Source organism: Arvicanthis niloticus, chromosome 13 (assembly GCF_011762505.2).
Source record: "Arvicanthis niloticus isolate mArvNil1 chromosome 13, mArvNil1.pat.X, whole genome shotgun sequence".
In the NCBI taxonomy this organism is placed as follows: Eukaryota; Metazoa; Chordata; class Mammalia; order Rodentia; family Muridae; genus Arvicanthis; species Arvicanthis niloticus.
Genome location: NC_047670.1, coordinates 13,365,568 through 13,502,118, shown reverse-complemented (window position 1 = coordinate 13,502,118; position 136,551 = coordinate 13,365,568). Strand labels below are relative to the sequence as shown.

The 136,551-nt window shown below is 40.8% G+C and overlaps 1 protein-coding gene and 1 pseudogene across 5 annotated transcripts; both read right to left on the bottom strand.

Moving 5' to 3' along the window:
- Positions 1-22,376: 22,376 nt before the first annotated feature.
- LOC117719047 (non-histone chromosomal protein HMG-14 pseudogene) lies at positions 22,377-22,829 on the bottom strand (annotated as a pseudogene).
- Positions 22,830-44,409: 21,580 nt separating this feature from the next.
- Positions 44,410-99,399, bottom strand: Mtdh (metadherin). 5 transcript variants are annotated; one of them, XM_034516251.1, is made up of 13 exons: positions 98,664-99,399; positions 84,011-84,109; positions 72,099-72,183; positions 71,242-71,418; positions 69,742-69,807; positions 68,153-68,389; positions 65,025-65,114; positions 62,718-62,816; positions 55,743-55,867; positions 53,287-53,394; positions 50,999-51,139; positions 48,074-48,230; positions 44,410-47,370 (listed from the first exon to the last, which is right to left on the bottom strand). In XM_034516251.1, exons 1-13 carry the CDS (start codon positions 99,039-99,041, stop codon positions 47,300-47,302), a joined length of 1,833 nt encoding a protein of 610 aa, XP_034372142.1. In that variant the 5' UTR covers positions 99,042-99,399; the 3' UTR covers positions 44,410-47,299. The 5 variants fall into 5 exon arrangements, with proteins under 5 accessions (XP_034372142.1, XP_076767366.1, XP_034372143.1 ...); XM_076911251.1 differs by lacking the exon at positions 71,242-71,418 and having other exon boundaries at positions 98,664-99,391; XM_034516252.2 differs by lacking the exon at positions 65,025-65,114 and having other exon boundaries at positions 98,664-99,388.
- Positions 99,400-136,551: the final 37,152 nt, after the last annotated feature.

Below are 136,551 nucleotides of genomic sequence, written 5' to 3'. Positions count from 1 at the left end.
AATTTTATACTTCATTTGCAATGTTTTAGCATTAACATGAAAAGTCTTATGAAATTGGGTGGCCAGTGCTACTGGGGAATCAAGAATACTAGTAAAAATAAACTCTCTGCCTGTAGCCATATCAACTTCATTATTAGCAGCACTAACCGGCCCAGGCAAGCCTGTATGAGCTCTCACATTCTGCACAAAGAAAGAAAATTTACATTCCCATATCAATTTTTGCAATATTGTTAACAAATTATAAATAGGACTGTTTAATTTTGTCTTACCAGTAGCTTCTAACATCTTTAAAACATTTACCACAGACAGAGAATCTGATACTAAATTAATTTATCAAAAACTTCTATTACAATTTTAACTATAATTTGAGGAAAGGCAGGAGCAAATTGAATCACCACAGGATCATCAGTATTAAATTTATATGATCCACATCTACTTTTAGAACCATCAGTATATATAACAATAGCACCAATTAAAGGGCTACTTTTAGTCATTTTTGGAAAAACAATAGGATGGGATTTAAAAAATTGTATCAATGGATGCTGAGGATAATGATTATCAAATTCTTTAGCATATCCATATTTTAATATTGCCCAATCGTCTATGGTAGCACACAGAACCTGCAATTGATTACTATTAAAAGGTATTATAATTTTAGATAGCTCCATACCAAAATGTTGCAAACACTGTTGCATACCTTCCAAAGCTAATATTGCAACAGCTGCAGGATAATATTCAATAGTTCTTGTTATTGATATTTTAGGATGAATCCATTTTAATGTCCCATGCTGCCACAACACAGCAGTGGGTTGAAATTTTGTCTTAAAAATTATTAATAAAATAATATCCATGGGTTAACACCGCTGTAGGGATGACTTTGCCAGCTCCTTTTCTACTATCTTTAAGGCTTCTCACCCCTCAAGGGTTAACTCTCTGGGCAAAAAGACTCTCAGTTCTCCCCGCCTCCTCCTCCTCCAGGCTTGACTTACGGAGGAGGTGCAGGTAGCTGCAGCCAAGCAGGAGGGGTGATTGGGGGCAGAATTTTACACACCAAAAGTGTGACTGCCTCTTCCTTCTTCTTTCTCTTTTGAACTATTAGAGACTCCATTTTAAATAACAAAGCTTCCAAATTTTCTATTTATTATTTATTTATTATTATTATTAGTTATTATTTTTTGCTGATCTTTTCCCAATTTGTCCCAGCTTGCCAGTGTTTAACCTTTTTGTATTGTTCCTTTCCCCCAGAAACTTTCCCCGTCGCTTTATTGCTGATGGATAAATCTCTACTATACCGCGGACTTCCAAATCTCCGCTATACCTTGGACTTTTAGATTGCCACTTTACTGCAGTCTTTTAAATTGCCTCTTTACCGAGGGCTTTTGAATCTGCGGACTTTCGAATCCTCTCTTTCCGAGGACCTTTTCTTGTTATCCCATTTGACCTGGGAACTTACTGGTACTGCCACTTCTAGGGTGAAGAGTTCTGGAGCCGTGAGAATTTCTCCTTGGGTCCCCCCACCCCCATTCTCGGGTTTCTTCTTTTCCAGTTTTCTTCTTTCTTCTGTCCCGGGTTTCTTCTTCTTTCTTCTTTTTTCTTTCTTCTTTCTTCCTTTTTCTTTCTTCTTTTTTCTGTCCCGGGTTTCGGCACCACTTGTCGTGCCCCACTCGACCAGCAAGGAAGATGCGAACAACCGGATCCTTCTCAACAGCCTTTATTGCAGAAGCGCTCTTTTAGTTTTCAGGAGGAGACCCCGAATGCCCAGGGCGAGCTGCTTATATACCCTCAGCCCTGGGTGGGGGAAAGTGCATGGAGGTGCACGATTGGTCAGAATTGCAGTGCCTCATTAGCATACCACATTAGCATACCCTGCCTGGGAGGGGGTGATTGGTCAGGGTTGTGGTACCCCATTAGCATACCCTGTTCGATTGTGGTACCTCATTAGCATACCCCGTTTGGGAGGGGTTTGGCACCAAACTGAGTTGACACATGCGCAGTGCACTATTACTATTACAGAGTGAGTTCCAGGACAGCCAGGGCTACACAGAGAATTTCTGTCTCGAAAAACCAAGATAAATAAATAAATAAATAAATAAGTAAAATAATAAAAAATAAAAAAGACTAAGCTCCCGTTTGTCCTGTGTAGGTTACGGTTTCTGTTTGTAGTTAAGAAATACGTTCTTGTGTTGAGTCCTTGCAAGTTAAGGTTTTTACTTGTAACTAAGAAGCTCCTGTGTCTTAGATCCCATGTAAACCATGGAACACAGTTTTCAGCCTACACTAGCTTGTGACATACTCACATCATGTATAGCCTTACCTGTGCCCCTTCCCCTTCATTGTATTTTCACAAAACTCTTTATTGATTCTGTGAGGTTCACAGTAGACACTCCCATCCCACTCATTTCCTCAGCCTCAGATCGGCCTACTGTTCCTTTCTAACCATGTATAAACCTTCCCTCTGGCCTTTTGTGGGGCGCTGAGCTATGAGAGACAACCAGGCGTCTGGTCTAACGAGCTTCTGAACCCTGGAGACCCTTTGGGACGGCAGGAGTTCAGCTCTGTTCCTGGTCCCCTGGCCCTCTCAGCTTCTGCCCTTCACAGCCCCTCCCACAGAGAGAGGTTGAGAGGTAGGAATAGTGCCCCAGGCTCTCCTCACATACATATGAGGCATCCCCCAAAACCTCAGACTAAGCCAATGAGGTTACCTGCTGCTAAAACCTTCACCCACCCCAAACTGTATATATTGAGCTTAATTGAGAAGTAAAGCGCGTGCAAGAATCATCCTATTGTCGGAGAGCTTCTGTTGTGGACCCTCCCCTCTTTGCCAGCTAGCCGGCTCCAGAGCTGTTAACACTGGGCAAGGGATCTACCCTCTTTCCCTGCTACCTAGCCAGAACTTCCCGGCTTAGCAAAGAGCTGTAACACTTCAGAACCCGCTGGCTCTCCCAGAGTGTCCTCGGGGCTCTTCTCTCTCCACTACAGAGAGGGCTACAGGCAGAAGCAGACCTTCCCTACTGGCACTCTGCCCCAAAACACCCGAGGGCAGGGGCAGCTACAGTGACAGAGACAGCGGCTGTTTTGATCCTATCTCCTGTCAAGCCAGAGACTTTGTGGGATCCAGCTGAAGACGGGTCCGACAGCCTCTGTGTACTCCTTATCTCTCCTGTAAAAGGGACCTCAAGAGGCTGGCAGATATTGCTTTCTCAAATCCAAATTTGGGGTGAGGCAGCTGGCTGGTCAGTCCTGGGTGTACTCCAAAATACAGTTTGCTTTAACTGGCCTTATCCTCTCAAGATTCTCAGGTTTAACACTATGAAATCTGTTTCTCTAGATTTCACAGATGAGTTAAATCACATAGCATTTATCTTCCTTTGGTTGGCTTATTTCTCTTAATCGTCCCCAGTTCTATCTGTGTTGCCTCAAATATTGGACTTCATCCTTTCTGAAGGCTGAACTGTGGTGCATTGTGTATCTGGGGCACTTTTCCTTTATCTACTCATCCACTGGGGAACACTTAATTGGTTTCTTCCACCTTTCTCTATTGTGACTAGCACCACAGTAAACATATAAGCTCAATATTCTTAACATTATAGGGAGCCAGCACTACAGATAGAAGGGTCATTGGCTTGCCAGGAAGGTAGGAGCAAAGTCGGTGCACATCTTAGTGCCAGGTCAGGTAGATGCAAGTTCCTTAAGAAATGATCAGCATTTTGACATGAATCCATCTATTGGTGTGGATTTTGAGCTGTGAGTACCCAGGGATGGTATAGCTGTGAGAACTTTTATATTGATTTCTATAGTGACTATACTAATTTATATTTCTACCAGATGTGTCTTATCTTAGTCAGTGTTCTATTGCCTTGAAGAGACACCATGACCACGACAATCCTTAGAAAGAAAAGCATTTAACTGGGAGCTTGCTTTAGGTTTAAGAGGCTTAGACCATTACTGTCATGGCAGGGAGCATGGCAAGTAGGCTGGAGAAGTAGCTGAGATGTATATCCTGGTCAAGAGAGAGAGACTGGACCTGGCAGGGGCTTTAGAAGCCCCAAAGCACCCTCCAAGGGCACACTTACACCAACAAGGCCATGTCTCCTAATCCTTCTACTCCTTTCACTTCCTGGTGACTAAGTGGCAGCCTGACAACCTGAGCTTAATTCATGGGATCTACATGGTAGACAGAGAGAATTGATTCCTGTAGATTGTCCTCTGAGCCCTACAGATGTTCTTTGGTACATGCATCTTCTTTCACAGAAATTAAAAAAAAAAAAAATCAATGTGTGTCTTAGTTAGGATTCTACTGCTGTGAACAGACACCACAACCAAGGCAACTCTCATAAGGACAACACTGAATTGGGGCTGGCTTACAGGTTCAGAGGTTCAGTTCATTATCATCAAGATGAGAACAGGACAGCATCCAGGCAGGCTTGGTGTAGGTGGAGCTGAGAGTTCTTCATCTTCATCTGAAGGCTGCTAGCAGAATACTGGCTTCCAGGGAGCTAGGAAGAAGGTCTTAAAGCTCACCCCCACAGTGACGCACCTACTCCAACAAGGCCACACCTCCTAATAGTGCCACTTCCTGGGCCAAGCATATACAAACCATCACAGTGTGATAACATTTTTTTTAAGTTCTATAAAAGTTATGTGGGGTTGGAGAGATGGCTCAGTGGTTAACAGCACCAACTGCTCTTCCAAAGGTCCTGAGTTCAATTGCTGGCAGCCACATGGCGGCTCACAACCATCAGTAATGGAATCCAATGCTCTCTTTGGTATGTCTACAGACAGCAACAATGTGCTAACATACATAAAATAAACAAATAAATCTTAATTTTATTTTTAAAAAAAGTGTATTTGCCTGCTTGCCTGTATATACCACTTGAACTTGTGTGCTTTGGGAGGCCAGAAGATGACATTAGATCCCCTGGGGCTGGGGTTATGAGTAACTTCAAGCCATTTGACCTGGTGCTTGAAACCAGACTCAGGTCATCTGGAAGATGAGCAGATGTTCTTAACGTCTGAGTCACCTCTCTAGATCCCAATTTAAAAAGGTGACTTTTTTTTTTGAACTAGGGATGTAACTCAGTGATTGTTTCCCCTGTGCTATTGATTTTATTCATTGAGGTCTTCATTGTCAAAACTTATTTTTTTCCTGGAAATTCAATTCCTTTTTTTTGGGGGGAGGGGTGTGGCCGAGACAGGGTCTTATGGTGTAGCTCTGCTTATTGTTGAACTCACTATGTAGACCAGATTGGCCTCCAAATCAGAGACATATCTCCCCCAGCCTCCTAAGTGCTGGCATCTTGAAGACACGAACCACTGTGACTAGCTGATACCCAGCTCCTCTGCTATGTTGTCGGCTTTTCCATCTGCACTGGTAAGGTCCATCCCATTGGCTGCTTTCTTCCTCTGTGTTGATGGCTGCTTCTTTAGGTTCTGTATTGATTTTCATATTTTGTCCATCTCTGTGTTTGTGTTCCCTGTGAAGTTATCAATAGCTTTTGTGAGGTTTGGCATCTTCATCTGTGAATTCAGTAGGTGGTTAACCTCTTCCAAAGACATCAGGTTGCTTTGCTTTTTCATGTCTCACATCTTTGTGCTGTGACTTGTATATCTGTTGATTTCAGTATCTCTTCTACTTTTATGTAGCCGCCAGCAGCTACAGGAACCAGGTTCACCTGAGAGGAAGGCTGGGAATGAAAGGGGAATGGAGGTCAAGAGAAGCATGGGGCCAAGACAACCTTATTCTGATCAAGGCCCGAAGTTTAATATTTTGCTTTCACATATATAGGGGAAAGCCCCACCACCCAGAATCACCTTTTTGTTTCTGCCCAGCAGCTGGGTGAGGGGATAGCAGACCAGAGGGGTCAAGGCAAGCTCAGCAGGCAGCCCATTCTTCTAGCTGCTGTAGCAGACAGCAGGTCTGAAGGAGGCAATGCCTCCTAGGTCCTATTGTTTTGGTCTATTGTGGTAAACAGCTAGCAGGCCTGCTCAAGGCTGTGGGGGAGGGCACACTTTTATGGGGGGATTTCTTTTTTGTTTTTTGTTTTCTTTTGTTTTGTTTAGCTACCACATGGATTCTGGGGATCAAAACCCACCAGTGTTATTAACTACCATTTCTCCAAGTTCTTAAGTGCTTTTATCAGGTTTGTCTGTGGCCATGTCTTTGATGGATTGTCTTGTTAGTTGATGTAGTAAGATCAGATCATTATGAGTAGCACCATTTCCTAGTGAAGAATGAAAAATTATAAAAATCATTTTTATAGAATATATACATATATAGATGTCTTTTAAATTCTTTTAGGGACATGGAAAATTTTCTCTGAAACAAGCCAGGCCAGTTCCAGGAACTGGCTGTAAGGAGTGAAAGTCATTCAGGTGGTAAAAACACAATGACAGGGCTGTGGCTTTACAGCTGGAGCTAGTGAGAATAAATAGTTGATAAATGACAAGGTAGGGCAGTGACTTGGTGAAACCACATTTTTGAGAAAATGATTGTACTGGGTAATTTCCATGGCCATTAACCTTTTAGGGTGGGTTTCTTTGGAATGTATCACTATTCTTATGTTATGTATCCTTGGCAACCTCTCACCCCCTCTCCACTCCCCTGGTTTGTGGTTTTGCTCTTTAAAAGACCCCGTACCCATCACTCAGGGCCAAACCTTGCTTGCTTTTTTGAGAGAGCTTGCGGTTTGACCTCAGAATTTTGACAAAAGGCCAGCAAGCTGAGGGGTTTCTTTTATAGGGAGAGGGAGGAATTTTTGAGCACTTACACATGATTGGTTGTATTTTTGAGTGGCTACACATGATTGGTTGCTTTACAAAGTTTGAACATCAACAGGTTGTAACACTGGAAAGACCAAGGGGGGTGGGTAACCCAGAACAGTGGAACATTTCAGAGGAACCTACCCTAAACGATCATTACCAACTATTTCAGGTAAACTATTTTTCACTTCTTCTGGCTATAGCCCCACCTAGATGGCTTGTATTTTTTATGGTCAGGAATGTGTCTTCCTGCTTTGGGCTTTTCCCACCCACAGGTGGGCCTACTGCCTGAGGCTTGAGGAATGTAATCTAGCAAGTGTCCTCTGATTCAGGGATAATGTCCTCCACCCAGAATGTGCCCCGGGGCAGTGAAGGTGTGTGAAGAAATCTTATTTTCAGTTCCTTGTTCTGGAACCTGCACTTTTCCTGCTCAGGTCCAAGGCAAAAAAAAAGTCTACACATATTTCATAAAATGGTCTTTATAATTTTTCACTCTACATACTCTTTAAAAGATACACATTTATTTGGATGGAGGGTGCACACATGCATGCTAAAGCATGTATGTGGACGTTAGAGGACAATTTGTGGAGAAGGCTCTTTCTTACCACGTGGGTCACAACTATTGAACTTGGGTTGTCAGGCTTGATGGGAACTGCCTTTGTAGAGTGAAAAATTATAAAGGCCATTTTATGAAATATGTGTAGATTTTTTGCCTTACAGAACTGAAAATAAGATTTCAGGCCTTCACATTCCAGGTGAAGGACACTTGCTGGATTACATTCCTCAAGCCTCACCCAAGGCAGGAAGGCATTCCTGATTACAGATAAAGATGCTACCACCTAGGTGGGGCCCTAGCCCTATAGCCGGAAAAAGTAAAGATAGCAATCTGAAATGGCCGGATAGGGCACAATGGCATGGTAAAAACCACATTTTTGAGAAGAATGCAGGGCGATTTCCACATGACACTAATCATTTAGAGTGAATACCTCTGAATTGTTCCACTGTTTTCATGTTTTGTATCTTTAACAACCCCATCCCACTCCCCTGGTTTGTGGTTTTTCCCTTTAAAACCCTCCAAGGACTGGCCGAGGGGGTCGGACCTTGACTCCAGCGCGAGTACCTGGTCAGACCGCTGGCTGCCAGCTCTTTCCCTAATAAACCTCTGCTGATTGCATCCAGGTATGGTTTCTTGTGATTTTTGGGTGGTCGCGATTCCGGAGGCTTGAGGAAGGGTCTCCCAAGTATGGGGGTCTTCATTTGGGGGCTCGTCCGGGATATGCGACCACCTTAATCCAAGAACCACGCTGGAAGGTAAAGGGACACCGCGGTTTTTTCTGTCTGGTTGTTGTGTGACCTTTTGTCTAAATTGTCTGATTTCTCGTGTGCTAGGGTTGCCTAAATCGTGTGCTGTTTTGCCTAGGTTTGTTTAAGTTATTTGGTTTCTAAGTTGTTTGTGCCCGTCTGTCTGAATTATTTGGTTTCTGAAAAGTGCACTTCGGTTTGGACTGGCAGCTGTTTCTGTCTCGTGAGGGGCAGTAAACCATTTTTGTTTCGAGAGGAGACAAATGAGTGATTAGCAGACGTGCTGGAGAGTCACTAGCTGCTGCACCCCCAGAGACGTTTGGGGGTTCATCTAGGTGCCGGGGAGGACGTGGAATCCCTCTAGGCTGGCACAGGTTTGCATCTAGGTGCCGGAGAGGACGTGGAATCCCTCTTGGCTGGCACTGGCGATTGAGACGGGTTATTTGTTAGTCTTTTTGTGTGTTAACAATGAAACTAGAGAGAAAAGGTCAGAAATGGCCACCGTGGTTGTTATGCTCTCATGGCAGTGTGTCTATTTTTGGGTTGTTCATTGCTGGCATGTTAGAAATCTGGTAGACTTGGTCCAGCATAGGCTGACCAAGTTGTCTGAATCTGTTAAATCTGAATCTGTGAAGACTGACCGAGTTGTCTGGTTATTAGAGTCTTACTTGGAAGGCAAGAGGCCTCCCAGAAGGTCAGGAGATCTGACCGTTGGATTTCAGGGGGAAGGCGAGAGGCCTTCCAGAAGGTCAGGGGATCTGACCGTTGGATTTCAGGGGGAAGGGGAGAGGCCTTCCAGAAGGTCAGGGGATCTGACCGTCGGGTTTCAAGAGCCTGAGCGCTCCTACTTGGGGAGAAGACGCGGAATCCTTCTCCATCTGGGGTCGTGACCAAATGTAGTTAAGTGTTATTTGTGCCACCCGTGGCAGGGGTGAGCTATCTGTGTTTTATGTACCACCCGTGAGAGGGGTGAGCTATTTGTGTTGTTTTTTTATATGTGTGTGTCTTTTCTTGGCAAATCATCTGTGTGTTAGCTGTTAATCTACTGTGTTAAACATCTTGAGTTAAAAATAGGTAACATGATTGCCGGCAGAGAGAGGAATGAAGCCCACGGTACAAGAATACAGCTGCAGAAAGGCGGGCAGGTCCTTTAATAAGGGGCAGCTACCTCAGTTCATGCTCGTGGTTCGTGTTCCTACAGCCCGCCTACCGCATGTAGGGTATGCTTCAGGTAACAGCACATGGAGGGTGCCCTCACCCAGCCTGCACTTGGCGGGCGACAACTCGTGGTTCCCCAGCACAGCAACAGCATGCAACAGCTACCTAGTTTGGTATTCCTGGCTGTACTGGGTACCTTGAGGTCACTAGTGCAACAAATGGTGGTTTTCCACCTGCTGCCAATGAAGATAGATGAGAACCCAGGTGATAAAAAAGAAAAAAAACCTGGCAGTGGAGCCAGGACAGCTAGACAAACAGCCGCAGCAAGATTGTTCACCTGAGAGTTAATTATTATTATTATTTTTTTTTAAAGAGAGACAAGAACTGGTTAAAACTGCTTACTTAATTTAGTTTAAAACTTACTTGTGAGGCAGTCTTGATTTACACAAGAAAAACTGATAATTCGCCCTGCTCTGTGGCTAGGAGAAGGGCACCAGCAGAAAGCAGAAAAAAAGGGGGCCAGCAGTTTTTTAGCTTCTGTAATAAGGAAGTTGATAATGATTTTTCCCAGTTTTATAAGTAAAGGAGTGCTTTTTTCTAAAATTACAGCTTAAAAGTTATAGGCTGCCCTGAGTCATAAATATATATATATATATATATATATATATATATATATATATATATCTCCTTCAGTTTTGATAAATTTTCTAGCCATTACTGTTTGAGACAATTTCATTATTTATATGAGATTTTCATTAAGATTTGGTTCAAAGATGAGAGTTCTGACAAGATAAAATTGAAGAAGTGGTGAAGACTTGTGCTCTTATGTTAGACATAAAAATGTTTACTTTATTGTTCTTGTTGTAATCAGAAATAACTCTTTAAAAAGGTTTTTATAGAACTATGACCAAAGTTTCTATTTTGTTAAAAGTTAAATTCAAATAAGTGTCAAATGTAACTCAAGTTGCCTTTTAAAAATTGTTAATAACTGTATGAACCTTCAACATCTTAATAATCCTTGCTGTGAAATGCTATAGATAAGGCTATTCATTCTGATTTGGTTTCTTTCTTAGAGCTTCAGAGGTGAGCTCACATTACACCTGTGGACAAGGTACTGTTTGCAGACTGAATTAGGTTATGGTCTCTAGTGTGATGTGAACAGCAGTCATGCAGCCTCACAAATGCATCAGTCTACACAGAGTTCAAAGCAATAAATAAGGTAAAAGCCTTGCTTTCACAAGACCTTTGCAGGTTCTGGTCTTCAGATTGGGGACCCCATCAATTGATCAGGACGGGGTCAGCAGCGGGTCAATTCGGACCAGATGTGACTGAGACCTTCATGTGACAGAAGGTAAGGGACACCCAAAGGCCCACGCCAGATCCCGCTGATAGATCTTGAGAGAGAGGGTTACATGAGACCCCACTAATTTTGATCAGGACACATGAGGTTAAGCAGAGATCAGATAAGTTACCCACAGCCTTTCTAGACTAGCTCATAGAGACATTCTGTCAGTGTAGACAAGGCTTCAGAGGCTAGAGAGACTACAAAATGAGTCATTGAAAGATTTAGGAAGTATACTATACTATATCAGGGAAAAAGGAAAAGAGTAAAAGAAAAGAAAGATAAGATAGATGGGATCATAGACAGGGTTAAAATTATTGGTGGTAATAGCAAGTGAGAGAAGGTTAAGGAGTAGAGAGAAGTTGCTGGGAAAGTCTAAAAGAAAAGAATAGAGAAGAGATTAGAAGATAAAAGGTTTACTGTAAGTTGCTGTGAAAGTCTAGAGGAAAAGAGTGGAAAAGATAGAAAGTCTAGAGAGAGGAAGAAAGAGAAAGGTGACAGGAAAGAATTTACAGAAAGCAGAAAAAAGGGACTCCAATCAAAGAGAGATAAAACTCTTTGAAAAAGACCAGTGTGCGCATTGCAAGTAAAGGAGCCAGCTTCAGGGTCCAAGAGGGCCCTAACAAATAGAAGCCAGGGCCAAGAAATCCCAGGCCTTGAAAAACATCCCAGATGGTGAAGATACTAGCTCTGTGTGAAGACAGTGATTAAGATAGACAGGGTCCTCCTCCAGGCCAATGGGCCAAAATATATTCATGGACTACCCGAAAATGGTGGACTAAGAGATGGGCTGGGTATCCCATTCATTTATGGTCATCCTTGACTGTTCCTACCCTCTGTCGGGTTGAGACTTACTCCCCAGGATTGGGGCCCAGACAGGCTGCAACTAACTGACAAGAACTCACGGGTAGAGGAAAGGCTCCTCCTACTGACTCCATCCGGGAGCCGAGGTAACGTGCTTTACAGACGGGAGCAGTTTTCTCCATGCTGGTCAGAGACAAGCCAGCGCTACTGTGGTGGACACATGCCATCTGGACTGACTCCCCACCCCTGAGATCATCGGTGCAGAGAACAACCTTGGAACTTGGGGCTGACAAGAAAGCCAACATCTGCATGGACAACAGGTATGCTTTTGCCACAGTCCATGCCTGCAAGGCTATATGCCAAGAGAGGAAACCCTGATGAAACCGGAAGCTGTAAATATTTGTTGCCCAGGATACCAAAAAGGGAGGAGACTCCAGCCTGAGGCAATAACCGGACAGATCAAGTGGCTTGATACAGGAGCCCTCCCAGGTTTGGGGCCTAAAATAGACAATGGCGCACACAAGAAGGGAGAACTATACTCCCCAGAAAGCAAAGGATTTACCAGGCTAAATACACAGATGGACTCTTAAGATATGAGTGCAACCAAGCAACTAAGAGACTTAAAGCGTATAAGGGACCTTAGGTTCTAAGCCAGAGAAATAATAAGACTTAGAGTAGATAAGAAATACCTAGGAGAAAACAGCCTAGAATAGGGACCTTCCCGAGGTTTCAAGTGTCCTAGGTAATTAGATCAAAGAGCAGTTTTAAGGTAAGTCAGGAATTGAAGATCCACTGTTTATATTGTCTCCGAAGCTCAGGACAGGTAGAGAGAATATACAGGACCCTAAAATTAAACTACCCTTGGGAACTGGCGCTGGCTAGAGTGTCCCTTGTTCTTGCTCCATACCCAGAATGCCCATTTTGTGTGAGAAATGATTTTTCAGGCTACTAAAAGACTGTTCCTGGTGCTGTGGACCATCCGACCTCCTTGAAGTTCACCATCACCACCTGTGACTGATGCCAACTGGAGAAGATCCAGATGCCTGAACAACCCCCTACTCTTTGGCTCCAGGTCTTCTGCTATTCTACAAGGCTAAAGAAGCAGCAGGCCTTGACTGCTGAGACCACCCCAGAGGCACAGGGAAAATGCTGCCTTGGAGGGTGGGACTTAGTGTGTGTACACCCAAGGTTAAATGACAGCTTGTGATTACAAGATTGAAGTTGAAATGTGAATCTAGAGTTATATAGATTTGTTCCTTTTGCAATTTCTCTTTATTATATATGTGATTTTATGTATATGTAGACAGCTATGTGCCACAAAATGTGGAAAAGTCAGAAGACAACTTTGAAAGTGTGCTACAAAGAAAAGGAAATGTTTTGAAACCCCTAGTCAATAGAATAGAGCCCAAGAGCCCCTGCTAACAGATACCTAGTGCCTAAAATTGATAAATGGTAGACTTACAGCTCCGGGTTAACACCATGTGTTTCCACTGCTATCTTTGATGAAAACAAAGATTATTGTGTACTTGTCCAGCTAGATCCCGCAGGTACTCTTGAACTGAGTTTGAGATACACCCTAGATGATTCTGCAGAGAGCCTATTTTCCTTGACTCTAGCTGTTACATTGTGACTAGGAGTGGCCATAGGTATAGAGACAGGTGTAACTACATTGATACAGACACCTCATTACTTTCATCAGCTGAGAGCTGCCACTGATGTGGATTTGAGAGCCCTAGAACAGTCAGTAACAAAGTTAAGTTGTTACTAGACTTGCTGTTTCTTAAAGGAGAAAGTCTGTGTGCTGCTCTAAGAAAAAATGTTACTATTATGTAGACCATTCAAGAGTGACCAGAGAGTAAATTCAGAAAAAAAGTTAGACCAGAGACAAGATAGAGAGGCACAGCAACGTTGATTCGAGAGTTGGTTCAATCCTCCCTTGCTGGACCCCTTGTGATTTTACTTTTGCTCTTAACCATAGGCCCCTACATTTAAAATAGATTAGTAACTTTTGTTAGAGAAAGGATAAATGCTGTTCAGCTTTTTGTGTTGCGCCACCAATATAAGACTTTGGGTCAAGAAAATGGTAATTATGATGACACTGGAGTTTAAACTTTTCTAAAGATCCTAATCGGAAAAAGTGGGGTGAGAATAGACTTATTAATAATTGAGTTTTTATGATTAAAAACATAGCCAAATCGGAAAAAGTGAGGAATGTAGAGTGAAAAATTATAAAGGCCATTTTATGAAATATGTGTAGATTTTTTGCCTTACAGAACTGAAAATAAGATTTCAGGCCTTCACATTCCAGGTGAAGGACACTTGCTGGATTACATTCCTCAAGCCTCACCCAAGGCAGGAAGGCATTCCTGATTACAGATAAAGATGCTACCACCTAGGTGGGGCCCTAGCCCTATAGCCGGAAAAAGTAAAGATAGCAATCTGAAATGGCCGGATAGGGCACAATGGCATGGTAAAAACCACATTTTTGAGAAGAATGCAGGGCGATTTCCACATGACACTAATCATTTAGAGTGAATACCTCTGAATTGTTCCACTGTTTTCATGTTTTGTATCTTTAACAACCCCATCCCACTCCCCTGGTTTGTGGTTTTTCCCTTTAAAACCCTCCAAGGACTGGCCGAGGGGGTCGGACCTTGACTCCAGCGCGAGTACCTGGTCAGACCGCTGGCTGCCAGCTCTTTCCCTAATAAACCTCTGCTGATTGCATCCAGGTATGGTTTCTTGTGATTTTTGGGTGGTTGTGATTCCGGAGGCTTGAGGAAGGGTCTCCCGAGTATGGGGGTCTTCACCTTTACCCACTGAGCATCTCACTGACTCGTCTCTGGGCTCTTAACAGTGGAAATGATGGGCTTATCCGATTGACACATGGACATTGCCTCAGTGATGGACTGAAATCCGAAACTAAGTCAGAAGAACCCTTCCTTCCTCTGAGTTGCCTTCGACCAGGGTGTTTGGGTTGTTTGTTTTGTTTTGTTTTGATACAGGGTCTTTCTGTGTATCCCTGGCTGCCCTGGAATTTGCTCTGTAAATCAGGCTGGCCTCAATTCACAGAGATCCATTGTCATGAAAGGTGTGTGCTGCCATTGTCTGGCTTGGCCAGGGTGGGGTTTTTTTTTTTTTTTTTTTTTCCACAGCAACAAAAATGAAACTAGAACGAGAGATAAATTTAAGATTAATTAAAGCCCACTTGTATATCTACAACTGAAATCTAATAGAAAATAGGAAATTTACTTAGTGTAATTGGCAAATAGTAAATGTGTTATGTGAAGGAAGAATCTGGAAAAGGAAAATAGAGGAGAGGGAGGGTTAATTAATGGAGGGGAGTTGGGAAGAATGGAGAGGGAGGGGCAAAAGAGCAACAGATTAGAGAAACCGAGGAAGAAAATAGAAAGGGGAGAAAAAAAAAAGCAAGCAAACAAAAAAACCTCTCAACCAGAAAACCTGCAATCAAATATAAGACAGAAAACAACAAACAAAATCATACAAATCTTTAAAAATCCAAAAATATAAAATCAAAATACGCTCTTATACCTGCTGGGCACTGGGAATGGAGGCACACTGGCTTCCTCCTGTCTGTGCTTCTTACTCTCTTTCTCTAAACCTTCTGGATGTACATTGCTTCTTTTTTGAATTTTCTAAGCTCTCTCTCCTCCTTGTATAAGAGATTGCTGTTTTCACTTCTCTTTACTTCACTAGGTCACACAGAGGTTACTGTCTGCCATCTTGCCCCAAAGTCCTTGCACTGAGTTGTTCTCATTTTTATGTTTTACTTTCCTTTTCTCTTTGCAGCCCTGGTATCCTGTCTAGCCCTCCCCCTCCCCCATCCTGTCCTCCCCAACCCCAGTGCTGGGAATCCAGGCAAGCACCAACAGACTCAGCTGCGCACAGTCTTCTACCCAGCCAGAGCTGTTTGAATTTCTGGCCCATCTGAGCCTTGCTGGGACCACCTCCCTTTCTCCTGCAGGACAGTCTTTATTCTGCTCACTTTATAAAAGTACTCAGTAAATCTCAAGGGAGCTGCAGGTGACACCAGGAGACAGAGCAGGAGGCTTTAAATATCTTCATTATCATTCCAATTTCCTCTTTTTTAAACTGTCACGTGGTCATTCTTGCCTTTTAAGTTTTATAGATCCAGAGAAATAAATAGTAGAATAATATGAGTTGGTATAAATTTGAATTACCTTCTCAGGAACATTGTTTAGTATTTCCCTTTGAATTTGGGGAAGTGTAGAAATGCATACAGAAGAGGTTTCCAGAAGCAGCTGAGCAGCTCAACATCACACAATGTCACTGTTCCTGAACCCGAGTTCTCACCTCGAAGGTCTAGCACGGCATGCCTATCTACCATTATGATTTATGCATAAATGTTTCAAAAACTTTAATTCCCTAAGTGTGATTCCTGATAAAGTGAATTGCTTTTCTAATTATCCATTGGGATGAAAATGTTTTTTGTAGTCTTGTCATATATGCATTAATCTTATTCTCAGCACACTTGCTTTTCTAATGAAGATTTATAAAAATAAATTTAAAAATGTACAGATCAGAAGCCACTTGAGGATTTTACTGTCAATGGAACCTGGTGCAAGATGCAATGGGTTTCCTAGACACACAGCCATTCTGGTCAATCTGGGTCATCACGGTAAGGTCAAAGCACAGATACCTCATTGATTTTCTGCAGAAGTGCCTTTTTCTGTTTCTTGGATGTTTCTTGGATGACTTCCAGTCATTCTCCCCTGGGCTAGGCTATATCCTTAGGGATCTGGAAATAGAGGGCTTCCATTTTTCTCTCACCCCTTGAAGTAAGGTGGGACTTCTGTCTTTTATACTCCACCATCTCTGACGTGTTATGACAACCAGGCAGACGGCAGACGAGTCCTTCCCTCGCTTGAGGGCTTTTTTTTTTTTTTTTTTTTTTTTTTTTATCTTGGAGACTGTGGTGATGAATTTTAAGTATCAACTAGGTTGTGATATCCACTTTGTTTGGGCAAGATCATACTGTGTATGATAGAAGCCCATAATACCAACACTGGGGAGGTAGAGGCAGGAGAATCACAAGTTCAAGATCATTCTCAGCTACATGACAAGCTTAGCCAGCAGGGGCTACATCACACTCTGTCCAAAAACAATAAACAAACAAACAAATAAGAAAAAAGGAAAGTCTCAAACAATCAAACCAACCACCGTAGTCCAGATGTTACTATGAAAGTATCTTCTATGTATCATGAACAATGGAGTCAACAGACTGAGAGAAGTGGAGGTGTGGGGTTACCAGTCTGCTGTAGTGCCTCAAAGGAAAGCCTGATAGCCCTGGAGAGAGAGGCTTCTGTCTCTAGCCTGGACCATTGACTCCTGCAGGCTCGCCTACTTCCTGATTTCAGACATGCCAGTCCTCCTCATGACTTTGACTCATGTCTGTAGCCTCAATACTCCTACAACACAGTGAAAATCTGAGACAGGAGGATCCCCCAAAGCCTGTGGGCTAGCACTCTGCCCAGATCAGTGGTAGATAACAAGAGACTCTGTCTAAAACAACATGAAAGACAAAGAGCTACATCCAAGATTGTCCTCTGACCTCCACATACAGGTCATGACATACACACAATATATACTCTCACACACACATACACACACTGTCTATCATACATGAATATTTACACATAAACAGGTACACACACATATCATACACATTACATACATGCACACATAAAATGCTACCTTATGTCTTATATGGTTAAAAATGTATATAAAATGTGTATAAAATGTCTAGATTAGGGCTAGAGAGGTGGCTCAGCAGGTAAAGATCCTGGCCCCCAAGGTTGACGACTTCAGTTCAATTCTTGAGAACCATGTGGTAGAGAGAACTGACTCTTGAAAGTTGTCCTCTGATGTGCACCTGTGTGCCCCCTAACCATCAAACAAACAAATAAAGAAATGTAGTAAGTAACAATTTTTTTTCAAAATGTTGATCACATACACTATTACACAGTGAATATTCAAAGGCTGAAATAGAATGCATTAGAAAGAGTCAGAACTGACTATAGTTTGCACTGTTAATGTCTTTAACGTTGCCTAACCTATAATTTTGCTCTTACCTACACCATGAACATAATGTCTTGATCAGGGTTCTGTCTTCCAAAAGACCAACATCAGAGAACAACTCTCTCACTACTGTTAGATTTGCATTCTCTGGCAATAATCATTGATCTGTTTCATTTCTTTTTAATTTTAAATTTTCACTTTTCATCCTTATCTTAGTCAGTGTTCTATTAATGTGAGGAGACACCATGACCAAGGCAACTCTTATAAAGGAAAGCATTTCATTGGGGCTGGCTTACAGTTCAGAGGTTCAGTCCATTATCATCATGGTGAGAAGCATGGAGGCATGTAAACAGGCATTGTGCTGGAGAAGTAATGAATAGTTTCACATCTGGATTCACAGGCAGCAGGGAGAGAAAGACACATGCACGGACTTGGGCTTTTGAAGTCCCAAACAACCCCCCAGTGACACACTTCTTCCAACAACATTATACCTCCTCACCCCTCTCAATACTGTCACTCTCTCATTCAAATCTATGAGACTATTGGGGGCCTTCTGATTCAAATGCCACATTCCTATTAAAATTAATACTTTATTTTTTTTAAAAAAAGATCTATTATTTATTTTATGTATGTGAATATACTGTCTTAGACACACCCAAAGAGGGCACTGGATCCCATTACAGATGATTGTGAGCCACCATATGGTTGCTGGGGACTGAACTCAGGACCTTTGGAAGAGCAGTTAGTGCTCTGAACCTCTGAGCCATCTCTCCAGCTCCAGAACTAATACTTTAATAGCTAAATTTACCCTTCTTGGTCCAGTATGGTGGTGTATGCCTTTAATTCTAGCACTTGGGAGGATGAGGCAGGTGGATCTCTGAGTTTGAGGTTATCATGATCTACAGAGTGAGTTCCAGGACAGCCCAGGCTACACAGAGGAACCCTGTCTCAAAACAATAGCAGCAACAACAAACCAAAAAACAAAACAAACAAACCAAAAAACTGCAAACAAACAAAGAAACCAAACAGTAAACCAAACCAAGACAAAACAAATAACCTTCCATAAGCCCTTATCAGAGTGGACGTGATGGCTCATGGCTCATCTTTTAAGTGCATATACTGCTCTTGCAGAGGACCCAAGTTTGGTTCCCTGCAAGTTTGGTGGCAAGCAGCTCCAGAGTTCCAATGCTTTCTGGTCTCCTTAGATACCTACACTCACAGATGCATACCCACATAGACATAGAGACAAAGACATACTTTAAAAATGAAAGATAATGTTTTAAGGGAAGAATTTGTCTTTTTCCATCTACCCCAATTGTAGAGTAAAAAAAAAATATAAAGACCATTTTGTGAAAAATATGCAGGCTTTTTCTTTGCCCTTAGACCTGAGCAGAAAGAGTGCAAGTTCCAGAACTCGGAACTGAAAATAAAATTTCAGGCCTTGGCTGCCCCGGGACACATTCCGGGTGGAGGACATTATCCCTGAATCAGAGGACACTTACTGGATTACATTTCTCAAGCCTCAGGGAATAGACCCAACTGTGGGTGGGAAAAGCCCAAAAGCAAGAAGACACATTCCTGACCACAAAAAGGATACAAGTCATCTAGGTGGGGCTGTGACTGGAGAAAGTGAGAAATATGTAACCTGAAATAGTTGGTAATGACAGGGTAGGGCACAGTGACATGGTAAAACTACATTTTTGAGAAGAATGAGTATGCAGAGTAATTTTCACGTGGCTCTAAATCATTTAGGTGGATTCCTCTGAAATGTTCCACTATTCTTGGTTACCCCCTCCCCCGAGGTTTTCCCAGTGTTACAGCCTGCTGATGTTCAAAAATTGTAAAACAACCAATCATGTGTAACCGCATGAAAATTCCTTCCTTTCCCCACCCCATGCTATAAAAAACCCCCTCAGCTTGCTGGCCTTTTGTCAAAATTCTGTTCCTGCGTGGACGAGCAGTTTTGACCGTTGGCTAGCCAACTCTCCCTAATAAACCTCTGCTGATTGCATCCAGGTATGGTTTCTTGTGATTTTTGGGTGGTCGTGATTTCCCGAGACTTGAGGAAGGGTCTCCCGAGTTTGGGGGGGTCCTTCAGAATCAACATACATTCTTCTACGTAGTTCTTACTATTCCCTTTTCTTATTGTTCTTGAAGTTAGCATACAATAAAACAGATTTCATTATGACATTTTCATGTATGCATACCATGTGCTTTGTATATTGCTGAAGTCTATTTCTCTAACATGGTTCCCTGGCATTACTTCTTAGAAGTAACTATAGCCATTTTGCTTCATGTCTGCCAGTCATTCCATATTAATAATACTAAGAAAGAAAGAAAAAAAGCAACCTAACTGTAAGACAAAAAAAAAAAATAATTTGGCTCAGAGCAAGTTCAAATTGACCATAGATATGCTACACTCAGACGTGTTATATTTTGAGAACTGCTCTCCTTGGAAAATTCCCCAGCTGCAGCCTTCACTCAGGGCCAAGCAGGATAGGGGTCAGCTTGAACTGCTATGTCTAATTTTCTAAAGAAATGTGGAAAAAAGGTGACCACCCTGAAGCCTCGCCCCTCTCATCTGCTTATGAGCGCAACATATTTTTCCCTATATAACCTGACCCTGAATAATGTACAGGTGAGAAGCTTTCTGCTCCTGAGTCTGAAGATGTTGCCCTGATTGATCAATCTTTAGATGTGTGTTCAATAAACTATCCTTGTCTGACTGAGATTGGTGTTCATGTGGTTTGTGGGGCGACTTCTGAACCCCAACAATATTTACCTCCAACTGGTCTGTCCTCTCCTGTCCTTTCTGGTAGTTTCTGTCTTTCTTCCTCAGAGAGTTTCCCTTCTGTTTTCACCTTTCTCTGCCTGCCTGCTTGCCTCCCTGTCTGCCTATCTCTGTCTCTGTCTCTGTCTGTCTCTCTCTCATACACACACACACACACACACACACACACGACTGTATATACATATATGAATGCATGTGTTCACACATAATGTTGGGAGCACAGCAGAGATAGTCCTTGCACCCATAGATTTCCAGAGAAACCAGGAAACATTAAGCACACAGGTCTTCCATTCAGAAAGCTGAGAATTGAAAATGATTAACTGCCTGGTGACCTGCATTATCTGTTGGGCCAGGCCATGTTAAGCTCCTACAACCAGGACCAGAGGTGGCTAATAGCCCAAACGACCTCTATGCTATGTGTGATCAGGATAGACCCTCAGACCCTTAAGTGCAGGTGGCATAAGTCTAGAAACAATTTTCTTTGAAGAAGTGACGCTACCCTGAATTGAGTTTTTAATGTAATTACATTCCTTTGTGCACCAGGGATTATATTATACCAGGAAAGCTTTTTGGCTTTACTGAGCTGAAAACAAACCATCTGTTATTAGGCCTCCTGAAGTCTGATCCAGGTTGAAGAATAAAAACCAAATCTGGGTTTTTATTCCATTCTCTCCCTGAAGCTTGCTTCCCTGTATAACACTGCAGGGATCCCCTTAACATAAGGCTCCTTTTAAATTTCTTCTTTCCTCTCCCCTCCCCCACAACCCTCTTGCTCCTCTTTCTTTCTTTTTCTTTTTGGAGATAGAGTCCTCTACACAGCCCTGGAGTTCACTATGTAGACTAGGCCAGCCTGGAACTCACAGGCATCCACTGGCCTCGGTGTGTGTCACTATGCCTAGCCCAATACAAGGTTTCTCTGTGTAGACGGGGCTGTCCTGGAATTCACTTTATAGACCAGGCTGGCCTCGAACTCAAGTGTTGAGATCAAAGGTGTGTGCCACCACCACCCAGCCCAATACTGATTTCTTAGGGAAATTTTAATTGTATTCTATGTGTGTGGATGTCTTGCCTGCATGTCTCTGTGTGCACTGTGTCCATACCTGCCTCTCTGTAAGAGCAACAAGTCCCTCCAGCCCCTTTAATACTGATTTTCATTGGATTGTTTAAAAGAATTTAGGATTTAAAATAAGAAGAGTCAACAGCACTGTTTCACTGTAAAAATATTGATTACTTTAAAAATTAAAAAAATATATCCCAAACTAGGATAGGGATATAGCCTGCTGGCCTCACTCCAATTTTTACCAGCTTATCTGAGACAATGACTATTCCAAACTATTTATGACATGCTCAAGCTTCAGGTGGTGACCAAGTCAACTGCCCCCAAATGGATTTTGGGGGTGGCGGCAGCAGATTTTAGCATTTCGGAGCTTTTCTTAGTCTTAAGCACATTAATTTTAATAAAACATTTAATTTTCAACAGGAGTTAGATGTATTTTCAAGTTACTTTTATTTTGAAAGTCTTGTGTATGTAGAACGTATCCTGGGGCAGTGAAGGCCTAAAATCTTATATTCAGTTCTGCTTTCTTGGAGGAACTAGTGAACCTGCATTCTTTTGGTCAGGTCTAAGGGTCATAAAACTTTCTATATTTTTCATAAGTTTTCTTTTTTTTTTTTTCTTTGAACTTATTCCAGTGATGTTCCAGCCTCAAACTTGGCAAGCTTCCCTAAGACCTCGCATAACAACCAAATGCTCAGAATTCTCCTTCCCACGAAGTCACAATTTTATGCCACACACAGAACACACTCAAAGCTTCTATCTTTCACGGCGTATTATCACAACTGTTAGGAAAATGGACTGCCATAACCACAGACATCACAGTTCTGACAGGGCAAGGACCAAAGACTGGCTTTCTTACGAAATGGTTCTACTAGAAACACGGGACCAGATATAACTGAAAATATTCCAGACACCAATGCACGACTGAGACTCCAAACTGCCACTTAGCATGCTTTGTATTGTAGGATATAAAACTAGCCCCTCAACGGAATGTTATGGTGACCCCCGAGACAGTCACAGCCTCTCCCGATTCAGTATCCCGCTATTTCTGGTTGTACCAAAAAATCAACAACCGGCAAATGAAAACCTCTTAAGAAAAAAAAACCATTTACACTTAAAAAAAATGGGATGAGGTGGGATTCCCTCACCTTTTAAAAATGTTTCTAGAGCTACTAAAAAGCTCGCATTTACAAAATAGTTGATAAAAATATTCCTCTGGATTGTACAAGAAGGGCGGCAGGGACCGCTGACAGACGTGATGGATGCTTAGTCGGACTTGGCTTCTTTCTTTTCTTCAGAGGCTGGACTCTGGTTTTCCATTTCTCCATTTTCTGCAGGCAGATCTGTAGTTTGCTGGTCAGCCACTTCGGCCTGTTTGCCCTTCGCTCCCCTCTTCCCTTTTAGCTGCACTTTCTTGTCTGCTGCTTTATCCTTTCCTGTGGCTTTTTTTGGCTTCATGTCCACCTTGTCAGTGGCGGGCTGGCCGACAGCCTCACAGAGCGGCACTTGGGCTCCACTTTCACAGCTCCGTCTGCACTAACCTTTCTCTTGGGCATCGTGGCAGTGCTGGGGTAAGACACCAGATCTGTCACGGAGCTGCACTGCCTAGCCGCCACCAGACGAACTTTTGCGACCCATCCATAAGTTTTCTATACCTTTCAATAGGTCATCCACTGCAGGAACAGATCATGAAACTAGGCCATAAGCCATCTGCTCCAGTGGCAGACCTCAAAGTCCAGAAACAAGACAGTCAAGCTCCCTATCCGAGGAACAGTCTCAAGAGAACCACATGAATGGGAGATACCTTTTTTGTTTTTAAAGATTTTATTTATTTTATGTATATGCATACACTGTAGCTGTTTCCAGACACACCAGAAGGCATCAGATCCCAATACAGATGGTTGTGAGCCACCATGTGGTTGCTGGGACCTCAGGACCTCAGGAAAAGAGTCAGTGCTGTTAACTGCTGAGCCATTTCTCCTGTACTGGAATGGGAGATATCTTATGCCAGGATAAGCCATCTGAGTTGGGTAGCCCATCTGGTAGTTAATTATTCACAAAGCAGGAATGCAGTCCATTTGGGACATCTCAGCACCCATCAGTAGGTTTTAGATCATCTAACCCTAATATAGTAGCCAATCAAAATTGTACTAATGTCAGGGCTTTGGCCCCTACCAATCACATTAGAGATTACATAATCCTTCTAGAGAGTTCCCCCTGGTTCCCTATAAGAAGGCCTGTGCACCTTTGTCTGGGGTTGTCGCCATTTTGATGGGGTGGTGACCCCAGCATGCTGGTTATTTCTGCAGATTAAATGCTCTTTGTTCTTGCATACTATTTGAGTCTGGGGTGTCCCTTCAGCATCTCCCAAAACCAAACATTTGGGGGAAGTCTGGAATTGCTGGGGTTGCCCTCGACTCAATAGTAGAACATTTTGGGGGAACAATTGACTTCCTACCAATCAGTGAATCAGGTGAGCCTTTGTGTGTTGTGCGTACTTATCTTCATCTTGTTCTGAGTTACCTTTTGTCTTGTTTGGTGTGTGGTGAATGTCTTTCCGTTTGTCTAGACATCCTGGAGGCCAATGGAGGCAGGGCAGGCATGCCGACAACTCCCTACTGGCCAGGTAGTTCTGAAGATGTTCCAGACTACCTTCAGTTGGTGATAGAAGGCTCCAGTCTAACCTAGGCAGATTGCTCCCAACCCGTGGCAGGGATAGGCTGCCTACCACCTCTAGACTCCCTTCAGCTGGAGCCAGAGAGCACCAGTCTGATATAGGTTTTGGTAGAGACTGGCAGGACACTCCTGACTGGTGGAGCCTATTTCTGGGATAGGCCACCATCAACTTCATATTACTTTCTTTTCTGGACCCATATAGGTTTCTTTTTTGTGGTTTTGTGTTTGTATTTTACTTGTTCTTTTTATTTTTCTTGAGAAGCACTATGGGGCAGACAACCAGCTCCACCCCACTGGACCTAGTCCAGTCCCACTTTAAGGAGAGTTTGAGACTAAATGTACAGTTGAGGGACCCTAAGGGCTTTTTCCAGTCCCACACCCTCCTTATAACTTTTCCCTCCCACCTGGGGTCAAGGCTAGGCCAAGTTCCATTCTCCACTCACAGAATCATTCTTGAGTAAAAAATTCTCAGAATGTACTGATAGTCACCTAACCCTCTGGAAAGCCCCAGATAGAGTTCAAATGCGTGTCATGCTTAGTAGCCAATAGATTTAAAGGTCAATATACTTAGTCAATAAGTTTGAACTATAACTTTGCTGATGCAACTATTGCCCCTAAAAAGTATAAAAACTGCTTGTGATAGCCATTCAGGGTCATCTTCTCGTCACGTGCCTCGAGGGACTGATGGAGAGTTAATCCCAACATACTGGAAAATAAACCTTTTGCTTTTGCATTGATCTGTGTTGCGTCTCGGGTGTCGCACTCGGGAGCATCTCGAAGTGAGTACCACTGACCAAGTGTTGGTGTGGGGGGTCTTACATTTGGGGGCTTGTCCAGGATTTGAGGAGACCCACACCCACCCAAGCGACCACTGACTAGACTGATCAGAGGGAAAAAGTCAGAGCTTTGCAACAGGTGCCTACTTACTTGTGTTTGTCCCTCTGTCTTTTGGGTTCACTTATGACTCTTGAGTGTTGAGAACCAAGCCGCTCTGCCCCACGCTTGGGGGCCAAAATGTCACGGACCACTCTATCAGTGTAGAAACCCACACTGCCAAAAGCCTTGGGGCCTAAACTGTTAGAGCCTGCACTGCCCCAAACTTCTCCGGTCTGGGGGTCAGGGTTCAGCAAGAGAGAGAGTGAGGATGAACTCGAAGAATGGAAATCAGACAGAGTGTGATTCAATCCCATTTATTCTTCAGGCTCTCTTCCTAGTCCAAGCCCCAAGTCTTGAGTTCCTAGTCCCTAGTTCCTAGTCCCTACTGCCTCCAAGTTCCAAGTTTCCAGTTCCAAGTTCTAGTCTCGAGTCTCATCCAAGTACTCTTCCAAGTACAGGTGAAAGGGTTAAAATTTTTCAAAAACTCGTAACAGGCAGAGCATAACCAAGAGTGCAGGTCGGCTTGGTCATGAGCTCGGTGTTTCAGGAACTTGGCTGACCACAAGATAGGTAGTTGATTACGAATAGGCTTTTAGAGAATAGCCTATACAAAATGTTCTCCATGACTGTTCCTTGGACCCTGTCACAAACTGAATAATGGGCTGGGATTTTCCACAGGTACTCTCCAATAACCCTCCTTCACTCCCCCTGGGTTGTGGTTTACCCCCCCTGAGTTGTGGTTTTTGGCTTTAAATTCTCTCTGTCTCCAAAGTCCTGGGGTCAGACCCCATTGCCCCTGCGTGGGCTATGGGTCTTGACCTCAACATGTTGATCGAAATATATCTCTTGCTGATTGCATCAAGTTCTGCGTCTTGTGAGTTACTGGGTGGCCGTGAATTCCTGAGGCTTGGGTGAGGTCCTCGCTTCGTGGGGGCCTTACATTTTTGGTTCCCTGACCAGCAAACTGCGACCACCCTAATCTCTAAAAACCCACTTGGAGGTAAGATTTCACCCTCGGTTTTCTGTCTGGTTGCTGTGTGGCTGGTCTGTCTAAATTGTTTGATTTCTCATGTGGCCGTCTGTTTAAATTGTTTGGTTTCTCATGTGGCTGTCTATGTAAATTGTTTGGTTTCTGAAAAGTGCACTTTGGTTTTGGTCTGTAGTTGTTTCTGTCTGAAGAGACAGTAAACCATTTTTTGTCTCTGGAGGAGATAAATGGGTGACCAGTAGACGTGCTGTGTGTGTGGGGGGGTCACTGACTGCTGTGCCCTGAGAGATGTCTCAGGAAGACAGGGACCCCAGAGACGTCTGGGAAGTTCCCACTGGGGACCGGAGAGGAAGTGGAATCCCTCCCGGCTGACATGGGGTGCCGGAGAAGACGTGGAATCCCTCCTGGCTGGCACCTGAGATTGAGACAGGTTTTTTGTTAGTCTCTCTGTGTGTTTGTTTTGTCTGGGTTTTATGTTATTTGTGACGATAAGACAGACTGTGACTAAAGTTTAACCTTAGACTAGTAAACTGAAGTTAAAACCAGAGCATGTAACTTATCAGTTGAGATCAAGAAAAGACTGTGACAGACTTTTTGTGCCTCAGAGTGGCCGACATTTGATGTTGACTGGGCGCCAGAGGAGACTTTTGACTTGACTATTATTTTTGAAGTTAAAGCTATTATTTTTCAGGAAGGACCGGGGTCACATCCTGATCAACAGCCATACATTACTCTATGGCAGGACCTGGTCCAAGATCCACCATCATGGGTGAGAAAGAGAAAGCCAGGCTCCTGAGCCCTGGCCCTCCCTGGAGCAAGGCACAGACCAAACTGGAAGATTAATCACCCTTTCTTTTCAGATAACTCTGCCAGTCTGACTGGACTGGAAGAGTCTTTAATGTTTTTCCACCAGCCTACCTGGGATGATTGCCAGCAGCTTTTATAGGTTCTCTTTACCACAGAAGAACGAGAAAAGATCCTGTTAGAAGCCCCTCTTAACTGACCAGACTGGGACACGGTTACAGGTAGGGAGCAGCTGACAGTTTACCCCACTGGGCTCTGGTGACAGGTAAGAAGTTTACAGCGTATAGAGGGATTACAGGATTATACCCTGCAAGATTAAGTTAAAGAGGCAGAAAAAGTATGTCACAAAAGAGAGAATGGAGACTAGAATACTGGCTGCAATTTTAGGAGATAGAGAGAGAGAAAGGGCAGGGTCTAGACAGACAGGGAACCTGGGAAACAGAAGACCAAGACCAAATGGGAGCAAAAAGATACAAGACATCTGCTAAAAAAAATCAGTGTGCCTACTGTAAAAAAAAAAAAAAAAAAAAAAAAAAAAAAGACACTGGACTCGAGACAGCCCAAAGAAGCAGGGAAGGACCCCTAAGGTCCTGGCTCTCAAGGAAGATGACTAGAGGGGACCCTGAGAGTAGAGAGGACCCCTATGGACTTTCTGGTGGATACTTGAACAAAATATTCAGTTCTGAAACAATCATTGAGAAAACAAAACAAAACAAAACAACCATAGTCATAGGAGCAACTGGGCAAAAACAATATTCTTAGACTACATCATGAACTGTTGATCTGGCAAAAAGATAAGTGTCTCAATCCGGTTATTCCTGAGTGCCCTATGGCCTTGTTGGGGAGAGACAAAGTTGAAGTTTACTCAGACAGGATCAGGGGTATCTTGAGAGAACCCCCACCTCTATGATATTGGTCTTAAAACTAGAAGATGAGTACCGGCTTCATGAGCTTCAAGAACAGCAGGAAGCCCCAACATTAATAAATGGTTAACAGAATTTCCAAAAGCTTGGACTAAAACCAGTGGCTCCTCTATTAGAGTGCGGCAGTACCCAAAGAGTCATGAAGCCAGAAAAAGAATTAGACCTCACATTCACAGACTGTTACAACAGGACATTCTGGTTCCTTGCCAGTCGCCATGCAACTCCCCCCTGCTACTGGTTAAAAAAAGCTAGGCACTACATTTGAGTACATCCACCACACTTAAAGGCCTACAAAGAACTAAGTCTTGTCTAAAAGCCATTGCTGCTGTGGCCTTGCTTGAATTACTCTGGGACTGCAGACTAACGCCCACATGAAAGGGTGATCTTTGCCCCATCTCCTGGCCATCCTGAACCCTTCCACCTTACTGCCTGAGACTGATGATTCCTCTCCCATCTCTCACTGTATTGACATTGTGGCAGAAGACTAACCTTGGCCAGGAAGTCAGAACTGGTATACGGATGGGAGCAGCTCTATGATTGAAGGTAAGCAGATGGCTAAGCGGATGTCGGGAGCAGCAGTGATAGAGAGAAAACAAGTGATTTGGGCCAGCAGCCTTCCAGAAAGAACACTGATAGCAGGTATGCTTTTGCCACTGCCCATATTCAAGGGACAATTTACAGACAGAGGGACTGCTGACTTCTGCAGGAAAAGACATTAAGAACAACAACAAAAAACTACTGAGCCTCCTCGAGGCCATCCATTTGCCTAAAAAAGTGGCCATAATTCATTGTCCTGGACATCAGAAAACTCAAGATGCTGTTGATAAAAGAAATCAGATGACAGATTTGCTAAAAAGGCTGCTCAAAGAGCTATGATCCTGACGGTTGAAAGTCCTAGAAAATATCTTGATGTCCATGTTTGTTGAGAGCCACTCTAGCCCACGTTTGGGGGCCAAAATGTCTCAGACCGCTCTGTCAATGTTTGAACCCACACTGCCAAAAGCCTTGGGGGCTAAACTGTTAGAGCCTGCACTGCCCCAAGTTGCTCCGGTCTGGGGGGGTCAGGGTTCAGCAAGAGAGAGAGCGTGAGAACGGACATGAAGAATGGAGACCAAACAGAGTGTGATTCAATCCCGTTTATTCTTCAGTCTCTCTTCTTCTCTCCAAGTCCCAAGTCTTCAGTTCCTCCAAGTTCCAAGTTCTTTCGCCAAGTGCCCAATAACTAATAATTCTTCTTTTGAGTTCTCTAGTCCAAGTGTCTTCTTCCTCAATGCCTAATTCCTATTCCAAGTTGTACTCTAAGTTGTACTCTCTAACCTAATTCCTAGTTCCAAGTTGTACTCCCGAGTGCCTAATAATCTGTTGCTTTCTTCTGTCTGCCTCTCGCCTTTTATATGTCCCACGCCTCTAAGTCATGCCTTTAAGTCATGCCCTTAGGCCTTGTCTCTAAATCTGATCTCTAAGTCACGCCCTTAAATCACACACCTTTAAGTCTCACACACCCAAGGGAAAATCCTGAGTATCTAAAGCAAGATGTTATCAGAGTGTGCTCAGCTGTTGTAGGCTAATGCAATCAAGTCTCTTGTCAGGGTATATGGCTCAAGATGGCTGCAAGGATGATAGCCACCTTCTTTCGGCTCCCCACACATGTTAAAAATAGTCTTTCCACAGAGAGAAGGATAAAGATATGTGACAAATTTACATTGTTTAGCTCACCTAGGAGCTAAACACCTGAAGAACTTGGTAATTTTATGTGTTGAACTTACTTGAAAAAACTGTGAGGCCTGTGCCCTGACTAATGCTGGATATTCAAGATGTCCCCCAGGAAGAAGACTTCAAAGAGACAAACCTGGGGCCTACTAAGAAGTGGACTTCACAGAAGTCAAACCTGCTAAATATGGTAACAAATACTTGTTAGTTTTTATAGATACTTTTTCAGGCTGGGTAAAAGCCTTTCCTACAAAGACTGAGACTGCCAACATGATGGCTAAGAAGATCTTAGAAGAGAACTTCCCCAGGTTTGAAATACCCAAGATAATTGGGTCTGACAATAGACCTGCCTTTGTTGCCCAGGTAAGTCAGGGACCGGCCACCTAGCTGGAGATTAATTAGAAATTACATTGTGCTTACAGACCCCAGAGCTCAGGACAGGTAAAAAAGATAAATAGAACTAAATTATCCTTGGAAACTGGTGGGGGATGACTGGACAGCCCTCCTTCCTTTTGCCTTGTTCTGGGTTATGATTTAAGCTAACACCTTATAAGATTTTATGTGTGTGTGGGTCTCCACCACTTACTGAGATAAGTAGAGTATATAGTCTCAAGTGCCTACTTATTTCTTCTGTCTGCCTCTTGCTTTTTATATGTTTCACATCTAAGTCACACCTTTGAGTCACACCTTTAATTCATGCCCTTAAGTCTGGCTCTAAATCATACTTTTAAGTCTCACACACCCAAGGGAAAATCCTGGGTATCTAAAGCAAGATGTTATCAGAGTGTGCTCAGCTGCTGTAGGCTGTTGTAAACAAGTCTCTTGTCAGGGTATATGGCTCAAGATGGCTGCAAGGATGACAGCTGCCTTCTGTCAGCTCCCCACACTTGAGCACGGTGTCAGCTGGAAAGCTTCTGTTCTGGTGTGGTCAATTGTGGTGGGTAGACATACCTTAATGTAGTGACTGTGGGGAGTCTGGAGTACGCTTCAGCCCCCCGCCCCCCACCCCGTGTGAGTCAGGAGAACTCTGCTCCTTTGGGAAATGGCAAGACATAGTATTGGCAGGAGCTGACAGTCTTGCTATAATCTGTTTTCTATGCCTGTGGGAGGGGCAAAACTGTCTGTATAACCTGGTTTTTGCACTTGTGGCAGAGGTGAACTGTCTGTGTGTTGATTGTCTTTCTCTGTGTTCTTGGACTTGGACTGACATTATTTTTGCTATTTTTGGACATAGGACAGACTGAGTCTACCCCATTAAACATCCCAGTTAACCAGTGGAGGGAAGTTAGGGAAAGAGAAGAAAACTTGTCAGTAGTAGTAAAGAAGGGACCCCATAGGGACCTTCAACTTGCAAGTGATCAAAGCAGTAAAGAGTCTTTAGGCCAGGATCCCTCGGGCACTCAGATCAAGTTATCTGGGAGAATCTAGTGGAGAGCCCTTCCCTCTCAAGGATAAAAGCCTTTCTTTCCCCAAGACCCACCTTGCAGGTTCTGGCTTTCAGGAAAGAGGAAACACAGGAAGAGGGATCTGGACCTGAGAAGAAGTCAATCCTCCAAGCCCCTTCAACAGTGGACCTGTTGCTCCAAAACCCTCTTCTTTCATATCCCCATACCCTTGCCCCCATGGCCCCACCAGTGCCAGCACCAGCCCCAGGATCCTCAGCCTACATGACTGGGACTATTGTACCCCTCTTTACCAGAGGGAGGAGCAGGAGGAGACCCTCAAGTTCCCAATTCCACCATGGGGACCCAAAGTCTGAGAGCCATGTCCTCTGATACCACAGTGGCTCTCCTAATGAGGTCATATGGGTCTCTAGATAAGGGCAATCAGGCTATGCAATACTGGCCCTTCTCTCTGGCCCAACAGTACCCCTTTTCAGATAATTCCATGGGGCTGATTAACCTCTTTGAGACTGTTTTATTTACTAATCAGCCCACCTGGGATGATATCCAACATCTCATGAGAGTGCTCTTCACAACCAAAGAGTGAGAGAGGATAATGCAGGAAGCCAGAAAGAGTGTCCCCTCAGATGAGGGGGCACCATCGATTGACCAGGCTGTCATCGACATCGGGTTTTTCCTGACTAGACCTGACTGGGACTTTAATATGCCAGAAGATAAGGGGCACCTGAAGGTCTACTGCCAGGCTCCATTGTCAGGTCTCAAGGAGGCCGCACAACAACACATAAATTTGATCAATGTATGGAGGTTAAGCAGAAACCAGATGAGTTGCCCACAGTCTTTCTAGAGCGACTCATGGAGGCATTCCATCAGTCTATACCCTATGACCCCAGCAGTGAGGAGCACAGAGCTACTGTGATTATGGCGTTTATAGACCAGGCTAGTAGAGATATCAGGAAAAAGCTTCAGTGGTTAGAGGGACAACAGGATAAGTTGTTGAGGGATTTAGTGTAGGTTGCTGAGAAAGTCTACCATAACAGGGAGACAGAGGAGGAGAAAGAGCAAAGAAGAAGGAAGATGATGAGAGGGAGATGAAAAAAGAAAAGCAACAGGAAAGCAATTTACAGAGAATCTTGGCTACAGTAGTTAGGGAAAGCAGAGAAAAGAGACTCCAACCAAAGAGACAGAAAACCCCTTGAAAAGGACCAGTGCACACATTGCCAGGAGAAGGGCCACTGGGCCTTAGAGTGCCCCAACAAATAGAAGCTGGGGGTGGGAAAATCCCCGACCGTGGGAAAAGCACCCCCAAACAGCAAAGGTGTTAGCCCTGGGTGAAGACAGTGATTAGGGTAGACAGGATTTGGACCCCATCCCAGAACCCAGGGTAACTCTGAGAGTGAAGGGGAAACCTACTCAGTTCTTGATGGACATAGAGGCCCAACACTCAGTCCTCCTCCAAGCAGATGGCCTTGTTTCCAAGACAAAAATCTTGGGTCTAAGGAGCCACTGGCACCAAAATGTATTCATGGACTACCCGAAGAACACTGGACCCATTCATTTATGGTCATCTCAGACTGTCCCTATCCTCTGTTGGGGTGAGACTTACTCTCCAAGATGGGGCCCAGATACACTTCCTGCCTAACAGGCTGCAACTAACTGGCCCAAAAGGAGAGCTCATACACATTCTGACTACCAGACTAAATGATGAGTATAAATTATTTGAAACCACCTTTACTCAGAACCAGGACTTGACTTGGTGGTTGGAAACATTCCTGTCACCTTGGGCAGAAGTGGCGGGGATGGACAAAGTAAAATGTCATCCCCCTGTGGTGGTAGAACTCAATGTGCAGGTTACCCCAGTGTCTCTCAAACAACACCCTATGTCTTGAGAGGCAAGAGAAGGAATTAAGCCACACATCTCCAGCCTCCTCCAGCTTGCGGTGTTGCATAAGTGCTGTTCAGCTTGAAACACACCACTCCTGCCAGTTAAGAAGCTAGGTACTAACGATTATCACCCAGTCCAGGAGGTAAACCACCAAGTGGCTGATATCCACCCTGCTGTGCCTAACCCCTACACTCTATTGAGTTCTTTGCTACCTTTCAGAATTTGGTAGATGGTCTTAGACTTAAAAGATGCTGTCCTCTGCCTGCCCTTGGCACCACAAAGTCAAGAATACTTTGCCTTTGAATGGAAAGTCCTCTCTGACCAACCCCTGCCAGGAGCCGAGGCTACCTGGTTTACAAATGGAGCAGTTTTCTCCATGAAGGTCAGAGATGAGCGGGTGCTGCTGTGGTAGATGACACAAATGTCATCTGGGCTGAACCTCTACCCTTCTGGCATGTTGGCACAGAAAGTGGAGCTAATTGCCCTCACCAAAGCCTTGTAACTTGGGGCCAGCAAGAAAATTAGCATCTACATGGATAGCAGGTATGCCTTTGTCACCAAGAGAGAGGACTGCTCACATCAGAGAGGAAAGGAATAAGCAAACAGGAAATCTTGGATTGCTTGGATGCTGTGATGAAGCCAGAAACTGTGAGTATTATTCATTGCCCAGGATTCATTAGGAAGAGACTCAGTGGCCCAGGGCAACAACCAGGCAGATTAAGTGGCTCAAGAAGTGGCTACACAGGGGCCTATCCCAGTTATGGGGCTGCAAGAGACATAGAAAAGAATGGGATTGGACTAAGGAATGGCCTCACTTAAAATATACAGAAGAAGAAAGGACTCAGATTGCTAGCAACCCTACCAACTATTATCTAGAGAAGGAAGGGCAATGGTGCACACAAGAAGGGAGAACTGTACTCCCCAGAAAGCAAGCAAAAGACTTACTAGGCCAGATGCACAGATGGACTCATTTAGGGGATGAAAAGCTTGTCCAAGCAGTTAAGGGATCTAAGGTATATATAACGGACCACAGGTTTGGGGCCAGAGAGATAATATAACAGTGTAAAGTATGCCAGCACGTGAATGCTTATGCGGCCAAGAATAAACAGGGCAAAAGACCGAGGGGAGAATGGCCTGGAGTATATTGGGAGGTCGATTTTACAGAAGTTAAACCAGGAAAATATGGTTATAAATACCTTCTAGTGTTTATGGATACTTTCTCTGGATGGGTTGAGGCTTTCTCCACCAAGCAGGAAACAGCTACTGTGGTAGCCGAGAAGATATTAGAGAAAATTTCCCAGAGGTTCGGAGTGCCCAAGGTAACTGGATTGAACAAAAACCGATCCTGCTTTTGGCTTTAATTAGTAAGTCAGGGATTGGCAGAGATATTGAGGACTAATTGGAAGTGCCATTGTACTATCACCCCCAGAGTTTAGGGCAGGTAGAAGAATGAAGAGAACCCTAAAAGAGACCTTAACTAAATTGTCTTTGTAGGCTGACACTGACTCGTGGTATTCCTTCCCCTGGCCCTGTTCCAAGCTTGGAACACCCCTACCATTTTAACCTGATCCCTTTTGAGATCCTGTATGGGATCCCCACTCCCCTGACCCCGGCTCTTGATGCCCTCCAGAGTGACTTTTCAGGCTGACAAGGATCTTATGGCTCAACTGAAAGTTTTCCAGATCAGCCATCAGGAATTGTGACCTACACTTAGTGCCCTGTATGACAAACAGAGTACTCCAGAGGTTCCACATGAGTACCAAGTTGAAGACTGGGTATATGTTAAGAGGCATTGTGCTGAAAACTTGGAAGCAAAGTGGAAAGGGCCATTCCTGGTGTTGTTGACCACCCTGACCTCTGTTAAAGTGAATGGAGTAACTGCCTGGCTTCACAAAACTCATGTCAGACCAGCACCTGCACCTAATGCCAACTGGAGAGCAGCAAGACACCTGAGCAAGCCCCTCAAGCTCAAGATCACCTGCCCTTCTGCAAGGCCAGAGAAACCATGAGATGGCTATGGTGTATCTTCCTTCCAGTGCTGAGCCTCAGCAACCCCACAACCCTACCAAAGTGATTTGGCAAATACTCTCAGCTCTGGGGATGTAGCTTGGTTCACTACAGAGGAACACCTGCTTTATACCTGGTAGCCAGACTCTGTCTTTAATCTCTGTAAGTTAGTGGTGGGCCTTGACTCCTGGGATATTCCTACCCTATAGACACAGAGGGAGGGATTACCCAAATGTGGGGGGATGAGGAACTTGTGATTCTAAATCATGCCTCAGAAGTGGCCTTGGAGGGTGGGGCTTAGGGTGTGGACACCCAAAGTTGAGTGTTCTTTGAGAAGCTCCCATATATGTGTGTCCCCGAGATGAAAGAAGCCAGCAAGAAAACTGCACTCCAATGACTACTGGCCAGTACAAGACTTAAGGGAAGTGAACAAGAGAATAGAAGACATTCACCCTACAGTCCTTATACCCTTCTGAGTAGTCTGTCTCCTGAACGAGATGTCTAACTGTATTAGATCTTAAGTATGGTTTCTTTAGTGCCACTAGCACCATCTAGTCAGTCTTTGTTCACTTTCAAATGGAGTGATCTGGAGTAGAGACTTAATGGACAGCTAACATGAACTAGGCTGCCGCCACAAGAACTCAAGAACTTGCCCACCATCTTCGATAAAGCACTGCATGAAGACCTGGGTGAGTATAGGCAGGCCTGCCCTCAAATAACTCTTTTGAAGTATGTTGATGACCTCCTTCTAGCTGCTCCTGATGAAGATACTTGCCATTTGATAACTGAGGCCTTGCTCAGAGAACTAGAGCAGATGGGATACCAGGTGTTGTAGCAGGATACTTACTCTGCTACATTGTATTTGCAGTGCAGCTTGGTGATTAGGCAGTAGAAGAGGAGGTGAAGCTGGGAGAGAAAAAGAGGAAGGGGAGGGGAGAAAAAGAGGAAGGGGAGAGGAGAAATAGAGAAAGGGGAGGAGAAGAAGGAGGCCATCAGCCATGGAGAATCATGGATGGGTCGAAAGTTGTCCTGGGTAGCAACTTCTACCAAAAGGTTAGATATTGGGTAACAATTCTAACTGTGTGGGCATCTTGTTAATTGAGCATTTCTAAATATATAAATCCTTTAGATAATCATTAATCTTTAAGAGTCTTATTTCTACCAGGTACTGTGAGAATAGCAGGTATTGTCTGGGGTTCAGCCGAGCTTTGTCGATGCAGTGTGGTGGATTGGCAGAGCTAACCCCCATGCTGGCGTCTTGTGGGTGCTACAGTCTGTGCATCTAGCTAGCCAGAGCTCAGGTCAGAGCCGAGGAGCAGTGGGAACATGGCGGCTGCCTGGGAACAAGCTGGACCGGGTGCTGTTTTCTAAATATAACCCCTATTGAGTGTCTATGAAGAAGGTACACCTCTGCCAAAGGGAGGTAACATACTTTGGGTACATACTCAAGGGAGGCCAACGCCTGCTATCCAGGCCAGAAAAGAGACAATCTTTAACATCTCTGTCTCCAAGACCTGGCATCAGATTCATGAGTTCTTAGGCTCAGCAGGTTCTGTAGACTCTGAGTACCTGGATTCATGGAAATTGCAAAGCCCCTATATGAGGCCACCAGGGGGCAGAAGAATACTTTGAACTGGACTCCTGAGATGGACAAAACTTTTCACAAACTCAAGGAGACACTCCTTGAGGCCCCAGCACTTGCCTTGTCAGACATTCATAAACCCTTCTACCTGTACATAGACAAGAACAAAGACATAACCAAAGAGGTATCAACTCAGACCCTGGGCCCTTGGAAAAGACCAGTGGCCTATCTGTCTAAAAGGCTGGACCCTGTAGCAAGGAATGTCCAGCTTGCCTACAAATCATGGCAGGCACTGCTTTGCTGGTCAAGGATGCAGATAAAATCGTGGAACAAGAACTGATTATAATCATCCCTCAAGCCATTGAGGGGGTTCTGAAAAACTCCTCAGAGTGCTGGATATTTAGTGCTTGCACAGTGCAAAATCGATCTCTGTTCCTAAACATGCCTTGAATTAGATACCACCCTCCTAAACTTGCCTCTGCTCCCGAACCTGGACCTGGATGTATGCACAACTGCCCAATAGCACTGAATCATGTCTAGAATCTGAGATCAGATCTACTGGACATTCTCTGGCCAGATGTGGAAGTGACTTATTTTATGGATGGGAGCAGCTTCATGCAAGGAGGAATCAGGTATGCAGGTGTGGTGGCAGCAGTGGCTCTTGACTCTATAATATGGGCTTTGGCCCTACTACCTGGGACTTTGGCTCAGAAAGCTGAATCAATCACCTTGATACAGGCCCTAAAATTGGTAAAAGGGAAAGTTGCTAACATCTACATGGACAGCTGATACACCTTCACTATGGCTCATGCTCATGGACTCATATATAAAGAACGGGGATTACTCTTTTTGACAGGGGGAAAAGACTGTCAAAAATAAAGATGAGATCCTGGCCTTGTTAGAGGCATTATGGCTGCCTTTCAAGGTAGCCATCGTTCACTGCCCAGGACATCAAAAGGGCACTGAAAAGAGGGCAAGAGGAAATAGACTACCTGATAGGCTGCAAAGGAGGCTGTGTCAAACTCCACAGCCAAAGCCATGGTAGCTCTGGTCCCTCCAGAGCTTCCCCAGACTATAAAGGTTGACGGGATAAAGACTTGGATCCACAATTTCTACGTCAAGCCTGCTGGGTGAGAAACAATTCACTAGCTGAAACACTGCAGGGAAAGGCTTCTAGAAGATCAAGCACCTGAGGCCAGCATCAAATGTAGGCTAGCTATCACCCATCTGCAGGATCTACTAAAGCTGAGTTCAAAAACTCTTGCCTCTTGAGTATCCCGCTGCACCCTAGACAATGAAGACTCCTAATAGATCTCCAAAGAGCTCCGTCTACCTGCTCTTCATACTCGCTCCACTTAGAAATCAGGCCATAGCAGGCAACCTCACCAAGATGTGACTACTAAATGGATACTTTGAAACCTCGAGAGACCTAGGGAGAGAGGTACAGACTTTGACCCTGACTGGTCCAGTGAGTACCACCTTTCCCGTTTTCAACCATTTGTACCCTAGCCAGAGACATATGGAAGGATCCAGGATCGAGAGGTAAACCTTGTTCATCATAACGGGACCTGCAAAATGCTAGGCCAACTTGTGGAAAGGACTGTCAAAAACAACAATTCACCATCCAAGTCTACATATGCCCAGGGACAAATGACTATGGGACATGTGGTGGCACTGAAAGCTTCTTTTGCTGTAAATGGAGCATGAGACTAATGCCCCATGGGTGCATGGTAATCAGGATCTTATCCAGATCCAGATATGCAGGGCAGTGAACCTAAAACCCAGAGGACTGGTAGGCTCAACATGGGAGAGAAACCCCATCTTTATCTCAATAACAGAAAGGGGACAGAAGAGTAAGAGGGTGGGAAGCTGGAAAAATTTGGGGCTTAATGTTATATCATGGGAAAAACAGGGGACTCCTTTTTCAGATCTAAAAACAGAAAGTCCCATCTGGACTTTCCCCTGTAGTAATAGGACCAGTGGCCCCAGTGATGCCAATACCTGTCCTAAGAACTGTGACTTCAGAGTCTCAGATCCCTCTTCCCTCATAAACTCAGTCCTGTCCCCAGTTATCACACTTCTCCCTAGGGTCTCATCTCTCCTGTTTGGACTGTTCAACTTTACCTTCAATTTTACTAACTATACTACTAACCTTATCAGAGAAGACTGTTGGCTATGCCTGGACCCCAGAACCCCATATTATACTGACTAGGCTACCACAGGAAATTTGTTAACACCACTAAAAAGCCCACCAACATATTCCTGGGGAACATCCTTGCCTTCACCCTTTGTGATGGTTTGTATATGCTTGGTCCAGGGAGTGGCACTATTAGAAGGTATGGCCTTGTTGGAGTAGGTGTGTCACTGTGGGCATGGGCTTTAATATTTAATACCCTTGTCCTACCTGCCTGAGAGCCAGTATTCTGCTAGCAGCCTTCAGATGAAGATGTAGAACTCTGAGCTCCTCCTGTATCATGCCTGCCTGGATGTTGCCATGTTCCTACCTTAATGATAATGGACTGAACCTCTGAACCTGTATGTCATCCACAATTCAATGTTGTCCTTATAAGAGTTGCCTTGGGGCTGGAGGGATGGCTCAGCAGTTAAGAGCACTGGCTGCTCTTCCAGAGGTCATGAGTTCAATTCTCAGCAACCATCTGGGAATTGAACCATATAGGTGGTGGCTCACAACCATCTATAATTAGATCTGATGCCATCTTCTGGTGTGTCAGAGGAGGTGTGCTCATATACATAAAATAAATAAAAATCTTAAAAAAAAAAAAAAAAAAGAATTGCCTTGGTCATGGTGTCTGTTCACAGCAGTAAAACCCTAAGACACCCTTCAAGCAGTGGCTGGAGAGGAACTGTATGTGATGGGCGAAGGGGGAAGACTATATAGCTTCCCTCATCCTAAGCATCTTTTCCATCATACCCTTGTCATAGAAGGTAGCAACTCCTGCCTCGTGACTTGGTTTGCATGCACCTGGGGCTTAACCCCTTATGTCCATCTCAGATACTCCAAAACTCCAGCTTGTGTGTTCTGGTTGCACTATTCCCTCAAGTTTACTACCTTCCTGTCAGCACCTATATGGAGATGGAGAAAAAAATGAGATTTTTGGGCCTCAGCAATCCTACTCTGGGTGCTTGTGGGGTCAGGCATAGCTGCAGGAATCAGCACTGGTGCTACAGCCGTAGTCAAAACTGATCAGACTCTTCAGGCCAGAACAACCTTATAGATTTAGATTTAGCTCACTTAGAAAAGCCTATCCATCACTTAGTAGCACTATAAAATAGAAGGGGATTAGATTAGATTTACTTTTTGGAGTGGGGAGGGCTCTGCCAGGCACTGGGGGAGCAGTGTTGCTTCTATACCAACATCCTGGGTATCATCAGAAATATTACAGGCAGGTTTATACTGAGAAGCTGCTCTCTGGTGACTTCACTGGGCCCAACAACCAAGGCCAAGGAAGTCAACATGGGAGGAGGGGCAGGGAGGGGAAATAGAATATATGTCTGTGCACATAGAGAGAAAAGAGAGGAGAGAGGAGAGAAGGGGAGAGAGGTAAGGATCGGGGTGAGAAGGAGCAATGAGACCAAAATGTCTGGATTATACAAGGAAGAGCCTCTGGATCTTCTGGGGGAGAGGCAGCCCAGCCCCTGTGCTGGAAAGATCAGGGTTGGGGCAGGGTATGCCAGATAGAGACTCAGGGATGCTAGGAGACCTTGGAGGCCAGGTCTGCTATGTAAAATATGTATCTTAGTCTCTTGCTCCGGGGTCTGAAACCAATCAGGAACAATTGTTGTTTTAAGGAACAGAAGAACAAGTTGGCTAGCTGTCTGGAAAGCTCCCCTAGAGTCTGGGATCTCAAACTTAATTTCATTTTATGATCAAAATGGAGTCTGAAAAGAAAACAGCAGTACTTATCGTAAGTCTCATATGATCCTGACATTGGTTCTTGCTTTAGCTGACTTGCCAGAGGCTTGTTGCCACACTTTCCCACCACGACGGACTCCTTCTGGAACTATAAACCAAACCAAACTCTTTTTTTTTTTCTTAAATTGCCTTGGTCATGGGTGTTTTATCACAACAGAAAGGTGACTAGTATGTCCAGTCCAGCCTGAAACTCTCTAGATATCCCATGCTATCCTTGAAACCATGGCACTTCTCTTGCTAGAGCCTCTTCAGTGCTAAACTTACAGGTGTGAAGCACTATCCCTGACTCCAGGAATTCTATGTGACACAAACTTGTGGGGGCATTCTAGCAAATTTTTCAGTTACAAATGTTTGTCATCTGCCTCATCAATTTCACAACCTAAGATTTTTATCTTCAGCTATACTTACACATGAGGTTTAAACAGGTAAGCAATTAATTATTGGCATAAACTTAAATTAAGTGTCTAACCTTAAATTCTTTCCATAGGTAGCTGGTTAGCTGATCTCCAACATATCTACACGGCACTATGACAAATAGAACTGATGTAAGTGTTCTTGGAACGAGGTGGAGATCTTTCTAAGACACCGTAAAATAGCCAAAGCAGCGTACATGCTGCTAGTTATGACATGCCAATATCTGTTTTAAAGGAGGGAGAACACGTACCTGGGCACTCCCATCTGTACATTAATTTACTCACATTTGAGTAAAAACATCTGTGTAAGAGTATATGTGAAATGAATGATAAACTTTGAACATCTGGTGGAAAGCTAGGAACTGAAAAAGAGACAATTTTACTCCATTCTTGGTATACTAAGTCGGAAGCACACGGAAACTGTGTTAAGTCAAAGTACATTAAAATATGCACTCGTGGCTGGGCTGTGGTGGCTCACATCTTTTAATCCCAGTGCTTGGGAGGCAAAGGTAGGTGAGTCTGAGTTCAAGGCCAGCCTGGTCTACACAGCAACTTCTAGGACAGCCAGGGCTATTACACAGAGACCATTTTGAAACAAACAAGCAAAAAATAAATATCCATTCATAGTGTGCCCAGTTGTATGTTTTCCTGCCAAGTGCCCTTTGCTCTACCTGAGGAGTCACTTGGTTCTGTAATCTTCCCTTTTTACATCTGAACTATTTTTTCTTACCTACATGACTACCGGTTGCTAGCCTATGGGCTTCCCTGGGAATCAAATTCCAGTCCTGGAATTTGTAAGGAAATTCTGGAAGAGCTGTAAGCGACCTCAACTGCTGAGCCATCACTCTACTTGGGGTTTGGTTGCTTTGTGTAGAAAAGCCCCGTGATGGGAGGGAAGATGCTGCATATATGAACTTTAGAATCTGGACTGATATATGTATTTGTCTCCCTTGCAGCAAGTCAGTGTGCTTGGTCCCATTTTACAGTTTTATGTACAGTGAGCTTATTTATGTGCTCAGGGAATACACTACAATACTCCAGCAAAGGAGTCCACAGATTGTTGGTATGTGTGTGAAATTCCTGTGACATCAATCCCCGGCCCCCACTCCTGTAGGGTTGGCAAAGCAGAGGGCCTTGTGATTACCAGGCAAGCATTTTACCACCTAGCTAAATTCCAACGTCACACTAACTGTTTTGATTCCAGGACTGACCAGTTAGCACTGTATCAGAAAAGTCTGTCCCAGAAAGTCTCTGTATTCTTTCTTCATCTCTCCAATCACCACGACACCTGTCATTGTTTGCATTGGTTTATTTATTTTTGACTGTGTCACATCTAATTTTCCTGTAGCTAAGTTGTATTTGTCAAAAGTTACATTAGGTTTAGGGTCATATGGAAATTTATACATTTTTTCTTTCATTTTTGTTTTCAGGCAGGACCTCACAGAGCCCATTCTCTATATAGCCAAAGATGACCATGGTATTGTCAGATCTTCTGCCAAACACACTTTATAGGAACCTCATTTTAAGCAGGGCACTTGCTGCTCCCCTAGAAGAGCTTTGTGGTTGGCTCTACCACATACAGCTGTGCTCTGACCTCCAGGGGGCATCATTTATATCTAGGCATTTTATCTACGCACATTTCTGAATCACTATCAGTTGTCTTCAGGGTGCCTTAGTCATCTCTTCCGAGGCAGGCATTCGAGAGTACCAAACAGTCAAGCTCACTCCTGATGTTCCTACACTGGCAATACTTCACTTAAGTACAGTGGTCGTTTTAGATGTGTGTTTATTATGCTCTAAAGTTTCTGGAAGTGCTGCACATATTAGATTTGAATATTTTGGTACATGTGAAAAGAAAACCACACAAACATAAAATGGCTGGACCAGTAAGATGATTCTGTGGGTAAAGTGCTTGCTCCCAAGCCTGGAGACCGGTTTGGTCCCTGGGACCCATAGGATGGAAGGAAAGAAGACTCTCCAGAAAGTTGTTCTCTTAACTTCCACATGAGTGCCATAGTACATTTGTGCCCACACACATGATAATGTAATAAAACACAAGCCAGGCAGTGGTGGCACACACCTTTAATTCCAGGCCTTGGGAGGCAGAGGCAGGTGGTTTTCTCTAAGTTTGAGGCCAGCCTGGTCTATAAAACAAAGTTCAAGGTCAGTCAAGGCTACACAAAAAAAAACCTTTTCAAAAAGCCAAACCAAACAAAAATAAGTCCTCCACCCAACAATAACAACAACAAAACCAACCTCAGAATGGCAAAACAGAAAACCACATGTATGCTAGAAGGTCCTGTTATAAATCACTGTCCTGTTACAAGTCTTTAAAAGGATAGAACAGTAGTAGTGTTTAGTTTTTCATGGTTTTGAATGGCTAGGCATATATTATAATTTATAGTCTGTACTTGCAGCATGCGGTGACAGACTCTTTTATCCTGTCCTGAGAGTTTTAACCAGTTATTTAGTGTGGTGGCACACACACATGTGCAGGCCAGAGTAGGACACTGGGACTCTTACTGAGCTTGCACTGCAGCTAGGCTGCCACCAGCGAGGCCCATGATCCTACAGTCTCTTTGTCTCGCCCTCATACCACAGTGCTGGGAGTCAGTCAGGCCTGTGCAGTAAGCACTTCAGCTAACTCCACTGCTATGAAGCTGTTACAGAGCAGCAGAAATTCTTTCTAGACTCTACTACACAGAAAATTGGGCCAACGGTAGTAGTTCACACCATTAATGGTGGTGGTGCATGCCTTTTACCCCAGCACTTAGAAAGTGGCCAGCCTGGTATCCAGAGTGAGTTTTAAGACAGCTGGAATTACATAGTAAGACTCTTGAGAAAAACAAAAGGGAAAAAGAAATTGAGATCGCCCAAGAGTGTTTAAACAAACTTCTGCATAGCTGGAAAAGATAAATCAACTTCATTTATGTGTTGGTGCAGCAGATAAGATTGAGACTAGCAGTGTTCAATACCAAGTCTCTTCCTCAGCAACAGAAATATGAATCTGGTCAACAGGGAGCTGGTGCCATTACTGCCCCACTCTTTATAGCTGATGGGACCAAGCAACTTTCACAAATTAAGTCTCCAGAGTGATGTCTATAAACATTCTCTGGGAAATGCTTTTTCCAAGTGGCTCAGGTGCTGACAGGAAAGTGAAAACCATCTGTCTTCAACCAGGAACCAACATAGAAGAATCCTCACTGCTGTTCTGTATACTAAGTCTAGGCTACTTCCCAACCATTTGTGAGTATATATTATGTTTGTGTGGGTATGTGTGTATGTAAACCAGAGACTAACACAGTTGTCCTCTTAGACAACTCTATACCTTTATAAAGGTAAGGTCTCTCTGAACCTGTAGCTCAACAATTTGATTAGACTAGTTGCCAGCAAGCCTCAGGGATGTTTCTGCCTCCCGAGTACAGGGATTACATGTTCACACTAACACACCCAGGTTTTTTCTACTCAGATTTTTATATGCAATAGAAACAAATGATCTTTACAGTCACTACTGTTTGGGAACACAGGCAATCTACCACATTTCAACGAATGCATGCCAAATTCTAGTTCAATTCCTTTAACCTAACAGATGACCTACGGCTGTTTCCCATGGAGGAGACTATTATAAATGCTCATTCTCTTCTTCTGAAGACCCATCATACCCCAGACAGGGTCTCACTATGTCCAGAACTCACTGTGTGAGTTTCAGAGATCTGCCTGTCCTGCCTCCTGAGTACTGGGATTAAAGTAGTGAACCACTATGCCCAGCTGCACACGCTCATTCTCAGAGGTTTTTAACTTCAAATATTTGATTTGTTGGTGGCGAAGCCTGGTCTTAACAAAAGGAAAAATAAAGCCCATGAACCAAAGGCGTGTTATCTTATTAGACTACAACATAAAAGGACAGAGTCCCTTCCCACAGAGAATGTAGCAAACAATTTAAACAAAACAAAAAGATATGTTTTATTTACAACACTCAGTGCATCTTACACATGACATATTTTCATTCCCCAAGTCTTATGAAAGCAATTCCAATTCCAGTTTGTGCAATGAGTTTACAGAAAAACTTTAAAATAGCCATGAGACCTTAAACTTAAATCCTAAATTTTGATTATTTCACACTACATTAATAGAGGACTGCTTTTAATTAAGAAAAACTAAACTCTGCAATTAATTACTACCCTCTGGGATCTTTAACTCAAATACAAACTGGATTATCCTATAAAATAACACCATTAGATTTGGATAAATTATTCCAACCTCCCCTCCCCAATAAAATGCATGCACAAATTAAACACGGTAAATTACATTAATGATATTTTATTTCAACGTCCTTTTTGGACTCTCTCAACTGTTTGTTTCTCAATTTAGGGTAAAATATAGGGACAATGCAGTTGGAGAATTCTAACATGCCCACGTCCTGCTCCACAACAGAAAGGCTTTTCAGAGAGCCTATTTCAGGGAAACAGGTGGCATCAGGGGCCCTCATTCCAGCCAGTACAGAACAGTAGGCCTTCTATATTGCCATTTTCCAACCACCATTACCTAGATTTCAGTTTTCTTAATGACAAAAACCAGTTCCTCTGTTCAGTGACAAAAAAAAAAAAAAAAAAAAAAATAACTGCCCTGCCACACAAAGATCTACACGGAGGCAAAGAGCAATGAACAAGTTTAAGAGAACTGGATTAATTTTCACTGACATACCTGCCTCCTTCTACAAAAAAAAAAAAAAAAAAAAAAAGCCTGGCTTGTAAGCCAGCGAGAAGGAAGGCACAGAGGCCACTTCCACACTGACCCACCCACCTACCCAGTGTATTACTGTGCTTCCACCTCCACGATACATTTCTCTTTAAAAAGATGGTATTCTTGCTACCTGGTGTAGGTGCCACCTCCTACAAGTGACTGCATCTGGAGACATTGAATCGAAAAATAAAGTTTCTTATTTGACCTAGCCCAGAGAATTATAAGGAAAAGGAACAGTGAGGTAGAGTTGAGAGAGTTCAATTAAACTTGTGAGCACTGACCTTTTGGCACACTCTGTAATTATAGACTCCCCATTAACTTCTCCTTGAGACATAGTGTGGCACCCCCTGAGGGAACATGAAGCTCACAGCAGCCATCTGAAGGCTCCATTCCTGGCACATCAGCTATTATTCACCCCAATAGTGAAGCAAATAAAAACAATGCTATCCATTTCTGAATTTATTTAAACAAGTAAATTAATTTAGAAATCCCATTCAATCAAACAAAACTTCTGACAACATGTAAACATACTGCCATGTTCCTGAAACAGATGTTAACACCCAATAAAAAAGTTGTTAATTACTTCTGAGGAAAGCTGTCCATTAATAAGGCCAGTCTTCAACAGAACAAAAACCACTTTACATCTTGTAGCTTTCCTAGCTGACAATACTATTAAACTACAGTCAAATATAAGGACAGTATTTAATGGATAGATCAGTACCATTGGTTATAGCTTTTAAACAGGTTCATTCCTGGCGCCACATGAAAACAAGCCACTCACATCAATAAATCATGGCTTTTTAAAAATCACAATTCACTAAAGTGATGTTAATTATGGTCCTTGTCAAACACGTTTGGTAAAGGCTATTTACAGTGTACATGGCCAAGCATGCACTATTAACAGTTACAGAGAGGCCTGCCACTTTCCTAAGGATCACACAGTGCCTGAAAATGGTGACAGAGCATACGTCATTTAAATCAACACAGTTTCAAGCAGAAAATGTTCCTTTTTTTTTTCTGACCACAATTGCAATAGATACATGAAAATTCTTATAAAAACATGAATCCCCTTCAAGAAATTGATGCATATTCTACGAACTACAGGAGGTTAAGGCAGTAAAAAAATGTATTCCTGATAACCGGAGGTCTCCACAATGTCAATTAAAGCTGTCTGACTACTTTTCCATTCTCCGTCATATGCTCAAAAATTGTAAATTACTTCATTTTTAAGGTAAAAAAATTACTAGCAACTAAGAGTTGACACTGAAAAAATTGCTAGGGAAAGAAAAAATATTAAGCTGGATTTTGCCTTAAAAGTTTTCAAATCATAAACAAGAGCATTGTTAGTCTCAGTCTTAATGTATCAAACAAATAATATATTCACTTTTCTTAATTTAAAATATACTGTTACTTTGAATAATTCAAGTAATGTAAGACTATCAAAAATAACTTTGTAAGCCATACAAGTGTCTGTCAATTGCATTTTCAATGTTTTAATTTAGAACTTTTAAAGAACTGTAAACTAAACCAAGACAGTTTAGTTAAATAAATCATAAATGACTTTTTATTTGCACTTGTGATTCTTTTAATACAAATTGCTACAACAAATACGTAAAGATATGGCAGATTATGCATTTGATCAAAGCACTTTGATTTAAGCATAAAACAGATTCAAATGGTCTAAGGTTGTGCATAAGATCCAAAGACTTGCCTACTGGCTTCTAGGCAACCTTCTCTCTAATCAGAATCCATTATTCCTCAGCTGCAGATGAGACAGGGCACAATCTGTTGTAAACAGGGAACTGTTGTAAAACCAGGATAATATTCTTAAATTATGATTATTCTCGTTCAATTGAAAAGACTCTCCCAAGTGTCTTCCAGCACTGTAGTATGTATTCTGTTGACCTCTTAATTTCATAAATTAACTTTCCTTTGATTCCATTTTATGGTGGTTGTGTTCAGTTTTGTTTTAAAAATTGGTTTAAATTTATATAAAACTCTGTACATGTTCAGAAATTATTGCATAAACAGCATAATCTTCAAGACAGTGTTTGTAAACACATGTCCAACTCAGGAAAAAAAAATTCACGTTTCCCGTCTGGCTTTTTTCTTCTTTTTTATTTGTTTTGGAGATTCCCAGTTAGTTTCAGACTTGGCTAAAAGGGAAAAAAAGGGGAGGAGGTGAGGAGAGAAAAATGTACAGAGTATAATCAGTACATAACAACAATATAAAAGTAACAACTACAGCGCCAGGTAGTGGTGATGCATGCCTTTACTCCCCATACTTGGGAGGCCAGCCTGGTCCACCAACCAAGTTCCAGGATAGACAAGGATACAAAGAGAGATCCTGTCTCAAAACAACAACAAATCAAAACAAAACAAAAACCAAAACATAAAACAAAACACTCACCCCCACCAACAAAAACCCCAAAAGTAATAACAATGAAAACTCTATTCATGTTCACATTTTATTGTTTAAGTCTTCCAAGTCTTGAATATTTCCAAGTTAGCGATTCTCTGCCTCCCTTCTTTTCCAACCCAGGGTATTAACTGTAACTGCTGATAGCAAACCGGAAAAAACTACGGAATCTGTTTTTCCTTCTTCTCCCCCTTGCCTCGTTTTGAGAGGGGGCACTATTATGCTGGCCCCTTGTGATAGACAGGTGCTGAAGGTGGGAAAGGAGTAACACAGAGAAAGCCCAAAAGACATGTGCAAAGAACCAATCGAGCAGGCATGCCACGCTGGCCCTCACAACTCAGGCCTGTGAAGTTTCAAGGAAGCACACATTTTTAGAAGGCAGCGCTGTTAAGATCTTACACTATGTGAGAAAAAAAATGCAAGACAAAGAACGTACTTACTCTGAGAGGGAGGCACACTGTTTTGCTTAGCATTTGACTTGGGTTTGTCTGAGTCTTGTAATATCGGTGGCACTTGGGAAGAGCTCTTGTCAGAGTCGCCTTTTGATAAGGTAACAGATGGCTCGGCAGAGATAGCAGGTGGAAGAGTCTTGATAGGCTATTTTGGAATAAAATTGTCTCAAAATTTTGTATAAATTTCATATAAGCAGTAAAGCAATATCCAGAGACTAGCAGCAAGCAAAACTAAAATGGCTTCTAATTAATTTATATGTAGCAGTATAATCCATTTCTGCCCTCTAGAGACAACTACACAAAACATCATCTATAGCACCTATGAATATAGTTCGAGATAAAATGATAAGCCGCTGGTGGTGGCAGATGCCTTCAATCCCAGTATTCCAGAGGCAGAGGCAGGGGATCTCTCTTTGAGTCCTAGGCCAGCCTGGCCCACAGACTCAGTTCCAGGACAGCCAATGCTTAAACATATACAGGTTAAGATTATGAAAATCTAATTTCAAGGAGGAAGCTTTTTTAAAAAAACAATCTCTACCAACTTGGGCTACCTGGCAGAATGAATAAGAGCACACATTCCATAGTGGGCTATCCAGTTAGTTTGGTTACTATGTTGCCTATATTGAAAAAAAAGTTAAAATAGTTACTGAATCTAAAGTAAGAGAGAATAATTCTACTTTTTCATTTACTTGATTCATCACAAAGTTTAATCAATGTTTACCAGATGTGAATTTATCAAAACTGCTAAAAGACAAACATATTTATCTATTTAGTTTTTTTTCCCCCTTTTTCTTTTGAGACTTTCAGTCTATTAGCCCAGCTGGCCTAGGCTGGCTTTGAATTTAGGACATCCATCTTGCTGGTACATCCTAACCAAGCTTGTGCATCCCACAAACAGACTATGGAAATGGTCCTACTGATTGAACTGACCTGTCTAAATCTTTAAAATATGGAATCTAATAATAAAAATAAAAAAGTTCAGGGTAGTGACTAGTCAGGGTAGGATTAAACATGCTTATTTGGAGTATCTTGGGGCTATGAGAGGTTTGAGTGGATCTTTTCACTGGCCAGCTTCACCTCTACCATCACTCAGAACACAACAAGGGGAAGTTGTGTTTCTTTTGCTCCTAACTCTTCCTGGCGCCATAGACCCAAGAAAAGTGATGTGAGCTCAGCATTCTTTCCTTCTTTAGAGGCACTGAATCTACCTTCAGGTTGCTCTGCAGATTACCTCATATCTACAGCTTTACTACATCTCCTCTCCCTTCTATTTTCTCACTGTACTTACATCAAGCCGTAGAAAGGCTCAACTGCATTTTTATAAAATGATCTCAAGCATAATTAGGTAGAACACTAACTAGCATGTCAAACTATTCTTTGCAGTAATAATCACCTTTTTACCTCAGAATACTTTTAGGGATTTAAATGCATCAAATCTATGTGTGAAGTATGACTGCCACTGTTCCTTCTTTTAGCAGCAGTGTTTGCCAAAGCCAGTCTACTAACAGTAGAGACTTCCTCAGACAGAGATGTTATGGCTTGTCCATTGCTGTAACCTAGGTTCCCCAAAGAGCAGGTGGCACATTAACCTAAAAAATAATTTCTGAATGTGTGAGTCAGGCAATTCAGTAGAAATGTTATTTTATTTAAATCTTTAAGATTTATTTTATGTGTGTTTTGCCTACAAATATGTTTGTGTTTCATGTGCTTGGTACCCAATTGGAGTTACACACAGTTGTGAGCCACCATGTGGGTGCTGGGAAACAAACCCTGGTCTGCAAGAGCAAAAGGTCTTCCCAACCACTGAGCCAACTTTCTAGCCTCCTTATTTAAATAAGGCTCAGTGTATTAGTAACTATCCTATTTTTGTTTAGAGACACCACAACCACGGCAACTCTTTTGGGAGCTTGCTTACAGTATCAGAGTTAGGCATTGTGGTGGGGAGCATGGTGGCAAGGATGGCATCAGAGCAGTAGTTGAGACTTACATCCTGATCTACATACAAAGAGAAACTGAATCTAGCATGGCATTTGAAACCTCAAAGCACATCTCTAATGACACACTTCCTTTAACAAGGCCACATCCCTTAATCCTTCTAATCCTTCAAAGAGTTTTATTCTCTCATGACTAAAACATTCAAATCTATGAGCCTTTGGGGGGCTTATTCAAAGTACCACATGCAGGTTATCCAATTAGAAACTATGCTATTTCATGTCACATTTCATAAATTAGTCTCTTCTGACTCATCAATATTTCCATAGAAGGCATGTGATTAAAAAAAATTTGTCACTGTCAGGTACAAAGGTAAAATCCCAGCAATTGGGATACGGAGACAGGAGGTTCAGGAATTTATGCCAGCTTTGGCTAGACAGTTGAGTTTAAGGTCAGCCAGAGCTATATGAAACCTTGTCTCTAACAATAATAACAAAGCAAAACCAAACTAAAAATTAAAAAAACTGAAACAAACAAACAAAAAAACCTTAAAAAATTATCAAAATTTTAAACAAATGCTACATTCTGGGAGACTGATCACATTAAGGTGTGTATGTTGGGTCAATCAATGTGGCTGGTAAAAGCACTTTCTCTTTGGTCCTCTATTCTTTAGGAGAAAGCATAATATGGAGATCCCCTTTAGCACTGGGGAAATCTGTTTCATGATGGGCAGTGGGTGCCTGAAACTGCAGGTAGTACTTGGAGCTTGTTTTGTAGACCAGGCTGCCTTTAAATTCAAGAGATCCACCTACCTCTGCCTCCTGAGTGCTGGGATGAAAAGGTGTGTGCCACCATGCCTGGCTTGTTCTATATTTCTCTTCAGGTTTTCTTTGTGATCATTTCATATGTTTAGCATAGTACTTTAATAAAATATTGATTACTGTATAATTATTAAGGCAACAAAACTTTACCACTCTTTACCTGGCTATTTTTGATAAGTACTTCAACTGGCTCACTAGTGCTCATGGTCTTCAGGGAAGAAGCTTTCTCCTGTTTTGGACGGGCTTTCGAGGTACTCACTGGAAGCTCTTCTCTAGTGTCCTTTTCTAGGTCTTCTGTGTCCTGCAGAAGAAAGCTGTTTGTTATATTAAATCTCTTGATGACTACAGCAATTGATTATAACAATCATTCTTTATTGCTTAAAATCTACTTTGTTTATGTTCCTGAAGACACCCTACGGTGTCTTCACTTAAAAAGGTGTCCAAGCCAGGTAGACTACTACAAGTTCAAGGCCAGCTTATGCTACAGAATGAAACCTTGTCACAAATCCTGCCCCTTTAAATTACATATACTAACACTCATCCAGAATGGAAACCTCTGTGGTCAGAGACCAACTCAAAGAGAATAAACTTAGTATTTAATTTATAAGAGAAAACAAGGCTTAGAAAACAGCATTTCATTTGGTGACTTCAAGGAGTAATGTTTGTATATACAAATTATAATTATATACAATTATAAAGAGTATATAGAGAACTTCAATTAGTCATAACATGACTTAAACCATTTGTCTTGGTTTCTTTGTTCTTTTATTTCCTTAGCTGTAAAAGTTTGCACAGGAAATTTCCAAGATCCCATCTAAGTTTTAATGTATTCCATGTCCACTACTTGTATTTTTAAAGTTTAACAAAATAATACCAAGTCACATTACACGCTTACATATATAAAGAACACAAAGAATATACTGCATGTCAACACATGCATATTCTAGTGGCTATTCTAACAATGGCCCAACATGACTGCAAAACTTTCCTTTCTGGGCAATGACAGTACTCACTTGCTTACCAGGCCAACAACTTGAATCCCCAGCACCCACATAGCAGAGAGCTGAACTGACTTCTCAGAAGCTGGCCTCTGACCTCCACAAACATTCTCATTCTCATTCTCTCTCTCTCTCTCTCTCTCTCTCTCTCTCTCTCTCTCTCTCTCTCTCTCACACTCTCTCTCTCACACACACACACACACACACACACACACACACACACACACACACACACAACCTTCCTTTCAATACTGCTATTCTATGAAATGTGAAAAGACAGTAGTGAGTTTGAATAGCAATTAAGAATTCTGATGTGAATTTAAGTTCAGGGTGTAGTTTTTTGCTTTTTGTTTTTCCTTCTCTAGACAGGGTCTCACAACCTTAATTAAACTCCTAAGAACTGGGATTAAAGGTATGGACTACCAAATCTAGCCAGCCACCTTTAATTGTTCTGAGACAGTGTTGCTCACTGAACCTGAAGCTCACCAATTTAGTGAGCTTGGCTGGACAGTTTCAGGGATTTGCCTCTCACTCTGCCTTTCCCTGCTGAGACTGTGATTACAGGCACACATCAAGATGTCCAGTATTTTCTGTGGGTTCTAGGGATTCAAACTCAGGTTTTTGTGTTTGTGTAGCAGGTCCTTCAACAAATCAGCCATCTCCCAACTTCCTATTTTCTTGATGAACTTAACCATTTCATTTATAAAGAAATGGTCCTCTAGGAAGTCAGAGACTAGGGAGGGGTTGGGGCTACAGGCAGAACTCGGCACGAAGAGTACATGGACCAGATTTCTTCAGGACCAAGGAGTCCAAAATTCTACCCTTCATCCAAGGCTTCTGTTTTCTACTGTCCTGGAAACTATTACTGGTTTTATAAATGTAGGAAACACTGAAACACTTGCACTTCACAATCAAGTGGCTAGTGGAAAAGGGTGGAGCTATATTATCCTTGATCCTACAGTAGCTCAGAGTCCCACAGATGCAAAGGGACAGGTGGCTGCTAGCAACCTCCATCTTGGTAGACGACTTCTGAAGTATACGGAAAGTCATGATTAGTTAACAGTATGAAGAGCCAACGGCTAGTTTGGAGGCAAGAAAGAGGTCTGTGGAATGTTAACATGAGAGAGGATGATTAGAAGGCAGGTGAAGAGGAAAATGGAAGTGGACTCAGGTCTGTTCCATCTACATGATGATCGTAATTTGTTTTGTCATGTATGACCTGGTGCTGCCTTTCCCACCTCACCATTTTATAATAAAACGTACATGTCCAACTTCATACTAGGACTCTTGTGGTACACATACACACATGCAGGCCAAACACTCAAACATTTTTATAGACTGCTCACATGCTGTTGTTTATCTCTACATATTCTTAGGGCTTATACACCATCCTTCCATACCACCCACAGTGAGAGCACCATAACAAATGCTCACTGTTCAGGTACGTTACCTGTGAGAGAGAGTTATCTTCACCTTGCTTCTTCTTCTTCTTCTTCTTCTTTTTAGATTTTCCAGTTGGAAGAGCTCCCTCTCCTTTTTCTTTATCATCATCTGAAACCTGTTTAAAAATAAAATACTTAAGTAAAACCAACTGGTTAAGCTTATATTACTCAGAACAATTGTGAAATAATTTCAGTCACCATCTTTAGCTTCAAAAATATAAATAATAAGCTAATTAACAAAAATTTAATAAAACTTTAAGATCTCACTGGCTCTGGCCCTCACCAGCTTCAGCACTTCGGAGAGCAAGCCCTGCACCTCACCTGGGCAACACAGTGGAGCTGGCACTGGAGGCATTGGTGTGGATGACAGTGGGAGAGCTGACACTGCTTCCTGCGATGGGCAGGCTAGCTGGGCAAAGCTAGAACACGCACTCTGGTGGTGCTAATGTGGGAGAGGATGTGCAGAGCCAGCAGGCTGACTCCCTCAGCTACTATCCAGGCTCAGCTCAAGGGCTGTGAGTTGGCCTACCCCAAAATCTACATCATCTGTGAACTGTTGGAGCTCGTGAAAGGGAATGTTCTGCTGATCCAAAGCTACAGGACTGCCATGACACAAGGAAACCACAGGTTAAGTGGGAGGAGTCTCGATGAGGATCCAATATTGATGATGTCACAGAAGATCTAGTACGAGACCAATGACTCATTGCAATGAACATTTACAAGTAGAAATGTGTGGACAGAGGGGTATCCTGTAGACAGACACACTATACACTTCCACGACAAGATGCTTTCTATGTTGTTTCTTTCTTTCTTTTTTTTTTTTTTTTTTAATTTTCTTTTGACATGATACTGCAAAGGCAGAGGGCAGATATGAGAGGACGGGAAGATAAGTGGGACTTGAGTGCAAGATGTGAAACTGAAAGAATCAATAAAAACATAGAAAAAACCCTCACTGGATGGAAACAGGAGGATCAGCACTTTAAAGCCAGCTTGGGCTAGATAAGGCTCTCTTGAAACTACCCCAAATCAGCATTACCAACAACTTTCAAACTCTTGATCTCAAGAGAGGACAATTACCTTGAAATTTTGTGTACATTCAATTTTTTTCTTGAGACTTGGATAAACATAAAATTTTATAGAAATATACAGTATCACTCACCTCTTGCTTACTGATCAGTGTACTTTCAAGTGTCTATTCATACTTCACTGACGATAGCTTTAATTCCTTTTCTTAGCAGTGTTAAGGATTAAACCCAGGGCTTTGCATACATACTAATCAAGGGATCCACCACTTCGCAGCTGCACACACACATCCACACCACTCTCCACATCTCAAACTTTATTCTTAACCTTTTTCATTTGCATGTACATAGCAAAGCAGTGGATGGCAAATTATAGTTTGTCTCAAGACTAACAATTTTTCCTTCCTGGTGTGTGTATACAGACAGATATGTCTGTGTATCTGTGTTTGTACGACTGTAGGCCCATTTATACCATGGCATGGGGTTCAAAGAGTCCTTTCATCTTAAGACAGAGTCTTTTTATTTAAGTGTTTAATGCTATGTATATCAGCCCTGTTGGCTCAGTGATTCCTAGGATTCTAGTCTCTACTTCCCATCTTGGTGAAAGACCACAGGGACTAAAGGTGTACGCTACCAATTGTGGCTTCATGTGAGTGCTGGACTTTCAACTCAGGTCCTCATGCTTGTATGGCCATCTGTTCAGCCCTTCCCACATCTGTTTATACAAGCAAATCTCATTTTTATATTGTCTAAACTCACCTGCAAAACACAGGGCTACATTAAGATTCTATGGCTCTTCAGTAGCTAGTCTGCCCACCTGCATTAAAATCTCTCCAGCATCCCCGACCCTTCCTCACACTGTGCATCACTGCCACCCACTGCCTCTCCTCCAGTTCTACTTTTTCCCCCAGAACCTTATTTGCCAATACTTCTTTTTAAAGAAATTTATTTTATGTGTATGAATGGGTATTTTGCCTGTTTGTGCAGCATTGCTGTGTATGAGGTGTTAGATACCTTGGGACTGGAGTTACAGATGGCTGTAGGCCACCATGTATGTGTTGGGAATCAAATCCAGTCCTCTCTAAGACCATCCAGTATTCTTAACCCTTGAGCTATCTTTGCAGACTCTAATACTAATCCCTTAACTACTGAACTTTATGAAATATGGCTTTAAGTCCAGGATTTTTTTTAATCTTTTTGATACTGAGGACTGAACTCAGGGCCTTGTACACGCTCAGCACATGCTCTTCCACAGAGCTACACCCTCAACCCTGATTCCAAAATTTGTAATGAAAATGCTCTAAATTACAAGTACAGTGACAATCTTGAGGCCTAATCACTGTTTCTTAAGTTGTTCAATACCACCTCCTTCCTGAGACTGTGCCCTAGAATTCTCCTGAGTCTCTTTAACAAATAATTACCTTTTAATTCCTTGTACTTACCTTTTGATCATTAGAAACCGGTTCCTGGGACTTCAGAAGTGAAACTCTATCTTCATCTACCCAGTTTCCCCACTCCTCTGCTGGTGCATTCCAGTCTGAGCTAGGATCAGCAGAAGACAAACCATCTAAAAGATAATAATTTGAATTAGCTATCTGTCATTCTGCTAGAAACTAAAATCCAAATACTAAAAATTCTTTATATGGAATCAAGCTATAATTTTAAACTATTTTTCTTTCCTCTGAGCATATTATAACAGCTAGGAAAAAACGGAAACATAGTAGTCTTTGTCCAAATGTTGCTACACACAAGATTTAGTTGAATTTTTAGACACACAAGACACACTTATTAGTTATTAATGTTACTCCCCTTTGTCAGTGTTCAACATCTTTACTTTTCCCTGTTTTTAACTTGGCCATATTTTTATAACCAATTTATTTTTTAAGGTACAGAATTAAGCTTTATTTAATAATAATACAAAATTATATACCCTCATAATACACTTGTCCCATCCCTGTAAGCTTTTCAGTATCAGGCTCTTCAGTTTTACCAAATCATGACAGACTATGTAAGCTCTTTCTTTCCCTTTCTAATACTTGCTGTCTCCTAACATTTGAGATGATTCAAGTGCCTCTTATCTGATGACTCTAAAAGCATCCAAGTGTCACCTGCAGGGCTTTCATCCCCCTAGTCCTAAATATATGTTTATCCTAGCATTCTGAATTCCTAGCATCAGTCCTTCACACTTTACTTAGGAAACTCACTGGTCGATGCTAGAGGGGAGCACAAGCCTTTGCTTCTCTTGAGCTAAGTGTTTCCCAGAGTTGACTCTTCCCTCTCCCACTGCAAACCATTCACTCCCACATGCATTCTTATGGTATCCACTTACAGTCAAGTTTTGTTTAAGATGGCAGAGATTAAACTTTACTTCCAAGTAGTCGGTAAGTCTTCCTAGCATCGTTTAAACGAAAGAAGCCCAACATTCCCCATCATTTCTTAATGCTACTAATACCAAATACTAAGTTTTCTTTTTTCCATATGCACTCTATTGCTTCTGGAATTTCTAAACCATTCCACTCATCTGTTCCTAGGGTAATGCCGAACATGACTTGGACATACATTTTAGTAGCAAGGAGGCGCATCTGCCTGTTTTATGCTTACTGTTACTTTCTGTCATTTTAATTTTCCCAGGTAAACTTTTTGTTTACAGAAGAGATACTCATAGATTTTCACAAAAGCTTTAATACACATTTGAGAAAACCAAAGAATGATCTGAGTGAGAGAGCGCTCACAGGAAAACAAACAAAAACCAAAATCTTCTGCACAGTATGTTCCCAAACTTATGTGAGGAAGGCACACATTAATAGTAAATATATTCTCTCCAGATTGCAAGTTCATCTCCTCATGTACCTGAGTAAGCTCTAACTATGTGGTAGAATTGAGTTAAGTTGGTCCAAGTTGTAAGACATGTGCAGAAGCCACTCTCACACGCAGCTAACAGTCTAACTACTCCATGGAGAGAGATATGGAAACATAATAAGAAAAGAATGACATATTTTACCACATGGGACTATGAAAATAAAAAGGGTGGGAAGTCCAAAAATAAGCAGAGCTTAATAGTTAAGAAAATGTGCAACAAGTGTGAAGTGTGCCACAAAAGACAGTCTTTTCTTCCACCTCAAAATTTATCATCCTGTATCATGAGTGGATGAATATTCAGTAAGTACTTTGGAGTATAAATATAGAGGTTAAGAACATGGGCCTCATTGTCAAACAAATGTTCATTAATAACCCTTTATCACTTAATGCAATACAACACTGCTTAATTTTTCTTCCTTCTTTCTTTTCAAGACGGGGGGTTTCTGTGTGAAGTCCTAGCTTTCCTAGAACTCAGATATCTGCCTGCCTCTGCCTCCAAGTGCACTACTAAGCCTGGTTTAGTACCCCCCCACCCCTTCCCGACTTATTTATTTTTAGGTGCACTGGTGTTTTGCTTGCATGTGTGTCTATGTGAAGATGCTAGTTCACTAGAACAGGAGTTAGAGACAGTTGTGAGCTACCACGTGCTGGGAATTGAACCTGGGTCCTGTAGAAGAGCAACCTGTGCTCTTAATTGATGGGCCATCTCTATAGCCCCCTGGCTAAGTTTCTTAATCTTAAGGGGCTTTATATCAACTTCATGGAATGCTAACAAGATGATATAAGATACATTTAAACCAGTAGTTTATAGCAATATAATAAGCGTTCAAGAAATGGCAGCTATTGTTTTTAATATCAATGATGACATTTGAAGAATCTCTGTGAGAGACATTTGTCTTTTGTTTTAAATACTAGGGATTCAATCCAGGGCCTTGCCCATTATAGCTACATCCTACTTTTGATATATTTGGTATGTATAGAAATGTAGAGTTGTTTTTATAAGCACAAATGGATCCTGTAGGTATTTCAGAGCTGCTCATCTTATACCAAACATTCGTCACTAATGTTGTTAGGGGACTTCAACTGTCTGAGCTTCACTGTGAGATTTAAATCTCATTGATGAAAAACTGAAAACTTTATCCATTAGTCTTGTCTCTAAGACTGATTGCCAGAAAGGAAACTATAAATATGCAGCATACTACTAACATATGATCCATTTCCTCAATGAATACTTTAGGGTGTATGGGAAGAAATAAAAATCTAGTTTAACACTTAGTGAATTACTTTTCAAAAAGCTTAGATGGCTTTCAAATCAGGGAAACAACTGTACTCTTTGGTTTAGTTTCTGTAAAAACATTAACAGAAGCAAAAATCTGTGGTGACTATATAAAACCCTATGCTATTTTTTGTTTACTGAGTAGAGATTAATTTTTTAATTAACTGGTATCAAACAAAAGCTACTTAACAGTTTAATAACCCAAATCCAAATATTACCCAGAGACTTTCCAAGATTCATAGGTTTACTGTGCTAATAAACGATGTCATTTTCGTGGTAAAAGTATTAAACACAGGGCTTTGTGTGTGTTAAGCAAGCACTCTACCAATGAGCTGTATCCCCATCACTCATGAACTTCTGCAACAGTTTTCTTGAAAATAAGTCATGCTGTGTAGCCACCCCACTTCCCACCCTGGACTGTGTAACAGCCGTGGCTGTCCTGGAACTTTCTCTGTAGACCAGGCTAGCCTTAAACTCAAACTACCTCTGCCTCTGGGATTAAAGGCATGCTCCATCACTGCCTGACTTCATAATGTACTTTTATCCATTTATTAAACAGTAATTTCCCTACTGCAATTTTTGTATATATGGGTAAGGAGTTTATCCCTTCATTTAATCTTGTGGAATAGTGTTTTAGGTTCAAGTACAGCATTGCTAGCTTCAACCTGGGGAACAACTACTTTTACCAGAACTCCTGTAAGCAGTAAGTTTTATGATTTAGTAAAACACAGCTATGTTTGAAAGACATTCTCTAGTGTTTAAATATAGTATCAACACTCTACTGAACAGTCTTTTGCTCACTTGACCTTCCCTCTCGTCACCAAGTTAACTTGTCTCGCTGCTGCCCCATTCGCTCACAGTATGTTTCCAAGCTTTCATCACAGACTAGAGACCAGAAGCTCTCTAGGAACATCCCAGGCTTCTAGTACCAGATTGGGGCTACTGAAACACCCTACTCTATGGACTAAGTGTTGCCCTACAATTAGAGGACTGTTGATTCTAATTTGTGGCAACCATAATACACTTATACTTCATTCTATAAATTCAGGAGTAACAATTAATGAGTGTAATAATTCAATGAGTTAAAAAAGACACATTAATGATATAAAAACATCAAAATAAAATTCAGACAAAGTAAGTTAAAAAAGAAATTTGTGGATGCAGAACACTGCCAATATGGCACAGAAAACACAAAGATGGTATTCTTGACATGTATTAAGTATAAAAATTTTCTTTCTTACAAGAGTTCTTGTTCAGGTTGGTTTTGAACTTGATACTGAACTGTAATCAAAAAAAGATGTTGAATACCTGATCCTTCTGTCTCTTCCAAGTGCTTCTACCTCCCAACTACTGGGATTTCAAAAAAAAAAAAAAAAAGAAAGAAAAAAAAAAGAAAAAGAAAATACACACACACACACACACACACACACACACACACACACACACACACACACACACACACACATATATATATTGGAGTCAGACAGGATTTCTGTGTAGCCCTGGCTGTCCTCGATATTAGAAATCCACCTGCCTCTCCTCCTGAGTGCTAGGATTAAGGGTGTGTACTACCATCGCCCAACAGTTTTCTATATTTTTATTTTACGTGTATGCATGTATGCCATGCCCATGGAGGCCAGAAGACGGTTTCAGATCCCATGGAGCTGGATTTTAAGATAGCTGTGAGTCGTTATGGATGTGCTGGGACTGAACTCAAGTCTCCAATATGAGCAGCAAGCGTTCTTAGCCCCCAAGCCACCTCTTTAGACCAACTAGGACCATCCTCTCCCAATAAGATTAATGTCTATTTACCAATTCATTTTTTGTGTATTCATGTTTAAGTATGTGGAAATGAGAGGACAACTTGTGGGAACCGGTTCTTTGCTATCATGTGGGTTTTGGAGCTCAAACTCAGGTTGTAAGGCTTAGAGGCAAGTGCCCTTACCCACTAAACTATCTTGCCAGACCACACCTAACTTTAAGCATCTAGAATCTTGTCAACACACTTTTATATGTAATTTTTCTTTCTTTTTCCAAACCATTTCTTTAGCACCAGTGATGGTTCTTCATACTTAAAAGTCTCATACAGGTAAGGTAAAACTATCCAGCAGGAAACCTATGGCTGCTCGTTCAGTGTTCTCATTAACTCTCAGCAGCTCAGACCCTTTAACTAGTGCTCTCTTATAATCACTCACTCCTTCTGTATTGTAGAGACAGTTATTTTTTCCTAAAGCAGTACAGATTATTTTGTCTTTACAACGCATGCTTTTGTATCCTTATACAACCTGATGCAATTTATAAAGTTTTCTTAAAATTATTCAAAATGCACAGAAAAAATTGTTTGTTCTATTTTACAGTTTAATATAGATACTCTATTCTAAACACAGGACTAAACTAAACTTTCCAAGCAAGTACCCTTAGTCAGGAATTGTGGTACTCACCTGTAATCCCAGAACTCAAGGATTGAAAACTTGATGCCAACTGGGCCACAAAGTGAGAAACATCAACACAACATGGCAAAACAAGACTCTTTTTTTCTGCTTGTTTTTGTTTTTCTAGACAGGGTTTCTCTGTGTAGTCCTGGAACTCACTTAGTAGACCAGACTAGCCTTGAACTCAGAGATCTTCCCACCTCTATCTCTAAAATGCTGGGATTAAAGGTGTGCACATCTTCCCCCAACACACACACAGAGTAAGACAGTCTTGATCCCATCTTTTTCATCTTTGGATATGGGTCTCTCTCATCATTTCTAACCCCATCTCAATCTTTAAGGACTGCTTTATTCACTGTGTTACAAGCTTGCCTTCATGATTACTATTACCTATTTTAATTTTATTTTTTCCATTTATATATTTTTATATATACTGGCATTTTGCCTATATGTATGTCTTGTGATTATTATTTTCACTGTGACTGTGTCAAGCAGGAGTTAATGAGAACAAGTGGTGCAAAGACCAGCAAAATTTCAATCTCCTCCTCTTCTATTTAACTAGCCTGTAGAATGTTACAGGGTTTTTTGTTTTGTTTTATTTTGCTTCCATTCCTTTATCTGAAAAGTGTGAGGAAAAACAGTATGTACTTAATACAACTGTTTGAAGTATTAAGTGAGATGCAGGAATCTGGGACCAGTTCTGGGCAAATGGTTTGTGCTTACTTTCATCAACATTACTGCTATTATGAAATCATTACTTTTATCATACATTACACTGAACATTCTACAAAAAACTGCACGCAATAGCTGGGGACTGTGCTGCTTGCTTTTCACTCCAATATTTGGGAAGCACAGTAGATAGATGGATCACTATGAGCTCTAGAGCAGCAAGGGGTATTTAGTTAGACCTTGTTCTCCCAAGTACTACACACATATATAAGAGTTACCAAGTTTTTCTTTCAGAAGGTTTCAACTCAAAAACAAAACAAAATCAAATCTATAAACCAAACCTATAAAATCAAAGAGGAAAAGAAAAATAACACCCAGAAGATAATTTTAAAAAATTTAGAAACTTTACACAAAACATTAAATCTATACTTTGTTTTCTAAAATAGGGACCAAAATGATGGAATACATATAAGGTAGGAAATAATGTGACATAAAAATTCAGAGGAAAGAATAAATTCTGAAATCTGGAGTTCTGGGGATTAGGGGAACCTTTTAAGTTTATAATTTTAAATGAAGATAATAAGCTTTTTCAATATGGAGATAATTTTCTTTTTTTACTTTTATTTTGAGACAAGGTCTCATATGCAGCCTTACTAGACTAGAACTTCTACACAGACTAGACTGGCCTTGAACTCACAGATCAACCTTGCCTTTGCTTCCTGGAACAATGGAGTGTCACAATGCCCAGGTTACACACACACACTCTCCCTTACACTCTCTCTCCTTTTTAAAATTCTTTCTTTTAAACATATGTTTCTATTGGAAATTGGGCTATGAAAAATGTGCATATACCACAATTAATTCAAAGCCACTGCTATAGTCTATTTCTTCTTTTATACTAAAACCATAGAAATAAAACTACTTAAAACAGAATAAACTAAAAAATTAGTCCTACAGAACTATGATAAAACTGAAACTGCCTTAGTCATTACGGAAAGTTAGTTTTAGTTCCATAAGTATTCAGAATCAAGTTCCAAGTAGTACATAGTTGGTGTTAAATTGTATTACTATGACCTTTAAAGGGGAGAAATTAGGATTAAAATTAAGACATAAAGCATGAATTCAGGGTGCTAAAAAGAAAATTCTGAGAGAAGTAACTGAAAAAATTTAAAAGGACATACTTAACCCAGACCATTCCTCATCGATATAAGGTTGATTACGGCTAACAGCCCACTGATAATCAGAAGTGGTAGACTGAGAAACTGGCTCAGCAGTAGATCCTTAAATGAAAAACGAATGCAATAAAATTAAAAATGGAACTTCCTAAGGATGTTTCATAACAAAAGTTCTAAACTTTCACATGGACTCTTTTTTATTTCTCCTAAAAGGAAAATTTAGACATAACAAGGGTTAAATTAAAAGGGAAAGTAAAATTGAGGGCAATTTAAAATCGAGTATGATAATAACTAGATCTAATTCAACACCACCACCATTCCATAACAATTAGAATCTGACTTGTTATCTGCAAATTTCAAAATGTTGAAAAAAGTTCCATTTTTCTTTTTAAAGGTTAAGCAGTAAAAAAAAAAAAAAAAAAAAATTAATGCTAGATGTTTCAGGGTTTGCATATATCCTTAAAACTCAGGAAAACCATTAGAAAATGTTTGAGTTAGCTCAACTTTTAGGCCACAGAAAGTTAAAGAAAGAAAATTAACCAGAGAGGTCAGACAGAGAAAAGTCAGAAAAACAAGAGTTGCTGGAAGTTTAGAGTTATGTTCAGATGCATTGAAAAGAAAAGGATAGCATTTTCTAAGTTTAGCTGTTGGAAAAGGTGGGATGAAAGTGGGGTTACATGGTTTCTTAGGAACCCAATGAAAGCAGTGGTGGTCCAATGTCCAAAACTTTTTACGGAAAAATCTGAAAATTGTTTTGGGACATAAAAGTCCATGAAAGTAAGGTCAAAACCCATTATTACTCTATGGCTACAAATTAAATTTTAGAATGCAAATTAAAGCATTCTATCAGGTGCATAGAGACACACACATATACATGCTAGACCTTCTGAATCCAAATTTCATGTGTGTTAAGAGTCCTTAGGTGACTCTGATAGTCACTTGGATTCAGAGCCACTGAAACGAAAAACCTATTAAAAAATATAGGTTCCTTGTTAGTATAAATAAAATTAACAATCACTTCATTCCCTCATTGTCTTGGCTAATTTTTACATTTCCACTTAATTACCTAGATGAGATTGCTAGCATTTCACTAATAATTACTGTCTATCTAAGTATATACTCAAAATAGTAAAATTTAGCACATCACCCTACAAATGAGGTAATATTTAGCATATTAGCCTCTTGGGTTGCAGAAACATAACCTCATTACTTCAGTGGCTCCTACTGCTTTCCCTGAATGTATATGTTGTATAGTCATCAAATGAAGGAAACAATGAACTTGCTCTCTGGAAATGAAATACGGTCAATAAGACGAGAGGGTAGCAAACTGCATCTTGTAAGTCAATTCCAACCATGACTGGCCCATTAACCAAGAAGAATTTCATATTTTTAAGTGGTTGAAGAAAAGGTCAAATTAATTGTGTTTTGAAGTCAATATACTCATTTATCTTTGATCTCCGATTGCTTCCTTGTTATCATGGCAGAGCTGAGTTGATAATTGTGGCAGTGACAGAATGGCCCACCAAACCTAAACTATTTATTATTTGCTTTTACAGAGTCTGCTAGTACCCATTCTAGGCTACTGTTCCAGACAACATGAAATAACATCATTAATAAATAGAGGGCTTTGTAGTGTCTCCCTACTTATATAATATTTGATAAATATATGTAGCTTGTGTTGATTAATAAAAGACTTATCCATTTAAGTGATGCTGGATTGACAGTTTATAGTGTATATTCTGAATCAACAGGCTCTTAAAAGAGTTACTGTGTATATGTGTCCAAGAGAGGCTTATTTATAAATTCATAACAAGTAAAAGTGAATAGAAATATGCTAAATTCAACCAGAAGTTTGGTGGAATGTACTAGTAACAAGAGCATGTTCTAACCCAGCAGTTCTCAATCTGTAGGTTGTGACCCCTTTCACAGAGATCACCCAAGGCCATCAGAAAACACAGATTATGATTCATAACAGTTGTAAAATTACAGCTATATGAAGAAGCAATAAAAAAATTATGGTTGGGAGTCATCACCAACCGTATTAAAGGGTTGTAGCATTAGGAAGGTTAAGCACTACTGTCCTAACTAAAGGGAAGACCTTCTAGGAGTATTTATACTACTAAACGCTAGTGGTAGACCACAGACTTTGGCACATAAGGACTTAGATGTCCCCTACAATTTAAAGACCTTTGCTATTACATATATTAATTATATTGAGAGCAATATATGGTGCTAATTAATTTTCTAAATAACAAGTGCTAAAATTAAACAAAAATGTTTTGGTTAACTGAACGAAAGACTGTTTTCACATACCAGAGACAGCAGAGTTAAATGTGAGAGATGCAAAAGAAGCAGAGTTCTGTTGAGAGGCACTCATCCCCCTAGCCACACTAGACCAAGCAGCTGGCAAAATAAAGAACGTCACTTGCAACCTTCAATTTGCAAAGAACTTGAAAGATGTACAGATTTAAAACTATGATAGCAATATTTAAAGGTGATTATTTTTAAAAAATGAGAACCCGTAATATAGCAATAGCTGTTGTTTACTGAGTGTCTACTATGTGGATGGTTCTTTTATACACTGAGTTCTGACCCTTTCAGCAACCCTGCTAGGCCATTTAGAGTAGCAAGTGATTTGCTAATACTTAGAAAACTGCTTAGGTATAACTGTGTCAAGCCTATTCATTTCACTATATAATCATTTCTATCATAATTTAAGCAAGTACTTTACACTAGGCACCAAACTTGGTGCCTGACATTTATTACAATCAATTCTGACAATTACTTAAATATGAGGTCCATTCAAGCTATATAACTAAATGTATTTAAACTCCTGTTAGGTCTGTCTGAACTAGCCTATTCTCCTTTAACTATACCATCCTATCTTTTTAATATTTTCAAGCTATTTCTCTGAAAACAAAATGACACTTTGGTCAATAACAGGCTACATAAACATGTAGCCCTATGAGAGTTTCTGACCTAGTGACATTCTAGGTTCTTAGTGTGTATGTACATGCTATGATGCCTACACAATGACAAACCACACAGCATGCATTTTTTTAAGGTGGTTTGTTACTTGACATGACTGTATCCTAAGGAGCATATACACCTCCTCAATGACCCATCACAAACTTTCAATTTCAACAAAATTTTAAATCTAGCTAGGGAAGCCCATCTATTGCCTGCTTAATTTTATCTGTAACAATATTAACAAAATACTACTGAAATCCATGTTCTAGTAGCAAAACTATATAGCTTCTATAAGTAAACTAGAAATTTATTACAAGGTTAGTGTTCCACATTATTACATAAAACCTGATTTCTTTTACTAAATATGAGAGGGAGGATGCTTTTAGTATAGCAATTTTGTTCTTTCTGTTGAAAATGATGGTAGGAATTTAGAGGTTATCTGTGTAGACAGATCTTTTATTTCTAGAAAGTGTTTGACATTACAGGTGAGGAGAACAACCTGAAACAGATGAGTGAATGGGTCACAGTTTGCTTGCTAAGAGATTCGCTGTTTTAAAAGGATGGAAAGCTAATATAGCTAAGGAAGACATTGTGGGTTTTTTTGTTGTTGCTTTTTTGTTTTTCCTCACAAACTAAGAACTTCCTAGTATCCAATACTACCCAAATTAAGCTAAGTTATAAAAAATACCTGGCATAAGTGCAACAGAAAAAAAAACTGCATGTTCAAGTGTGGGTGGCATGGTGGGCTCACAATTGTATTTTCAACATTTAGCAGGCAGATTGAATTGTCCATGAGTTCCAAGCCAGCCTTGTAAACAGTTTTCTAGACTAGCTAGGGCTACATAGTGACTCTGACGAAATAAAAACAAAACCCCTGAAAAATAAAAGAAAAAATTATCTACTATTATGAGGAATTATAATTCAATTAAAAAAAAAAAAAAAAAAAAGAAGGCCGTTAGACATACGGCAAAGAACATGAATAGGTAACTGGTGAAAGATGTAGAAATGACCAATTAATTCATGGAAAAATACCTAACTGGATCAGTGATTTAAAAGTTAACCAAAATATTATGCATTTATACTTATCAAAACAGAAGACTAAAAAAAAAAAAAATAAAAGTTCAACCTTATTAAGTAAGAATATGATAGTCACTTACACTGAAGATGAAAGTATGAGAGTAAATGACAATATAATAAACATATCCATGTTTTCTTTAACCCAGGTTATACCCAAGAATCTATCCTAAAAAATACACTGATGTAACATTACCTAAAACAGTTATTAAAAAGTCAGCCACAGAATACAGAAATAGATAAGTAAATATATTTAAATAATATAGCACACATTGTCATTAAGTAAACATGCTTATAAGAACAAATAAAACCTTTCTTATCAATTTGGGGATGGAAAAAAGAAACATAAAAATGCATACTCAACTTAGTTTATTGTAAAAACCAAAAATTATACACAGTAGAGAAAGCAAAAGAAATAAAAAAACTGATTGCAACTGTCACTGGGTGGTGTGATAATATGTTTCCCTTATTTATTTGCAATTTTCCATATTTAATAAAGATTTCTTTCTCTACAATGTCTAAGTATGTGTTGCTTAAAAGACCAATGCCTTTCAGTAGAAACAAGCAAGCTGCCCAACTACTAATTTTTACCATTAAAATCCAGAGAAAAATAATTATAATAGGCATTTACAGACTCTAAAATGGATGCTATAAACTTCTCTAGTACTTTTATTTACCATTTTTATTTAGACTCAAACTTCTAAAATCTATCATGTCTACTTATACATTACATTTATGACATCACTAAGAATATACAATTACAGGCTGGAGAGATTGCTCGGTGGTTAAGAGCACACTGACTGCTCTTTTAGACATCCTGAGTTCAATTCCCAGCAACCACATGGTGACTCACCAGCATCACCCTCTTCTGGTGTGTCTGAAGACAGGTACAATGTACACACACACACACACCTACCTACCTACCTACCTATCTATCTATCTATCTATCTATCTATCTATCTATCTATCTATCTATATCTAGCCCACACAATTTATCAGTTAGCCACACTGATGAGCAAATGTGATAAGAGAATGTGAAAGCACTACACAAAAATGATGTTAGTCATGTTAGTTGCTCTATTCTGTGCAAAGGATCTGAGAAAGTTAATTATCACTATTACTTCTGCATGGCAGGACTAGTATTTCTTTGTCTGTCTCTCTCTGTCACTCTATTTTTTCTAAACAGTATCTCGTGTAGCCCAAGCTATTCTCTAACTCATTACACCACTGAAGATAATTTCCTGATCCTCCAGCCTGGGGCTGCAGGAATGCACTAACATGCCCAGTTTAGGAATATTTATATTAATGGCTTGGTTTCCTTCACAATTCCTGAAAAATTCAAGCTGTATCAGATTACCAATTTTAGATGAATTTAATTTTTTTCTAAAAGTTCTTACCAATGCCAGAAAATATTGAGCGATCACTCCAATTCCTTCCCCAGTCTTTCCCATTTGCATTAGTATCACCAGTGTCTTGAGTCCAAGCAGATGCCTCTGTTTTCCTCTTGCCTGCAGAAGCAGGTGGGACAGAGTTCCACTTCTCCTCACCTGCACTCAACGGTGAGGAGAGTTTTACAGACTTTTCACTCCAGCTTCCTCCATTGACAGTAAGATTTTCATTCAACCCTGAAGAAACTTAAAGAAAAGAAAGTAAAAATTAAAAACAGATATATTATCTCTTGTTAAAAATGGGGTATTTTCACATCTCTATGATAGCTCAGCTTATCAGTACATAGTACTGTTTCCTTCCCTCTTAGTGTCCTTTAAGTAGCCTGAGTATAAAAGGTAAGCTATGCAGTTCTGACATGATTTTAAAGATGGTCTCACTAGCTTACATTAGTCTCATGGTTCTCCTACTCTGCCTCGATATGCTGGGATTACAAGCATGCACCACAATGCCTGGCTAACAGATTTCTTAATTTAAAAGTCAACAGAAAGTTTAAAATGTAACATGCATACTAGTGATGTTCTCAATGGCAAAATGACAAACTGAAAACATATCTAGTATACACTGAATACTCACCCACTATGAAAATGAAGACTTCTTAGTTACATGATCTTTCTTTAGATATACTTTTATTACATATAATGACTGCACATTAGAACCAAATGAGAAATTTAAATAAACTCTATGGCATCAGCCAAGAACAAATGAATGTTAGGACCTCAAGGACAGAGTCCAGGACTCAGGTATGTGTGTGTGTGTGGGGGGGGGGGGGGGGGGGGGGGGAGGGAGGGCAGAGGCAAGGGGGGAGGGGAGAAGCAAGGAGGGGGAGGGGAGAGGGAGGGGGAGAGCAAGAGCGAGAGCGAGAGCGAGAGCGAGAGCGAGAGCGAGAGAGAGAGAGAGAGAGAGAGAGAACTCGAGCGCGCACACACTTCTTAGATTGAGACATGAGGCATGAGGGCATAGAGCAAGCAATGGTGTTAAGAACAAGGATGAAACGAGAAGGTGCTTTACTTTTTCTGTAACACTTTTGCTTTTAGGCTGGTATACTGCTTTCCCTGCAGCGATGAGGAATGAGTGAATTTGGTTAATTTTGTTTGTGAAGCACCCAATAACCTTAAACTATATTCATTTATTATAACATATTTGATACCATCAAGGAAGCAGTTAAAATTTATAAGAACTATATTTTCTTAAGATATAGAGTAAAGTATTTTATCCCAAACATGCCCACATTACATTCTTGCCCAACAAAGATCCTTCTCTCTTGGCTTAAATGATGCAAGAAGCAAAATTATGCATAAATTATTACTGAACACTTTTATGCATGTGAGGAGGAGCTACAACACACCAACCCCCAGTGTGAATGATCTTCCTTTCCCACTTTTCAAATTCTCTGAACTATGATCATATTAATTTAGAAATTAAAAATAACTTTAATCCCTTTTCTTTCTTTTAACATCATTCATGTAAGGAAAGATATATGTATCCAAATTTCTATTTTGATGGGCCTTCAGGTTAAGTGTCATGTAATTTCTCTCACCCTGAAGTGTAGAATCTCCTTTTCCAGACTTAAAGTTGCTAACTTGAACATTTAGATGAGAATCACCTGGGTTGAAATAGAAATAAAATTTATTTAATTCTAAACAGGCCACTATGCACATTAAATCAGGCGGAATATACAATTGTGATCTATAATAAATTGCTCCTTCAAGTGCCAGTTTTGACATTGGAAAAAGTGATTTTACAACGTATTTTGCATGTCCACAGGGAACTCAGTCTTTAGTTACCACATTTTTAGTCAATTAAAATGCCAAATCTTAGAAAACTGCCCAAATATAAGTGGGGACCTTTATTCTGTAATACTTCTGAATTCTGAAGGTTCTTTTAGGTAGGAACTGAAAAATTGAGCTCTGAAATTGGATTCAACTTTGCCTCATTTAACATGAACTGCCTTTTCAATAATCCCAGAAGCAAGCACACCAATTTAAGAAAACCGTTGCCACATTTGGGATTATAACATAGGAAATATGGTTAAAAAGTGAGAATATATGTTTTAACATAAAAATTCCAACTTTCTGGCACAAAACAAGCATAATTATCACAATGTTCAAAAAGTAAACCAAACGAACTCAAATCCCATGAAACACAAGGTGCAAGCAAGGAAGGCATGCCCAAATCAGTAAGAGTCACCAGCAAAAATACTCAAAGCACTGATAATAAATATATGACAGCAGAATGAATAAGGAAAGCTCATTACTGTACAACGGCAACAATTTCAGTAAGTTAGCAGGCAAAAAAACCCAAAAACAAACAAACAAAAAAAAACCCAAAAAAATCCCCCCCAAAACAATAACAAACCAAAAAACACAACAACAACAACAAAAACAAGGTTAAGAAGGTGATCTGCTAACAACTGAGGGATAGAAAAAAAAAAAAAAAAAAAAAAAAGGGAGGTCACCAACAAAAGACAAAGTAAATAAACTAGTGCTCCCATGAAGTAGCTACTAATGTTGGATTGCTTACACATCTGAGTACTTGGTAGGAAGGACATATTGGCTCAATCATCTTAGATATTCTGGTTTAGCTTTACTAATACCTACAGATTTGCCAGAAACAAAACAAAAAACTGGGGTGGATAGACAGAACCTGCACTAACCAGAACATGCTTGTTTCATCTTGGAATGAAAGTGCCCAACATGCAGAATGGTGATAAATATTCCATTTAATCAATGTCTTATCCACTGTAAGAAATGAAGATGTAAGAGGATTGGGGCAAAGCAACACACATAAGGAAAAGAAGCAACAACATTCTCTAATGTGACTCAAGGCAGAAAGGCAAATTTTAATTTAATAAGCCATTCATTAGGCAATATTAACAACACTGCTGTTATGAGGTAAACCAGGATGTGGTTCACAATACTCTCATGAAGAAGGGTATATCAGCACAAAGTTAGCAGATCAAAAAGATTGTGACATATTCTGTACATCTGACTTAAAGGAGTTTGATTTGATGTACCACTCTTATGTTCCACTAATATACCTTTATTCTTCTTGGAACCAACAGGAAATGATGCAGTTGTAAGTTGCTCGTTGGTAACTGTGATGATATTTTCTATCCCAGGGATAGTTGAATCCAATGAACCAGAATCAGTCAGCACTTTATCACGTTTACGCTGTTGTCGTTTCTCTCTGTGACTAATTTTAGTTTCCCAGGCTCCTGATATAGCCCGAGAAAAAAGATGTTATTCAGTAAGGGGAAGACAAAAAAGTTGTACGTTTGAAGGAAAAAAAAATGGGTGGGACAGATATAATAAATTTAGATATTAAGCTAAAAACCAAGAGTGCTGATTATATTAATTTACCCTAGGAATTTATTCTAATCTCATGTTATTTTAGGCAAAAACTATTTTTACTCTACTTTTGTTTTTAACAAAATGTGTCAACTATGGTTTAGAAAAAGTGACAGAAAAAAATTGTCTCTTATCTTTTTATCCTGTTGGGTAGAAGTGACTACCTGCTCTTGATACAAGAGTTTAGGGTGTGATAATAAATGGCTTATTCAAGAATTTTGCACACAGCCTTTTAGGAATGGTATAGTTAAGAAAAAAATGGGAAACTCCAAACCATATTTTTAGGAAACAAAGACAAGATGAATGGCCTCTCAATTGCTCACAATATTGAGCAAACATAAATTTAAAGGATAAGTAAGCACTATTAGATGCTTAAATGATTTAGATAACCAAAGTGTTTTGTAACGTCACAGATCTTTATGATAAAATTTATGGCAATTAAAAAGAGCTACATACAAGATTAAGTGAAACAAATGCAGCTTTTATACCACACACCTCAGTTTAAAAAATTAAATATTTTCTATAGGCCTTTCCCTTGCTCAAATACCTTCATCAACTTCCTTTCCATCATGGCGTGAACTGTTTTGCACTGCTTTAGCATCTGACTTTGATTTCTTCTTATTTTTCTTTAACTGAAATAGTAAAATAGAATATTACTTATTATTTTATTATGTTGTTGAAAAGGTAGGAGCCAGTAAAATACATAATGAAATGTATGAAACTGACAACTAAGATATTTCAGTTTGATTAAAAAAAAAAAACCCCAGCATATTAAGTGGCAATGATGTTATAATTGAGTGGTTACTTTATGCTAATTACAGTAATTTTCTAGCTTATTCTTTAAAAATACAGAAGGTATCACTCCATTTTAGGTATGAGAAAACAAAGGTAGAACAGGCTCTACTGTGTCACATTAAATTTAATAAGTAAAGTTAAAATTCAAGGTTTGCTTGGCTCCAAAACCACACTATGCTCTTATACATAATGTGTCCTACATCATAGTAGAAATATAATACTGAAATATGCTGCTCTAGGAGCAATGAAATTAAAATCCACCATCATCTTCAGAAGGAAAATTATGTACCAAATAGTGGTTTGATTGCACACGGTATATTGCTGATAAACCCTATACACTACTAATCAATGAATCAATTGTATAAAAAGGAGAGTATTTGGTCAGTTTCAAAGCAACATGGAAAAAAACCCCTCAGATTGCATATGCTCAACACTTCAATAAAGATAAAAATACCAACACAAGACAGGTAAATTCTGGAACAGTCTCCCAACTCCTTACTGCTAATTTTATATTCTCCTTTCAAAAGTGTGCCAAAAACTCCACATGGTTTCTGTATTTAGATAGGTGTCTCCAGAACAGAAGTAACATTAACAATATAGTAGGGTTTTGGTGCTGTTGTTTTACTGAGATAAACTCTCCTTTACCCTAGGCTCAGCTCAAATTCCTAAGCCTCCTGCCTCTTCCTCTGGAGTGTTAGAACTATAGTATTGACACACTTGGATTATAGGTGTACACCACCGCACCCAGCCTTAAACATCTGGTTATATATACATATATTGTAGTCACTACTCATTTAGGTATTACTGAGATTAGCTATTCACTCATTACTGTATACCATCTTTAAGTTACAGGTTACATTTTAATTACAAGATATTTATAATATGAATAAACAGTAGAACAGTTTGAATGAACTGGATAGACGGTATCAAGGTGCTTTTCCTATCTATGAGAAACTTGCCAATAGATTCAGCCTTATTCACTTGTGAGTTTCCCATCTATGGTTTCAACTACCTTCATATTGGAAATACATGGAATAAAATGCTCCTGTAAACAAGGACAGACTCGTTGGGCAAGCATTCCCTGAACAATACAGTATGAAAACTATTTATATAGCACACATTATTAAGTACTATAAATAATTTAGACACCACTAAAAGTATGGGAGGATATATGTGATAGATATTATAAACATGGTAACATTTTATAATTTAAGGGATTTAAGCACCTAAAAAATACTGGTATCTCCATGGAGTTCAGGTGCCAATACAACAGAGATTGAAGGACAACTGTATTCTTAAATGGTATGAATTTTGAAATGTAGTAAAAGCTGTTTTTGACATGATAATCTATTTTTAAAAATTACTTTTTTATATATCTTGTTTTGTTCTCTTCATAATTTATCTGCATTTGGCTTTAAAAAACATTTTTATTATTATGTATTATGTTTAGCATACTGCTTTATTATATTTACCAGGTTGTTCACATCTACTTTTTAAAAGAATCCAACTTTTAAAAGAATTCAGTGGCTTTCATATATTCAAAGTACTTGTAAAACTACCATTATCATTTTCTTTAGCCCTACATAGAAACCTTGACTCCATTAGTAGCCACTCCTTGGCTCACTTTCTTCACTGAACTACTTATCTGTCTTTGCCATTATGATTCAAAAGAAAAGCTAACACACTGAATAGCTGTTATAGTCTAGAGCAGGAACAACAAATTTAGACTATTAAAGACTAGAAAAATCAGTGTTTTAGGTTTTAAAGGCCAGATGGCTTTGTGACAACCATATCTCTAGTATTAACTCAGGCTTACACAACATAAAAATGAACTGATGACTGTTCTGATAAAACTTTCTTTATTCATGAGAAAAAAAAAAAAACAGGATAGATTTGGGAGCCAAAGTTTGCTGTTTTCAGTTTAGAAAAGAGCTGCCTAGCAGAAATATAATGTAAGCTATATAGGTAAATTAACATTTATAACAAACATAATTTATAAAGCTAAACACACAATACAATATATGCAAAATAATGTCACCCAATGAGTAATCTATTATTAAAAATGTAAAGAGGGTAATCTGTATCTTTAATATCTGGCTGGAGTAATCACGGCTAGTCTTGTCTGAAACACAGTGTATACAGTATACCTAATCTCAATTCAGATTACATGTATTTTTGAGTATTCAATATCCACACGTGGATAGTGGTTGCTATAATCAATAGTATATATATCTCCCCAGAAACTAAAGTAAGTACCCCTCCTTTACAGATAAGGAATTTGAGGTTATAGGAACTGTTTACAATCATGGATTATTAAGTGTGAAACTAGGCATAAAGTCCAGTTCTAAAGCCAGACTTACAAATACCCTGTTAGTTTAACTGATTGCCAAAGCACATTTAATATTAGTTAAATATAAAATGATTTATGTAGTATAAGAATCAAGGTGGGGGTGAGCTAAAAAGCTTGCTTTCTGCTGCCTTGCTTGCAAATACTAGAAGGTGCTACATAGGCTGCTGGGGAAGAACTGCCATCAGTGGTCTGACTCAGCTGTGGATCCTGCATACTGTTCTCATCTGCTCTCATCCAGACAAGAGGTGCTCAGAGGTGCAATAGTGGAACAACTGGTATGGAAGTAACCAGTCACTTTGACTGGATCTGAGGTCTGCTCCACAGGAGGGAATTCACATTTAGTACTGTAAACATTAAAAAGGGAGTGGTGAGGATGAGGCCATGTATGCTTTAGTGAGGAAGCGACTACGGTTCTGTTAAAGAAGCATGATGTAACTCTCAACGTGCTTTTTAAATGTGTGTTAACACCAGCAGATCAGTGCTGCTGTCAGTTTTGGTAGAGAAGCTTCTTTTTCAATAGACAGTGGTTATTTCAGAGACTCCTAATTGTTTAAAATACTGAAAATAAATGACTGAAATGCTCAGCCCTAAATGGGACATCTGTGTCACTCCTTTGGGGGCTTAAAGAGCACCTCGGGAGAGGATTTTTAAAAAGGATACAAGAGCCAGAAGATGAGGCGGGGTGATGCTTTCTAGGCACGATATGACCATTACACTCTTTAGCCCCCAGTATCTGCACAAAGCCTGTGCAAGACGAGGCTTATCAATATTCCATCATAGAGTGAGGAAATGCTTACAAAGCCCTGTCCCTCTCAGAATTATAGTTCATGAGTTTTTGGGGGGTAGGGCATTTTCTTCAGTCATGTAACCACTGGATATCCACATTCCTATTAAAAATGCCCTATCTATGCCCCTCCGAGCTTAAATTGAGTGGTACACTTCCCCCAAGACAGAAAGTGAAAAATAAATAAATAAAGATAGATTATACTCACTCCAGTATGCTAAGATTCGTCAGTAAATACCACGTTGGACTAGACTTAAATGTGCTTTTAACTTTACCAGTATCTCTAAAAGTTTTTTTTTTTTTTTTTTTTTTTTTACCAAAAATGTACATTCAGATGAGACTGAATAATATACAAGTAAAACTTTAAGGTAAACATGCAGTACACAGCTATTTCCCCCAGTTATCTTACTGACAAAGACTTCTCTTGTGTACAGAGGACATTCATGTTATATGAACATTTTGCCCCTGAACTGTATCTTTAGCCCTCACTCTGCAGCACAGGCAAGCCTTAAACTTGTGATTTTCTTGTCTTGGCCTCTCATGTGGCTGGGACAAAAGGCCTGTGGCTCTAAGGTCTCATTTACTGTCTTATACTTTTAAGGAGCTCTACTGTAGCTAAGACCTCTCAGGGAGACCTTTGACACAATAGTTTAGCTTTCTAAACTATTATCCCAATAATATTTTGTTGTCATGTTCCACCATGAAATCAGGTAGATTATTAAATCTTGTCCAAACAATGTTAACAGTAAAAATCCCAAATAATTTGATTTAAAAATATAAATGATCTGAATAGACATTTCTGAAAAAAGACCTGGCCAATAAGTAGATGAAGTAATGAGCAACACCTCAATCATCAGGGAAATATAATTCAAAACTATAGTGAGATATTACTTTTCCTCAGTTAGAATGGCTCTTATCAATAAAACGAAACAAGGGCTACTGTGGGAAAACTCTGCTAATTAAGGTCAAAGTCTACCATTAATGAAATAGTCTTCTTTCTAGGGCTTGGGGGATTCCCTTCAGGGCTTCTCTTTCTCTGAAGAATTCTAAACTCACACCAGCCTCAACCTGAGGAATGTCACATAGCCTCAATTAGATTACAGGATCAATTTCCTTTCTTCCAATAAGAACCTGTTCAGTCAACACCTCAGATCCCTGAAAGGCTTCTCCATTCTAATGAAGCAGTCCAAGTACCCTAAGCCCAATGACATTTGCCCATCAGTCCCCCAAAACTTTATAAGCATTAAATCCCACTAAGTAAAGTTGATGTGCTTCCTGATAACTGGCGCTGGTGTGGTCATTTATGAATCAGCTGTCTATCCACGAGGGCAGGGAGACAGTTCAGTACATCTAAGTGCTTGTAATGCAAGCCCAAGATCTGATTTTTATCCAGAACCTGCAGAACCCATCTGATGTAAGTGGCTGGCATGCAACTGTAATCTCAGAACTACACTGAGGAATAAGGAAAAAATGGGAATACAGGGGCAGCAGAATCAAGAGAGACTCTGCTTCAGCCGGGCAGTGGTGACGCACGCCTTTAATCCCAGCACTTGGGATGCAGAGGCAGGCGGATTTCTGAGTTCGAGGCTAGCCTGGTCTACAGAATGAGTTCCAGGACACCCAGGGCTACACAGAGAAACCCTGTCTCGAACGAAAAACCAAAAAAAAAAAAAGAGAGAGAGAGAGAGAGAGAGAGAGAGAGAGAGAGAGAGAAAGAGAGAGAGACTCTGCTGAGAGAGAGAGAGAGAGACTCTGCTTCAACCAAGATATGACAGAATCAATTCTCAAATAATGTTTCTGACCTCCACACACATATTGTAGCACACACACATACAAAGAATCAACAAAACCAGGAGATGTTCTCTGAGAACATCAACAAGATAGATAAACCCTTAGTCAGACAGACTAACTAGAGGGCACAGAGACAGTACTGTAATAAAATCAGAACTGAAAATGGAGACATAACAACAGAAACTGAGAAAAATTCAAAAATATCATCAGATCCTACTATGAAAGCCTATACTCAACAAAACTGAAAAATCTGAGGAAAGAACAATTTTCTAGACAGATACCAGGTACCAAAGTTAAATCAGAAGCAGATAAACCATCTGAACAGTCTCCATAACCCCGAAAAAAATAATCAGCATTAAAATTCTCCCCACAAAAAAACAAAAAAAAAACAAAACCAAAAACAACCCCCCCCCCCAGGACCAGATGGTTTTAGTGCAGAATTCTATCAGAACTTCAAGACCTAATACCAATTCTCTTCAAACTATTCCACAAAACAGAAACAGAAGGAACACTACCCAATTCGTTCTATCAAGCCACAATTACACTCATACCTAAACCATACAAAGGCCCATCAAAGAAAGAGATCTTCAAACCAATCTCCCTTATGAATATCGATGCAAAAATACTCAATAAAATTCTTGCAAACCGAATCCAAGAACACATCAAAACAATCATCCATTATGATCAAGTAGGCTTTATCCCAGGAATGCAGGGATGGTTCAGTATACAGAAATCCATCAACTTAATCCTCTATATAAACAAACTCAAAGAAAAAAAAACACATGATCTCATTAGATGCTGAGAAAGCATTTGACAAAATTCAACACCTCTTCATGTTAAAAGACTTGGAAAGATCAGGAATTCAAGGCCCATACCTAAGCATAGTAAAAGCAATATACAGCAAACCAGCAGCCAACATTAAACTAAATGGAGAGAAACTTGAAGTGATTCCATAAAATCAGGAACTAGACGAGGCTGCCCACTCTCTCCCTACCTATTCAGTATAGTACTGGGTGTCCTAGCCAGAGCAATTAGATAACAAAAGAAAGTCAAAGGGATGCAAATAGGAAAGGAAGAAGTCAAAATATCACTATTTACAGATTCCACCGGAGACCTCCTAAATCTGATAAACAACTTCAGCAAAGTGGCCGAAATTCTCAAACCTCTTGGTCAGAGAATACCTTTAGACCCTAAGGTTTATTTAGTTATGCTAATGTATTTCAAAATAATCACATCTATCTATATAACTATATGTACATAGTGGTATTTTTCACAACAAATGACAATGTGAGAACATCATTATATAGCTTTCAAGCATCTTTAATGTTTATTTGAATAACTAATTTAACTATCTACTTCTGTGTCCAACTTATGGCAATAACTTGTTTTGATTGTGGAACATGAAGAAAATCCAGAGATGTTCACAATGTGTGAATACGTTTTATTTTGTGGTGTTAGGGCTTTAACCCAGGGTACTGTGCATGGTAGGCAAATGATCTATAACTGAGCTATATCCCTGGCTCACACAAAGATCTATCCAATGGAGAAGGGAGGAAAGGTTTTTTTTTTCCTCTTCAGATAATCTGAGCATTTTCCCTTAGTATTACACCAGATTAATGTTTCCAGGGAAGAAAAAAAGGAAACATGAGTAATTACTAAAAGGCATGGGATTTCTTTTGGGAATGAGGAAATTAATATAATTTGATTGTGGTTGTATGTAATTTTGGGGGGTGGGGGGAGACACAGATTCTCACCATGCAACTCTAGCTGTCCTGGAACTCACAGAAATACACCTGCTTCTGCCTCCTGAGATTAAAGGTGTGCACCACCAGGCTGTGGTGCTTTAAATATGTTTGGCCCAGGGAGTGGCACTATTAGGTGGTGTGGCCCTGCTGGAGTGGGTGTGAAAGAAGTATGTTACTGTGGCTTTGAGACCCTCCTCTTAGGTGCTTGAAAGAGAACAAGATGTAGAACTTTCTGCTCCTCCAGTGCCATGCCTGCCTGGATGCTGCCATGCTTCCTACCATGATGATAATAAACTGAACCTCAGAAAACCTGTAAGCCAGCCCCAATTAAATGCTGTCCTTTATAAGAGTTGCCTTGGTAATGATGTCTCTTTACAGTAATAAAAACCCTAACTAAGACACATACCCAATTCAGTAAATTTTTTATTTTAAAATAAAACTCCTTGAAGAAAGAGAGAGAGAGAGAAAGAAAGAAAGAGAGAGAGAGAGAGAGAGAGAGAGAGAGAGAGAGAGAGAGAGAGAGAAGGGGAGAAAGAAAAGAAAAGTCAATGTGGCAGGACCTGAGGAAGGTTAAGAAGTTGAGATCAGGCTAGTAAACAGGCAGATATTTTAGGTCAAGTTCAAAACTGTGGAGTGTGGGGGCTGGAAAGATGGCTTACTGGTTAAGAGGCATATATCCAAGTTGGTTCTCAGCACCCATGTTGGCAACTCAGAACTGTATGTATCAGGTCTTCGATGGCCCCCTGGCCCCAACCTTCTCATGTACCTAAATGCATGTAAACTTATATAGGTATACGTTTAAATAAACAAACAAATCTTAATAGAAAAAAAACCCTATGAAATGTCTTCTAGGACCACTGAGAAAACATGGAAGGATTTTTAGCAAATAAATTATCTGTAACTAAAGTTTCAGAAGATCCAGCACCCTCTTCTAGATTCCACGTGCACTACACACACATGTGTTTGCACACAAACACAGAGAGGCAAAACACCCAAACATATAAAACTTTAAAACCTTTTTCATACTCTACCATATTAAAATTAACTTTGAATGAATATTTAATAGTTTTTGTTGTTTTGTTGTAAAAGATAGGGTGTACTATGTAGCCCTCGCTGGCCTTGAACACAGATCTGTCTGCTCTACAGTACAGAGATGAAAGGTTCACACTACCATTCCTACGTTATATATGACTCCGTAGTATAAAGGTATTGATCAACTACAAAATACTGGTTCACTAGCTTACATGAACGTCATGAAATGTTAAGATATTCCACTGTAAATTTCTTTTTCTTTTTTGAGACAGGCTACTTTTGAGACAGGATCTCATGTAGCCTAAGCTGGCCTCAAACTGAGCTAGTACTCAGCTTGGTTGAAACTACCCTTGAATTTCTGATCCTCCTGCTTCCACCTCCCAAATTCTGGGATGAAAACCACGTCCCACCATTCCAGGCTTTAAAAAAAAAATCTTATTTATAATATCAAAAGTGATATCAGGAATTAAGTATTAGAAGTTGTTAAAGTCATGAGAATAAATCTAAACCTTCCAAATTCCTAATTTTCATTTAACAAGTCCTTTTATCATTTGCAGTAAACACTATCTTGTTTTCCTTGTTGTGATGGAAAAATTTTGTTTATTCTTGAGAAAATGCCTAAAGATAGATACCCATGTCTGAAAAGCCAATCATTATTTCTAAGAAAAACAGAACATGAGGTAAGTTGCTAGTTCATCTTATAATTCACTGTACAAGTTTCTCCTTAAACAACTGCTTCAGTATGAAAGTATACCTTTATATAGACAGTCACACTTCACCACGCAGAATAGTTAAAAATCATGTACTTTAAGATAGCTTGTCAGGTAAAAGTGCTTGCTTCCAAGTCTGACAACCCAAGTTCATCATCAACTTCTAGAACTCACAAGCCAGAATGAGAGAAACAATTCCTCTTTGCAAATTATCCTGACTGCATGTGTGCCCATATACGTATACACACAAAATAAATGTGGTAACAAATACAGATTAAGAATTAAAATTAACAATCTTTTTTACTGCATCCTTAATAAAGCACTCTTACGTGAAACTAGCAAACTTTCCTCTTCCGAAATGCAGCAGACAGCAGTAAGGACAAAGAACAGCTATAACAGTTCACTGCTGCTGACTCCAGTCATGGTAAACAGTCAGTCACTTCCTTTTCTCTTCCTCCAGTTAATTTGTGTATTTGCTTTAAATGCCGATATAAGCCCGCCTCCTTTTAGTACCTCACCCAGCACCTCCTCTCCCACCCCCTCCCCTTCTCCTCTGAAAAGGAAGAGGACTCCAGGCACATGCAGAAGAGGCACATCCTCTCCCACTGAGGATAGACAAGGCAGCCTAGTGGGGGTAACAGGATCTCCAGGAAGAAAACAGAGTCAGAGACAACCCCCACTCCAGTTGTTGAGGAACCACATGAAGACCAGGCTGCACATCTGTTACATATGTGCAGGAGCCAGTAATTTCTCCCACTGCTTTGGCACCATCAGTGCAAGTATCAACATAGTAAAAAAAGCAAATCGTTTTAATTACTATGCAAATAGTTTTGTTTTCAGGGATTCAACCAAAGGGTCCTTAGGGCTTCTTTCTCAGAGATTCAATGACCAAATTTTGAGAACTGCTGTCTTAAATTAATTGAAGAAATATTATTACCAGCTATGTGGTCTTGTGTAGTTAGCTACTTACATGTTTAGCTATTCAAGAGAAGTAAAACACCCCCTCAGTGCTGGTTATCAGGATGGAGCGATGTGAAAATATTTCACTCACTGAATGTGGTTACTTCTTATAATGAATGATATTAGGAGTGATATTAGGATTTCAGTGCATATCAAGACTTTATCTTTTAATAATCTACTAGTAGCCAACCTTTATACATTTTTGCTTAAGACTGGTTTTCTAATTAGCAATTTTCACATTTCCCCCCTTTAATTCAGACCTTTATAATCCTAGATGTGAAATGGATTCATAAATATTGCTGACAGATAAATTTGCCTAAAGCTTTATGTATACGTAAATTAAAAAGAAAAAATCATATACCCCTCCAACTTGACCTCTCAAGCATCTTTATGGCTTTTTCCCTCAGTGTGAATAACATCCATGTTCATTTGATTCTCTCCCTCCAAAACTGGCTTCCCTTTCCAGTTACTGAGAAACCATCCATCTGTAATTAACTCAGTATTCTCTCTTTTTTCCTTTCCTTTCTTTTTGAGACAGAGTCTCATTATGTAGCCCTGGCTGACCTAGAACTCACTATGTATACCAGGGTGGCCTTGAACTTACAGAGATTCATTGCTTCTTCCTCCAGAAGCTGGACTAAAGGTATGCACCATCATCCCCAGCAAATCAATCTTTTCTGGCAATGCAAACAGGATTTCCTTTTTCCTTTCTCCATTGAATACCTGGCACCAAATAGCTTATTTTATTACACAACTTGTCTATTTGTCTTCCCAGATAGTTTGTTTGCTTTTCCTTACCTAGACTACAATATTTCTGAGGGTAAAAATATAGCTAGGCGGTGGTAGCACACACCGTTAAAACTAGCACTTAGGAGGCAAAGGCAGGTGGATTTTTGAGTTCAAGCCCAACCGAGTCTACAGATCAAGCTTCAGGACAGCCAGGGCTAGGCAAAAAAAAAAAAAAAAAAAAAAAAAAAAAAAAAACCCAAACCGACAAACAGGCAAACATAAAAAACTATTATTATTATTATTTCACTATCCCTTCAGTAATTATGTAGCACAGTGCCTGACTAATAGCCCTATATGATCTTTACTAGAAACTAGTTAATAATCAGGCACTGATTGCTTCCATATCAAAACAAAGACCTAGAAAACAACTACATATGGTGGCATGCACTTGTAATCCCAGCATTATGAAGGTGAAGGCAGGAGAATCATAAGTTTGAAGCTAGTCTGGGCTCTAAAAACAGACACTAAAAAATAAATAAATAAAGCCAACCTAGAAAGATATGGCAGTTTAATCTGATTTACACCAATAAGCTCACTCTAGCTCTCCATATAAAATATATGGGTGTGTATTTTTTTTCCTTTCTAGACTAAGTATTATTCTGTAGACTTAAACAACAAAAAAGACAACCAGTATTATAACTTGAGATATAATTACTCTTTGTATAAAAATCAAGCTCCATAGGGCTGAAGACAGCTCAGTGGTTCAGAGCAATTGTTACTTTTCCGGAGGACCCAAGTTCAGTACGAATGACCACAATAAGCAGCTAACAACTCTCCAGCTTCTGGGGGATTCACAGCCCTCTCCTGATCTCCACAAGAATGTACATACACACACTCCCACATGCACATGAGCACACACACACACACATACAGAAGCACTTGTGGAAGCCAAAGGACAATTTCTCCTACTACAGTGATAAGTTCTGGAGGACTGAACTTAGGTCTTCAGGCTTGATGGCAAATGCCTTTACCTGCTGAATCATGTTGCAGCCCTTATACAAACCTAATAAATAGTTCTCTCAGCACAGAGTTATTTTGTTAAATAAAGTCAACTGTTTAATAGTTAGATAATTCAATTCCCCTAATAAGGGAAATCAGTATAAACAACACCACTGGACAATTTTGCTAAGCATTTTTTATATTAAAAAGTACATTATCATGAGTAACACAATTCTATTATGATAGAATCATGTTAAGATTTCTATCAGAAGTAATCTATAAAGCCAGAAACTCACTCAAACAAAAGATACTCAAGTCGTAAATTACTTTTGGCATAATGAAACATTTATTAACACCACTGTAATGTTTTTTTTTTTTTTTTTAAAAATGGTGACATAATCTTCTTTAAAAACAAAACTTTAAACTTTCCCCACCTATCCAGTATGATTACTTTAGATTTCTTAAACATGAGAGTACAACTGTATGTCACTCCCTTTGCACATGTGCTCCCAGGCTTGTACAGCTCTATGTCATTCCCTTTGCACATGTGCTCCCAGGCTTTACCTTTTCATTCTTCTTGTCTGCTTCTGGTGGCTGTTTTGCAGTTACACTTCGGGGAGTTCTAACAACTTCTTCGTGTACTTCAACAGTCCGTCCATTTGGCTGCATAGGTAACAAGAAAACACTGTAATATCAAACTGACTGACAGATAAAACTAAAGATTATAACTGGGAAATAACACATACAACAATGAAATTCTTCCCTGAACCAAATTAACAGGGTTGCTTTTATATGTCCGTATCATCTAAACCTCATATAATGAGTATTTTGAGGTGTGTGTATAAATTTATTGTTTTTAAGCATTTACTTTTATTGTATGAATGTTTTGTCTTACATGTATGTCTATTGGCCATGTGTCCATGTAGAGGTCAGAAGAAGGCATTAAATCCACTGTAACAGACATTATAAATGACTGTGAACCCCTTTGTGGGTGCTGGGAACTGAACTTGGGTCCTCTGGAAAAAGAGCCCTCTCTAGCATCCCCCCTATAATAAACATATAAACAATTCTGCACTGCAATTTTTCTGTACACACAGTAGTTCCTCTAATGAAAAGAAAAATAAAAAGAAAAAAAAAAAGAAAAAAAACAGAGGTAGTTACAAGGGGCTCTGAAATGTATTTACACTGTGATCACCATTAGCTGGGTAATGTCAGAGCACCTAACCATCTCTAGATTTTATTTCTATACCTATGATAGTTTGGCACTATTCAAGAGTCAGTAACCTTTTTTTTTTTTTTAAGTTTTTTATTTGTTTGTTTAAATTATGTACACATGTGATTTTGTGCATGGTGAGTGTGGAGGTCAGAAGAGGCTGTGAGATCTTCTGGAGCTTAGTTACAGGTAATTATAAGTCACTCAATGTGGAAAACAAATTCAGGTACTCTGCAAGATGTTCTTAACCAGTGATCCCATTATCCAGGACCTCAGGAAACCTTTTTGAGACAGATTTTCTCCGTGCAACTCTGGCTGGTCTAGAACTCAGATTCACCAGACTCTGCTCCCCTCCCCGATTCTTCCTCTTCCCAAGTACTGGGAAGCAAACCTTTTCGCTATAGAACTAGACAGAAAACATTTTAGGATGTATGGGTCATATAGTCTTTATTGAAACTGTAACTTGTCTACAACAGCAAAAAACAAAACCAAAAACCAAAAACCAAAACAAAACCAAAAAACCAAGTAGGCAAAGATGATATATAGATCAATGCATGCTAGAAGACCCTAATGTTGCTTCTAATTCTATAATGTAATGGCTAAATCCCACTGTCACAGATACAAGCAAACAAAACAATTACTTCATTACTAACATTTCTAAAATGAGGGTATATGGGGACAGAATCAACTCTGTGATCCCCAAATCCACTTTGTAATCAGAATCATTCCTACTTTCCGCCCCCCTTTTAAACAATTCTAAGCTCTATTTACAGAAATGGAGAGACTGAGGAATTTGACAAAAAGGAAGCCATGATATTCATCTACTATTCTTTCTGAATCCCATCACTTATTTTCACTTATCTATTTCTCCATATTCAACCCATTAAAGTCAGTAAATTAATGTACTAGTTTTAAAAACTTTGTTTCTAATATACTTTTATCAAACATCACATCATAGTACAGCTATGTACTGAAGGAAAAAAGAGTGTTAAATAACTGTCTTTCTTATGTACTTTTTCCTTTGGCTCTCCTGGTATTTTACTCCTTTTTTTTTTTTAGATGCATGTCTGTATACTAATAAGAAAGAAAAAAAAGGTGCGAATTTGGATGGCTAGGGAAGTGAGAAGAGGCTGGGATGAGTCAGGGAAAGGGAAATCATAATAATTTGTATGAAAAATCTATTTTAAATGTTTAAAAAGTATCTATAATGTGACTTTACATGCACTGTTAAAAACAACCGAGCAGGAGCTACAGAGATGGCTCAGTAGTTAAGAGCATTTGCTGCTTTTGCAGAGAAACCAAGTGTGGTTCCCATCACCCACACAGTGGCTCACAACCACAGCAACTCTAATTCCAGGAGATCTGATACTCTCTTCTGTTGTCCATTGGCACCAGACATGCATGCAAACCACGTATACACATAAAGTAAAATAAAAATAAACCTTTAAGAATATCAGAGACCATTTACATTTTAAAACCCAATTTGTAGGTTTTCCAAAGATTTATGGCAGTCAAAACAAAAGCTGAGCAGGGCGGTGTTGGTGCACACCTTTAATCCCAGCACTTGGGAGGCAGAGGCAGGCAGATTTCTGAGTTCGAGGCCAGCCTGGTCTACAGAGTGAGTTCCAGGACAGCCAAAGCTACATAGAGAAAAAAACAAACAAAACTAAAACCAAAAACAAAAGCTGATTTCATAGCTGAATAAATGTCTAATTAATCAACATTTAATCTGCTGGATCTTAACTTGTTAAAAAAAAAAGATGGTGAAAGTCAAAACCAAGTTTCCTTACTCTTGATCTGGTTTTCTTTCTTCTGTGTTGTTTGATCACTCTCTGGGTAAGAAACCTCAGAAGGCAAGTAGACTTAGGGACATCTACAGGCTGATCTACCCTCAGAACCCCAATTCTACTTTCCAACCTCTGTCTTGTCTTGCTATTTCCATATGCTGGTTCCTTTTAAATCTTGTCTTTGTTTTTTAGGTGAAATCTTGCTATGTTGCTCAGGTTAGACTCAAACTCTCACTATCTTTCTCACCCATCTTTTGAGGTGTAGGGTTAAGTGTGTGCTACTACTAGTTTGACTTTTTCTTTTAAAATAGAAATGGAATTTCAAATGAGTTATTCAAATTGGCCGCAAACTCTTGGATATATGTACACTTCCTACTTCAGCCTTCCAGGAAGCTAGGCCTATATATGGGAAAGCCATCACACCCAAATATCATAGACTGTTATTCAGTCCATATTAACTGTCTTCTCTAGCCAAACTCAACTGTTCTCATTTCTTGTGGTTAGTTTTTCCTTCCTCTCTCCTCTTCCCCTCCCCTGAGACAAGGTCTCACTGGGTAACTGTTGCTATATGGAACAAGCTGGCCCTAGCCTCTGGAGTGCTGGGATTAAAAACAATGTGCTACTGCAGCTAGCCTGCTCTACCTCTCTATGTAATTGAACACTCTTTCCATAGCAGACTTCTATTTCATTTGACCAGCTTTTACTTAACAGGATTGTAAAACAATCTGCATCTGAGGTAAGCATTTATAAAGTTGAAGGACTTCTAACATGAACCTTACTTTCACTTAGGCATGTAGATTGTATACCTAGCTACAAAATTTGAACAACATAACTTGAAATTACTTGGAAACTAGTTAGAAACTAGAAGATCAATTACCAGTCGCCACAGAAATGGAACGTGGGTTTTGGAATTAGACAAACTGAGATAAGTTGCAATAGCTACCTGTGATAATAATCCCTGTCATTTAAAAATATTTTTCATGTGTGTGAGAGAGTACATGTGGAAATTAAGAAGACAACTTTTGGGAGTTGGTTCTCTACTTCTACTATGTAGGTTCTAGAAACTGAACAAAGCTCACTGGGTTAGCAGCAAGCACGTTTATCCACTGGGCATCTTGTCATTCCTAATCAATGTGATTTAAAAGCATTTTTCTTGATTTTACTCTGAATTTCATGATTTGTATGTATGAGAAAGCTGTGTACCTAGCTTCTATGGCTCTTGTTAGAATACACCAAATGGGACCATGTGAAAACATACCTGCTCAAGAAAATGTCCTCACTTCTAATATCCTTTCCTGTCTAAAGGCATAATACCCATGTGTCCTAGTCTCATATTCAAGCACTTATGGTCATTTTTATACTAGCAATCTCACAAATGTTAAAGCCTGGTGGTCAAATCATCTTGGACATGCATCCAACAGATACAACACTCTAGATATAAATTCCTTCAGAAAGTTAGCAAATTACAACTAAAATGTAAACATAATCTCTCCAAGGCTAAAAATAGCGTAGGGTTTGCTTTTCAAGAGACAGTATTTTTGTGTTACTTTCTTGTAAAACACAAAATTACTAGGCCAGTGTACACCTTTAATCCCAGCACTTAGGAGTCAGGGAGGCTGATAGAGCTCCAAGTTCAAGGCAGAGCATGGTAGCAGCATGTGTTGGTTATCCTAACCCTTGGAGGCAGAGGCAGGACTGAGGCCAGCAAGAAAGCAAGCAAGTTCTAGATCAACACGTGCAACATCATTAGTCTCACTCCAAGGGGATGGAGATTTTAGCTCAGTGGTCGAGCACTTGCCTAGCAAGCACAAGGCCCTGGGTTCAGTCCTCAGCTGGGGGGGTGGAGAGGGGGGCGGAGGCAGGTCTCACTCCAAAAAGCACAGCACAACAGCAATGACAAAAAGGATAGAGTCTAACAAAAGAAGTAGAGTATATAATAGCACACACTAAAATAAAAAGGGAACAGTATTCTTATTTCCTTAGTTCAGATTCCCAGCACTTAAGATAACAGCCAGGCATACCTGTCTGTAATCCCACCACTGTGACTGCAGGGCTGGCAGTCTGGCATGTGGAACAGAAGGATCCCTAGAGCTCACTGGCCATTCAGTCAAGCTAATTTATGCACCCCAGAATCAGTAACCTGTCTCAAAAAGAGAAAAGAAAAGAAGGAGAAAAAAAGTGGAGTGCTTGAAGAAGATAATCACACATTCTCTCTCTCATGTATATAAATACTATGTAGTTTGAAGGCAGAGAGAGAGACCAAGATTGAAATTCCAAGTGTGTGTTACCCTGAACATGTTTCTACTTCACTAGATTTTAAATTTTTACTTAAGTTGAAACTATAGGGAGCATGGAGGAGTCATTAAGTGTGTTAGTATACATCAGATAAATGGGAAGAGGCAAAGCATGAAAACTCAGAAGACAGAAGACGTACCTTTAGCAGAGAAGTTAGAATACATGAATCCTTACAATAACGAGTAATTGCTGAGTACTTGTTCTGTGTTCATAATCTACCAGAGGCTTCTTGTATATGATTTTTACTTATGGACAATAAAGTATCAGAGCCTGTCTAAGACATCAGGCAAAGTTAACTCTGGATGTACTCCCCATAAAAAAGACTTCTAGCTGTGAAAAATTCTGATACAAATTCTGGATTTCTTAGGAGTTTAAAAACAACTGATACATGTTAGATACTTTATTAACTACACACAGCACAGCCTGTAATTTATCTATTTTAAAATCCAACTCCAGCCTGGCGGTGGTGGCTCAAACCTTTAGTCCCAGCACTTGGGAGGCAGAGGTAGACGGATTTCTGAGTTTGAGGCCAGCCTGGTCTACAGTTCCAGGATAGCCAGGGCTACACAGAGAAACTCTGACTTGAATTTTAAAAAAAGTCCAACTCCAATAAAAAAATTTCTTCATAGCCACTAGAACAATATTTATTTATTTATTTATTTATTTATTTATTTATTTATTTATTCACTTACTTCATTTACTTAATGTGTATGAGTTTGCTGTAGCTGTCTTCAGGCATACCAGAAGAGGGCATCAGATCCCATTACAGATGGTTGTGAGCCACCATGGGTTGCTGGGGATTGAACTCAGGACCTCTGGAAGAGCAGTCAGTGTTCTTACCCACTGAACCATCTCTACAGATCTAGAACAATCTTATGAATATAATCTGTAATACAATTTGCAAATTTTGCCATATAATCAGAGCTACTTCACTTAGTGGTGAAGATCCTAGTCAAAGTTCAATTCTTCAAGGATTCCAAACTATTTCCTGATTAATTGTATTGTGGATGTCAATATCTGTCACATAGCTAAATTATGCTCTGGATGATTTCTGAAAAATTAAATACAAGCACTGTTTTCAGTTTGACATAATGAGAACTAAGATAAGGACTACAATAGATACAGATTGTCTACATACTCTTGCCTAAATTCTGATAATGGTTTCTAGCATTCTGTACATCAGTTTCAAAATTATTAGAAGAATTGAACAGAAAACACAAGAAATAAAAAAACTCCCTAGGTTACATCAAACTTAGAACTTTTTATTTTGCTTGAATAATAACTTAAAAACATCTCAAAGCCACTCTTTTTTAAAATTTTTATTATTATTTTTTCACATCCCAACTGCAGTTTCCCCTCCCTTCTTTCCTCCCTGTCTCTTCCCCCATTCACTCTTCCTCCATTTCTGTCTAGAAAAGGACAGTCCTCCCATGAATATCAACAAAACACGCATATCAAGTTGTAGTAAGACTAGGCACCTCCCCTGGTCCTAGGCTGAATGAGGCAACCTGGTATGAGGAAAACAGTCCCAAAAGTTGGTAAGAGTCAGAGCCAGCCCGTTCCCATAGTTAGGAGTCCCACAGGAAGATTTACACAACTGTGGCATATATGCAGAGGTCAGTCCTATGCATGCTTCCTAGTTGTCAGTTTGGTCTCTGTGAGCTTCCAAGGCTTAAAAAGTAGAACAAATACAAGTATTCAGGAGGTTTATTTGTTCTTGGTATCTAAGAAGAACACACAGATATTGATGGTCTTTTTATGCTAGTACTCTGGCAGTATGAAGCAAAAAGATTAAAAAAAAAAAAAAAAGTCACATACGCAAACAAATAGAGCCAAAATTCTGGACTTTTTTAAAAGTTTTTTTTTTTGTTGTTGTTTTTTTTCCAGTAGAAACTTCTAAAACTAAAGCAATAACGATGTAACTTAACTGGGGAAGTTGGGTTTATTCTATGAATACAATTTAATATCCTGGAAAATGTCATGGAAATCAGAGAGGTACAGTAAAAACATGATCTAGGCTAGTGAATGGTGGCACATGCCTTCAACCCTAGCACTCAGGAGGCAGAGGCAGGTGGATCTCCGTGAGTTTATGGCCAGCCTGGTTTACAGAGTTCCAGGACAGCTAAAGCTACTATGCAGAGAAACTGTCTTGAAAAGCCAAGAAAAAAACAAAACAAAACAAAACAAAACAAAATGCAACATGACCTTCTTAGACTGGAAATTAGGATATCATTTTGTTTATGAAACTCTTCTTGTCTATGACCTCAAGTATGTCACTTACTCTCAAGGCTCTTATATGAAACCATGAGTATTTTGACATATCACTTAAAGGTTTCTTCCTTCTTTAAAAAAAAAAAAAAGATTTACTTATTTTATGTATATGAGTACACTGTAGCTGTCTTCAGATATACCAGAAGAGGGCACTGGATCCCATTACAGATGGTTATGAGCCACCATGTGGTTACTGGGAATTGAATTCAAGACCTCTGGAAGAACAGTCAGTGCTCTTAACTGCTGAGCCATCTCTCCAGTCCCACTTAAAAGTTTTATAACCCATTATTATTTATAAAGATTTTACCTTTTAAAACATTTGTGTCTCTAAGTATATGTAAGCATGTGGAGGTACCCATGGAGGCCTGAGGCATCTAAACCCTGTGGAGCTTGAATTACAGGCATTTGAGAGCCACCTGATTTGATGTGTGTGTGCTTGGAAGAGAACTCAGGGATCTTTAACTGCTGAGCCACCTCTCCAAACCCATTATTACTACTATTCTTTTAATAATTAAAGCCAGAGGAATAGACTTTAAGGTAAAGAGAGGGTTGTAACTTAGTTACAACCTTGCATTCAATGCTTTGTATATGTATCAAAAAGAAAAATAGACCTAAGTGTCAAATGATAAAATTCAAAATTAAAAAAAAAATGTATGTGTATGAGCCTGCTTGAGTATATGTGCACTGTGTGTCTTTGAAGGCCAGAAGAGGGAATCAGATCCCCTGGGACTGCAGTTATGAATGGCTGTGAGCTGCTAAGTGAGTGTTGGCTATTAAGTCTTGTCCCATCCAAATTTACTTTCGGAAGTACCCAGCAAAACCACTACCAAAATAAAACAAAACCAAGAACAGTCTTAGTTCTACTGGGAATACATACATTTATTTAGCTCAATAACAAATTACTCAAATGACTACAAGTGTTATTATTTTAGGCATTTCATCAGTAACCAATCAACAAAGCCTCTCATGTCAGACAGGGCTTGCCACTGCCTTCCACTCTAATAGGCCAGTCTAATCTTGGAAAAGACCTTTTACAAGTAAACGAGAAGAACATATCCTGGTGGCCATCACAAAGGAAACAATCAATTGGAAGGCAGAATACTGAAGGGGATAATAATTTTAAATACAGTAATTGAAAAAGGATTTTCTGAGGTGATTTTTATTTTTGATACATATCAAGCCAACTGGCTTTAAACTTGTTACCTAGCCAAGGCCAATCTTGAATTACTAACCTTCCTATTTCCACTGCCCAAATGCTGGGATTACAGACTTTTGCCATCTCTTCTGACTTTCTAAGGTGATTTTTAAGATAAGATCTAAGAACTGATAAAACCGATGGTGATAGACTGTTCTAGAAGCTTTATCATTTATTCATGTAAAGCCAATAAACTATGAAAACATTTGTGAACAACCAAAACCAGACAACAACAATAACAACAAACCACCAGTGTAATTTAAAGTAGCAAATAAGATGGAGCTAACAACTGGTTTTGAAAGAAAAGCAGGTGCTGGGCCATATAAGCCATGAAAAGAGGTTTTTGATTTTGAGTCTAAAAGCTATGAAGTGTTGCTTTTAGGCAGGATGGAAATTCACTATTTCAAAAAGACTTCTTACTAGCTAAGCATGGGGGCAAATGCCTGCAATCCCAACACTCAAAGAGTCAGGACACCCCTGCTGAGACAGGAGGCTCCTGATAAGCTTGTGGTACTAAGAAAGATACTAAAAACAAAAAACCAACAGGGGCTGGAGAGATGGTCCAGCAGTTAAGGCAGTGGTTCTCAACCTTCCTAAGGCTAAAGATCATCTAAGATCCTACATCTTCTGAAATCATTACTCAGACTAAAAGATCAAATGAGGAATAATATATTTACTCATTTAAAACCTGAACTGACTTGGGGCAACATGAAAAACCACAAAAAAGAATGATTTTTAAAAATACCAATAGAAGAGAAAAAGAAAAAGAAAAAAGCCAACAAATGAAAAGTACCCTTTCCTTTCAGTTTTAGAGACAGAGTGCCTGAAAATCTCACCTAAAAGACCTATAGCTAGATTTTTTATTATAAGATAAAAAGAAAAAAAAAAGAAGATAAAAAGCAAACCAATGTATTAAAAATATATAGGTTGAAAAATATATTTAACAACAACAGAAAGCAAAAGCAAGGTGGCGGTGGTGGCACGTCTTTAATTTCTGTCTATGCCATAGATCAGTGCTGCTTTCAACCTGGGCCAGAAACTTTCTCTGGTGGGCAGTAGTTAACAAAGTGACTCACAACAAGTAAATGCTGAGAATATGATGTGAATGCTCAGCTCCAAAGGCAACATGTGTATCATCCCCTCAAGGCTTAGAGGACATTGTGGAAGAGGGGGAGAAAGAGGAGTGCTGCAAAGTGCTCTGTTGGACACAGCATGGCTACTGTACTCAGGAAGAAACAGTAACTGTTACCTGCCCAAGATCAAGGAAGTCAAAAGTCCCTCATGGATAGGGCATGAACTTCCGAGGCCTCAGAGTTGACAGATACTGGGGCAGAGGAAGTCATTTTTCTTTCAGGATATGACTACTGATAGGTTCCCTAATTAAGGTAGATGGGAAAGTTAGACACCCTCATACCTTTGTGCATCCAGGCAGCACTAACTGGACTCAGTGGGTCACTGAAAAGGGATATGAGAAGTTGGGGACATCTTAGAGGGGATGAGGGAGAGAGACAGGAGTAGATATGGGTATAATCAAGAAACAAAAAGCCAGTGGTGGCAACGCATGCCTTTAATCCCAGAACTTGCGAGGCAGAGGCGGGTAAATGTAAATCTCTTAAAATTGAGGCCAGCCTGGTCTACAGAGTTTCAGGATGGCCAAGGCTGCAGAGAAACCCTGTTTCCAAAAACCAAAACAATAACAACAACAAAAAGAAAAGGTTTTCTTCAATGGAGGTCTAGCAAACACATTCCAGGGCAGGCCCGATGCCCAGGAGTAGTTAGCCACCACAAAACACCGTGTGGTTGCTGGGAATTGAACTCAGGACCTCTGGAAGAGCAGTCAGTGCTTTTAACCCCTGAGTCATCTCTCCAGCACTTTGTTTTTGATGGCGCAGAAAATGAAAAAGTGTATGAAATTGGGTGGGGAGGGTAGTAGGGAGGATCTGGGTGGTTGTGGAAGGGCAAGGAATATGATCAAAATATATAAAAATTAAAATAAAGTGTATTGCTTTATTAAGAAAAAACAAGAACAAAAAAGGATGAGGGCTGAAGAAACAGTTTAGAACACTTGCTTCTTCCAGAAAGACTCAATTCCCAGAACTTATATGGTTGCTTATGACCACCTGTAACTCCAGTACCAAGGGGATCCACTGGCTTCTTTGGCCTTCATGGCCCCAAGCAACGCTTATGTGCAGGCAAAACATTCAAACACATAATGAAATGTTTAAAACAGAAAGAGGAGACTGATTAAGGAAGACATTCAACATTGTTTTTTGCTTCTACATCCACACACCTACAAGTTCACAGATGTGTGTATATATATCCCACACACATAAACATTTTGAAAATAGGAATTGCATAATTTAAGCAATATATCCTGAAACATAAAATGTTCATTCATAAAAGAAACTAATGGTTTACATCACCAAATTCACCTGAATAAGTGACTCAACTTAAGAAAATTTGGGGTCGGCTGGGTCTTGCTATATAGCTGAAGCTGACCTCAAATTCAAGATTCCCCTGCCTCTGCTTGAGTTTTATGATTGCAGGCACACACCACCACTGCATGGCTAGAAATATCTTCATTGTTTTCTGATGAATACCATAGTTCGAAATGGCCTGGACCTCAATATGTAATTCTCCAGACTCAGTGCTGAAATTACAAGGTCAGCCCTGTGTAGCGGTGCACACTTTTAATCCCAACACTTCAGAGGTAGAGGCAGGCAGAGCTCTGTGAATTTAAGGCCAACCTGGTCTACATGGTGAGTTCCAAGACAGCCAGAGCTGCATAGTGAGAGACATTGTCTCTAAACAAACATATGAAAAAGAAAACAAAAGTTCTTTTTTTTCCCATGAGACTTGGATAGAGTCACATGGAAACACAGGATTTGAACAGAGAGAGTTGGGTGCAGTCCGCCCTGAAAACAAAAGTTCTTATAGTGTGGACTTTATGGCTCTATTCCAGTGATTAGTTTGAAAACTATTCAGCTTGTTATGAATACAAATTTAAAAAGCCAGGCAGTGGTGTACACCTGCAGTGCCAAAAACTCAGGGCTGAGGTGGAGGGCCATTTGCAGCCAGGAGTTCAAGACCATCTAGGGTAACAGGCAGGTACAAGAAAGCAGGTTCCCTAGATCCAGTTCTAAAAAGTTTGAACTTTAATGGTCTGAAACACAACTCAGGAATCCACAAATTTTTAAGGGCATTCAAACTGACTCTACTGCAAATACCCCAAAAGGGAGGCTCCTTCAGTATTTTAACTAAGATCTTCAATTTGGACATATAAATAAGTCAGTCCGATTAGGTTAAATGTTGTATTCACACTTAGGGCTCCCTATTCCTCCCAAGCTGTTTTTCTCAGCTTTTAGCATTTCTCAGGCTTTTCCTACTAATTTGATTAAATCTATTTACTTTATAAGCAACTTCTGTGATTAGACATTTGGTGCCTTCTAGGACCACAGTGAGGCTGTATTGTTAATGTTTTTGAATAACCCCCTCAGTATTCATTGGAGAGGGATTCCAGAACTCTCAAGAATACCAAGAAGTACAGATCCCAAGTAACTTATAAAATAAAATGAAGTATTGGTACATCACCTACACATATCTCCATACATTTGAAATCATCTTTAGAGTAATTATACTTAGTCCAAAGTACATATTTTATATACAGTTGTTGCGCAGTATAGGTTAGAGACTAATGACAAGAAAGAAATCTGTACCTAATCCAGTACAATTGCAGTTTTTAAAAATCATTAATCTGGGGAAAAGAGGTCTCATGTATCCCTGGATGGCCTCAAGCTTAAGATGTATGGGATGACTTTAAAAGTCTAATTCTCCTGTCTCCACTTTGAATGTTGAGGCTATAGGCATATGCCAAGACCCCCAATTTATGCAGTCCTAGTCAATAAACCCAGGGAGTTATGCATGCCAAGTAAGCACTCTAACCAACTTAGCAACATCACCAGCCCACTAAAAATAAAATGTTGGTCCTTAGTTGGTTTAATCCATAAAAGCAGAGCATACATGGGGAGTGGACTGTGAACAAACATCTTCTGTAACTGGCACAGAGCTCCCTGGGGAGACTGAGCTTCTACTTTTCATGTTTCCTTCACAGTAAGATGGACAACACCCCTTTTTTCTTGCTTTCAACCTGCAAGTAGGCCTTGTTTGTTTTTTCCTCCCCTAAGTAAAAATGCAGCACAGTACAAGAAACAAAATGAACAGGAAATAATAAAGTTTATATTTAGCCTTAGCAGTAGTTTTCTAAGAGGAGGGTGGGATGGGGGTGTCAGACCTTCTATCAAATGAGAAACCAATTCTGTGTGTCACAAATGCATTAAAGAAAAACAAATTTATGCCTGTGCTAGAATACAAAATATATTTCTGAGTTGCAGACAAAAGTTTCAGGACCATACATAACTTCTCTAATACATTCTTACTATTTGGCAGCTGGTTATTTTTTCACCCAATTCACACTCAATGATCCAATGTCAATTCCAGCTCCTCAAAGATCTCAGTAGATTTACTTATTACCCATCCCCCTTCCTTAACACAAATGAAAAGCAAGATGAGCCAAATCCTATCTGTTGTACATTTTTCATAGTGAAGTGTGTTGTTCCCTTCAGATGTCACTGTGTCATGATGCACTTCCAATGAACTCTTGGAGCACCTGTCTCTCCTCAGGTTCATCTGAAATTCTAAACATCCTAAAGAGGCTTTGAAAATTTCACAACCTGCCACAATCCACACAGGCCTTAGTATTAATGCATGTGGTTTGTTTCAGGATCACCTTTACTCTGAAGCCAAGCAATTTTATTTTCATTAAAACATTACTTAACTTGGTGCTGTCTACAGAACTTTTAGTTATGCATGTTCTCGATGTGCTCTGTATTCTCTTCTCTTAACTTCAGAAGAATTACACTGACAACTTTCTAGGTTTCCTCTGTCTTTCCACTCAGCAATCAAAACATGAATGCTTATGATATGAGCGGTCAGCCTTCTTTTTTGTTACTAACAATATCCTTTTTCTGATTCGAATCCCAGCTTCCTGATATAACTTACCTAAATTTCTCGAACTGGAACTAGTCTCCACCTTCTAAAACATACCAACATTGTATTCATACCTCTATTTAGCACTTATGAGTCCGTGAACACAGTTTTTATGAACCTGTCTCCCACACTAGCTGCCACGATTGACTTTAATTCCTATATGCCCATCAAACCTACCACAGCACATCTCTTCATAGTAAGATGGCTTACTGACTTGTTCTGAAAAGGTGAAGAGTTACATTCAGATGATATAAAAATAGAAGATATTTCTTTTTCTTTTTGGAGACAAGGTTTCTCTATGAAGCCCAGGCTGTACTGAAACTATGGCCTTAAACTCAGAGATCCGCCTGCCCCTGCCTTTCAAGTGCTGGGATTAAATGTATGCACCACCAACACTACGCTAATAGATATTTCTAATGTTTCTTATCTTTCATATTACATAAAATATGCAAAATAGGCTACTAAAATAGTTCAGTGGGTAAAGGCACTTGCCAACAAGCCTGAGTACTGGAGTTCAATCCCCAAGATCCACGTGGTGGAAGGAGAAAAGCAACTCCAACAAGTTCTCCTCTGACTTCTGCATGCGTGCCATGGCACAAGATCTCCCCAACAAATATTCATATAACAAAATACTACGGAGAAACCACAACACAGGATACAGAAGTAAAACACTAAAGCCTAATAAAAATGGAATATATTTTGCATTTCCACATGTCGTCAGCAAACTTCGGCTTGAAACCTCTCAACCTTCAGCATTCCAATCTGTCAGCCCTTTCTACTTTATTTAAAAAAAACAAAAAACAAAAAACAAAAAACAACCTTCCACATCGTGGACTGTGCTATAGACTACTTTGCTGAATTTGCCTCATGTTTTGCTCAGTATTAGACCGCCAGCTCCCTTTGCCCATCTCCTGTACCAGCAACCCAATGGCCACACTCACAAGGCTAAGTCAGGGTAATCATTTCCCTTTAACATTTCCAACTAAGATGAGTATGTCTTGATCTGGACACCTTTAATCCTCTTTAAGCCAGAGTTTTTAGGTCACCGTACATCCTCCACTAGCCACGGTCTCGGGTCTCAACGTGACTTGAGATAGACATCTCTTTCTTCCAGGCAGTCTTTTCAGAACTTCCCAACGTCACTGTAAGGTCCCACTAACCTCCACATGCAGCCTGCTTCCATAGGCCTCTAGGAAGGATATGCTTTTGGGGAAGCCAAGGTCCCCATCTGACGGCTGTAAGTTTGGGCACTTTTATTTAAATCTACCCCTGGAGTTAATTTCCATGCAGGAAAACTTTCCTACTGCTTCTTACACTTCCCGACTTCCCTCCACTCAAGGAACTAGTTCACCTACCACCTCGTCCTGAGCTCTCGCCTCCCTTGGCCCCGGGCTCCTCGCCACTACTCACTTTGGGCTTTTCAGGCGGCTTCTTCCGGTTCTTCTTCTTTTGCTCCTCGCTTTTGAGATTCTTTAGCTGGGCTGGGTCCTCGGGAGCCGGAGTCGGCGAGGCCGTCTCCTCCCGCTTGCGGGGCAAGCTCCTTCGTTTCTTGCGGGCGCCGGCGCAAGCCACGGCCCAGCCGTAACCTAGAAGGAAGAGCAGCAGCAGCCCGAGAGCGCCGGTGCCCACCAGGATCACCCAGCCCGGGTACCGCTTCGGCTCCAGCCCCAGGTCGAGGCCCAACTCGGTGCGCAGAAAACCTAGGCCGACCGAGAGCAACTCCCGCAATCGGGCAGAGCCCTCCTCGGCCTGCTGGGCCAGCTCGTCCTGCCAGCTTCCTGCAGCCATCTTCCCTCCCGTCAGAGAGACTCGCGGGATGACGCCGGGGAGCACAGACGCCGCTGGAACAGTCGTAGGAGGCGACGAGGGCCGCGACACCTCAGGCCGAGCGCATCGCGGCCGCCCCTCACGCCGAAGTAGGAAATAGGCGGCCGCCGCCGCCACGGGGAGGGCCGAGGGTTCCCAGTCCCCGCAGCCGGCCTCACGCCGCCGCCTCCAGGAGGACACCGGGCGGCGGGGACAGAGTGTCTCCAGAGGCGGCCGCTAAGCGGCGTCGGGGCGCCAGCGCCGGGCCCCGCTGTCCTCCCCCGGCGGAACAATGGCGGCTCCGGCCGTGATCCACGCTGCGCGCGGAGGCCGGCCGGGTCACGTGGAGGCTGTGGGCGTGGCGTGGGTCACGTGGTCACGGTGGGCGGGGCGGGGCGGACTCTGGTCTGGGGGGGGGGGGTCCCTTGCGTTGTGTGCGGTTGGCGGCTTGGGGCGACGCGGACCTTGGGGAGCGGGAGCTAGAAGCCTGACTGCAGAACTGCTGCGGGCTCCGGCGCTCTGGGTGCGGAGAGGGGCTCAGGGGTGAGGTCTGCGCGCGAGCAAGACGGTCACATCCATCGGAGTATGAGCAAGCTTTTCGCTTTCTTCCCTGCAGTGCTGGTGCAGTGGACCGGCTTTTTCTCCCTAGGTCAGGGGCCAGTTGGATGCTTCCAGAGGGAGCTCCATGGAGTCTGAGGCCGCGGGCACGTGTAATTCACATCTGAGTATTCCTTCGGGGCGGACTAGCATATTAACATTTGCCAACGTTTGCGTCCGTTCTCTCATCCACTCCTGCTGTCTGTTGTCAGGCTCCAGAATTAAAAAGCCGGCAAGCCCGTGGGAGGCACTATTATTTCCCTACTAATTTGTAGCCTTAATAGGAAATATTGAGAGGAAGCCCATTAGACTGTATTTATATGCGAGGGAAGCATATTATTTTAAGCTTTTATACAACACAAAAAGAGTTGCGATTTTTGAATGCATGTGTTGTCCAACAGTCGAATGTAGCATTAGAAGGAAACTAGGTGGGTTGGGGAATGTCGCTCAGCGATAGAACATGCTTGCTGAACATATGCAAGGCTCTGGCGTCGATTCCCAGCACCAAAAATAAATAACTGAGACGCTTCTTCAGTTCTTAATTATAAAAATGCTTGGGGACTACCTTAGTATTTGTATTTTGACTTTGCTGTAAGGAAACAGTCTATAATTAAATGATAATTAGTATGTGAGCAACTGAAGTAAATACAAACTAAAAACCTAGTCATGTATTTTGACCCATCAGTATTGTAATGAGTTTTGTGATTAATGTGTGGAATGGAGTGTTGTAAGTAATAAACTCCTATTGCTAAACTTTTTGCAGACTTATAATTAAGGGCTAAATTATAAAGGCCAGAACCTTAAAATGAGATCTGCTATAAACTCTAAAAATTAACAAAATCCATTTATATTTTTAAATAGGATTTATAACACCACCTATTTGTGTTGGTCATAGTTTTCTTAAGAAGTTCTACTGATCATTTGAGATTATCACCCGTGGATTTATGAATTAGGGGATTGCAGTAATTGTAGGTGAGCATGCTAGTCCCTTTGACAGTCTAGCAAGTAAATGGTTTAGTAAGATCATGTCATCTTGTGGGGGTCTTGTTTTCCCATCTGCTGTATTTGGTATCAGGGACATACTTGTCATCTTATCTTGGCCCCCCCTCCTTCCTTCTCTTTGTCTATGCACATGTATATGCACTTTGTTTTTGTGGTCATGCTGGGGATTGAACCCAGATCCTTAAGCATGGTAGGCAAGCACTCTCCCACTGAACTATACCTTTATCCCACCATGCACTTATATTTTAAAAACAAAAAAGTGGGGTCATACCCAACTGGTTTGCGTTCATTACAGCTAACAAAACTTGTAAGAATATAATTATACTTCCAGAAAGTTAGGGTTGTCTGTTGCAACAGCACAACGATTAGATTAAAATTTAAATGAAGCAATACTTTGAAAGAATCAAGGCAAAACAGCTAAGTGTGATGGAATACCCACTCTGATCTAAGTAGACAAGTCCTAATTCCTGGTGAATGACAAAGATAAAATGTAAAATATGCCTGAAACCCTCTATGAGAAGTTCAGGGTTGAAAATGGGTGCTTTTTCTGAGTAACTCATTCAAGGGACTGCCAATCATAGATAAAAGGAATGAGCTACAAACACATACAAGGTATGAGTGTATCTGTTAATGCTGAGAGAAAGAAGCCAGACAGAAAGTACATGGTGTATGATTCCATTTGGGTATAATTAGAAAATGAAAACTGATCTACAGTGATAGCATATCAGTGGTCACTTAGGGACATGCGGTAGGAGCAAGGAAGTTCCAGGAAGGTCTTAAGAAGGGACCCAAGGAAACGGGAAGAGGTAAATATGTTCTTTGCTGTGATGATCAGTTCATAAGTTTTCCAAAGCTTCAAGTTATATATTTTAAATATTTTGGGCTAGGACTTGTCAACTGCTTCCAAGAAGCCATTCAAGACGTTTTAAAAGTCACTTATCCCTGGATGTGGTGGTGCATGTTTGTGATTGATTCAATAGTCAGGAGGCTGGAGCAGGAGGACCCAGAGTTCCAGGCTAGGCAGGACTTCGTAGCCAAGCCCCACCTCAAACAAACAAAACCCCAAACACTTATTTTTATTGCTGTGATAAAATATGAACCAAAAGCAACGTATGAAAAAAAGAGTTTATTCTGATACACTGTTCCAGAGGATTAGGGGCTGTAAGGCATGGCAGCAGGAAGCTAATTGATCACAGTTTGATTGACAGGAAGGCAGAGAGAGGAAAGTGGAGGTGAGATGACTCTATAACCCTCAAAAGCCTGACCCCAGTGGCTTTCCCCTTCCAATAAGTCTCCATAATCTAAAGTTCCCTAACCTCCCAAAACAGCATCACCAAGGGTTAAAATATTTGGACCTATGAGGGACTTCTCATTTAACTCCTCCCAAACCCAGCAAAAACTCATAGCTTTAGGTCCTCCAAAAGTGGGATTCCAAGCAAACATTTTTCCCTCCCATGATTTCTAAGAACAAGATTTCTCAACACTACCATTATTTATTATAGCGATACTGTTTTATACTTTTATACAATAAATATGCATCTATAGTATCAATTTTAATGACAAAATACATGTAATTAAAATTTATATTTTTGAGAATTTCATACATGCATGTAATATGATTATAATCTACACACCATATTTCCCTCTAACTCTCTTTACATCAGCTCTCAACATGTAATCACCAGATTTCATTCATATGTATATGTATTGTATATGTATATGTGTATATATATGTATGTATACATATATATGTATGTATGTATGTGTGTGTATGTATGTATGTGTGTATACAGTGCTGCCCATATGTGCATGGGTTTGTGGCTATCCACTGAAACATGGGAAAACTACCAGTGGGAATAACCTTAAAACCTCTTTTGGTCAGCAGCTGTCAACTGGATGGCAAGACTTTATATTGTTCATCTCTACTGTGATTAAAAAACAAAAAGGAGTTGTTTTCTTACTTTATGTGTATTTTTGTTGTTTCATACCTTCCTTCCTCTGGCCAAGCATTGTCCATCTACAGCCACCGACAAATAGCAAAGCCCCAGCCTACCCAAGAACCTCCCAACCCAGCCCAGAAGACCCAGAATTTATATCCAGAGTCCAGGCTTCATCCCAACCCAGGGCAGTTGCAGCAGGGCCACCAACCTAAGGCCAGTTCTGTTTTGCTTTCATGTATGCAAATGCACCATGCACATGTAATGCCTGCAGAGTCCACAAAAAAGCACCAGTTCCCTGGGGGTGGAGTTGCAGGTAGTTGGTTGTGAGCTATTTATCTGGTTGCTAGGAACCAAACCAGGGATCTTTATGAGAGCAGTCCGTGCTGTTAACTGCTGTGCCATCTCTAGCACCTTCTATAGTGATCTTACATACTTTATTCTTGGACAAACTATAGATTTTATGTTGACATCAAATATAATTGTCATAAACATGCTTGCAACTTCATTTTCTTAAATATTCTTACTTCCCTGAGGATGAAATTCCTGGCTCTGTAACGCTTACGCAGTAGTATATTAAAAATGACTTAAATGCTTTTAGTTTGAGAGATTTGTTTCAATTTTTGTTTGTTTAGAGCCTGAAGCGATATTATTTGAAGCCAGTAATTTTATAGAGAAGAAGGTTAAGTTTTACCCCAGTGTTAAGGGACTGAGCTCAGACTTAAGACCAGAATACAGACCTCCTCCCTGCTCTCGACCCTCTGGTGACATGTCGTTCCTAGTATGCTGTGCAGTCATTTCTTGGATTCTGTGCATGTGTGAATGTTCTCCATTTGACATAACAAGTCACTACAGACTGGGTGTTGTATAGGCTGCTTTCCTTGTTGCTGTGACAAAAGACCCTATAAAAGCAACTCAATGAAGGGAAGGGGTTTGTTGTTGTTTTGTTTTATGTTTGTTTTGACTTACAGTTTGAAGGTATTGTCCTTGGTGGTGGCGGGGAAGTCACAGGTAGGCATAGGAGGCAGCTGATCACATTACATTCAAAGGCAACAAGCAGAGGGAGATGACAGCATCTCTCAGCATCACTTTCTTTTTATTCAGCCTGGTGTTGCCTGTGCCCTGGACTACTTGCTGTCCCACCCTACCTACCCTTGGGGGTTGGAGGTGAAACGGTGCAGAGTCAACGACACAGACTCCTGGAGCAGGTGAGAAACTCTGCAGCAAGTTCTCTGAACACTGCTGCAAGCTCCTTTAATACCCTCCACCGGCGCCCCTAGAAAGCATCTCTTCTAAACAGTAGTCCCTGATTGACTGGCATTGTCTGCACCAGCAATCCTTGGCCTCTCAGGCAGTCCTCAATTAGGTCCTCCTGCAGGAGATGCTTTTGTGGCTGTGCAGCCCCCAGAGCCCCAGACAGGTGGCCCCACTGTTCCTGCTACAACCTAGCCTAAGTATGGGATGACATCACCCACACTTTGGGTGAATTCTTCATCAGCTAAACCCTTTTGGAAATGCTCTCAGAGCTACATTCAGGAGTGTGTTTCCATGATTCCAAATCCAGTCAAGTTGGCAGCAAAGATCACTTAGAAACGTGTTTTCTCATGATCCTGGAAGTCTACTACGAGGCACTATAGTAATTCATGCATTCCCATCTGAGCTCATGACAGTCAAGGGATGAAAATCATTGATTCCTAAGGGAATCAGAAAACCTTATTGTATAAAGTTCAGTTCTAGTATGTACACTGAGATATAGTATATCTGTGGAATTAAAAATCCATACAGGGCATTAGAATAATGTTTAACCTTATAAATAATAGGGGGTAATGAAAAATGGTTGAAAAACTGTGATAGAAAATAACAGTCTGTTTTGTTAAGGTTCTGTAGGGCTAGATATAGTATTATGTCATACTCCTATAATCCCAGCACCTGAATGGCCTAGGCCACAGGATTGAGAATCAAGGCCAGGTGTGGAGAAATAGCACAGTGGTTAAAAGCAGTTGCTGTTACAGAGGACTTGGGTTTAGGGTTTAGTTCCCAGCACCTACTTGATGGCTCACAACCTTAACTTTATGTAGTTCTATGGGGTCCAGTGCCCTCTTCAGGTCAGTTTCAGGCACTACACATACATGGTGCATCTAGTTACATACAGGCCAACATTCATAAATCTGGAAAAAAAAATGTGGACTGTGCTATACTCTGTCAAAATAAATGTGGGTTTTGTTTAGAAAGGTTATTTTACATTTATTTTTTATTTTTTAAAGATTTATTTATTTTATGTATATGAGTATGCTGTCTCTCTCCTCAGACACACCAGAAGAGGGCATCAGATCCAATTACAGATGGTTGTGAGCCACCATGTGGTTACTGGGAATTGAACTCAGGACCTCTGGAAGAGCAGTTAGTGCTCTTAACCACTGAGCCATCTCTCCAGCCCTACATTTATTTTTTTGCTGTTGTTTGTGCTTGTATATGTATGCAAGGACACATATGTGGAGGTCAGAGAACAATGATCAGGTGTCAGTTTTCTCCTACCACATGAGTTCTAGGGTAGAACTGAGGTCATCCAACTTGTCAAATACCTTTATACCCTGCACCACCTCACTGGCCCTGGTTGCTTTTCTTGTTGCTGTGATAAAATGCCAGAAGTGGGTCATGGTGGCACACTTCCTTAATTCCCACACTTAAGAGACAGAGACAGGCAGATCTCTGTGAGTTTAAGGTCACCCTGATTTCCAGAAAAAGTGAGTGAGTTCTAGGCTATCCAGTGCCAGAGTGTAGCCGCCTGCTGCCATGGATCAACTGGGTTCTCCTGAAAGGGGGGCTGGAAATGAAGAAAGGGATGGAGGGTGAGAAAAAAATGAAGCCAAGACAAAGTTCTCTGATCAAGGCTCAAAGTTTAATGTTCAGCTCTCAATTTAAAGGGAAAGGCCCAACCCAAACCCTTTCTTGTTTCAGCTGGAGATGGGTGGGGGAATCCGTTTGTGGGTCACCGAGATATCTCAAGGCAAGACCAGGGGTAGTTCTTCTTCTAAGTTCTGTGCAGCCAAGGTAGGTAACTCCACCTAGATCCTATCACTTGGTCTATTGTGGTAAACAAGGTCTTTCAGGCCTCAGCTCAAGGCTGAGGGAAGGGCACACCAGAGTGTGACCTTGTCTTAAAAAAATTCTCTCTCTCTCTCTCTCTCTCTCTCTCTCTCTCTCTCTCTCTCTCTCTCTCTCTCTCTTTCTCTCTCTCTCTCTCTCTGTCACAGAATCACAGAAGAAGCAGTTAAAAAGTTAAAAGACTTGGTTCTTGGTTGGACACTCTGGTATGCCCTTCCCATAGGACCAGGTTCTGTCAGGGCTGGTGGAGTGTCTGGTGTCAATGAAGACCTTATTGGTTTAGAGAAACACTAAATTCAACAAGATTTAAACTTGAAGGATGAGTTAGGATTATTATTATTATTATTATTAATTTATTTTTATTGGATATTATATTTACATTTCAGATTTTATACCCTAACCCCCCTCCCCCACCACCCAGGAACCTCCTATCCCATCCCCCCTCCTCATGCTTCTATGAGGATGTAACCCCACCTACCCCCCACTCCCATCTCCCCACCCTTGAGTTCCCCCCCCCACTAGGTATTCAGCCTTCATGGGACCAAGAATCTCCTCTCCCACCTATGTCCAACAAGGCCATCTTCCCCGACATGTACAAATGGAGTCATGGGTCCCTCCCTATATGCTCCCAGGCTGGTGGTTTAGACCTTGGGGAGCTCTGGTTGGTTGGTATTGTTGCTCTCCTCATGGGACCACAAACCCTTTCTGCTCCTTCAGTCTTCTCTCTAACTTCTCCATTGGGAACCCCTTGATCAGATCAGTGGTTAGCTGTGAGCCTCTGAATGTGTCATCGTTTGGCAGATCTCGAAGGAGACAGCTATAACAGGCTCTTGTCAGCATGCACTTCCTGCCATCCACACCAGTGTCTAAGAGAAAAACAGGTGGGCTGGAGAGGTGGCTCAGAGGTTAAGAGCACTGACTGCTCTTCCAGAGGTCCTGAGTTCAGTTCCCAGGAACCACATGGTGGCTCACAGCCATCTGTAATTGGATCTGATGCCCTCTTCTGATGTGTCTGAAGACAACTACAGTGTACTCATATGCATAAAAAAATAAATCTTAAAGAAAGTGCACATTTAAAAAAAGAGAAAAACAAGGGAAACAAGGGATAGAGAAGAATTTTGGAGGCTAGAGGATCAGAAAAACTGAATAGATACATCAGTGTCAACTCAGAGAAGAGAGCAGAGCTGGAGGCACATTTTGGGTTCCTTGTTTCAAGTTTTCATTTCTCATTCTTTTGATGCTAAGCTTCCAGCTCCTTGTCTGTGTTCTTCTTTCTGTGTGGAATTTATTTATGTGCTTTTCCTAAATACTTACCATGCAATTTTCATATCTCAAGCAAAAAGTAATTTTCTCTCAGGGGCTGCACCCAACCACTAAGTCAGTTTATTTGATCATTTTACAGATTTTCACAGCACTGTGAGAGTTTCTCATTATTTATCAAAGTTGTAAAATTTCTTCTGAGACAGGCTTCACTTTCTAGCCCCAGCCAACTTGGAACTTGCTATGGAGACCAGGCTGACTTTGAACTTCCAGAGCTCCGGCTCCCTCTGCTCCCTGAGCTCTGGGATTAAAGGTAGGTACTACCCAACCTGGCCAGGTTTCCTGTTTACTCATACAGTTTTTGTCTCTCTTCCCCTATATTTTCCACAAAGATGGGAACTGTGTCTGGTTTTGGTTACCACTGTACTATGTGCGATATGCAGCATAACGCCTCTGAACATATTTAGAAGAGGAGTTTATTCAAACTGGATGTGAATACACAGACTATTAAATGTTCACACACACAGTACATCTGTATTTTGTGGCAGACTAAAACACCTGTCAGTTTTCATGACCTAATCGAGTCCTTTGGGAACAAGGATACCAGTGACTTCCTTCTAGCCAATGGCATATGGAAAAAAAAAAAGGGGGGGGGGTTGTCACTTCCTAAAGATAGCCTCCCACTTGCTGGCACACTGGTTTCCCTTTCTTGTTTGTTTGTTTTTGTTTTGTTTTTTTGAGACAGGGTTTCTCTGTGTAGCCCTGGCTGTCCTGGAACTCACTCTGTAGACCAGGCTGGCCTTGAATTTAGAAATCCACCTGCCTCTGCCTCCCAAGTGCTGGGATTAAAGGTGAGTGCCACCACTGCCTGGCTGGTTTCCTTTTCTTGACTGGCTTTGGAGAAATAACCTTCCATAAGGAAAGGCACAATGCCAAGACTGGGTGGACTTCTGTTAGACAGCAAGAAAACAAATTCTAAGTCTGGATTTTCCAGCCAGTCTGACAACCCAGAAAAAAGAGTTTACTAGCACTCTCAAGAGTTTGGGAATACATTCCCTCTGGTTGAACATCAACCAAGCCCCAGTACTTACACTGTCTGAGACGTCCCTGAGCAGAAGACCCAACTGAGATATGCCCTCCTCACTGACAGAGACAATGTATTGTTTTATGTTACTACACTTGTCGCAATATTGCAACATAGGAAGAGGTAATTGATCTGGATATTTTTGTATCTGGTAAAAGGATGTTGCTATAATAAAAATCTGAAAGTGGAGTGGCTTTGAGATCATGGAATGGTCATCAGCTGGAAAAATTTTGAGGAACATGATAAAAATCCAGATTGTCTTGAACATAGTATTAGTAGAAACAGGAATTACAGCCATTCTGAAGCTCAAAAGGATAGGAACACATTTATAAAAACTGGAGGAGTACCCATTTTTGTTACATCATGGCAGAAAACTCAGTCAAGTCTCTCCTGAAACTAGGCCGAGACTGACCACATAGAGGACTTGTCTGTGCAGTAATAGTTATTCCAAGTAAGACATCAAAGGTGCTACCAGGTGTCTCCCAAAATAAGACTACAGGCAGAAGTGATACGTTATTTCTTTGCTAGTGAAATGAGCCAAGTCAAGCCATATTAAATTACATTAAATGTAGGTTTATTGGGCAGCTGCTCTCAGACAAATTTATTGGCCCCAGGAAAGGAGACCATGGGAAAGGAGAGGAGAGGGAAAAGAAAGAAAAAGTGCATGCGCAGAAAGAGAAGAAAAGGAGAGAGAGGAGACCAAAATGTCTGGATTATACAGGGAGGAGCCTCTGAAAGAAGAGCAGCCCAGCCTCTGGGCTGGAAGTTCAGGGTTGGGGGCAGGGTATGCCAGGACTGGACTGAGGGATGCTGGGAGAACCTGGAGACCAGGTCTGCTTTGGTATGTGAATTATGCCCCTCTTTGATTATGTCCGAATCAAACAGGAAGAAACTAAAGGAACCACGTCATGAAAAGAACAAGGACTTGATGGTTTTGAAACTTCTTTTTTCTTTTTTTCATTTTGAGACAGAGTTTCTCTCTGCAGCTCTGGCTGTTCTGGAACTTACTCTGTAGACCAGGACCTTGAACTCACAGAGACTCACCTGCCTCTGCCTACAGAGTGCTGAGATTAAAAGCTTGCACTACGACTACAGGCTGCGAACTAGGAAGTTTTGAGTGTGTTTTACTTTTTTTTAGACAGGGTCTCACTGTGTAGTCCTGACGGGCCTCAAAACTCTGGGCCTTCCACAGCTTAGCCTTCCTAGATAAGTTGTGCCGTTCATTTTAGTGTTATTTCATGAACACTATTTGTTGACTAAGACAACCATTAAGTGTTAAAGTAGGTGAACCCATTCTCTTTACCAATATCCTAGTAGCTCCCAGCGTTCCAGCTAAATTTTACAATGTTTTCTAACACTGTGAAACTAATAAAAGGAAAAACTGTTTTTCAGAGGTGATCAATAAATGCCTTTGGAAGAGAGGGGAAAAAATAGCATCTTTGACTTCATGGGAAACCTGAACTTTGTAAAACTGAGGAGTTATTCTGGGTGTTAATGGGAAAGAAAGAGGCAACTGCCCCACTGAGTAAAACAGACTGTGAAACTAATAAAAGGAAAAACTGTTTTTCAGAGGTGATCAATAAATGCCTTTGGAAGAGAGGGGAAAAAATAGCGTTTTTGACTTCATGGGAAACCTGAACTTTGTAAAACTGAGGAGTTATTCTGGGTTTTAATGGGAAAGAAAGAGGCAACTGCCCCACTGAGTAAAACAGAAAAGTTTATGTAAATTAGCGACCTTTCTCAGAAGCTGACAGAGGAACTGAGCGTAGAATCTGAGAATTAAGCTTTGGCTTAAACTACAGCTGCTGTTCCTACTGAGAAGGCTAGGCTGAGTCCATACCAGGCTTCAAACTGGCAGTTAAAGAGACTAGGCCTAAATCTGTTTCCAAGAACTGGGCAATTCCAGGGAAGTCCCTGTAGAAGCTAACCTGCCACCTGGCCTGAGGCAAGGACAATGGGTCGGCAGAAGTTTCCAGACTTCCTCAGCTACTTCCTCAGTAACAGTTTCCAGACCTCCCCAGCAAATTTCTAGCCCCCACATCCTGATAATGGAATGTCCCTAGAGTTGGACCAGCAGATTAACATAAAGGTCACCTACCCAGGAATTCCCTAATGTGCTTTAATTCAGGCCTGCAAGCTCACTTGGGCGTCTCTTTCTTGGTAAAGGGAGAACTCAGCATGCTGGACTTCTGCATAATAAAACACTCTTTGTGGTTACATACTATTTGAGTTGTGTGTGTGTGTGTGTGTATGCGTGTGAGTGTGTCTATGTCCCCTGCCCTCCTCTTCCTCTTCTTCTCTCCCTCTCTCCTTTCCCTCTGTATCTATCTCTGTCTTTCTGGCTAGTATGGCACACTGCAAATCTGGTTGAATCTGCACAAACTCATTTTGTCTGTGCTTTACCCCTGGATGTGGGAGCTCCGTTTGCTTCCCAACAAACCTGCCACCATCACCAGTAAAAAGACTCTGCTGATAGGAAACACAACTTTTCCATATACGTGTGCCAGGACATTCTAAGCAACCAAAAAGGGAAAGCTATAATATGAAATATTTTATTTTAAAGCTTCACGGTTGTACCTTGTTTGAGCCACGGAAATTGTCACCTCTACTCTTCAGTATCAGGTGAAACCTGTCTACTATATATGTCAGACACAGGCAGAAACAGAGCTCAGGAGCCTCACTGCTGAGTCACTTGAGTCCTAGCGTATAAACTGATGTTGCGTAAGTCACTCTCAATACAGCATGACTAAGGCACAAGCTGATGTACACACAGTGTGATCCACACACCTTACTACTCCTGTTCCCACCAAACTCAGGTTCCAGACAGCAATATCATCCCTCCACTACAGTTAAATACAGTTCTCCAGACACTCACCTCTTCTTTTCCACTCCCAACCTCTGCTCCAGTCGCTCATTCTCATCACTAGGCCTGATTTTTGTTTGTTTTGTTTATTTCAAGACAAGTTTTCCTCTATGTAGCCCTGGCTGTCCTGGAACTCTCTCTGTAGACTAAGATGGCCTCAGACTCAGAGATCTGCCTGCCTCTGCCTCCGCCTCCACTGTAGCCTTGAACCCCTATCACCAGCACTAGACCTGATTTTGAATGAAGAACCCATTATAATTTGGAGCTTAACTGCAGACGAAGTTAGGTCTTCCTGTCTAATACTGAAGTCTGAGTAGTTGACAGAAGAGAAAGCTAGACCTCAAGTACCATCAGGGGCTTTTCTTGCTCCAGTTCTAGACAAATTCATACTGCATTCGAGGTGGCTTAAGCAACATCAATTTATTATTCTCACATTTCTGGGGTTGGAAAGTCTAAGGTCAAAGTGCTGCTAGGGTGAGCTTTTCCCCCAGGTCTCTCTCTCTCTTGAAGTCATAGATGGCCTCCTCCCTGATACATTTTCACATGATATTTTGTTGTTGTTCTCACATGACCTGCTGTGTATGCTGGGGGCAATTTTGAGGTCTCTTTCTGTGTTTGTTTGTTTGTTTTTTTGAGACAGAGTTTCTCTGTATTATTTCTTCAGTCCTGTAACTCCTCTGTAGACCAGGCTGGCCTTGAACTCAGAGACCCAGGCACTGGGATTAAAGGCATGCACCCTCTTGTCGCCCTCTTCATATAAAGGCACCAATCCTGTCAAGTTAGAGCCCTACCTTTATGATGCCATTCCATCTTAACTACTTCCTTAAAGGCATTATCCAGATATAGTCACCTGTGGTGGGATTGGAGGGGACGTAATATCTGGGACTATTCTACAGTCTTTCTCAACAGGGATGTGGTACAGTTGGTTTGCCTGCTTACCTGACCCTGCCCTCTGTGGCACTGCCAGCCCTTGTTACCAAACAGTACTTGTTACCAAAGATATTTGTTGATGAAGCAAAGTAATGGCTATTCCAATCTGAAGTAAAGTGGAGAGGAAGCTGTTCCTGGATCATAAATGTGAGGCAGCACATGCCTAAATTTAATGGTGGAAGGAATGAAGGGAAAGGGTGACAGTGAGTGACCATGGATAGTGAGATAGATACTAGGGAAGAAACGTCGTGGATGGCTAATATGACAGAGCGATGTGAGAACTGTTCATTAGTGAAAAAACAGTGACATTGAACCAAGCTAGCTGTCACTACCAAGCTAGCTATCACTACCAAACTAGTTATCACTACCAAAACTAGTTGTCACTACCAACTTTCATTCTGAAACAAAATGACTCTTAGGACTTTATAATTGTGAAACTGAAACTCCTCATAGCTACTTCCAGGTGTTTCCTGAGAGTTATTTGAAGACTCATGATTTCTGTCTCAGATATGTTCAAGGTTCTTGTTTTCTTATCATTCCCACTCAACTTTGGAAGCCCAAAGGCAATTATGAGAATTGGATACAAATTTCTCTTGTGCTGATAGCATTTTTTTATTTGTGCTCACCAATGCAGAAATAGAAATGTGGTCACATCAGGTCAGACATCATCCTGCTAGGCACTAAAGATCTTCACTTAAAAATTACTTCTTGGAGCTGGGCAGTGGTGGTGCACGCCTTTAATCCCAGCACTTGGGAGGCATAGGCAGGTGGATTTCTGAGTTCGAGGCCAGCCTGGTTTACAGAGTGAGTTCCAGGTCAGCTAGGGCTACACAGAGAAATCCTGTCTCCAAAAATAAAAGCAAACTTACTTCTTGGGGCTGGAATGATGGCTCACTGGCTCCTCTTCTCAGAGGTCCTGAGTTCAATTCCCAGCATCCACATGGCGACTCACAACCGTGACTCACAACCATCTGTAATGGGATCCAATGCCCTCTTCTGGTATGTCTGAAGACACCTACACTATATATATGTGTGTGTGTGTGTGTGTGTGTGTGTGTGTGTGTGTGTGTGTACATATATATATATATATATATATATATGTTAAAGAAATAAATCTTTAAAAATAATGTCTCTTGGACTGGGATATAGCACGATTGGTAGAGTGCTTGTCTAGCTTAAATGATGCTCTGAATACCTTCCCTAGCACTAGTGAAAACTGGGTGTGATGTATGCTCTTAATTCCAGGACTTAGGAAGTAGATACAAGAAGATCACAAGTTCAAGACCATCATTGGCTACAGAAGGAGTTTGAAGCCAGCCAGGGCTAGATACTTTGTCTTAAAAACAAAGATTTCGGGAGTGGGAGGGTGGGTGGGGACATATCCTCATAGAAGCAGGAGGAGTGGGGATGGGATAGAGGGTTCCTGGGTCAGGGGGGAAATGGGGAAAGGGGATTACATCTGAAATGTAAATAAAATATCCAATAAAAATTAAAAAAAATAAAAATAAAAAACCAAAAACAAAAATTTCTTGTTTAATTTTTTTATTTTACCTTTGTAATTCTGTAAGAAAAGACTCAGTTTTCTTTTCCAGTTCCTTAGCAGAATTAGTTATGAATGAAAATTTGATTTGTATCTAGTGGCAAAGTACTTTCTGAAAGAGCTCACACTCATCACAATCCCAGTTTATATAAAACACTTTCAAAATATGTTCACTCTCCATCTGGACAAACTATTCTTAGCCTCCTTTAAAACTGAAGCTTACAAGATTGTTAAATATAGATCAGAGTAATTGGACTACACTGTCTGTTAGGGTTTAGCCCTAGGAAATCACTTGTTTATTGTGGATACCTTGAGTGTTTTCTAGCTTTTAAGGTAGCTGACACATAAAGCCAAAAAGGAAATTCAGTGCCTGCACATTGCTTTAACACACTGTCCAGATTTTCCTTGCTATGAGCAGCATTTTGCAAACCCTGGAATATAGGTATCTGCTGCACTGGGGTTTTCATAGCGAATGACTACTGTGACTATTTGTAGTTTTGTACTGTATGCTTTTATCACCAAACTTTGCAACGTTCCCATTCTTCTTTGTAAAGAGACCTGTGAAGTTCTTTGACTGTTTTATGACTACTTGCCTTGAATGCGCTAGCAGTTAGTGGACATGAAATAGCAGTTAGTGGCATGACATAAACCGAACATAATATAATCTAAATGTAGTAAAATTTAAATAGAAATTGTAGGATATTTCAACAAGGATAAAGATTCAGCTGCCTTAACTAAAACTAGAAATTTAATGGAGATAAGATTATTTCTATTGATACTCTGGTTTATTTCTTGCACAGTGATAATGTGTTGGCTTCTTACATCTGTAAATTTAAGTACTCTAAAATATTAGTTTCATTCGCTTGGTCCTAGGTGGCCTGCCGCCAATCCCAGGTCCCTTGCAACAAGATGGGAGAATACTGAGTAGAATAGGAATACATGTTCTTTTTAGGACACATATATAATGAGTTTTACTTGTTACTTCTGCTAATTTGACCAGACCTTAGTTGTAGGAATATTGGTGACTGTCCAGGCAGTCAGCTTTCTCTGCCAATTGTCTAAGTTTTGGAAGCTGTGTCTTTGTGCTTCCTGCACACTCAGGTAATATTTAATTCCTTCTCATACCTCAAGTGGACTTGAAGGCTAGTTATAGTCTCACAATGGAACTTAAGTTGTTTAGCATTGAAGTTGTTCTAGATTTTTAAAAGATGGTTTTCAGATGGTAATACAAGTTAAAAATCAAACATGATTGAGGTACAGAATTGTGAACTCTTTAAGTTGGATAGATGATAAAATACTTCATCTAAATTACCAAGTATAATGGACTGGATGTTATAAGTGTAATTCATAATTAATAATTTTCATGATTGTTTCAAAAATGGTTTCTATTATGTATTGTTTGTTACTGTAAGACAAAGAGTCTTTTTAATTGGACAAAAAGGGAGAAATGTAGTAGGTTGCCTTGATGTTGTTTGTATTTTGATGTTAATGCTAGTTCCTCAAGTTGGGTTGCCCCGAATGAACAGACCACCAGGTAGTCAGGTGATGTCATGTGAACATTCTCCCCATGGTAACTGGTCAACAAAAGGCTAGATCTGGTGATTGGGCAATGGAGGAGAAAGGTGGGACTGGAGGCCCGAGAGTGGGGAGGGGGGAGCAGGCAGGTAGGAGGAGAGGAAGAAGGTGAGAGGGGTAAAGAGGAAGAGAAGGAAAGGAGAGGGAGAAGAGAGGATGGAAGAAGAGGAGGAGAAGCTGCTATGGAGCAGAGCCACATGGCTGGGAGAAACTGCAAGTAGCAAGGAGTCTTATAGCTGGGGAATAAGTTAATATAGTGTTAGATCTGCCCAATCTAGGCATATAACTTATAATTACGATATCTGGATTGTGTAGTTTTTATATGAGCTTAATAGGGAATAGGGTTGAGAACACTTAGTCCCAGCAACACTTAGTGACATGGTAAACCTAGCTACAAGAGACAGTGGAAAATAGCTCCAGCTAAAACTCAGACTAAGTTTCCTAAAAGAACATGGGATGCACAGATATGACATGCCAAATGTTAGCATTCTTCACGAAGATATGTGCTCACTGACTAAGCTTATTGCCTCCTCCTCCTCCTCTTCCTCCTCCTCCTCCTTCTTCTTTTGTTTGTTTGTTTGTTTGTTTTTGAGACAGGGTTTCTCTGCATAGCCCTGGCTGTCCTGGAACTCACTCTGTAGACCAAGCTGTCCTCGAACTCAGAAATCCACCTGCCTCTGCCTCCCAAGTGCTTTTATTGACCAGTTACCATGGGGAGAAGGTTCACATGACATCACCTGACTACCTGGTGGTCTGTTCATTCAGGGCAACCTCCCATGCGCCACCACTGCCCGGCACAGCTTATTGCCTTCTAAACATGAAGCAAAGACAACAAAAGTAAAAATATGAACCACTAGTATAATCCTGCAAAGAAATTGTCAAAAAATAAGTCTCAGAATGGGGGATAGAGGTGCAACGTCCCCTGGATTCTACTCCCAGTTCTGCACAAGCCAAGCCAAGTATAAAGAGGAAGTGCAATTAAATGTTACGCATCTAAGGGGAATACCAGCAGTGGGCACAATCACACTTCTAAATCTATTATTCAGTTTGTGGTCTTTGAGTTTACTAATAAGTCACATGTTTTATAAGAAAACTATGAGCAATTCTCCTGAATAGTGATTTCTACCTCAGCCTTTATTCTTAATATTTTAAATAGTAGAATCAGTATTACAGAACAAGCTAGATGCCTCTGATTAGTTTAGTCTTCAGCTAATACAGTATAATGAGTTTTCGTACTTTCTAGAAAGATCTTGTCTGTTGCTCTGTAGAAAGTATAGATTTGTGGGGGATTGATTTTGGGACTTCATTATATACCAAAATCCAAAGATGTTTAAAGCCTTTATATAAAATGTAATATTTGCACATAATCTATGCATATCTTCCTGTATACTCTAAGTCACCTGTGATTATACTATTTAATAAGATATAAATAAATATACATGGATATAAAACATGATATATAAAAATATTCTACTGTACCATTAAGGAACAAGGAACAATGACAACACAGTCTGTTCATGTTCAGTGCAGATGCAGATTTTGTTTCTATGAACAGTTGAGCTCACAGATATGGAACCAGTTTAGAGAATTTCTGCAGTTTGATTTGATGCACAGAGAAGAGTCTGATGTCAGGACTGGCAATGCCTAGCTGCTCTTGAGGAAAGCTTATTTGCCAGTATCCTGATTAGTGCTGTGGTGGCACTGTTAGCCCTGCCTGGGAGAGGGAAGAAGAACACAGCCTGTGAACAAGCAAAGTTCCAGGAACAGAAGAGTTGGACCCAGGCAGGGTCCAAGTGGGCTCCTGAAGATGTTGATCAGAAAAACCAGGGGTCCTAGAACAGTAGGGAGAGGTCATGTGGTACTAGGCTGTGGGAGTGCCAGAACCTCAGCAGGGAGGGAGAGAGTAATGATAGGTGGGGTAGGGGGCCATTCCCTACCATGGGATAGTCACTGTGACTTCTGATATTTGAAGAGCTAACACAGCTAGGTAGCGATCTGTTCTGGCTTCTCTCAGGGGTCTCTTACATCAAACTCAGCCTTGTTATATCTCATTTAGTAGCCTATGAGTCCTGAGGTATAGCTGATAAACATAGGATGCCATAGCTTCCTTGGGGCTTCAGTGTCATGAATTTTCTACCACTGAAAACATTCCTTTATGTTAAGCAATAAAGGTGAAATAGCAACAACAAAAGCAAACATGCATTTTCTCTGAAAGTGTCTCCTATATTTCCAAAGTGAGTGGAATTGTATCTATAGTCTTCTTTATCTCATGGCCCTCTGTAACTGACCCATCTAGTGAAGTAGAATAAGAGAGAGTTGAATATCAGCATCTGTATTCCAAGCTACAGTAGTGTAATAAGCATGTCAGCAACAGAATGGCCAGGGCTGATCTTGAGGATGCCGAGCTGAGGAGGTCAGGGTCTTGGTACTGCATGTTTCAAAAGAAGGATGTGGCAACTGGACACATGAAGAACACTGGCATGTATACTTTATCCAAGGCTGCCTCCATTCTGACTCCTTTTAAGCTTAGAATGCCTATAAAGCATTCATTAGTAGAAGCAATATTCATTGTTATGTGAGCCCAAGCCACTGTGGTCTAGCACTTAAAGAATATTTTCCCTTTAATACTTCGTGAATTTGTTTTCTATTTTTTGAAACAGGGTAGCCTAGGCTGGCCTTGAACTCCCAATCCTCTTATCACTATTGATTTTATAAATATTTCTTCTATGTCGCAAATTTTGTCCTCAACTATAACAATTTTGGTTTTTGCCATTCCTGAATTAGTTATTAGACCTGTACTGACTCTTAAGGGCTCTATTAGCTTCCTTAGCTCTGAAAATTACCCCATTTATTTCAGCCTGTTGTATTGGTGCCCCATTAAGGCCTTGGCTTTATAGAACACTGGTGTCATAAAGTTACTTTATATCTTAAAGCACTGTGGGGAGCCGACAGAAGGCAGCTGTCATCCTTGCAGCCATCTTGAGCCATATACCCTGACAAGAGACTTGTTTACAACAAGTTGTTTACAACAACCTCCAACAGCTGAGCACACTCTGATAACATCTTGCTTTAGATACCCAGGATCTTCCCTTGGGTGTGTGAGACTTAAGGGCGTGACTTAAAGGTGTGACTTAGAAGTGAGACACACAAAAGGCAAGAGGCAGACAGAAGAAAGTAATTGGTACTCGGGACTTGGAAAAGAAGCTTGGAACTGGGAAAGAGACTAGCAACTAGGAACTAGGATAAGGACTTGAGACTCATTACAGCTGGAACTGGGATTAGGATTTGAGACTTGGTGCTAGGAACTAGGGACTTGGAGAGAAGAAGAGAGACTGAAGAATAAACAGGATTGAATCACACTCTGTCTGGTCTCCATTCTTAGAGTCAATCCTCACTCTCTCTCTTGCTGAACCCTGACCCAAGGACCGGAGAAGCTTGGGGCAGTTCGGGCTCTAACAATTTAGCCCCCAAGGGTTTTGGCAGTGCGGGTTCCAACATTGATAGAGTGGTCCTGGACATTTTGGTCCCCAAGCATGGGGCAGAGTGGTCCCTGACAACGCACTTTAAAAAAAAATCATCCCAATGCCAGAGTGAGGTATGCTTTCATTATTTTAAAAGACATTTCCTATCTTAAAAAAAAATTTTTTTTTACCACATTCATGAAGATTTCTCCTTTGTTCATTCTTTTAATACAAAAGTGACAGCTCAGGTTCATTCTTCTCCATAATATATCCAAGGAGTGTTGTAACTCAAGTTAAAGAGAAATCAAAATCATCATCCAGGTGTGGTTGTGTATGCTCTTTGTACTTGGAAGGTGGAGGCAGGAGGATCGCTTTTCTTCCCATCAAACATGAATACACAAGGAACACGGTACTCACAGTGTTTTGTATAGAAACGCACACAAAGAACCTGAAAGCAAAAAAGTAAAAACCCACAAGTCAACCTTTGTGTTGAAGTCCAAAGGAACAGTAGAAAGTAAAAGCTTTAGGAATGGCTAAAGGACCAACAGTGAGCCGAGGAGACTCACTGGAACTCGAGGGAACGTGGTCATTACAGAACACAGTGTGACGGCTTATAACCTGGCAACACACAGAAAACAAGCAATGAGGAGAGCCAAAGGGAAAGCCGTAGGTGGGAAAGATTGCTAGGAATGTCGCTCCCTTATCTCACAGAGCAGAGAGCCAATCTATGATGTGTAAGCTTAATCCTCGTGGTCCAGGGAGGGAGGGAAATCTCTCCAAACATCTGATGATTTGTGTAGTCTCTTGACTTAATCTGAGAGGCAGAGGCACCAGTTTGCTAGGTCTGCCTACTACTGTGTTTTACTATTGTAAACCTTGTTTTAAAAGTGAAGTATCTCTGGGTTGGCTTTGCACTTGACTCAGGTCTTCACTATGGTGGCCAGTATCTTTACCCTTCAAGCCACCTTGCTGGTCCTGCTTTCCATTTAAAATCCCATATTAAGGACTGCCTGGTCTCCTTTTCTGTCTAGGAGTAGCCATGTAGTGAATCATTTGTGTGAAGTGAGTGGATCTTATCATAACAAATATTCAATCATATCATCTCTTTCCTATGTTTTGTGAAATGTATTTTTTTCTGACATAACAATAATATTTTCCCATACTTTATAGTAACACAACTTAACCTTTTCCTCAACTGGACTATACTCTAGCCTTAGACTTCTGAAACAGGAGTGTTTGGAGTGACTTCCATAAAAGTGCTCGGAGGCACGGACGAGTGGTTCAGGGACACCTTGCCTTTTGCAACCTTGCTGTAGTTAAAGCCTACGTTAGGGCTCAGTTGTGTCACCTCTTAGATATTTCCTTGGCTCAAGTCTAACTCTTGAACCTTTAAATAGAGTGCAGAGTGGAACCGAAACGAAGCCAAAAGAAACAGGTGATGGGTGGAGTCTCCTTTGGGTGATCTTGTTCCTGGCTGGAGAGGCTGAGCAATTGGTCAGCCCTAAGATGTGTCTAAACCTGAGGTGTGTGTAAGGGTTTAATAGACATGATGGACAGTGCAGCAGAAAAACTGAGATTAGGCACTGTAGAAAGAACTGCAGAATTCTTGTATGAGTTTGTGTGTGTGTGTCTGTGTCTCTGTGTATGTGTGTTTGGGTTTGTGTGTATGTGTGTCTGTGTGTGTTTGTCTCTATATCTATCTGTCTATCTATCTATGTATCTATGTATCTATGTATCTATGTATCTATGTATCTATGTATGTATGTATGTATGTATGTATGTATCTATCTATCTATCTATCTATCTATCTATCTATCTATCTATCTATCTATCTAGATATCTAATGTCTTGTCCTGGAACTCACTCTGTAGACCAGGCTGGCCTCGAACTCAGAAATCCACTTGCCTCTGCCTCCTAAGTGCGGGATTAAAGACATGCGCCATCACTGCCTGGCACTCCACATTTTTCTTTGTGACAGGGAATCTGGAGTTCACTGATTTAGTAAGACTAGCTGGCCAGGGAGCTCCAAGGATCTTCCTTTTAAGTTAAACTAACCATCTATATCAAGAAAAGGATGACTTGCACACTTGGGTTTTGGTCTTCTAAAGGTTTTCATGTGTAGAATGGGTTTCATAGGAAAGTCTGGGCTGTATGATGGTGGCTATGAGGATAGAGACCTAGGGAAGGAACTGTATGAAAAGACGAACAACAGTCGGATTCCTGATTGGATGTGGGAACAGATGGGGTGGAGGTGGTATGGGGGTCAAACTTAATCCCTATATGATAGGCTACTTCTTAACACAGGCCCATGAGGGGCTGTGCACAGATCTGCTAACATGGATATTTATTATTTTACTGGCAATGCATTACAGTCAGAAGATGATGTCTAAGGTGCCAATGTACATGTGACAAGGTACAAATATGTAGTCAGAGGGATAATTGTGGGAACTGGTTCTGTGCCATGTGTGCACCAGGGACCAAACTCAAGTCATCAGGCTTTTGGCACATGTCTTCAGCCATGTCACCAGCCCTAGATGGATTTTTAAAATGCATGATATTTTTTGTATTGGAAAATAAAATTGACTTTATATAGAGCTCACCATCATATATCAGTGAATTTCAGAACTCAGCACCAAAGAATCTAAGTTTCTTGCTACTAAACTTTTTCAGATGTATTCAGGCAACAATGTATTTAAAATTATTATTAACGTGTGCATATTATGTGTGTATGTATGATGTGCGTGTGAGTGTGTATGTGACATAGGAGGAGGGGTCAGAGGACAACTTTCAGGGATTGATTCTTTTCTTCCACCATGGTTTTAGGTATTAAACTCAGAACAAGTTTGTGAAGCATTTTTACCTGATGAACCATGCCACTGGACCCAATGATGGCATTATTATCATCTTTTAACCCACTGGATCCTAAGAGGAGATGTCAATGGAAATCTCAGTCTACATGTCACCTTCAAACATTCTTTTGTACCTGAGGGCACTGTTGTGGCTGGAAAGGCTGTCTGTCTTATAAGAATTGTGAGTTGGAAATTTTTCTTATGCTTCTAACTCTCAGCTCTTATTGGGGGAATCTTTTAAAAATTAAGAAAACTTGCTATTGCTTACATTTCAAAAGACCCAATATTCCATTTATTTATGGCTTCAATGTGTGTGACTAGTTTGAGTTTCTTTAACCATCTTACTACTTTTACAAGTTCAAAAGCGTAGTGTCAAATCTAAGATAAAGATGCACTGTTGTAATATATGTTATCTGAAGGGAAACACATAGTTAATGCTATCTTATTACTTGTGTGTGTGTGTGTTTGTGCGTGTAAAATACAGCTGTCGTTGTGTTTCTATTGCTGTGGGGAGACGCCATGATCATAGCAACTCTTATAAAGGCAAACATTTAATTGGGGCTGGATTATAGTTTCAGAAGTTTAGTCTATTATTGTCATGCAGGAAACATGGCAGCATCCAGGCAGACATGGTGCTGGAGAAGCTGAGGGGTCTACATCTGGATCCTCAGGCAGCAAGAAGAGAACTGGTTTGAGGTCCTGAGGCCACAAAGCCCGCCCCCACAGTGGCACACATTCTCCAACAAGGAAGAGTGCCATTCCCTATGGACCTATGGGGAGGGTTTTTGGTGTGTTTTTTTGTTTTTGTTTTTGTTTTTTTGTTTGTTTGTTTGTTTGTTTGTTTTGCCGGGCAGTGGTGGCACACGTCTTTAGTCCCAGCACTTGGGAGGCACAGGCAAGTGGATTTCTGCGTTCAAGGCCAGCCTGGTCTACAGAGTGAGTTCCAGGACAGCCAGGACTACACAGAGACATCCTGTCTCGAAAAACCAAAAAAAAAAAAAAAAAAAAAAAAAATTTATTTTAATAATATATGAGTACACTGCAGCTGTCTTCAGATACACACTAGAAGAGTGCATCAGATCCCATTATAGATGGTTGTGAGCCACCATGTGGTTGTTGGGAATTGAACTCAGGACCTCTGGGAAGAGGAGCCAGTGCTCTTAACCGCTGAGCCATCTCTTTAACTCAAAGCCTGTGGGGAGTATTTTTACTCAAATCACCATAACTAGAGATGAAAGTTGCAGAGCTGTTAATAAATAAGAGAAAGCACGGTCTGGAGCAAGTGGGGGAGGAGCAAGCGGGGGGAGGGGTAGAGTGAGCAGGGGGGCAGTGCGATATCCCACCCCCATTGAGTGGGGGCTGGAGCCAGAGGGGTCAGAGCAAGAGGGAGAAGGGAAGGGGAGAAAAAAAGGAAAAAAATAAATAAGAGAAATAAAGTACATCTGGAATGAATAAAATATTATATACCTAATTACCTTAAGCAGTGTAAAATGCAGGGACTATCTTTGCATTTAAGCAACTATTGCAAACTAAATTTATTTAAATTCTTTCATTATCATAATGATTTTTAGTAAGAATGTTGCTTATGCTAAGCAAGCATCCTGTCACTCTGTCTCTAGCCCTTTAATTAAATTATTTTTAACCGTATCATAGTACATATTTCAATACTACTTATAAACCTAATTGTGTTACATGTTCTAAAATAAAAATTAAAAATAACCAGAAAAACAGGCATGGTGGCTCATGCATGTAACCCTAGCGTTTGAGAGGTCAAACAGCAAGAGGATAGCCATGAGTTCAAGGGCAGGCTTGCTAAATAGTGAGTTTCAAGGCAGCCTGGGCTACAAGCAGTAGGACAGTTCAATAAATCACAGCTCTGCTGGTTTGTTCTTTTACCAGCTTGACAGAAGCTGGGTTCCCCTGGGAGGAGAAACTCATTTGGGAAAATATCTCAGTAGGTAAAGACACGTGCTACTAAATCTGATGACCTGACCCAGTTAGATCCCTGGAACTGACGGAAGAGAACTGAAACCCATTAGTTACCTTTTGACTTCCAAATGCCATGGCATGTAACTCCCTATAAGCAAAATACACAAATAGAGCAAACAAAAAGCAAGGTAAAATAAAGAAATTAAAAGGGTTTTTTTATTGATTTATTAAAAAATACTGGAGAGATTCTTCAAAACTCACACATACACACACACATACACAAACATACACACACATAAACAAGCACACCAATTAATTTATGCTTGGATTTAGGAAGATAGAAATCTTTATAGTGTGTGAGTAGAACTTCTTGAGTTCTTCATTCTATTTTATTTTATTTTATTTTATTTTATTTTTTTGGTTTTTCGAGACAGAGTTTCTCTGTATAGCCCTGGCTATCCTGGAACTCACTCTGTAGACCAGGCTGGCCTCGAACTCAGAAATCCTGCCTCTGCCTCCCAAATGCTGGGATTAAAGGTGTGCACCACCACTGACCGGTGAATTCTTCATTCTTGATTTCTTCATTTTGGTTTTATTATTGTCCTTTGCTGTCTAGCTGGACTGTTAGTGGTTTTATTTACTCCTTCCCCTCTTCCTCCTCCTTTTTCTCTTCCTTCTTCAAGTGCTTACGGTTGGACTGGGGGCCATACTTGGTCCATGGGGAGTGTCACTTCTAGGAGGTGTGGGTTTATTGGAGTGGTGTGGATTTGTTGGAGGAAGTGTGTCACTGTGGGGGAATCTCCTAAGGGTGAGCTCTACCCAGTGTGGAATTCAGTCTCCTGCTGCTTGGCTCCTCCCACCCATGTCTGCCTGCACATTGCCATGCTTCTCACCATGATAATAATGAACCGAACCTCTGTAACTGTAAGCCAGCCCATGAAATGGTTTTATTTATAGGAGTTGCCTTGGTCATGGTGTCTCTTCACAGAAATAAAACCCTAGCCAAGACACCATCTGAAGAAAGGAATGGATGAGGGAAGGAAAGGAAGAAGAAAGGAAGAAGGAAGGAAGGAAAGAGGAAAGGAAAGAAGAAAGGGAGGGGGAAGGAAGGAAAAAGAAAAGAGGCATTGTAATTAAGACTCTGTCACATGTAAGCCTATGTAAACCTAAGTAGGGCGATGGATATTTTCATCATATTAGCTCAAATTTAACGTTTGTAGGTTCACAAGTAGCCAGTTGTAGCTACTAATAGTCATCTTCTCACTCAAGTGTTCTCGTTCTCTCTCATTTTATTTGTTTATTTGTATGCTGTGAGGTCAGAGAACAACTTGTAGTAGTCAGTTCTTGCCTTCTACCTGTAGTTTCCAGGGATCAGGCAAGAACCTTTACGTGAAGACTCATCTTGCTGGCCCGTCCACTCAGCTATTCTTGACAGAAATAGCTTGAGACGAAGGCTCGGACTTAGTATAAAGGATGGTTGTTGAATTATCTACAAGAATCTTGGCTCTGTATCATCAGCTCAGATATATTACTTAATCTCAATAGAACAGTGGTTCTCAACCTTCCTACTGCTGTGACCCTCAACCATACAATTATTTTTGCGGCTACTTCATAACTGTAATTTTGCTATTGTTATGCATCAAAATGTAAATAATTTGTGTTTGCTGAGTGTGTTAGGTGACCCCTGTGAAAGGGTTGTTCAGCCCTCAGTGGGGCAGAACCCACAGATTGAGGACTGCTGCATTACAGCCTTTGTTTATTCACACAAGGAGATGGTTTGGGAGAAGGTTAAATGAGTTAATAGGAGAGTCTTTAGTTCAACGCCTATAGGTCACAAATTAGATACTCAACAAAGGGCAGCTCTGTTTTTCTCTTTGTTACAGAAGTAAATTATTTCCTCTCATCACAGTGGCAAATAGTCAAGATATGTCTTCCACCAGTTTGAAGTTGAGCAATGAAGATATAACGGGATATTTTTTTATTGAAAACATTTTTAATTTATTTTTATTTTATCATTTTATTTATTTTTAATTCAAAATATATTTTTTCATACAGCATATTCTGACTAGTTTACCCTCCTTCAATTCTTTCCAGATTCTCCCTACTGCCCCACCTACCCAAATCCACATTCTTTCTTTTTGTCTATTATTAACATACAAGCAGGGATTTTTAAAAAATGAATAATAAAATAAGAACAAATAGGACAAATAGGAATAGGACAAAGCAAGCAAACAGGGGGAAAAAAAGAAAAGAAAAGCTCAGGAAACACATACGGACACTGAGACATACACATTCATACACTCGGAAAACACATAAGAACAAAATTGGAAACTATTATGGATAAGCCAAAGATCTTGTATGGTTAAAAAAATGACACAGAAAAAAAGTCCAGACAAAGCATTGTGAGACCAAAAACTTTTAAAAATACCACTAAGTTTGTTTTGTGTTGGCCATTGTTGTGTATTGTGCCTCAGTTAGAAAGCTGGTTTTTCCCTCAAGAGTGGCTATCAGTTGGAGATAGCTTCTGAGCTAGGGATGTGGGTTTGTTATGGGCTTGGGGTCGTCCAGAGATCACCATCTGACTGTGAATATATTTTACCAAGAAGAGGCTTTTGTTCAGATATTGGTGCCAGGGCTACACCTAGGACTTGGGATTTCCAAATGTAGTGCAGAGCCAAGTTAGTCAGGGGTTTATAAAGGCAAAAGGTCCCATAAAGTTACCTTGTGTTTCAGTGCAGGCACGCATCCTTCAACCAAGGGCTCAGTTAGCAACTGATGTCTTGCAGGTGTGTCTGAAGTAAGCAAGCCTTGTTTGCAAAGCAGAAGCAGTGGAGTTGTGACCATTACCTTGTGCAAACAAGGCTAGTCAATTACAAGAATGGCCCCTAGCATTTTGGGAAGATATCTGTCCTTGAACAAGTGGAGTTTCTTAGGTTAGAGTCGATTTTGTTTTATAGACCTCTTAAGCTTAGTAATTTAAATTTAAAGCATAATTTTTGTATGTCACAGGTTCATGACTACTCCCCCTTTCAGCACTGAGACCACATCTCTGGATGCTGTGTGTATCCCGTGCATGCTACCACAGTCTCTGTGTGTTCGTATGGGCCTCAGCTCTGCTGTGTCTGGAAGGCCCTGTTTCCTTGGTGTTTTCCCTCTCCTTCTGGCTCTGACAGTCTTCCACAGCTTTTCCCGAGTCCTGAGAAAGGCAATTTGATCCAGACATCTCATTTAGGATCAGATGTTTCAAGATCTTTCACCCTCTGCACATTGTCTGGTTGTGAGTCTCTGTGTTTGTTCCAGAGAAGCAGGAGGAAGCTTCTCTGATGATGGCTGTGCAGAATACTGATCTATGAGTATGGCAGAGTGTAAGAGTCAACCTCAAAGCCTGTTCCCAGTGGCACAGCTCCTCCAGTGAGACCACATCCTCTCATTCTCCCCACAGGGCTACCAACTGGGGACCAAGCATTCAAACACAAACATATGGGCTTGTTCTCAAGCAAACACACACTCCCTTTCTCTAAGAATGAAATTAGGTGTTTAAAAAAATCAGTCTTTAAACTGTTAAATATTTTATCTCTGCTCTCTTAATAATCCTTCAAATATTTCTCTCTGTTTCCTGGAAGAGTGAAAAATTAAATTAGTCTGGTCTCTACTACATTAAAAAGTGATTTTCTCCGGCAGCAGAATGTTCAAGAGATAACAGTTTTCAACCTTAAAGCTATATTTCAAGTCAGAGTTAGTGTCTGGGGCTCCAGACTGAAGCAGGGTGATAATGAGTTTGCTGAACTACACTTAGGGAAAAGGTAGGATTGGCTTTAATCAGATCAGGGATGAACTTCAGGACAATTTCTAAGAACTTGGTAATAATTTATCTCAGCTGGGCTAATTGTTTCTGAAAAGTCACCTTTCACATCTCAGTCTGGCTTCAGTCTTTGGGAGACCTTGTGATTTGGGGTTGATGGTGCTCCTTACTAACCTTATCTGGTAGCTCCACAGTTATAAACACCCCAGGGCTCATGTCAGACTGACCAATGTGTAGTGGACACTTCCGTCCCGTCCAGATGGTCTTCCTGGCAGGTCAGCTGGGCCTGTGCCAATGTCCTTTGATGGCTTCTGGAATTGCACCAACCTTCATACATCATCTAAGAGGCAGCCTGTTCTCTATTGTTCAAGTTTTCCAATTCAAACTCATATTCCCTTAAGAACCATGTGTCCTTTTGTCTCTCTACAAGCACTATGCCTACGGTTTCATTTCTTGAAAGGCACAGTATTCCTTTTTCTTTTTTGGTCATGTGTTGTTCTAAATAGGTTGTTTTTACTATGAATAGAAACAATGAAACATTTCCTTGGCATGGCTTGGACATACTCTTGTTTCCCCCATTTTAAAATGTATTTTGGAGAGTTGAAAGTTTTTAAATGTCTAAAACCTAGATGCCAGCTGTCCCCAAGGAAATCTTCCATTCTTCTTTTAGACAAATCTGAACATGTGACACCATTGTGTGATCTCCAGAAAGCTCACCTATATATTAGAACAGTGTAAGGTATGCCAGCAAGCAAAGGCTTATGAGGCTTAGAGTAAACACAAAAATTACCTAGGAGAGAACAGCCTAGAATATATTGAGAGGCAAATTTTGCAGAAGTTAGACCAGGAATATATAGATACCCTCTAGTATTTGTAGATACTATCTCTAGATGGGTTAGGGTTTTCCCCACCATGCAAGAAACAGCTACTGTGATAGCCATGAAGATATTAGAAGAAATTTTCCCGAGGTTTTGAGTATCCGAGGTAATTAAATCAGATAACAGTCTTGCTTTTGTTTCTCAGGTTAGTCAGAGATTGTCAGAGATATTGGGGACTAATTGGAAGCTCCATTGTTTGTACTGTCCCCAGAGCTCAGGACAGGTAGAGAAAATAAACAGAATGCTAAAAAGAGACCTAAACTAAATAGCCCTTGGAAACTGGCACTGGCTGGGTGGTGTCCCTTGTCCTGTCCCTTTTCTGAACTCAGAGTGCCCCTCTTGTGCGGGACCCCCACTCCCTTGACTCCAGCTCTTGACTCACCCTCCCCCCCCCAAATTACTTTTCCAGCCAATAAGAGGCTGTTCCTGGTGCTGTTGACCATCCTGACCTCCGTTGAAGTAGATGGAGTAACTGCCTGACCTCACATTACTCAGACCAGCACCTGCACCTGATGCTAACTGGAGAGCAGCCAGACACCTGAGCAACCCCCTCAAGCTCAAGATCATCTGCTGTTCTACAAGACCAAAGAGCAGCAGGCCTTGACTCCTAGGATATCCCCACCCTAGAGACACAGGGGTGGAGATTACCCAAATGTCGGGGACAAGAGACTTTGAGTCTAAACTATGTCCCAGAAACAGCCTTAGAGAGTGGGACTTAGGGTTCGTACACCAAAAGTTGAGAAGTGTCCTACAAGAAACCCCATACATGTGCGATCCTGAGATGAGAAAAGCTGGCAACAGGCCCATCAGTGTATGTGTATAAAGAGAGAGCTACTTTTTCTGTGTTACCTAAGGGTTTAAAAGATTGAAAAGTGCATACTGGAAACCATCCAGGGGGTGAGAAAAAGATAGTGAAAGATTCAATGACAAAGATATAGTTTGATGCTTAGACAACAGTATCAAGCTGTACACCAAGATTACAGCTTGTGATTCCAGGATTGGAATCACCCACAAGAAAAAGGGGGGAATGTAAGATTTCAGGAATCCCACGGTCCTCAGACACATCCCGGAAGGAGCACATATCTTAGTCAGAGGACACTTGCTGGATTAGCATTCAGAGGAAGAAGGGAGAGGGTGATTAACATTCCTCAGACCACAGGGGAGGGAACCGTGGATGAGGAAGGTCCAGAGCACGTAGACACATTCCAGGAGAGGGCCCCAGGATGAGAGGTGGTCAGGAAACCGAGCCCTTAATGTAATAAACCTGGGCAAATGGAAGACACTCATTGTCATAAAAATAATGTGGGGATCTGAGTCACCTAGAGGCTGGACCTGGGAACCTTAAGGTCAGCGTTTGTGGTTAATGTTTAAGAGATGGTCGTAAAACTGCCCTAATGAGCCCTGTGAATATGGTATAAGAGCTGCTTTTAGCTTTAGTTTGGGGTTCCTCTTGTCTGAGTACAAGGGAACCCCAGTGCACTGGTTATCATTATAACTATCATTAAACCTCATGTTTTTGCAGCGAATCCCCATCTGTGAGTGTTTCTGTTGGAGCGCGTCCCCCAGTTTTAGATCTTTGGGTCCAACATGGCATGTGGCTGGATCTTAGTTTTGTCTCATTCAAGTTTCAAACTTTCAGTAATTACTCTTGCTAATTGCCTTTCTTTTTTTAAAAAATTGGATATTTTATTTATTTACATTTCAGATGTTATCCCCTTTCCCTATTTCCCCCAACAGGCACCCCCATCCCATCTCCCTTCCTCCTGCTTCTATCCACTCACTCCCACCTACCTACCCTCTAATTCCCCCACACTGGGGCATCCAGCCTTCACGGGACCAAAGACCTCTAGCTGGAGCCATGGGTCAGTCCCTGTGTGCTCCCAGGCTGGTGATTTAGACCAAGGGAGCTCTGGTTGGTTGGTATTGTTGCTCTCCCCATGGGGCTGCAAACCCCTTCAGCTCCTTCAGTATTATCTCTAACTCCTCCATTGGGAACTCCTTGATCAGTTCAATAGTTAGCTATGAGCATCCACCTCTGTATATGTCAGGCTCTGGCAGAGCCTCTCAGGAGACAGCTATATCAGGCTCCTGTCAGTATGCTCTTCCTGCCATCCACAACAGTGTCTACCTTTGGTGACTGCACATGAGGTCCATACCCAGGTTGGGCAGTCTCTGGACGGCCCCTCCTTAAGTTTCTGTCCCACACTTTGTCTTCATATTTGCTCCCATGAGTTTCTTGTTACTCTTTCTACGAAAGACCAAAGCACCCACACTTTGGTCTTCCTTCTTATTGAGCTTCATGTGGTCTGTGAGTTGTATCTTGGGTACTCATTTATCAGTGAGTGCATACCATGTGTGTTCTTTTGTGATTGGGTTACCTCACTCAGGATGATATTTTCTAGTTTCATTCATTTGCCAAAGAATTTCATGAAGTCATTGTTTTTAATAGTTGAAGTACTCCATTGTCTAAATGTACCACATTTTCTGTATCTGTTCCTCTGTTGAAGGACATCTGGGTTCTATTCAGCTTCTGGCTATTATAAATAAGGCTGCTATGAACATAGTGGAACATGTGTCCTTGTTATATGTTGGATTATCTTCTGGGTATATGCCCAGGAGTGGTATAACTGGATCCTCAGGTAATACTATGTCCAATTTTCTGAGAAACCACCAGACTGCTTTCCAGAATGGTTGTATTAGCTTGTAATTCCACAAACAATGGAGGAATGTTCCTCTTTCTCCACATCCTTGCCAGCATCTACTATCACCTAAGTTTTTGATCTTAGCCATTCTGACTGGTGTGAGGTGAAATCTCAGGGTTGTTTGGATTTGCATTTCCCTGATGATTAAGGATGTTGAACATTTCTTTAGGTGTTTCTCGGCCATTCAAGTTTCTTCAGTTGAGAATTCTTTGTTTAGCTCTGTACCCCATTTTTTAATAGGGTTGTTTGTCTGGAGTCTAATTTCTTGAATTCTTTGTATATACTGGATATTAGCCCTTTATCAGATGTAGGATTGGTAAAGATCTTTTCCCAATCTGTTGGTTGCCCTTTTGTCCTATTGACAATGTCCTTTGCTTTACAGGAGCTTTGCAATTTTATGAGGTCCAAGTTGTCAATTCTTGATCTTATAGCATAAGCCATTGGTAGGTATTCTGTTCAGGAACTTTTCCCCTGTGACCAAGTATTTGAGACTCTTCCCACTTTCTCTTCTATTAGTTTCAGTGTATCTGGTTTTATATGGAGGTCCTTGATCCACTTGGACTTGAGCTTTGTACAAGGAGATAAGAATGGATTGATTTGCATTCTTCTACATGCTGACCTCCAGTTGAACCAGCACCACTTGTTAAAGATGCTGTTATTTTTCCACTGGATGGTTTTAGCTCATTTGTCAAAGATCGAGTAACCATAGGTGTGTGGGTTCATTTCTGGGTCTTCAATTCTATTCCATTGATCTTTCTGCCTGTCTCTGTACCAATACCATGCAGTTTTTATCACAATTGCTCTGTAGTACAGCTTGACTTCAGGGATGGTGATTCCTCCATGTTACTGTTAAAATTTAAAACTTTGTTTTCTTGGGCTGACTTTTTAAGCAGCTAGAGGCCACATGCACATCACAACTAGTAACAGCCAGCCAGAAACACCAACCCTGGCACCCACAGGTTGCCAGGTTGGGAGATGACTTTGTCAATCTACCACACTGTCTTCACAAGGCTGGACTAAGACCAGACCATCCCGCCATCCCAAGTGGTACCTGATAGAAATGAGACTCTAATGCTTAATGATTAACCAAAGGCTCTAATTATTTGGTAATGCTCAATTAACATGATGCCCACACAATTGGAGGTGGTACCCAAATAACTAACCTAGATATAAGTTGTTACCCAGGACTGCTCTTGATACATGTGTGGTTATCTGTGGCGGCTACATCTCTGCCTCTAGTTCCTCCTCTTCCTCTCCTTATTCCTCCCACATTTGCTCCTTCCAAATTACAGAGTTTATGGGAAATGTTGTGGAAAAAAATATCCTGCTAAACCCCCAGAAGTTCTTTTATTGTTTAGAATAACTTTTGCTATCCTGGGTCTTTTTTTGTTATTCCAAATGAATTTAAAAATTGCTCTATCTCTATGAAGAATTGAGTTGGAATTTTGATGGGGATTGCATTGAATCTGTCGATTGCTCTTGGCAAGATACTCATTTTTACTATATTAATCTTGCCAATCCATGAGTATGGGAGATCTTTCTCCCCCATCCCCACCCCACCACCAGCGTGGGAGAGGCTAATTAACATTCTTTAGTCAGAGGACACTTGTTGGACTAACATTCAGAAGAGGAAGGGAGAGGCTGATTAACATTCCTCAGACCACATGAAAGGGAACCCACCTGTGGGTGAGGAAGGCCCAGAACATGTAGACACATTCTGCAGGATAGAGCAACCCTTGTCACTTTCAGACAAGGGAGGTCCTTGCCTCATCATTCCCCAAAGACCAATCAGTTTAAAAGTCACACTGTTCTGCCAATCATATTGTGCCTAATCACTGTTTCTCTAGTCTACTCCTTAAATTGTATAAAAACTGCTCTTAGCTTTAGCTCAGGGTTCATCTAGCCTGCGTGTGGGGGTGGGGGACCCCAATGCATTGGTATCATCAATAAACCTCTTGCCTATTGTGTCGAACCCCCTGCCCATGAGTGCTTCTGTGGGAGTGTCTCCTGGTTTGGATCTTAGGGTCCAACAGTTTAACTCTCAAATCCTGCTGACCTAAACCAAAAAGCATTCCAAGTATCAGCAGGTATCAGAACACTGAGACTGTTATTGGATCTCTCTCTCTCTCTCTCTCTCTCTCTCTCTCTCTCTCTCTCTCTCTCTCACACACACACACACACACACACACACACATTTGTGTGTGTGCACAAATCTCAGAAATTGTTCCGTCATGAGATAGGGTGTCTTTCACCACATAGCCCATAGCCCATGCTGATCTTGGACTTACGATTTTTCTTGTCGTTTTCCTGCCTTTGCCTTCTGGAACTACAGACACATGCCCTGTTCAAAATCATTTAAATAGTTTTTGGTCATTAAGATGTATACCATTATGATGATCAGTTAAGATGCAGGCTGGAGAGATGGTTCAAAGGTTAAGAGCACTGGCTGCTCTTTCAGAGGACCTAGGTTCAATTCCCAGCACTCACAAGGCAGCTCACAGCTGTCTGTAGCTCCAATTCTAGGGTATCTGGCACCATCAAACATACATGAAGGCATAACACCAATGCACATAAAATTAAAAAAAAAAATGTATACCCAACCCAGTGCAAGGCTAATGTTGATATACACGTGTATAGCTTGTAAAGAGAAATGCTTCTGTGTCCATACTCTGGCAAGTTGGTCTTGGTTTATATAAAGAACCCAGTAAAAATGATATCACTGTGAATAACAGCAACAGTATCCTTTTTTTTTTTTTTTCATAAATCCCATAGAAAAAAGTTCAGCTAAGAGATTGCTCACACAGGAGAAACAAACGTAGCTAGAGGATCTCTCACACTAGGGTTGGCAGTTCTCATCAGTCCAGGGAACCAGCTAGGCCAGGTTGGTTGCCATCCCAACCAGGAATTACTTGCTCATCTCCATTTCAGTGTCAAGGACATGAACTTCCTACTTGTGGAATGTTCTCAAGCGCTCCTCGGCAGCTGGCTTAAAACTTGTATTCTCCAGGAAGCTTATCTGACCAATTCCAGTCTCAACTTAAAGGTTGTCAGAATTAGCAAATAGTAATACAGGATGCCCAGTTAAACTTGAATTTCAGGAACACAGTGAAAACATTTTTTTGAAAATGTAGGACATTCTTATTCTAAAAATTATTTTAATGAACTTCAAATATTAATAATTACTATTAATAGAGGTCCTATCTGGCCACTCAAATCTAAAGGTCTTATAAAAAAATAATTATAGGGCTTTGGTATGATGCTTGCTTATCAGTTACCTCCAGCTTTTCTGAGGGTGATTTTTATTTCTGTGTTTTCTAAGTAGATGATAAATGTTTTGAATTGTCGGTGGCAAAGCCCGATTCTCTCTACGCTGCCAGTGGTCAAGCTAATGCTTGAGCACGAATAAATCTTCAACATGAACTTCATGTTCATTTTCCTGGCTGGAAGGGATTCTGTGAGGCGAACATGAAGCAACATAAGGCCTCTTAAAAAGACTGTCAGATTAGAGGGTTGTCTGATGGCTCAGCAGGTAAAGGCCCTTGTCGATAAGTCTGATGACCTCAGCTCCACCCCTGGAACCCGAATGACGGAAGGAGCGAGTCTAGTCTTACAAATCGTCCTCCGACCTTCTCCCCCCACAAAGAAATAACAAATCAATGCTTTTTTTTCTTTTCTTTTGAGGGAGAGTAATAGTTTGTAGCTCTGGCTGACTTGAAACTCAATACGTAGACCAGGTTGGCCTTGAACTAGTAGAGTTATCTTTGCTTCTGGAGTGCTGGTGTTGAAGGTTCACACCCACCCAGTATAAATGTGAATTTTTTTTTTGTCAACGTAATATAAATTTCTAAGGTGTATCAAGAAAATCAGAAGTTATGTTTGGCTACATTTTATTCATTACTAAATTCTGCCATTATCTTATCTGCAAGTTGTATTGATAATAATTCATTTTAGGGGCTTTCCTGTACTGCCTAAGGAAAAGTAGAGCAGTTGTAGCAGTTGCTGTAGATCCCTTTCATCACTCAGCAGATGCAAAATCTGCCGTGTGCCGGAGCCAGTGCCTGCTTTGGTGATTTCTGCACGCCAGCAGAGCCCTGGCCCCTTTACACCGGCAGAAGGGGACAGTTCTGACTCAATTCTGACGTCTCGCCATGTTTTCACTTCCAAAAGTTCAAATGTAGTGGCCTCCTTCTGAATGCCATTTGTTGGTTCTTAGCAACGAGAGCAAGCGTTTAAAAAGAGATTGAGATAATATTCATATCAAGTTTACTTCAGCAGCTGAGTGGGGTGCGGGGTTGGGAGGAGCTGAAGCCAATCCCACAAAGCTCAGAAGTTGGAGTTGAGTTTGCTGCTCATTTTCTTGGCAGGCCGCTCTGTGGAGGTGGGGAGTTTGAAACATGATTCTTGGTTTCTGGAGGAACTTGCCGGATGGGAAGGCAAGGCTCACACGAGACAATGAAAAAGGAAGGGGGCTGGCAGGGTGGGTGCAGGGACATTCTTTTATCTCAGGGGAGCAAAAAGGGAAATGGTGGCAGCGAAACGGAGGAATGGTGTGTCTGGCACAGACTAATCGGGGACTTCCTTGTTCTCAGACCCAGAGGAGTTTGGAGCTCTCGTGATGAGAAGAAAGGAAGTAGTGGGGTGGGAGGGTTCTGTTCTGTCCTATTTTTAGAGGGCTGGGAGGGGGAATACCCGGCGTGACTAGGATGAAACCACACCACCTGCCTGGGCGGCGGCGGCTGTGTGTGTGTGTGTGTGTGTGTGTGTTGCAGTTGGGGGTGGGGCTCCGGGACAAAGGCTTACTCAAACTGAGTGTTAATGAAAAAGGAAAATTATTAGGTCTACTGTAGTCTTCTATTTTAAAATGACTTATTGTCATTAAGTAAATGGCTCTAAGTAAAACTTCTTTGCTTACTCCCTGCCCTCACGCGTTTGCGCATGTATGTGGTGTGTGTAGTGTGTGTGCTTGTGTGTTTGTGTGCATGTGTGCGTGCATGTGTGCGTGTGTTGTGTGAGTGTGGAAACCAGAAGTTGGTATGAGGTATCTTCTTTCTTTGCTCACCATCTTATATTCTGAGGCAAGGCAACTCACTGATTTTGCCAAGGACCTCTAGGGAACTGTCTCCGCCCACCCCAGGTCCAGTGCTGGGCTACAGATGTGTATCGCTGCATCTGGCTCTAACACAGGTGATGGGGATTATAACTCAGGTCCCCATGCTTACAAAGCAGACACTTCCTGAACTTTAATTTTTTCTTAGGAACATGTAAGTCATGATTCTGGACCTGTGTTTAGCATCTGAATGTACAGCATCACCATCAGAATTTCCTCTGAAATGATTACAAAACTGTGTGCTAATATACTAACCAGATCTCAAAACAATTCGATATTTTTTTCCTAGAGACTTCTCATGTTCAAATACCTACATAAATTCATAATACATATATATGTTATTTTTAAAAAACAATGAAAGGTTAAGCATGGTAGTGTCTGCCTTTAATCCCAGCAAAGGCAGGGGGATTTCTGTGAGTTTGAGGCTAGCCTGGTATACACAGTGAGTATAGGAAAGCCAGGGCTATTATACAGAGAAACCCTATCTTGAAATATGAGGGAGAAAAAAAGCAATGAGATTACATAGTATTGGTAGCTAAAAAGTTACTGAGAGCTGTATGTCAGTATGTCAGATACTGTTCTTGGGCCCTTACCCCCCATGACCCCATGAAATCTTCACAAGAACATGGTGAAATAGTGTTATTATTTATTTATTTTAGACATAGTCTCACTAGCAACCAAGCCAGCTCAGTCAGTCAATGGCTTCTCCAGGGTGGGAGTGAGGATTAAAAAGAAAAAGACAATTAGACAGCACTATAACATGACTCCAGCCAGTGCTGAGGCTGAATGGGGTTTATTTTTCACAGTTTGCTTTTATACCATTTTAAGTACACGCAAATAATAAGGTCAGTTCTAGGTTAAGCAACAAGCA

Bases quoted from the DNA above. Each gene is read 5' to 3' on its own strand.
- Mtdh (XM_034516251.1), bottom strand. From the start codon at position 99,041: ATGGCTGCAGGAAGCTGGCAGGACGAGCTGGCCCAGCAGGCCGAGGAG. The intron at 72,184-84,010 runs GTAAAGCCTGGG...TTACTATTTCAG, and splicing joins CAGACAAGAAGAATGAAAAG to TTAAAGAAAAATAAGAAGAA. The intron at 71,419-72,098 runs GTATTTGAGCAA...GGGCTATATCAG, and splicing joins TGGAAAGGAAGTTGATGAAG to GAGCCTGGGAAACTAAAATT.